General features: G+C 39.3%; 2 protein-coding genes and 1 non-coding gene across 5 annotated transcripts; all 3 read left to right on the top strand.

Annotated features, from left to right (window-relative positions):
- Positions 1–1,937: 1,937 nt before the first annotated feature.
- Positions 1,938–71,396, top strand: LOC122112540 (NEDD4-binding protein 2-like 2). 2 transcript variants are annotated; one of them, XM_042685364.1, is made up of 10 exons: positions 1,938–2,131; positions 3,909–5,155; positions 14,085–14,209; positions 17,385–17,473; positions 18,082–18,158; positions 20,619–20,765; positions 61,693–63,407; positions 66,282–66,367; positions 68,221–68,264; positions 71,258–71,396. In XM_042685364.1, exons 2-9 carry the CDS (start codon positions 3,909–3,911, stop codon positions 68,242–68,244), a joined length of 3,510 nt encoding a protein of 1,169 aa, XP_042541298.1. In that variant the 5' UTR covers positions 1,938–2,131; the 3' UTR covers positions 68,245–68,264; positions 71,258–71,396. The 2 variants fall into 2 exon arrangements, with proteins under 2 accessions (XP_042541298.1, XP_042541297.1); XM_042685363.1 differs by lacking the exons at positions 18,082–18,158; positions 61,693–63,407; positions 66,282–66,367; positions 68,221–68,264; positions 71,258–71,396 and having other exon boundaries at positions 1,948–2,131; positions 20,619–20,710.
- A 3,171-nt stretch (positions 71,397–74,567) lies between these two features.
- Positions 74,568–102,248, top strand: N4bp2l1 (NEDD4 binding protein 2 like 1). 2 transcript variants are annotated; one of them, XM_042685730.1, is made up of 5 exons: positions 74,583–74,927; positions 97,006–97,133; positions 97,449–97,537; positions 99,419–99,495; positions 100,825–102,248. In XM_042685730.1, the coding sequence occupies exons 1-5, from the start codon at positions 74,749–74,751 to the stop codon at positions 101,084–101,086; spliced, it is 735 nt and encodes a 244-aa protein (XP_042541664.1). In that variant the 5' UTR covers positions 74,583–74,748; the 3' UTR covers positions 101,087–102,248. The 2 variants fall into 2 exon arrangements, with proteins under 2 accessions (XP_042541665.1, XP_042541664.1); XM_042685731.1 differs by lacking the exons at positions 99,419–99,495; positions 100,825–102,248 and adding an exon at positions 99,545–99,612 and having other exon boundaries at positions 74,568–74,927.
- Positions 85,081–85,190, top strand: LOC122112958. Its single transcript, XR_006148334.1, has one exon. It is a non-coding gene; the product is annotated as a small nucleolar RNA SNORA16B/SNORA16A family (small nucleolar RNA).
- Positions 102,249–102,994: the final 746 nt, after the last annotated feature.

The following is a 102,994-nucleotide window of genomic DNA, read 5'->3' as shown; positions in this document are numbered from 1 at the left end:
ACAGGAACTCTATACCACCTGCTTAATTTTTCTGTGCATCAAAAACTGACCAAGCCAGGTCCTGATGACTCACCTCTGTATACCTAACTTGCTCAGGAAGCTGAAATCTGAGGATAAAGATTCAAAACCAGCCTGGGCAGGAAGGTCTGTGACACTCTTTATCTCTAAGTAACTACCAGAAAGTCAGAATTGGAGCTGTGCCTCAAGTGGTAAAGTACTAGTACTGAGTGAAAAAGCTAAGGGACAGTGCCCAGACCCTGAGTTCAAGTCTTAGTACTAGCACACACACACACACACACACACACACACACACACACACACACACACACACACACACACACACACCCTGTAGCAGAATGTCTCTTAATGAAAAATAACTAAGTTTCTCAATGAATTATAGCCATTTAAAAGTGCAATTCGTAACTTCACACTGATGGCAAATAAATAATAAGGAAGGCTCATTTTTCACAGTTGTATCTGAATTGAGTACATGGAGAACTTGAATAAATGGAGAGGAAAATCCACAATTTTTTTTTTTTTGGTCAGTCATGGGGGTTGAACTCTGGGCTTGGGTGCTGTCCCTCAGCTCTTAAGCTCAAGGCTAGCGTTCTACCACTGGAGCCACAGGGCTACTTCCAGTTTTCTAGTGGTTTATTAGAGATAAGTGTCTTACAGACTTTCCTGCCCGGGCTGGCTCAACATTTTTGTAACCAGCATGAACAAGATTAATGGCAAGCAGAATCATTATTGGAAACTGAGCCATAAGATAAAGCTTGATGAAGAGCTGGTTATTTCCATGGATTCAAAGTCTCACCTCACGGATTGCTTATTAGTCATAAGGGGTTTTGAAGAAACTAAGCACATTGATGGGATAATAAAGGTATTACCTTATAATGGACATACATTCCATAATTCTGAAGTAGGATACTGACAAGACCACACCCTCACCAGCATGGTTATTTCAAAAGACGTGAAATTTGGATCTTACCATGGGGAATCAAAAGGTCTGTGTGGGAATTTCTAGTTGAAGTAGTCAGGGGATAGGTTACTTCAATGAACTCTCTTGGTCACAGATGGTAAATATTGTACGCTGTTATGTTTAACTATATTTATGAATCAAAACGTATCATGATGGGTATTTCAAAGAATTATTTAAATATGAAGGGATTCGAAGTTTTCCTTGTAGAAACTCAAAAGGAGTTGAGGAATCCCTTATCATGGGAGTGGGAGGTGACAGGAATAGAAAAGTAGTCCATATCTCTGGACTGCCAATTGTTCAGTCTTTAAAGTAAACACACACTTAAACATCCCTTAATTCTACTTTTTATGTATTGCCTCTATTAATGGGAAAGTTTAGTAAGTGGTTTGTATCTCCCCAAACAAAGCAAAACTTATTTAAGATACTACATAGCTATCTATTTATCTATCCATCCATCCATCCATCCATCCATCCATCCATCCATCCATCCATCCATCCATATATATCTGTGAGCAGGGCCCTGCACCGCAAGCAATTTACACTTCAACAGAAAAGCACGAGCCATAATGATCCTTATTCGTTTCCTCCAGAAACGATAGCAACCCAATTCTGCAATACAAAATGTTGAGTCGCCCTTGAGAAGTCAGCTGATATCCTGTCACCCAGAAAGCCAGAAAACCATGAACTGGGAAGAGCATCTGCCTCTATGTTGAGACGCCCGGCCCTCTCTCCTTCCGGGAGTAGGCTGCTTTCCCACATGAAGTATTTCACTAAACAGCTTCCCACCTCCTGATCCAACAACTCCTTCCGGTCTAGTTTGTACTTAAGTGAGTGCGTGCGTCACGCAATGGATTCTGGGAAAGCAAGTCTGGCTGAGTGAAGTTCTCTAGAGCCCTGGCGGCAGCCGGACTTCAATTCCCACAATGCCTGGCGCTCGAGTTCGCAATTCCTGCCAGGCTAACTGAGAGGTGGCCGCCATCTTGCGTACGGAGGTGCGGCTCACTGCCTCACGTCCGGATTCCTGGTGGTTGAGTCGGTCCTTCTGTCTGCTTTGTGGCGAAAGTCTTATCGTGTTGGTATTTTTTTCTCTCATCGAAAGAGGTTTGTGTTTTTATAGGCGAGGTCAAGGCCCATGCAGAGCTGTGGCGTAAGGTGAGTAGACGCCCCATTTTATGTGAGGTGGGTTGGCTGTTGGTTTCTGGGCGACTCGGAGCCTGTGAACTGAGAAGCCGGCCACGGCCAGCGTCAGCATTCTGAGGCCTGGCCTCAGCGTGTCCCCTCGGAGACAGCGAGATGGGCGACGCGGCTGTGGAGCTCGGGAGGCTTGGGTAGCGTCCAGGCCGCTGGCCGTGTGTGAACGCCGCCCGCCCGCACTTCCGGGTGGTGTGCTGACCTTTCGAATGGGGAAAAGGAAGCGGAGAGGAGGCCGGGGAGGCTCCTTCCGGGAGGATGGCGTTCTCCCCCGGTGTGGCTGCGGCCAGCCGCCTTCCCTACTCGGACTCCTCCCCTCCCCCTTTTCCTCTTTCGTTGTGAGAGAGAGGAACACGGGAGACTCTCAGCTGGTGAAGAAGTAATAAGCTGAACAAACCTGGGGTCTGCTCTCTTCAGGGTCCCTAATTTTGTTTTATGTTTTGGTCACTCGTGGGGCTTGAACTCTGGGCCTGGGCGCTGTCCCTCGGCTCGCCTTCAGCTCAAGGAGAGACCCCTCCCACTTCCGGTTTTCTGGTGGTTAAGTAGAGATTAGTGTCTCTTGGACGTTCTTGTCCGGGCTGGCTTTGAACCGTGATCATGAGTAGCTAGGATTACAGGCGTGAGCCTCCGGCGCCCGGCAGGGTTCCTAATATTAAAGAGAACAAAGTTTATGTTCCGGACACACCAATCATGCCAGACTTCTGTAAGCGTAACGTGTTCGTCTTGTTTAACCCTCCCTGCCCCCCCCCACCCCGCCCCGCCCCAATAGCTTTCTTCCCTTCCCCTCTTCGTCTTCCTCCTTCTCCCCTCCCCCTCCCCTTTGTCATTTCCCTCCCTCCCTTTTTTTGTACTGGTCCTGGGCCTTGAACTTGGTCTGGGCGCTGCCCTTGATCTAGTGCTTTACTACTTGTCCAGGAGCTCCAATTCTGTTTTTTTGTTTTTGTTGTTGTTGTTGTTGTTAATAATTGGCGGTAAAAGTCTCAGACTTTCCTGCCCAAGCTGCCTTCGAACTAGGATCCTCAGATCTCAGCCTCCTGAGTAGCTACCGGCTTCCCTTCTTTTTTCTTTCCAGTTACATACATCACTTGAGAATTACTTTTACACTCATAACTCTCAGACCACGGGCCTACAAAAATCATAATTTCTGTCATTTTAACCTTAGGATGCTAAAGCGATGTGTTTGTTGAGGTTTGGGAGCTGAAGCTATATACTTGAAAGGACAGAATGGTTTAAATAGGAAGGTGATTATGATGCAGTTTAACATCCAGTTTGGATACAAAATTTATTTACGATACACATCTAGTTATTCAACTTTGCAAACAAATTCTTAAGTTCTCTAAATTTTGAAATGGATTGTTTAAATATCTTTAAAAATATTAATTTAGAAGAGACCCCCCCCTCCTATAATTAGGTGATAACAAACTTTAAAGAGTTTGTGATTATAAAATTAAAGTTTGTGGGCTGGGAAGGTGATTCTTCAGCACCACATAAGCAGAAAAGACCGGAAGTGGTGCTATGGCTCAAGTGGTAGAGTACTAGCGCTAGCCTTGAGCTGCAGAGTTGAGGAACAGTGCCCAGGCTCAGAGTTTAAGTTCCACGACAGACAAAAACATACAAACAAACAAAAATAAAATTAAAGTTTGTAGTTGGTAAAATGTTTTTCAATTTTGTTATCACAAATTTAAATGTTTATTTCTTGTTGATGAGCTAATAATTGTTTGCTTTTTTTACTTTTCAGATGCCTTATGCTAAAATTGAAACTAAGTTCTCTGGACCTGGAGAAGAACTAACAAGTGAACCATCCTATAAAAAATTGAAGTCAACTACAGAGGCTTGTGTTTTCCCTCATCATGATAGTGCTGATTTTCACAAAATTCAACAGAAAACTGGAAATAATTGGGTCCCTGTGGCCGTAATTGATGTCAGAAGACATAGTTATCCTGAGGAAGACAAAACCCAAACTACAGATTTGCTGAAACCTGTGCATGATGAGACACCTGGTAATAAACTAGATGTTATTGAATCCACTGGTTCACAAGTTTTACAAAGTGGAAACCCTCCATTAGTATCCACAGATGATGAGATATATAGCACAAGTAAAGCATTCATAGGACCCATTTACAAACCCCCAGAGAAAAAGAAGTTCAAGGAAAGAAATCAGACTAACACTCTCAGTGGTATAAATGGCAAAGGAACAAGAGAGGAAAAACAGAAGTTCAACGCCAAAAAGCCAGAGATTGACACTGAATTATCCCAGTTTTACAAAGAAATTGAAGAGCTTGAAAATGAAAAAGATGATTCAGAAGAAAGTATTTGTAAGGAACTTGAATCTTCTCAGGAACAAGTTATTCCATGTTACCAGCGCTATAGTACTGATATCTTAAAATCTGATGACATTAAAGAGCTCTGTACTACTTTTCAGGCACAATGTGATTATCAACAGTACTTAGAGAATGAGCTAGGCCACTATTCTTATGATGAACAAGAAATACCTACATTTTGTGATATTTCATTTACTTCCTTCAGGCCTGAGTGGCAGTCAATGCATCCTTTTATAGTACCACATGGTCCTCCTCTTCCTAGTTTTAATTACCATTTAAATATTCCAAGATTCAGTACTTCACCAAATCTACCACCAAATATTTTCCCTGCTCAGGATAACTCCCTGATGCGAAGTGGGTATTATGAAGATAGTTGTCATGATAACTGGGATTGTTTGACATTTGATCAGAGCAATGAATATACTGTTACTGAAAATGGTAGTAATGTTCATCCCTCTAGAAATGGCTACAGTGTGCAAGATGGATATATGAGACATGATTTCTATGAAATCAGACAAGGATTTTGGAAGGACTCTATTGACAAGTATAGTGAAACACATAGATTTGTGAACCAGCAGTTTCAAGAGGAAAAGTTAAATAAATTGCAGAAGTTACTTATTCTTTTGAGAGGTCTGCCTGGTTCTGGGAAAACAACATTGTCTCGGTAAGTAAAGGATGCCAAGGGAATACTTGGTAATTTGTTACTTAAATAATTATAAATTAGGGCTGTGAAGGTGGCTCAGTGGTAGAGTGCCTGCCTTGCATGCATGAGGTTCTGGGTTCGATTCCTCAGCACCACATAAGCAGAAAAAAGCTGAAGTGGCACTGTGGCTCAAATAGTACAGCACTAGCATTGAGCTGAAGAGCTGAGGGATAGCGCCCAGGCCCAGAGTTCAGGCCCATGACCAACAACAACAAAAAACAATAATTAAGTACTTGTAATAAATAACAGATGTTTTCATGTTTCTAGTAGAAGAAACGATCATTTGTTGAACTTGAAAATGACATCTAACATTGGAAATATTCCTTAAATGTATTCTAGTAGGGAAAAAGAATTGTCCTATATTTTTATATTTGGTTTCTGTTAAGGGCTTTAAAATTAGATGTGCCATGTATACTTGTGACAGTGATGAAAGCAAATGCTACTTGAGAACTTAGGCTAGTGTTTTAAAGCCAGCTAATTATTCAAGGAAAGTTGGACTGTGCTAGATTTATGCTTTGTCTCCTCCTACCCCACTTGGTGATGTTGCTCAGGCTTTGGTGTTAATGAACGAGCAATATTTATTTTCTTGGAGTTTGAGAATGACATAACAGAAGGAATTTCGAGTGTGTTAAGCATTGTGCTGTGTTCATACTATTTAGTAGCAGAGTGAACTGTCTTAGTTTTTAAAATTTAAGGAGTTTAAGTGAGTTAGTGGAGTTTCTTGTTTTTATTTACATTTTAAACATAATGTACTTGAGTATTTATATAGTTGTGGAAAAGTTGTTCACTTGTGAGAGAAAGCACCATAAATTCTTCAGTTTTATAGTATTTATACCAGACAAGGAAAAACTATTTGATATTGTTGGGTTAAGATAAAAAAAAGTTCAAAAAACTACTTTGCAAATGTTTTTTATTTACTTATAAGATGATCTAAGTCTAAGTAAATGGCTTTTTAGAAAAAGGAAATTTAAAGAAAGATTGAATATAAAGATACTTCAAGCTAGATTATAAACTATGATCTTTTAAATTTTGGTTTTGGAATTTTGATTCCTCACTTTTTAAAAAATACAATTTTATTAAGGTGTTGTACAGAGGGGTTGCCATTTTATAATTCTGTTCATTTTTGTGAAGACTTTGTACAAGAGATGTATTTGAGCTCTTTAGAAAGAATGCAGTTGTTTAAAAAAATACAGATTTAGGGCATAATGAATAGGTAAAATTTGGAAATTGGATGGAGTATGTTAGGACCACTTAACTGGGAATGGATATAGAAATAATACAAGAAAGAAATGTTTGGAAAATATTGGAATGTGTTGAAAATACAGGTGAATAAAATAGTAATTCATTAAAGTTTCAAGGAGTATTAAATATAGGAGATGATAGACATGATTATACTTAATAAGTTTTTGTTGTTGTTGTTGGTCATGGGGCTTGAACTCTGGGCCTGGGCGCTGTCCCTCCACTCTTCAGCACAAGCTCAAGGCTATTGCTCAACCACCACTTGAGCCAGAGCTTCCCGTTTTGTAAGTGGTTTATTGGAGATAAGAGTCTCAGAGTCTCACGCACTTTCCTGCCTGCCAGGGCTGGCTTTCAACCATGATCCTCAGATCTCAGCCTCATGAGGAGCTAGGATTACAGGTGTGAACCACTGGCACCTGGCTAATAAGTTTTTTAATTTGAGGAATAGATAGAATATTTAAGAATTGAAACTTAAGCCAGACTTAGTAGTTCATGTGATACATATGTGTAATCCTCAAGTTACTGGAGAGAATGAAACATTTTATATCAACAAGTACATTTGTGTTATAATTTTCAAATTTACTGAGTACTTTGATAAATTTTGGGTGATGAGTTATTTTTTATTTTATTTCATTTTTTTTATTACTTTTTTTTTTTTTTTGCCAGTCTTTGGGCTTAAACTAAGGGCCTGGGCACTCTCCCTGAGCTTCTTTTGCTCAAGGCTGGCAGTCTACCACTTGAGCCACGGTGCTACTTCTCGCTTTTTCTGTTTATGTGGTACTGAGGAACTGACCCCAGGGCTTCATGCATGCTAGGCAAGCACTCTACCACTAAGCCACAGTCCTAGCCCTAGTATTTTTATTTTATAGGAACAAGTAGGAGAAGAAAGTGTAGATTAACTTAGGAAAAACTACATTAAAAAATGAGATCAAAATATTAATGTTGCAGCTGGGAAGGTGGCTCAGTGGTAGATTGCTTGCCTTGCATGCATGAGGCCCTGGGTTTGATTCCCCAGCACCACATAAGCAAAAAGAAAAAAAGCCAGAAGTGGCGCTGTGGCTGAAGTGGTAGAGTGCTATCTTTGAGCTGAAGAGCTGAGGGACAGCGCCCAGGCCCAGAGTTCAGGCCCCACGACTGGACCCCCCCCCAAAAAAAAAAAATTAATGTTTTTGTTTTTCCTCTTCATCTTCACTTTTTATTTATTTATTTTTGGTGCTTGTACTAGATCTTGAACTCAGGGTCTTACATTCTTGCTTTGCCCTTATCACTTGAGCCATGCCTTTAGTTCCAGCTTTTTGCTGACAGGTTGGAGTTAAGAATCACAGATTTGTCTGCCTGGCTGGTTTTGAACTGCAGTCCTCATATTAACTCTTTTGAGTACTAGATTATAAGCATGAGCCATTGTTGCCCAGGCTCTACACCCTCAGTTTTAGTACCTACTGGATATATATAGCCCTATATCTCACTCCTGACTTAGAGTGTTTGCCTCTCCCCTCAAGTGCTAAGGATCAAACTCAAAGCCTTGTGCATGTTAGGCAAGCATTCTACCAACGAGCTACATTTCCAGCCCCAGGTATACCTCTGTAGATCACCACTTTTTGGAAGAAATGATGTTGCTTATTTGGTATCGGATATAAAGCCATATATTCTCTAGTGAAGAATGACATATGGGAATATCTTGCAATACAAGCTTTGAAGAAAGAAAATATTAAAGAATTGGTAGAGCCAGGCACCAGTGGCTCATGCCTGTGATCCTAGCTATTCAAGAGGTTGAGATCTGAGGATCACCATTCAAAGCCAGCCCGGACAGGAAAGTCCTATGAGTCTCTTATCACCAATAAACTAACAGAAAAATTGGAAGTGGTGCTGTGACTCAAGTGGTAGAGTGCTAGCCTTGAGCTGAAGAGCTGAGGGACAGCGTCTAGGCCCAGAGTTCAAGCCCCACAACCTGCTGGAAAAAAAAAAAAAAGAATTGGTAGATTTAGCTGACTTGAGGCACTACATTAAAAGATGCTGATGTTTAGGTTTTTGTTTGTTTGTTTTTGTCACTTGTGGGGCAAGTGCTCTTCCACTTGAGCCACAGCACCACTTCTGGTTTTCTGATGGTTAATTGGAGATAAGTGTCTCACGGACTTTCCTGCCTGGGCTGACTTTGAACCTGTGAATATGGAAAACCAACTATATTGGTAATAGAATATATTAAAACAAAGATGGTACATCTCCCCTTTCTTGTGTGTGAAACTTCTTTTTGTATAAATTTTGACAAGCCATTCTAGAATTCATGAAAATGCAATAGGGGCAATTTGAAAAAAGTGATAAAGCTTCTACCTTCTACCAAAAACATCTTGAAACAGTAATTAATAAAAATGTAATTAGGTTCTGGGAAGGTGGCTCAGTGGTAGAGTGCTTGCTTTGCATGCATGAGACCCTGTGTTATATTCCTCAGTACCACATAAGCAGCAAAAGCCTGAAGTGGCACTGTGGCTCAAGTGATAGAGCGCTAGCCTTGAGCTGAAGAGCTGAGGGACAGCGCCCAGACCCAGAGCTCGGGCCTCACAACGACAAAAAAAAAAAGTTTAGCAAAAGAACAGATAATTAAGATTACAGAATCTAGAAATATACCTTATATTTAAGATAATTTAGCATTTATTGAATTGGCATTTTAGATGATATTTTAGAGTAAAATATTCAGTAAATATTATTAGGATATTTGGTTATCAATATAGAAGAAAATATATTTAAAACCTTGTATTGCGGTATTTACAAAAAACAAACTTCTAAATGGATAAAGGCTGAAAGTTAAAGAGAAAAAGCTAACTTAGATGTGGTGGCTTACAATTGAGATCTGAGAAGGCAGAGATTTGGAGGTTTGAAGTTAGAGGCTAGCATAGGCAAAATGTCTTACTAAATCCTCATCTCCATCAATAAAAGTCTAGTATAGTGCTACAAATGTGTCATCCCAGCTATTTGAGCAGACAAATAGGAGGACAGCTGTCCAGACATAAATAAATGTGAGACCCTATTTGAAAATTAACTAAGCAAAAAGGGCTGAGGGATGTGATTCAGATGGTAAAGTGTCTGCCTAGAAAGTACAAGGCTTTAGTTCAAACCCCTGTTCCACCTCTAAAAAAATCCTAGAAGAAAATAGGAACTTTTTTTTTTTTTACACTGGAGATTAAATTTGGCTTTGTGCTCGCTAAGATGACACTATCACTTGAGTTGTACTTTCAACCCCTTTTTGCATGAATTATTTCTTTTTTGGGGGGAGGGGGGATCCAGTCGTGGGGCCTGAACTCGGCCTGGGCGCTGTCCCTCAGCTCTTCAGCACAAGGCTAGCGCTCTACCACTTGAGCCACAGCGCCACTTCCAGCTTTTTTCTTTTTGCTTATGTGGTGCTGAGGAATCAAACCCAGGGCCTCAGGCATGCAAGGCAAGCGCTCTACCACTGAGCCACCTTCCCAGCCCTGCATGAATTATTTCATGCTAGAGTCTTTCTTGATTTATGCCTGAGCTGGCTTGAGCTGCAATCCTACTTATGGTTCCCCATGTCTCTGGAAATGACAGGCATCCACCACTGCTCACAGCCATCATGCTTCCTCAGTAGCTGGGGAAATAGGGCACGTGCTACTATGCTCAACTATTGAGTGAGAGAATCTCACTTTTATGCCCAGACTGGCCTTCAACAATGATTCCTTAATCTTCACCTCCCAAATGAGCCACTTTGTGTAGAAGAAAATACGAACTTAAAAAATGTTGAGAATTTGGATAAAACAGTGAGAAGAGACATTATTTAAGAAATAAAGTGACAAAACTTGAGAAAACATTTCTTTATTATTTCTTTGTTTTTGGCTTTTGCAGTTTTTTGTTTGTTTGTTTGTTTTGGGTCCGGTTGTGGGGTCTGAACTCTGGGCCTGGGCGCTGTCCCTCAGCTCTTCAGCTCAAGGCTAGCACTCTACCACTTGAGCCACAGCGCCACTTCCGGCTTTTTTTTTTTTTGCTTATGTGGTGCTGAGAAATCGAACCCAGGGCCTCAGGCATGCAAGGCAAGCGCTCTACCACTGAGCCACCTTTCCCAGCCCCTGCAGTTATTTTTGTGTTAGAGTAAATAATATTCCCCAAAGATGTCTATGACCTAATCCTTAAAACTCTGTTGTATGGGGGCTTCCCAGCCCCTGCAGTTATTTTTGTGTTAGAGTAAATACTATTCGCCAAAGATGTCTATGACCTAATCCTTAAAACTCTGTTGTATGGGGGCTGGGAAGGTGGCTACAAGCTAAGTTTTGCCACTCACAGTTAGAAACTAGGAAACACAAGAAAAAATTTTCTAGAGCTTCAAGAAGGAACACTGGGCTACCTATACCTTTTTAGTTTAGTGGGTTTTGTACTACTGACCTTTAAAGCCATAATATAAATTCCTTATTGTTTTATGCCACCAAGTTTTGGCAATTATCACAGCAGTCATAGGAACTATGACTTACAGTTAAAGAGATAGATTCTCTCTCTCACTCGCTCTCTCAATTGGAAACAAGACATCTAATTTAACATGTTAAGAAATATTTACCCTAGCTAGATCCAGTCCTATTTCAAGGAGGGTCAAATGCCTGGGCAAAGTCTTAGACAGACTTAGGCTTGGTCTTGAAATAGGAAGAAAGCAAAACTATGTAGTAGTAAATGAGGTAAAGATTTCATAAAGTGTCTTTTACTTAGATATTTTTGTCTTTAGAAATCACTTTAGATGCACATGGATGTGTTAAAAACTCACTGTGCAGCTCTTAGAAATTTTAAAAATAGGGCTGGGAATGTGGCTTAATGTTAGAGTGCTTGCCTAGCATGCAAGAAGCACTGGGTTCGATTCCTCAGTTACCACATAAACAGAAAAAGTTGGAAGTGGTGCTGTGGTTCAAATGGTAGAGTGCTAGCCTTGATCAAAAGAAGCTCGGAGACAGTGCCCAGGTTCTGAGTTCAAGCCTCAGGACTGGCAGAAAACAACAACAACAACAAAAGAAATTTTAAAAATAAATTATAAGTCAGGTACCAATGGCTCACACCTGTAATCCTTGCTACTCAGAAAGCTGAGATTCAGGGATCTCCATTCAAAGCCAGCCTAGGCAGGAAAGTCTATGAGAAACTTAACTCTAATTAACCACCAAAATTTGGAAGTGGAGCCATGACTCAAGTGTAGAGTGCTAGCCTTGAGCAAAAAAGCCCAGTGATAGTGCCCAGTCCCTGAGTACAAGCCCCAGGATTGATGTTAAAAAAAAAAAAAGGTAAACTTTTTGTGGGTCTCTCTTTTTTTTTTTTTTTTTTTTTTGGTTGGTCGTGGAGCTTGAACTCTGGGCTTTAGCTCTTCACCTGTAGACTAGGACTCTACCACTTGAGCCTCAGACCCACTTCCGGCTTTTTCTGCTTATGTGGTGCTGAGGAATCAAACCAAGGGCCTCATGCATGAAAAGCAAGCACTCTTATCACTGAGCCACCTTCCCAGCCCCCTCTTTTGAAGAGCAGAGTTCCTTGAGTGAGAAATTATAAGGACAGAGTATTATAGTAATTCATGATTGCAACATTTATTATGCAGTTTCTGTAGATCAGAAATTTGGGTTTAGTCTGCTGAATGCCTTTGATTCAGGGTTCTAACAGTTTAAAGCTATAATCACGTGTTGTCTAATTTGAAGATGGCTTAACTTAAGGATGGTATGATTCCAAGAACTCACAGGTTGTTGATAGGACTGTTCTTTGTGAACTTGGGTTGAGGACCTCAGTTCCTTACTTGGTATAGGCTGGAAGTTTCCCTCATTTCTTGGCTATTTAGACCACTCTTCATTCAAATGAAACTGGTTGTTTTTTTGTTTTCTGTCAGTCATAGGTCTTGAACTCTAGGCCTGGGCACTGTCCCTGATCTCTTCAGCTCAAGACGGGCGCTCTACCACTTGAACCACAGTGCCACTATTGGTTTTCTAGTGGTTATTGGAGATGAGAGTCTTACCGACTTTCTTACCCAGCTGGCTTTGAACCACAATCCTCAGATCTCAGCCTCCTGAATAGCTAGGATTATAGGTGTGAGCCACCCTCACCCGGCTGCAACTGGTTTTTTTTTTAAGTGAGAAAGCAGACAAACCAGAGTTTAAGACAGAAGTGGGTTTTTGTTGTTGTTTTCTTGTATTGGTACTAAGGATTGAATTCAGGGCCTCCTTCCCACTCTTACTTGGATGGCTTGCTACTCGAGCAGTGCCTCTACCACTTGAGCAATGCCACCCGTGCAACATTTTTTGTGTGCTGTTTTTTGTTTTTTGTCGGTCCTGGGGCTTGAACTAAGGGCCTGGGCACTATCCCTGAGCTGCTTTGCTCAAGGGATAGCACTCCACCTCTTGAACCACAGTGCCACTTGTGGCTTTTTCTGTTTATGTGCTACTGAGGCATTGAACCCAGGGCTTCATCCATGCTAGGCAAGCACTTTACCACTAAGCCACATTTCCAGCCAGCAATTTTTAAATATAATTTTATTGTTATTACTATTAAGGTATTTTATAGAGGGGTTACCATTTCATAAGTCAAGTAATGAGTACATTTCTTTTTTTGGTCAGTGTCATCCCTTCACTACAACACTTTGCCAATTAATTATAGAGCCTCTTTATAAAGCCTACTCTACCAGGCTTTGAACTGTGATCATTAGAGTTCAACTTCCTAAGTAGGTAGGATTATAGAGATGATGCTGTATTTTATTTCTTTTTTATTGTTTGAGATAATTCAGGAACTTGAAAAAGATGCATTAACAGTCTATGCTGGCAGGTAGGAAAATAAATCTCTTCAAGCTAAACTTTAACTCTTGTGATTTATATACTTAAGAATTTGATCTATATACAAATTTGCTCAGATTTAATGTTGACCTGATTTAGTGATAAAGTTTACTGCTCTTGCTCCTTAATTAAAAAAAAAAAGGTTGGTGAATTTAAACCATTTCTTGGATGTAAATACGTTACTATAGGTACAGATAATGGTATTAACATCTTTTTTTAAAGCCATCTGCAAGAGCAGACATGGTCAAATATGGTCTTTCCTAGATGGGCTATGATGCTTAATCTTAATTTCCTTTTGTATCAAATTTGAGCAATTTTAATACCAAATATAAGTACACTAAGATTAAAACATAGGATACTGGCTGGGATTGTGGCTTAGTGGTAGAGTGCATGCCCAACATGCATGAAGCCTTGGGTTCAGTGCCTCAGTACCACGTAAACAAAAAAGGCCAGAAGTGGTACTGTTGCCAAGTGGTAGAGTGCTATCCTTGAGCAAAAAGAAGCTCAGGGACAGTACTGAGGCCTTCAGTTCAAACCCCAGGACTGGGGGAGGAGGGGAAACCCAAAACCAAAAACATGGACACTACTTGACATTATTTAGATAGTGGATACTGTGTGTTTTAAAATGTTGCAATACAAATGTTGTTTTAAAAGCTTTTTATAGTGGCTCTAATTGTGAAGATTTATATAAGAAATGATTGTTGAAATCTGAAAGCTTTTTAACATTTTTTAGCTCCTGTGTAATTCTGTTTGCAATATATCTTAAGAATGAATAGCAGACAATAACTTTCTGTATGGTCTATTTCTCATGGTTATACATTTTACAAATAGCACCTTATGATTTCTTTTATTAACAGAATTCTACTTGGTCAGAGCCGTGATGGCATTGTATTCAGCACTGATGACTATTTTCACCATCAAGATGGGTACAGGTATAATGTTAATCAACTTGGTGATGCCCATGACTGGAACCAGAACAGAGGTGTGTTTTAGGCCAAATCTCTTGAGATAGAATATATTTGGCTAACAGTCACAAGACATAGGGTTTATTCCTGACTTAATTTTTACCAGCTGAATGATGTTTGCAAACTATTTCAGTAACTTGGAGTCCCAAATTCTTTGTCTGCAAGAAATGATGATAAATTATATTTGCCCTACCAGATCAAATTTGTTGTGAAAATTGTAGAATTTACCTAAAATATGTTTTGAATTATGAATGTTTTACTAATAATAGCTGATAAAAGAATAGCAGTATGCCATATGTTAATGAGTTTTATATCATGAATAAATAACGGATACTATTGTTACATGTTATAAAAGTTATTTCTCCTAAAAATAATGCCAGTGTATTTCACATCTCAGTACAATACTTGTTAATATTGGAAGTTTTTTATCATTGATGGTGTGCTGTAAGAAAACCTATGTAATACATTTGTTTTTAGAATATGTGGGTCAGTTTCTTTTCATCATGAACAGCAGTCTTGATTGTGGTGGTCAGTTACTTGGGGACTTTTTTATATTAAGTTTACTTACATGAATATCCATTATGCATAAACTGCAATTGCAAATTGGACATTCAAGTATTAATTTCTGTAGGTAAACCTTACTAAGTCTAACATACACAGGAATATTCCTAAAAGAGAAACAAGATTATGTTGAAATAGATGGAGGGCAGTGAGGATAATGAAAGGGATATTGTTGATCAAGGTACATTATACACAAATTGATAGGTTGAATTGAAACTTCTTTGTTCAATTAATTATAGATAATGAAAAAAGAGAAAGAAAACATTATCATAGAAATGAAACCACAGTAACTTTGAATTAAAATTAAGATTCTATAGAATATTATATTTACCTCTCCAAAATTTGTAATTTTGGGAATTCTTTAGTTTTTGTTTTGTTTGTTTGAGGGTCCTGAGCTTGAGCTTTTTTGCTTAAGTCCAGCATTCTACTACTTGAGTAACAGGTCTCCAACTTTTTTGTGGGTTAATTGAAGGTAAGAGTCTCACAGACTTTCCTTTTTATACTTATTTTGAACTGTGAGTCTCAGATCCTGGCATCTTGAGTGGCCAGGATTATGGGAATAATAAGCATATATTAGTTACACAGTAGGGGAGTTCATGGTTCATGTGCCATTTCTACTCATGTATACATATATTTCAGTCAGTCTCCCTCCACTCCCTCCCTCCAACGGGTTTCATTGTTCCATTATTGGAAACAACAGGGCCTGTTTCTCTTTCTTCATTCTTCTGCACTCCTGGTTGATCAACAGCTTTCACTGATTTTTTTTTTTTTAAATGTATAGTTGCAATGTGTTTCAATATTATTCATCCTCTTATTTCTAAAAAAAATATATCCCTGAGCCTTAGACTCAGAGATTATAGTTTATAGATTATAGGTCTATAATGAGGCATAAACATTTTTTAATTCCTCCAGATTATTCTAAAATGTGGTCAGAATTATATTGATTTTCAGCTACGTATGTAAATACATAACACTAAGTTACTATTGTTTTGTGCTGGATCTGGGACTTGAATTCAGGCCCTGGGCACTGGCCCTGAGCTTTTTTTTGCTCTTATGATAGCACTTTATAACATGAGCCACAGCTCCACTTTATAACATGAGCCACAGCTCCACTTCCAGCTTTGTTTGTTTTTGTTTTGTTTTTGTGTGTGTGGTTAATTGGAGATGAGTCTATGTCATTCTCACTGGCTTTCTTGTCTGGGCTAGCTTTGAACTGTGATCCTTAGATTTCAACCTCCTGAGTAGCTAGGATTACAGGAGTGAGCTATCAGCATCTGGTGACAATATATATCCCCTCGACACCCTGACCCATGTCTCAGAAAAGAAAAATTCTGAAAATTACATTTAATGGATTTGAAATTAACCTTACTTAATCATTTTTTTCCCCCTGTTGGCCGCAGTGCTTGAACTCAGGGCCTAGGCACTGTCCCTGAGTTTGTGCTCAAAGCTAGCACTCTACCTGAGCCACAGTGCCACTTCTGCATTTTTGAGTAGTTTACTGGAGATGAGTCTCAAGGGGACTTTTCTGCTTGGGCTGGCTTCAAACCAATCCTCAGGATTGGTGATCCCAGCTTCCTCAGTAGCTAAGATGACAGGCTTTGAACCACTTGCCACCTGGGTTCTTTTTTTTTTTTTTTAAAGTGTGCCTCATTGTAACAGTGATTCTCTTCTCGTGCGAGAAGAGGTGGCATTGGACTAGGCATAGAAAATTTAGAATAAAATTACATTCTACTTTAACTCCCCAAGTGAGCATCATAGTTTTAAGAAAACAAGATCAGTTGAACTGTGGTGTTGTGTTACCTGGTATTATAAATAAACAACTTCTTCTAAGTAATAAGGTTTTTTTTGTTTGTTTGTTTTGTTTGTAACCACAAGCCTTTGTTAATTAAAAAACATCACTTGTAGATAATTAAATACTTGCACCACCATTTGCATTTTCTTAGTAAACCATTTTCTTAGCTCTGCTTGTGGGGGGGGGTGGGAGAGGGGGGGAGCTTGAACTCAGGGCCTGGGCACTGCCCCTGAACTTTTTTTGCTCAAGGCTAGCATGATACCACTGAAGCCATAGCTTTTTTTCTGTTGATATGGTACTGAGGGATTGAACCCAGGGGTTCATGCATGCTAGGCAAGCACTCTACCACTAAGCCACATTCCCAGCTCCTCAGCTCTGTGTTTTAACCTAACATATTTAACTATTGTGTTTCTGTATTTTAATTATTGCCCTTTCATTTAATAATCTCTGACTTTTTAGATCAATACATTTCTACTTTTGTATTTGGTCTGGATTAAATTGTAATTTGTTCCTTTATCACTTTAATTTCTACAAATGAAACTTTAGTCTAGAAGTGCCATTAGCTCTAAGGTCACCAAATTTTCTTAAGGTGTCTTATAGCCAATTTATCAAACCAACACTCAGTCCAGGGAATATACCTAATATGGTTAAACCTCTTAATTCCCTCTTAATCTAGTAGAGCCCATATTTACCAGGACATTTACTCAAGAGATTGTACCGTTTTAGTTTTAAATATGAGATGTGTGACACATTTCTTAATAGTAAATATTTAAATTTTATTTTGTATATTTCAGCCTAATTTTTTGTTGTTTTTGTTTGTAATATATTTTCTATTTCAGCAAAACAAGCTATTGATCAGGGAAGATCTCCAGTTATAATAGACAACACTAATACACAAGCTTGGGAAATGAAACCATATGTGGAAATGGTAAATATGAGATGTGGGATTTTTTATTTTTTGGTCTTGTGAGTTTCTTATTGTAAATTTTTGGTTGTTCTTTATTTTTTTACTAGTTTCAACTCAGAGCTGGGACACCGTCCCTTAGCTTTTTCTGTTCAAGGCTGTTTTACCACTTGAACCACAGCACCACTTCTGGCTTTTTGCTGGTTAACTGAAGATACGAGTTTTTCTGCCCCAGCTAGCTTCTAGTTGTGATCCTCAGATCTTAGCCTTTCTGAGTAGCTAGGACTATAGATGTGAGCTATTTGACTGATCTTTATTTTTAAAACATTTGTCCTTGTTTTCTAAGAAGTTTGTTGATTTTCTTTTTTTTTTTTTTTTTTTTACATTGGAAAAGGTGCTTATGATGAAATATACATATACTTGTTTTTTGGCTTGAATAGTAATTGGAATTTGTTCAGTTCAGTAGTCTTAATATTTTTTTCCCAAAACACAGTATTTTACAATATAGCATTGTTCTTGATTGAGCAAACTTAGAAGTGTTGTTTAAATTAAACTTATATTTATCTGCCTTCTTTTTACTTTTAAGAACTGTTCTATGGGTTTTGTTTTTTTTTTTCCTTTTCTTTATGTAGGCCATAGGAAAAGGATACAGAGTAGAGTTTCATGAACCTGAAACTTGGTGGAAATTTGATCCTGAAGAATTAGAAAAGTAAGGCACTCAAAATTCTTTTTTGAATCTTCATAATTTTTTTTCTTTTAGTTACCTTCCTTTATGTGGCCAGTTTCTTTCCTAGCCTTTGCTTGTTGACATTACCTGTTACTAGGAACTACTGCTTTTTATTTTCTCAAGAGGAACATTGACTTAAAGGTTTTTGAGGAGTCTTACCTTGTTAAAATTTATCAGACATGCTTTGTTAAATGTTACTTTTCTTAACGTGAATTCCTCCGTCTTGTTTATTTAATGCTATTGTGGGTCTAGGAAACATTGAGGGTAATAAACCCCCAAGATTTTTAGCTAGGCCTCTTCTCTGCTTTGCCCTTTTTCCTTCATCTCCCCATTTTGGTCTCCGTCATCAGTTTTATCTTGTTCTTTCATTGTCTTTTTTTTTTTTTTCCTTGTCTCAGATTTATTACTTCAGGTCCTTAATTCTACACTAAGATCCTTACAATCAGCATGATTTGGATTTTTTTTTAATGGGGGGGGGGGTGGTTTAGGAAAGTAATATAGTATATTTACCTTGTAACATTGCCCTTTCAGAGGAGGAAGTAGTACATTACAGTCAAACGTTGTAATATTTCTTCAGCGGATCATGACTGTTCAGTCTAAGTAAAGAAGAAAGATCCAGCTGTGTGCCCATGGCTCATGTCTATAATCCTAGCTACTAGAAAGCTGAGACCTGAGGATCATGGTTCAAAGCGAGCCTGGGCAGGAAAGTCTGAGAGACTCTATCTCCAATTAATCACAAGAAAATCAGAAGTGGCACTGTGGCTCAAGTGGTAGAGCACTGGCCTTGAGCTGAGGAGCTCAGAGATAGCACCCAGGCCCAGAGTTCAAGTCGCACGACCAACCAAAAAAAAAAATGTCAAAAAAAAAAGAAGAGAAAAAAGATCCTATGAAATCTAATTTTATTTCTGAACAGGTTATGGCTGCCAAGCAAGTAAGGATCTGACTGGGTTTCCTGTTATCTGATGTAAAGAAAACTGAATTTTTAGATCTTAATAGATTTCAATATTTGTGAAAGACTAGTTCTTCCATCCAGCTCTTCCATTTATGTTTTTTTTTCTCCCCTATTTCTGTTTTCCTTCTGCACTTTTACTCCCTCCTTTTTGGTAGTAATTTTATTGAGGTTTAATTCACTTAACCATACAATTCAGTAATTTTCAGTTTAGTTCCAGAGTTGTGCAGCCATCATTTTCAAATCTCCCCAACCTTCTTGGGCACCACTGAGAATGGATTAGACTCAAGGCATCTTGCTTACTAGTCAATATTCTGCCATTTGAGGTCACTACCCCTCACCCCTTTGTGCTTTAGTTTAGTTTTCTAGATAAGGTCTCCAACTAACTTTGCCTGAGTTAGCTTCCAACTGTGATCCTCCTGTCTCTTCCTCCAAGTAGCTGGGACTACAGGTGAGCAGCAGGCCCAGCCTTCCTTTTTCATGTTGTAAACCAATTTTTTTTCCTTTCACCTCAGTTTGTCCTCTTTTGTCATTAAGCTCTACCACTCAGCTGCTACATCCCTAGCCTTTGAAGTGTTTTCTGTATATGGGATCTAGCTAATCCTTTTTGCCTTAGCTCTTATTCTTTTGGCTACTTTTTAACTTTTGTTCTTATATATTTTTCTGCTATTGCTTGCTTGCCTGCCAAACTATATCACCCTTGAGGTAGAAGAGATACAAATTTAAAATGAAAAGATAATTGAGTTACACTGAATAAATGGATGATCAAATCATTAAATCATTATGGCTTCATTATTTGTTGTATTTTTATATTTTTTAAATACAAACTATCTTCACATAGCAAAGCCAATTTAATATCTGGCAGAGTCTGATTTTTGGAAGAATTAAGAAAAACTAAATTTTGGCTTCTGAAATTAGTCATATCTTGCCAATTTTTCGAAATTTATTTTTAATTTTTTGTAGTACTGGGTACTAAACTCAGATCTTCAAATATTGTGGGCAAATGCTGTACTGATTAGAGCCTGTTACATGTTTATTTCATTCAATATTTGTTCCTGAGATATGCCAAATTGTTATCTTTAGTAATGTGTTACCAATAAAATAATACATTTTAAAAATGTGATAGGAACCATTCTAAAATAACTTAATAAATGATATACTGTTTTGCATTGTAAGTCTTTGAAGTCCATTCTAAATTCTTCTGCAATTCTAAATTGTGTAATTCAGTCTTTTAATTTTTTTTTAATCTTTGGTTTTGTTATTTAAAAGAGGATATACTAGTAAATAATTGCACGTAAAGATGTAAAAAACATTTTCTGTGCAACAGCTAATGTGAATCTTTTTGTTTAAAATGTGAATAAACAAATTATACCTTCTAATGTTTTTTTGTCAAATATTTATAATCTGTGTAATGTTACTCTAAAATACATTTAAGCTCTAAGCCTAATATATTCTGAAAAAAAAAGATTCAAAATCTTTTTCTGTTTTGGTAGGAGGAATAAACATGGTGTTTCTCGAAAGAAGATTGCTCAGATGCTGGATCGTTATGAATATCAAATGTCCATCTCTATTGTAATGAACTCAGTGGAACCAACACAGAAAAGCACACAAAGACTCACCCCTCCACAGGGGAGTCAGAGGTGGGGAGGCGCTCTAGGCTCACATAATCAAGTCTGTGTCACAAATAACCATTAAGGTGGCTATTCTCAGTTAACATCTGTTGCTTGTTCTTGAAAAAAAAATTTAGTGAGCCTGCTTTGAAGTTAAAATAGTTTGAAGTAAAAGAAGACAATGAAGCCTCACAAAGATGTTCCCAACAAGTTCTTTAAATTCTAAAGTATAAATAAAAAATATATAAAAATTGTATTTTAAATGTTTTTATAATCTTTTGTGGCAATACCTCTGATCATTATGAGTAACAGAATGTTAGGGACTAAGATCTTGTCTAAAATTGAATTTTAAACTAATTTTACATCTTTTGTAAATGTAATGGAATAGGTTTTAAATAGCTTTTATAAAACTTTTAATATTTTCCCTCACTACCTTCAAATACTTAAGAAATACCAGCTTGTCATAGGAGAGTTACTTATTCTCCTATTATACAAGTAAATTACATTTTATCTAGTTTATCAGTGTGACAAAATTACTTCTAAGACATAATTAGCATGTTCAAATAAAATTCTTCAGCAAATATTAGTAGAATTATTAGTAACCATGGAAGTTTTCTTTAAAATACACATAAGTGTATTTATTTATCACATAGTATAGACTTGTTCATTACCCTTCTCAAGCCATCTCAATCCTCCTATACACTTGCTAGTTGGAAGAATACAAAAGCAAATAACTGTATATTTAGAAAAAAAACATTTCAGATGATTCTGATAATTTTCATTTCTTTATTCAATTTAATGTATAATTCTAATATAAAATAATATGGATAAAATTCTTTGGACAGTTGATTAGTATTGATAATAAGAATGTTTGTTCTATATAGTACTATATTTCTCTTAGTTCTAATTTTTTTCTTTAGATTTAACTATATTCCTTTCACTGAATAGTTTTCCTTGTTTTCTTGTGTGCTGGGGATTGATTAAACCTAGCCCTCACACATGCTAGGCAAACACTCTTACTACTGGGCTCCATCCCCAGTGCTGAATAGTTTTCTAGATTGTATTATGTCTTTCCCTTAAAATTTTAGAAATAATGGGGCTGGGGGTTTAGCCCAGTGGAGGGGCGCCCGCCCAGCGCGCACAAGGCCCTGCACAAGGCCCTGGGTTCGGCCCTCAGCCCTGGGGAAAAAAAAAAAAATTTAGAAATAATATGTACTTTGTTTTGGTCTTGTAATTCATACCTGCCTTCAAACAAAGCTTTTGTTTATCCTAGTTAAATATTTCTCTTTGCAGTGAATAAAGAATACATAAGAAATTCTATCTTATAAAATAATTCTTTAGGGCTGGGAAGGTGGCTCAGTGGTATAGTGTTGCCTCATATGCGTGAGGCCCTGGGTTTAGTTCCTCAGCATCACATAAACAGAAAAAGCCAGAAGTGGTGCTGTTGCTCAAGTGGTAGAGCATTAGCCTTGAGCTGAAGTGCTGAGGGACAGCTCCCAAGCCCAAAGTTCAAGCTCCATGACCAACAAAACAACAACAAAAATCCAAAAATATTCTTTAATCTTTGGTTTATTCTAGGAAAAAGTTTATCTAATTTAATACAATTAAAAAATTAACCTTTAGATATTTAACATAATATTTCATGACCCTTAAACTTTCCCCTAAACTATAGCCCATCCTAAATCTTGTATTCTTTCTTCATTTATTATGTTAAAACCTTCCACTTATTTTTTAACTTTAACTATTTTTCTATGTCTTTATATTGCCCTTAAATTATGAGGCTGAAAAGTAAATGCAGTACTATCAACAAGGTCTGTATTACATTTCCTTTAGTGAAATAATATGATTTCTATTTATTGTATGCTTTGGTGCTGCTTATATTTGAATTAGTATAATTTTGCTTAACATAAGTGTATATTTGTGTATATTTGTTCATCTTAACTACATGTGATGTAGTAGAACTATACTAACACTTGTTTTGTGTGTTAAGTGTATATATTTTCCTATATACATACCTTCATTCTTGTTTTTATATATTCTTAATTTTAGAGTAATATTTGTTAGTATTTGTACTTGTATTTCCCAGGGTTTATTATATAAATTAACAGTTTAAAAACTATGTAGAAAGATTAAACTTGGGAAAGATGAAGCAACTATTAGATATACTATGTTTCCCTTCCCTCTGTCTTTATGAAGCTTAGAAGTACATATTGAAGATACAGAAAATTTCCTTTGAGAGATATGAGGAAGCATATTTATGTTAGACTTTAAATCTAAAACAATTTCCAAATTTTATAATAGATTTAATTTTATTTCCTGATACTTATTCATACTCAATAATCATTTTCAAGTTAATCATTTTTAGTTAAGTTTATTTTATTAAAAAAAAATTTTTTTGTCAGTTGTGGGGCGTGAGTTGTGGGGCCTGGGTACTGTCCCTCAGGTCTTCAGCACCACTTCTGGGTTTTTCTACATACTTGATATTGAAGAATTGAACCCAGGGCCTCATGCATGCAAGGCAAGCACTCTACCACTGAGCCGTCTTCCCAGCCCTCTAGTTAATTTTTTTTTTAATTTTTTTAATTTTTATTTTTTTTTTAATTGTAAAGATACTATACAGAGGGTTACAGTTACATGAGTGAGGTATTGAGTACACTTCCTCTTGAACATTGTTACCCCTCCATTGTTTTCCCCCTACCATCCCCTCCCTCCCTCCCTTCCCCGAGGTTCTTTTTTTTTTTTTTGATTGTGATTAAGTGATTACATAATTTCAAAGTCACAAGTTCATTCTAACTTTCCTGGAGCAAATTGTCTATCACAGTCTGTAATATATAACAGTGTTCACATGTTATATAGTTTTATTTAACATTTTTTAAAATGTTAAATTCTTAACTCAGGACCAATGGCTTATACCTAGCTAGTAGTCCTTGCTACTCTGGAGGCTGAGATCTGACGATGGTAGTTTGAAGCCAGCCCTGGAAGGAAAGTCATGAGATTCTTACATCCAATTAACTACCAAAAAGTGGGAAGTGGAGCTGTAGGCTCAGATAGTAGAGTGCTAGCCTTAAGCAAAAATGCTAATGGACAGTGCCCGGGCACTAGATTGAAGCTCTAACACCCACACAAAAGGAAAAAATAAATTCTTGTGAGGTAAGGAAATTAACATTCCAAAAGAATTTCCTTTTTTTTTCCCCATAGAAAAGTAATTAGTAGATGTCCAAGCATTAAAGCTAACTTAAAGAACAATAGAAAGATAAATATGTAACGAAAGGTACTAAAATCATAATTATAAGACATTGGTGTTAAAAATATGTAGAAATGTAAAATTTACCAGTTTATCAAAGTTTTTAAAATTCAGATAGTCTTGTGGGGATGGAGTGGGGAGTACTTACGGGGCTTCAAATCAGTGCCATGTTCTGTTTTAGCTTTTTACTCATACCTGGGCGTACTCTACTGAGCTAAGCCTCCAGCCCAGCATTTTTCTGGGTTGGCTTCTAACCATGAACTTCCCTGCCTTAGTCTCTTAAGTAGCTAGGATTATAGGGATGAACCACTGGTATTCCATTTCATATAGTCTTTAAAAAAAAATGTTGTTATAAAGGTGATGTACAGAGTAGTTACAGTTACATAAGTTAAGTAATGAGTACATTTCTTTTTGGACAGTGTAGTTTCACATAGTCTTAATACTCCACTTCTATACCTTTTTCTAACTTGGTTTATATTACAAAGAATAAAGTAGGCATTTTACTAAGTATACATAACATGTATTATACAGTTTTTAATTTGGTTCAGCAAAATTAAATTTAGTTATTTGCTTTTTTTGGTGGTTTTAATGTAATCTTTCCATTTAAGCATTCTGAAAGAAAATGGTAACATTTTTATATTTTATTTGTGTAAATGTAAGATTATTTACAAACACAGGATTCTTGTGATTAGAATAATAGGATTTTGGTATTTGAAGTTTGCATATCTTGTTCAAAATAGATTATTGAATTTTCTAGTTTTTTATACAGAGAGGTTTCAAAAGGGTTCAGACTTTGAAATGAATTTTGAGATGTAACATTACTCAAATTTTTACTGTAGAAATGTAATCCTTTGGAAGTGATTTTCAATGTATTTATTTTGGTGATATTTTCTTTCAAAAGTATGTATTTTCAATATATTAGTGCCTTGACCAGATAGGTTTAACTACCAGTCTATTGAAATTTAATGTAATATTATGACATGAATGCAGTAACTGATAAGGGCTGAAATTGTATTGTTTTTGCTTGTTTTTTACCTCTGCAACCTACATAGAATAATACTTTAGTCTAGAATCATAACAAAATATTAGTTTAGTTTTTGTGCAGTGATATCCAGAACAGACAGTTGGGTGACAGCATAAAAAGTAAATTAAATTGGTGGTTTTTAGAATTCATTTTAGAGGTTATAATCACCATGTAAATAATCTTTTCCCTGTTAAAATTGCTAGTTGTATTTTTGTAAGTATACTGGGAAGGGATACTATAACAAAGGACTTGTATCTTGTTTGGTTATGATTTTCTTTTTATAAGTTAAATAAGATCAGCATACCAGTTTTTATTTTTTTAACTAAAGCCAAGTACCAGTGACTCACACCTGTCATCCTAGCTACACAGGAGATTGCTATCTGAACATCCAGTTTAAAAACCAGCCAGGGCAGGAATGTCTGTGAAACTCATACCTTCAGTTAACCACCAGAAAGCCAGAAGTGGAGCTGTGGCTCAACTGTTAAGAGTTCTAACTTTGAGCAAAAAAGCTCAGGGATAGCTCTCAAGCCTCAGGACTGGCACCAGCCTGGTAAAGAAACCATAAAACTATCTTCAAAATGATAGACTTTCTTATACAGCTAGTAGATTTTCTCTTTTAAACTGTCCCCAGGAAGCTAATAGAATTGTTTGTTGAAATAGATTGGGGAAAATGAGTATATTTCTTGTCAGACATTACCCCTCTTTCGTTTTCCTCCCACTTTTCTTCTCCACCCCTCCCCAAGTTGTAAAGTTCATTTCCAACGTAGCACCCTACCACTTGAGCCACAGTGCCACTTTTGGTTTTCTTTTGAGTAGTTAATTGGAAATATGAGCCTCATGGGGACTTTTCTGCCTAGGCTGGCTTCAAACTGTGATTCTCAGATCTCAGCCTCCTGAGTAGTTAGAATTACAGGTGTGAGCTACTGGTGTCTAGCAATAGTTTAATTTTTAAAAATAGAATATACATGTGAATAAGCATCAAGTTTGAATATCTCAGTACATGATTGCTTCCAGATTATGCACAAGGACAAGAGAAAGGAGTAGCACAATAGAACTTTAAAAAGAGTCTCAGTGGTAAATTGTTTTTCTCTTTATTCTGGAAGCTAAGTGTATGGGGCTGGAAAGTATTAGTTGACTTTTGTTTGTTTTTTGTTTTTGCCAGTCCTAGGGCTTGAAATCAGGGCCTAGGCACTGTCCCTGAGCTTCATTTGCTCAATGTTAGCACTCTACCACTTGAGGTGCAGTGCCACTCCCAGCCTTTTCTATTTATGTGGTAACTGAGGAATTGAACCCAGGGCTTTATGCGTGCTAGGCAAGCACTCTACCACTAGGCCACATTCCCAGCCCCTTAGTTGACTTTTTGTACATCTAATGAAAGTTACGTAGGCATTTCCATTAGAAATAATCATTTTAGCGGGGCGCTGTCATTTTCAGTATCAAACTGGAAACTCCATTTTATTCTCATGTGGATCAACTTTCTTAAAGCTTAGCACCAGCTAGCCGCTGGTGGCTCATGCCTGTAAGGCTGAGATCTGAGGATCTTGGTTCAAAGCCAGCCTCAGGAAGCAAAGTTGTGAGACTGTTATCTCCAATTAATCACCAGAAAACTGGAAGTGGTGCTGTGGCTTAAGTGGTAGAGCTCTTGCCCTGAGCTTGAAGAGCTCAGGGACAGCACCCAGGCCCAGAATTTAAGCCCAATGATTGCCCCCGCCTCTCCCCCCCTACCCTCCCCCCTCTCCCCCCCCCCCCGCAAAAAAAATCTTTTTTCCCCCAACAAATTGTTTGATAATCCTGTTACAGATATGATCATTGCCATGATTGTTTATCATAACACATACCTCAGTACACGTTTATAACATCAGTAAGCTTTCTTAAATAAAAAGATTGTTTTGCTAGGCGCCTGTGGCTCACCCCTATAATTCTAGTTACTCAGGAGGTTGAGATCTGAGACTCTTGATAGGAAGCCAGCCTGGGCAGAAAAGTCCCTCCATCTCCTAAAAAAAGGGGGTGGGGGGGGAGTGGAGCTGCAGCTCAAGTGGTAGAGCACTAATCTTAAGCATAAAAACTTGAGGACAGTGCCCAGGCCCAGGGTTCAAGCCCCAGGACTGGCAAAAAATAAAAAAAAGGTTTTTTTGTAGCATGTACTCAAACCACGGTATAACCCTCTGATATTAGAACTCTAGACAACCACCTTGACAAGTACTATAGCTGATTTTTTTTTAAAAATGTCTTGTAAATGGAACCACTTTTTGAAGACTTAAGAAATTTTGAGAGGAACTACCATTTGCTTATTACCTGTATTCGTAACTAAGGAAAAACAATCTTTGTTTATGATTAAAATGCAAAATACTTTTTATATATTGGCTTTTTTGTTGTTTCAATTCTGTTTTCATTTGAGAGACCTATAAAAGTAGCTCATATACAGCTAGTTATTGTTGGAATCATGCGGCTTTTCATACCATCTAATTTTTTTTTTAGGACAACAAAAGGATAGAAAAATTTGGAAAAAGATAAAAGAATTGCTTTGCTTTTTTTTCTTCTTGTCTTTTTCTTTTTTGCCTTTCTTAGTAATCTTGGAAATCATGTTTCTCTTTCTTTCATAGTCCTTTCCTGTGGGTGTGCTTTTTCTTCTATCCATTTTGTGCTCAGCTATCTTCCTGTAACCTCTTTTAACATTTTTAATGAAGATGATGGGATTGTGACTAGAACTGGATATAACCTCTTTCCTTTCTACATGCCACTGAACATAAACACTTCCTTTTCAACCTTGTTAACAAAGTTAACTTGTAGGTCATCATTCAATTCATTTCTTGACCATGTGAGCGAGTAGGATTTAGATAGGAAAATGCTTAGAAAAATGAATAAAAATTGTATCCAATGTGATGCTCATTGGTTGGAAATCTAATAAACAGCTATAGTACTTAGAAGTATGGATTTGGAAAAAAGGTACAGCAATTATACAGATGTACTTCACTTAATAAGTAAGTAGGTGAAAATCACTATAGGATATATAGTAATCTCTTTTTCTTCCAACACTTCACTTAATAAGTAAGTAGGTGAAAATCACTATAGGATATATAGTAATCTCTTTTTCTTCCGACAGTTTTTTTCTCTGATAATCCTGTCACATTCCAGATACATCTTTGCACTGATGGCATATCACAACATACCTCCAATTAAGCAGTTTGGAACTTCAGTAAGCTTTACTTATTACATCATGATTAGAGATTCCTGTTTGAATACTTAATTTATTTTGAGGGAAAGCTGATAGCTATTTTTAGCTGGACTCTCCAAGTGGTTCTTAATGTTCTGAATACTGCTGCAAAAAGCAATAGAAATTTTATAGCAACATGCCTTAATTTGGATAGCTTCTGTTAATGCCTGTCATAGTTAAGCCATAGTCTAGGTGTGATTGTTATTACAGTCTCTAAGTTTTTATAACAATTTTATAAGGGTTTTATATAGAAAAAATTAGGTTAAACAATTTATCTAAGATTTCTTGATTCAGTGTAGGTCAGACTATGTTTCATCATCTTTGGACTATTTGGTTGTCTTTTCTTAGAATTTTTTTAAGGTTGGAAATTCAAATGAAGAATTTAGTGCATCTTTATGATACTTTTATAGGATTAGAAGGTATGTTGATTTTTGTGAAATTGAGTGAAGAAATATATAAATGGCGATTTAATTGAAAGTAGAGGAATTTATACAATTTAATGTTTCAATAACTTCTATAAATTATAAATTTCTATAATTGGTAATCACATTTCTGCAACATTTTTATTTGAATTGCTTATATATACTGTTAGCACTTTAATGTTTAAGGTTTAATATTTTCTCATTTTCACATTTGAAATGTGTAGTGTTCAATAAATGGATTGTTAAATAATGTAAATTGAGTTCTTAGTCTTTAGGCAATATTTCCTAAAATAAGTTAACATTATTTGTAAGTGGTATTATTTTTCTGTCTGCTTATTAAGTGTGATAGCAGTAATGTTATAGAAATTCTATTGGTTTTCTTTATGTTTTATGATACTTTAATTTTCCAAAATTAAAGAACAATAAAGGCTTTCTTAAAGTTTGTAAATAACATGTTGAATCAAATAATGAAACTATATAAGGAAAATCACCTCATTACAAAATGAAGAATTGTTATTTTAAAGTAATTGTGAAGGCTGACAGAGGTTAGGCAGCTACAGAAGAACTGTTTGAATCTAGCAGAATTTGGTTAATAAAGTTTAAAGAAAGAAGCCATCCTTATAAATCAAGGTAAAGAAGCAAGAACTGATAATTTAGCTGCAGTGAAGATCTAGCTAATTAATAAAGATGGCCACACAAAGCATATTTTCAATATAGATGAAACAGTTTTACATTGGAGGAATGTTCCATCTAAGACATTATAGCTATCATAGCTAGAGAGATGTTAATACCTAGCTTCAGTCTTCAGAGGACAGGCTTACAGTGAATGATTTTAAAGTTGAAGCCAATTCTAATTTACCATTTCAAAAAACTTAAGGCTCTTAAACCTGCTCTCTGTGCTCCATCAGTGGAACAGCAAAACCTTGATGACAGCACATCTGTTTACATGGTGATTTACTGAGTATGTTTAGTACTGTTGAGACCTGCTGAGAGGGGGAAGAAAAGATTCTTTAGCAGTGCACCTGGTTACCCAAGAGCTCTGATGGAGATGTACAAGATCAATGTAATTTCAACTTTCAGGTATTACTATTGGAGAAACACTTTTCATAGTGCTAAAGCTGCCATAAATAGTTCTTCTGTTGTAGCTGGGCAAAATAAATTGACAACCTAGAAAGGATTCACCATTCTTGATAGTATTAACATTCATGGGAGGAGGTCAAAATACCAACATTAACAGGAGTTTGGAAGAAATTGACTCCAGTCTTCATGGATGACAAGTATTCAAGACGTTAGTAAAGAGATTAACTGGAGATGTGGTAGAAATAAAACTAGAATTAGAAGCCCAATCTGAAGATCTGACTGAGTAACTGTAATCTCATGGCAAATATTTAAAGGCTAAGGAGTTACTTCCTATGGATTACCAAGGAAAGTGGTTTCTTGAAATTATTATTGCTGAAGATGCTATGAATATTATTGAAGTGAGCTGAACATGGTGGCACAAGCCTATTCCAGTCTCCATGGAGGCAGAGACAGGAAGATTGTGGTTCAGTTCCAGCCAACAAAGTTAAGGAGATCTTATCTTAGAAAAACAAAAGGGCTAGTGAGTGCAAGTCCCTAGATTCAGTAATTCAGCAGCCATGAATATCAAGACTTTTAGCACCCTGTATTGCAAAAAATGATTTGTTGAGGCTTGGACGATCCACATTTTTAGCAGTATTTTTAAGGTATGTACATTTTAAAAGACGAAGCATTATATGCATTAGCCCGGTACCAGTGGCTCATGCCTGTAGTCCCAGCTACTCAGGAGGCTGAGGATGAAGGTTCAAAGCCAGCCCAGGTAGGAAATCCATGAGACTTATCTCCAGTAAACCATTCAGAAAACCAGAAGTGGCACTGTGGCTCAAGTGGTAGAGTGCAAGTCTTGAGCTGAAGAGCTGAGGGACAGCGCCCAGGCCCAGAGTTCAAGCTCCATGACTGACAGAATTTAGCCTATCAGTACAAATTTAATTTGCTAGATTGCAATATATAAATAACTTTTACATGTACTGGAAACTAAAATAAATCATTTTATTGCAGTGGCTAGGAAACAAACCTGGAATATCTAAAGTAGTTCTGTATTGGGTTGATTTATTCTGGAGTTATTCAAAACGTAGGAGTTGTATGGTTTTCTGTCACTTTTTTTTTTTTTTTGTCGGTCATGAGGCTTGAACTCTGGGCTTGGGCACTGTCCTTGTGCTCTTCAGCTCAAGGGGAGTGCTCTTCCGCTTGAGTCACAGTGCCACTTCCAGTTTTCTAGTAGATTTTTGGAGATAAGAGTCTCACGGACTTTCCTTCCCAAGCTGGCTTTGAACTGTGATCCTCAGATCTCAGTCTCCTGAGTAGCTAGGATTACAGGCGTGAGCTACCGGCGCCTGGCTTTGTCACTTCTTATTTTTTGGAGATATTTCACAGCTTATTATGACAACAAAGGGAGACACAAATATTACAATGCAGTTTTCTTGTTTTTTGGTCAATAATGGGGCTTGAACTCTGGACCTAGGCACTGTTCCTCAGCTCTTCAGCTCAAGGGTCGCACTCTACCACTTGAGCCACAGTGCCACTTCTGGTTTTCTGGTGGTTTATTGGTGATAAGAGTCTCATGGCCTTTCCTACCTGGGCTGGCTTTGAACCTCCATCATCAGCCTCCTGAGTAACTAGGATTACAGGCATGAGCCACTGGTGCCAGGCTAATGCAGTATTTTTTTATTTTTATTTTATTGGTTAATCATGGGCTTGAGCCCAGGGCCTGATGCTGTCCCTGAGCTTTTTCACTCAAGGCTAGTGCCCTGCTACTTTGAGCACGGTGCTACTTCTGGTTTTCTGGTGGTTATTTGGAGAGAAGAGTCTCATGGGCTTTGAACCATGATTCTCAGATCTCAGCCCCCTGAGTAGATAGGATTACAGGTGTGAGCCAGTGGCACCTGTCAACAGTACATGATTTTAAATGGCAGAGTATGAAGTTGCAATTTGGATTTCAATGTGAAGTCACATTAAATGGTTAACAGTTAACCTTTCTAATATCTAGCATGGTTGTTAGGTGAGCTAAGGAACTTGAGTTAGTTTCAGCCCAAATAGTTCTTGGTTTAGTCTTGAAGTTCTGTGATTTTCTTTGCCTTTTGATGATCACTTTTTCACTTTGATATACATCAGACACAGGCAAAAGTAAGTCAAAACATTTTATATAGTAGTTAAGAGATGCTATGAGAGATCTAGAAGGACATAATTTGATTTGTGTATGTGTGCACATGTAACATGTGCTTGCTTCATGCTCTTGATTGGTGTTCTAGTGCACAGCTGGCAATCTACCACTTGAACCATGCTTCCAACCCTACTTACTGCTGTAAGTTGGAGATGAAGTGTCTTCCATTTTTCTGTTTGGGCTGGCTCAATCTTCTGGTCTCTGTCCTGAATAGCATTCCAGGCATGTGCCACTGCCACCCAACATAAAACCTGTCTTTTTAAATCAAATTTATCAAAGATATTCATATTCTTTATTGGCACAGACAATAGTTGGCCTGTGGAATAGCTTGAAATAATTAGTGATTTTTGTTATGCTTATGAAAATATTGGCAACTTTTTTTAAACCTTTGTTATACGGGTTAGTATAATCTGAAAACATTGGTATTCCCATTTTTAGTGACAATTTTGCTACAGTAGCTCCACAAAGCAGACTGGTAAGCAGCCCACACAAATCTACTTCTTTGGAAAAAAATAAAGGATTTTTGTTGTTTTAAATTCAAGCTTAATGAAAGTAAAAGCCTTTCTCTTGTTTTTCATGGAGACATTTGCTACCTTGTTTTTTATACATAATGTTCTCTAATGTTTATGTGACAGTGTGATATCAGCCTACCTGCAGTTATGTGTTGGTTAATTACAGCCCGAGCTTCTGTGAAATGAGTCATTCAAGACAGGAACATCAGTTCAGGTTGAAGTTGGCTTTCTATTTTTATAATACAGTTAAGGAAGTCAGAATTGTCACAAGATTTAGTAGGCAAAAGAACAGGGCACAGGATGGAGGGTAACAAGTAGTTGGTAATATATGCTAATATAATTGCTGTTACTGCATTTTAAAGACTAATTCTAAAATTTTAGTAACATCATACTTCTTAGATTATTTTCTCTTACTTGCAAGTAGAATTTATTATATTTCTAGAAGCAGTATCTTATTTATATAGATATGGTGATTCAACACCTGTAATCCTTGCACTTGGGAAGACTGCCAGCCTGGATTGCATAGTGAGATCCTGTCAAAAAAAACTCTTATTTACAGGCAGGATAGATGATATTAGAGAAAGGAAAGCAACAAAGAGCAGTTCAGTTTTAGTCATTGAACCTTTTCCGGTATTATGTGGATAAGTTGCCAAGGGCTGAAATTAATGTGGAACTTTCTAGAAAAGTATGTTAGACAAAATTTTTAGACTTACTGAAAAGCAGCCTATCTTTAACAGAAGTTAGATGGTATTATAGGAAAAATGAATCAGACATCTGCAATATTCAAAATTAAGAATGTGAATATGAACTAATTGTAGGTAAACAATAGACACAGCAGTCCATTCTGATAGTGTAGTTTCCATTCTGCATGTAGAGTGGTTCTGACCTTTTAATTGGGAATAGTTAACAATTATCTCTCATTTGATTGTGTTTTAATGATGACAGAAGTCATCAAGTATTCTGGGTAGAACTCTCAGGATGGAACAGCCTCTGTTGCTTGGTTTTCCAGACCATGTGACAGAATTGTATCAGTTATACAGTATACGTCAGGAGAAATTCATGCACATCCCAGTACTTGGGTGAACTGAGGCATTAGGATCAATAGTTTGAGACCAGCCTGGGCTATATAACATGAACCTGTCTCGAAGAGGGAAGGCATTGGGGAGGTAGTAGGACAGAGATAGAGACCCAAGGGAGAGAGAGATTCTGGAGTATGGTATGGACTTGAGTTAGATCAACATAAATAGAACAATTAATTGTATTTACAGAAAGTATGTGAAGTTAACCTGATTGTATAGAGCCAGAATTCCTTATTTCTTGTTTTTGTTCTTATTTTTGCCCATCAAAACGTATCAGCCTTTATGAAGACAGGGATCTCAAATTTATATTCCTTCTTGACTATCACTGTGATAGTAAATATTACATAGCTTAACAAGCATGTCATCTTTCCAAGTATGTCATTTGCTCAAGCCCATTTTTCTGAGAGTTTTTTTTTTTTTTTTTTTGGAGAGCTTCTTTTTCTGATTGCTTTGTTCATATTCACTTAAAGAGAATAACAGACCTGTACTATCCAGGAAGGCTTTCCTCTTCTGGACGTGCAGCAAGAAGTACACAGATAGGGTGGTAAGGGAGGAAGGGAACCTTACCTAACCAGCCAAATCAGCTGAATGGTGACCAGTAGTGTGATAGATATTGCAACCTCATTGCCCACCACACACTGTCCTGTTTTTAATTGATTAGAAATAGCCTTGTTTGTGAAAAGCAGGAGTTCAATTGGTGTGGACTTTACCCTCCCTAACTTTTATTTATTCTAACATGGACTTGACTGTCAAGTCTTGGACCAAATAAAGAGGATGTTACTGTCAGGTCAGTACCCATGTTCTCAGTCCAGCTGACAGATGAGAGTTCTTACTTTACACCTTGAGAAGTTGTCACAAGTTGTTTCTTGAATATTCAGGGAAATTCAGGAAATTCAGGTGAATCAGCTAACTGATGGCAAGCAACTTGGTCAGTCAAGAAGTATTTGACATTCTCATCAGAGTAACCATTAGGTATGTCAGAGATAGCTTGGCTGCATATGCCTTTAAGCATATGCTTAAAGATTCTGCGATTGGTGTGATGGGCCACACTACTACAAATAGCCCATCTGGGCTTCTGTTAGATGTCTTATTTGAAAGTGGAGAGGTTGCAGTTCACTCAAGAAACCATAGAAAAATACTTGGGAAGCAGCAGTAAGCAGTCACAGCCTCAGGTTTTGTCCCAGCCTTGCTGGTCTGCTGAGATGACACTGCTAGTAATGTCACATCTGTTGGTTATGAGGCCAGCTGTAGAAGTAGGGATCTGTGAATAGGCGCTGGCTGGTCAGTTGCTGGACTGCTGTCACCTTGAGTGAGTTAGTTTAATTTGTTATCAATTGTGAGGCTTGAATTCAGGGCCTAGGCACTGTCCCTGAGCTTTTTCTCTCAAGACTAGCACTACAACTTCAGGTTTTCTGGTGGTTAACTGGAAAATCTCACTGACTTTCCTGCCCAGGCTGGCTTTGAACTGTGATACTCATCTCAGCCTCCTGAGTAGCTTGGATTACATGTGTGAGCCACTGGTATCTGGCTTGCAGTTGACCTTAATGAGTTAGTTGATTGGGGTCTTGAAGAAGGAGTTGCTCTTAGAAACTGGGAAGGGATTGAGGACACTATTAGCCAAATGGTCAGAAGAATTTCAGTGTTTTAGCAAAACATGGGAACAAAAAAACCATTGCAGTTCATACATTATAAGAGAGTTCTGTAATGCTGGGTGCCAGTGGCTCCTGCCTGTAATCCTAGTCAGCCTGGGCAGAAAAGTCTGTGAGACTCATCTCCAATTAACCACCAGAAAACCAGAAGTGGCTTAAGTGAGCGCTGGCCTTGAGCTGAAGAGCTCAGCAATAGCGCACAGGCCTAGAGTTCAAGCCCCACGACCGACCAAAAAACAACAAAAACCCTATAATTTTCAGTTTTTTCCTAATTCTTCTACAGAATAGGTAGAGTTCCTGAGAGACTGTTTCAGAATGCCTCCTTCATGCTTGTTGTTGGGATTACAATTGGAGGTTAGAACCCTCCACTTTCCTTTCCTAGATATAAGTAATAGAGCATAGCCTCTTGTACATGTTGATTAGGAGATGGTGTATCTCTGGCTTTGGGGACAAGTTTGAAAACTTGTACAGAGGCGAGAGACTTGGTTGTGGTTCTGGCTAAACAGCAATAGGATTGGGGTTTTGGAAACTACAACTGAAACATGATATTCTGTTTTGATGAAGTCAGAATTGGAAAGATGAAGACGGTATGTAAAAGACATTGTCTTTAGAAATGGAAATTGGAAAGCCAATTTCTTTCATTTATTTCAAGAGTTAAAAGTCCTTAAAAGGAAATTAAAGAACATAAACAGAGAAAGATACAAAACTATTACAAAGAAGCATGAAAACTCAGTGGTATAGTTGGGGTACTGGTGGCTCATGCTGACATTGTAAATCCTAGCTACTCAGGAAGCTAAGATCTGAGGTTCGAAGTTTGAAGCTAGCCAGGCAGAAAAGTCCATGAGGCTCTTATCTCCTATGAACTGGGGAGTAGGGGAGGCTGGGGAGGGGGAAGCTGGAAGTAGAGCTGTGGCTCAATTATTAGAGCACTAGCCTTGAGCAAAAAGAAGTTCAGAAACTGTGCCCAGACCCTGAGTTCAAGCCCCAGGACTGGCACCAAAGAAGCAAAAAAACTCAATGGTGTTTTTTTGTTTTTTTCCCCCAGCTACTTAATGCTAGGATATAATGGATCTATTTAAGGATGTGCTTCAAGAAAACATTAAAGAATGTAGAGGCAGTACAATATTTGATTAAATTATGTGGGAAGTGAATGTAAAAATTATGTAGAAAAAGAGACATGCTGCAATTGGAACCCTTAGGTGGGCCTTTAGGAAACATGATAAAAGATAAAATATATCACTGTGTTTATTACAATACAAAAACAGAGAATGTTGTAGAGACATAAAGTAGTAAAAAAATCGATCCAGGAGAATGTGAGAATATTAAGAGATCAAGTTGGCTAGTTGAAGATGAGAAAAGTTAAAGCATTTTGCTTTCTTTGTGTAGCAGAGTAACAATGACACATAGTGAATAGAATACTTTTGTTCTCATTATGCTATAATATGGAGTCCTTTTATAAATTGATGTCTTAATTCATAACTTACATTATATATAAAGAAAATGCCTTTCATTTCTTCCTAGGAAGACTGTGAATGTTGATGAAGTATGACTAGAGAAAGTATAGAGTCTATAAAAAAACAGCAAATAAACCAAGCCATTTTTTATTGGTTTCTACTTGATAGTACTTAACAGGCTAGAAAAAAATGTTAAGACTAAAAGGGATATATAGCATATTTCATAATTCAGATAAAGAGAGGTGAAATCTCATATTTGGATAAGAAGAGGTGAAATTATACCCACAGTCTGTGGAAAAATGAGGAATAAGTGCATCCAGGCTTTTGTTTCTTAGTCATTTCTTTCCTGTACAGAAAATGTTCCTACTGAGTATTATGTGAGTAATGTCAACTTAAAATGTTAGTGACTCATCAATGAGTTTGAATCTTTGTCAGTTGTCAAATTGGCTACCCAGAAAAATTCATGGAGATTATAAGGCAGTTATATGAAGGTTAGTTTGTTTCTTTGTTTTTATATTAAAAATAGTGTGAGGAATTATTGAAAATAAGCTCATTTGTAGTTGCTTGGTTTCGTCCTTGAATTCAAAATTTTAATAGGCAAGAAACTTTGCTATTTATGAACCAAGGGACTCATCCAACTCAGCAAAACTCAGAGAATAATAATTATATAAGCTGTTTGATTGAATGAATATAGTGATATTAGCTGTTGATAAAAGCCTAAAGAAGACTGATCATAATCAATTTAAGACTTGAATATACTGCTCATAGGTATAATTTTTATTATTTTTACACAACTGCAAGTCAATCTACTGGGTGTAGTTAACTAGTAAAGTGTGTGCTTAATATACTTGCACTCTACTACTAGGTTTAATCCCAAGCACCAAAAGAACAACAATAATAACAATGAAATCCCACAATTCCACATAACAACACTGTGAAGTACAGACAGATAAGGAAGTGGAAAGCAACCAAAGAAACAAGCCTGGAAGACAGCCAGAAAACAAATATGAACTATCTCTTTGACAAAAGAAAAGCTAAACTCTACAGAAGAATGATGGCTGACCTCTATGACCATGACTTTGACCTACCACAAATTCAACTTTGTGACTTAAAGGAAGAATAAAGCTACTTGTGAGATACAGGATGATAACCACTCTATTACAAAGGTGGTAGTTTCTGGACCACAACTTCACTGCTAACACATAAATACTTAGGATCTTCTTAAGAAGTAATATTGAATCAAAAAGTGAACAATAACTAGCAGAAAGGAAAAATCAAACCATAGTGTATCTTGAAGCATGGCTGAAACTGATTAGCATGAAGGATGAGGGTAAGTGGTCAGAAAATGCTGAGCATTTCTTGTGGCCAACAGAACTAAGGTGTAACTGACAGGCACTCAACAGCACTGGGTGGAAATGATGTGTTGTTCCTGTCTTGGGTTTATTTATTTTATGGACACCCACCCAAACCTGGATATAAATTTTGCACCTAATGACTCAGACTTGGTTTTAAAAAATATAGAAAGAAGTGGAGCATGGGCTGGGAAGGCGGCTCAGTGGTAGAGCGCTTGCCTTGCATGCCTGAGGCCCTGGGTTCAATTCCTCAGCGCCACATAAGCAAAAAGAAAAAAGCCGGAAGTGGCGCTGTGGCTCAAGTGGTAGAGTGCTAGCCTTGAGCTGAAGAGTTGAGGGACAGCACCCAGGCCCAGAGTTCAGGCCCCACGACCGGACCCCCCCCCCCCCCACCAAAAAAAAAAGGTGGAGCAAAAGTACTCATCACATACCGGACTGACTGTTAGGTGTGCCTCTTTTGGTTGTTGCGGGAGAATATATATGAGTATGAATACACATTGATTGAGGACCTACTGTAGTACCAGATCTGATACTTAGATGCTCTTTCACAGCAAGCACAAATACAAGAACAGCTCACTCACTGAGTAGTCACTTCCTTTTGAACTTTGTTTGGAGCATGACTAAAATCTCTTTTAAAAATTTCCATTTTATTTAAATGGATGTATTCTCTGTGCACCTAGGCAGTACCTTTCAAAGCCCCATCTTTCTGATGTCATTGACAGTTTTGTTTTTTTTTAAGGTTTGTTTGATGGTTTCTCTCCCTTGAGTATGTTAGCAGTAGCATGTGGTATCAGTGAAAGTTGGGGCAGTTCCAGAGAGGAGAATAAAATTAGATCTGACAGCTTGCAAACATTTGAGGATATGAAACTACTGTGAGAAGCTTATAGAACTCGAAAAGCTTAACAGCATGGAGCTGTTTGAAATAGAGCCAGAAAGCTTAGCTCCTAATACACTAACATTAATTTAATTTTTTTTTCATGCTAGCCCTGGGTCCTGAACTCAGGGCCTGGTGCTATCACTTAGCTTTTTTGCTCAAGGCTAATACTCTACCATTTGGGCCACAGCTCACTTTCAGCTTTTTTTGGGAGGGAGGGAGTGGGCATTGGTGAGTAATTGGAGGTAAGAATCTCCTGGACTTTACTGCCCAGGTTGGCTTTGGACTACACCCCTCAGATCTCAGCCTCTTGAGTAGCTAGAATATTAAACATGAGGCACTGGTGCCCCACTATGAAGAATAATTTTAAGTAAAAATTTTCAAGGTTATTACAGAAGTGGTAAAGCACCACAGTTGCAATACATGGCACAAAGTGACTTTGTTTATTAAAAATACCTAGGAACAACAGGTATTTTTCATAAATAGAATTTTTCAGTATGAAAAAAAAATAAGTCGGTTTTTTGTTGCTTTTTGTTGTTGCTAATTGTACATGTGATAGACTTAAGAAATAATAGAATTTTAGTGTACAGAATTTTTAATTTGTACTTTTGAGGCCATCTGCTTTTAGGAATACTTTGTCCTTCAAGGGCATGGTATATGAAAAGGTTTAGAAATGTTTATTTTTAAGTTTATTTTTGAAACAACATCTGTGGTGTATTTTTTAAACTATCTGTACCAAGGAGTTGCCATTTTACAAAGCAGTATAAGAATATACTGCATCTTAATCAATGTCACCCTTCCAACATTCTCACCCATCTGTCCCAACCCACTCCTTCCTTCACTTTTATTAATTTTTTTTTTTTTTTTAGTTGGTCGTGGGGTTTGAACTCTGGGCTTGGGTGCTGTCCCTGTGCTCTTTTGCTCAAGACTAGCACTTCTTCTTCTTTTTTTTTTTTTTTTTTTGGGTCCGGTCATGGGGCCTGAACTCTGGGCCTGGGCACTGTCCCTCAGCTCTTCAGCTCAAGGCTAGCACTCTACCACTTGAGCCACAGCGCCACTTCCGGCTTTTTTCTTTTTGCTTATGTGGTGCTGAGGAATTGAACCCAGGGCCTCAGGCATGCAAGGCAAGCGCTCTACCACTGAGCCACCTTCCCAGCCCCAAGGCTAGCACTTCTTTTTTTTTTTTTTTTTAATTTTATTTTATTTTAATTGAGAAGGCTAGCACTTCTTAAGCCACAGGTGCCACTTTCAATTTTCTGGTGGCCAAGTGGAGATAAGGGTCTCATAGTCTTTCCTGCTTGGGCTGGCTTTGAACTGAGATCCTCAGATCTCAGCCTCCTGAGAAGCTAGGATTAGAGGTGTGAGCCACTGTTGCCTGGCTACATTGAACTCTGGTTTCCTTCCTACTCCCTCCCTCCCTTTATTTTATTAGGCTGCCCAAGTCCCCATGACCCCATTCCTCCTTTCAATTATCTGTTCCCTGGTGTTTGTTTTGTTGAACTTTGACCTTGCCTTTCTAAGGAATTACGCTATTTGACTTATCCCTTGAGTATACCATATTTCAGTTATTACATTTGTATACCCGTGCATACTACCTAATATATTTACTAATTGTAAGCTGCCACATATGAAGGAAAATATACAGCTCTTCTCTGTATGGGCCTGACTTCCTTCACTCAACAATTTTTTTCTAAGTCTTATTTCTTTACAAATTGTACAATATCATTCTTTCTAATGGATGAGTAAAATTCCATTGTGTATACACACCACATTTTCCTGATCCATTAGTCTATTGAGGGGCATCTGGACTAACTCCATACCTTGGCTATGGCAAGTAATGCTACAATGAACTTGTCATCTTTTGGATAAATGCCCAGGAGTGGAATTGTCATATGATAGTTCTTTGTTCAGTTTTTTGAGGAATCTCCATACAGCTTTTGTGGTGATTTTTTTAATGTGTCAAATGTACTGAAAATTTGAGAAGTTACAGTAAAGTAGACTCTTAGTGCCTGCTACTAGTGGGATTTACCAGTAACTTTGTGATATGAATTATATTGAAATCCTCAAGTATGTGAGTGAAGTAGCTCAAATGAATTTTCTTAAAATATATTTGCTATGTAGGAAAATTGACTTTTAAAAATTTGTATTGATGCCAAGTGCCAGTGGCTCACACCTGTAAGCCTAGCTACTCAGAAGGCTGAGAACTAAGGATCACAGTTCAAAGCCAGCCTGAACAGGAAAGAGACTCTAAACACCAAAAAGCCAAAAGTGGAGCTCTGGCTTAAGTGGTAGAGTGCTAGCCTTGAACACAAAAGCTCAGTGACAGTCCCCAAACCCTAAATTCAAGACTAGTACATGTGCTCAGCACGTGCGTGTGCACAGACACACACACACACACACAATTTGTTGAAGCTAGGGATGGTGGTTTGTGCCTGTAATCCAGCTACTTGAAGATAGAGTAGAATAGTGAGTTTAAGATGAGCCAGGCAAAGCTATCTCGACCCTATTAAGTAACTATTGCACTTTTGCTATAGTTTTCGGAAAGTCACTACTTAACTTGTTGCTTTCCAAGTTGTCAAAGTTAGGCATTTTCAAAGATAAATGTGACAACATTTCTTTTTGCTAAGTAATGTATCTTTTTTCCCTATGTATGCAAATTCCATAATAACCAGTTAATTATGAAGAGTTCCTGGTAAGTAGCACTCGGTTTTTATTATTGTTATTGTTGTGAACTTCAAGGTTAAATTTCTTTTTCCTTATCATTGGCTTAAAAATGTCATGCCCTGAACTTTCTCTAATATGACTATTCCATTTAAAGGTACTGTTAGCCAGGTATAGAGGTGCACATCAATTTAGGAGGCTGAGGCAAGAAGATCACAGGTTTGAGGCCAGCCTCAGCTGGACCCTATCTCAAAATAGGACAAAGAAAGAGTGGTAGAGCACTTGCTTAGTATGTGCAGTGCAGTGCCCTAGGTTCAATCCTCATTATTTAAAAGAAAAGTTACTGTTACTACTAGAAATTGTACAAATTCTCCATCCTTTTTGTATTTGGTTTCTGCTTAGTAGAAGAACATAGTGAACAAGGTGATAATGGTAATGTTGGAATTTGTGAATTCTCTAATGTATCATGACTAGACTATGTAATTTTTATTATGATAAATGGCGGAGTCTGCATTTCTCTTGATAAATGGGAGAATTGGTATTGCATAGTATCTAAGGATGGAAACTTTAAAATTCCAGAGTACATTTCAAGGTTCCCAGATATTTGCTTTAGATTGCAATGTCTTTTGTTTGTTGAGTTTTTAGTAAGATCTACTTCACAGGGTTGTTTTGAAGATCAAATACGATCATGTATGTGAAACAACCATAGTAAGTACAATGAAGAAAATTGATGATAAAAAAATCATTTACAATCCAAAAATATATCCCAAAGGAAAATGCCACTTTACCCCCTTTTCCTTGAAATTTCAGATGTAAGAGGTATTTCTGTCTGGATTCTGATTTGCTCTCTGAGGTTCTGAGCCTCTGAACTAGGAGTAAAAATATTGGTTTTATAGGCATTAGTTGGTCTCAGCTATGCTTCCTACTTTGAGCAGGGTGAAAAATAAGGATTTTCTGTAACTACAAAGCTAACCATACATTTCCACCTAGTTGTATAAGTCAGCAAATAAGCTCATATAAAATCAAGAGCTTCCACAGCTCATTTAAAACATTCATTTAACAGCACTTACCATGTCATGGGCACTGTCCTATGCTGGGGCTGGGTATCTATAAACAAAATTGGCAAAGTTTCACAAGATGTGGAAGAAGGCAAGCATGTCATATGATAGGCTAGAAAGGTAGTCAAGTATAAGGAGAAAACTCATGTGGGAGGAGTAGTGAATTGTCCAGTGTAAAGGTCTTTGTATAGCTAGGAAAAGACTCGGGAAGGGATGCTGGTTGGTGACTACAAGTTTTTGTTTTTTTGTCGGTCATGGGGCCAGGGCACTGTCCCTTAGCTCTTCAGTTTAAGACGAGCACTCTATCTTGAGCCACAGTGCCACTTCTGGTTTTCTGGTGATTAATTGGAGATAAGAGTCTCATGGACTTTCCTGCCCCGGCTGGCTTTGAACCTCGATCCTCAGATCTCAGCCTCCTGAGTAGCTAGGATTACAAGTGTGAGCCACCGGTGCCTGGCTAATTTACCATGTTAATTGTGACATATACAGCAGCAGTGTGATCTTGTCAAAGGGAAATAAAGAGGCTTTTCTGTATTTGAAGCAATTACAAAGAATTTCTTTGAAAAGATGTTAAAAGATTTGGAAATTAGCTTTAATTCCCTCAGGTAATTTAACTCTTAGAAAAACTCAGTTTTAACTGTTTAAAAACTATATGTTTCTGTATCTTAGCTTTTTCTTTCTTTGACACTGCCCCTTAGCTTTTTCTTTCAAGGCTAGTCCTCAATCACTTGATCCACAGTTCCATTTCCTTCTTGTTCAGGGTGGGTGTAATAAAGTTGGTATACTGAGAAATAAAATAAAAATTAACTTTGAGGATTTGTAGTTGTTACCATCAACAACAACAACAAAACCAACTTTAAAGTAGTATTACCTCAAAGTTACCAAATTACCTTCAAGTTCACGGGCAGAAATGGAAAAATTCAATATATCATACTACCATTTGAACTGAATTATTTCTATTCAATTAAAGTATAAGGAAGTGGGTCTGGGAATGTGGCTTAGTTTAGAGTGCTTGCCTAGCATGCATGAAGCATGGGTTTGATTCCTCAGTACCACATAAAGAGAAAAGGCCAGAAGTGGCACTGTGGTTCAAGTAATACAGTGCTAGCCTTGAGCAAAAGCAGCGCAGGGACAGTGCCCAGGCCCTGGGTTCAAGCCTCAGGACTGGTCAAAAAAAAAAATGTGTAGGAAAGTAACCAAATAATACAGTCACTAAATAACCTTCTTTAGAAGATATGGATTAGTAATAAATTTTGAGTCTTATTAGCTAGAAGTGAGTTTGCACATAGGCTATTTCTGGTACAGAATAATGTTTATCAATCAAGGTTTGTCTTCAATAAGTTCATAAATATTGAGAAAACTATATACATTTATTTGTATTTTCTCTTGGCTTTGCCTAATTGAATCACTGGAAAAAGTCTTGGAGAAGTGCATCTATTTTTTTCTGTTCTAAAAGCAGTACATATTGGCCAAGTGCAGTGGCCTATGCCTGTAATTACAGCTACTTGGAATGAAAGAGATAGAAGATTAGTTGGAGGCAGAGATAAAAGTATCAAATCAACACCTCTACCCACAAAACATTTAATAAGACCCTGTCTTAAAGAAAATGCTAACTGTGGTATTCTTGTCTATAATCCCAGATACACAATAAGCATGTGTAGGAGAATCTCAGTCCAAGGCAAGCCCAGGCATTAAAGCATATGATCTGTGATTCAAGTTATAGAGAACTTGGCTACCAAGCATAAGACCTGAGTTTAAACACCAGTATTATTACATGTCCCATGTAGAAAAATGAATTTGAAAATATCCTTTCTTCTTTTTTTTTTTTTTTAATTTATTTTTTATTTTTTGTCAGTCGTGGGGCCTGAACTCTGGCCCTGGGCTCTATCCCTCAGTTTTTCAGCTCAATGCTAGCACCCTACCACTTGAGCCACAGTGCCCCTTCTGGCTTTTTTCTGCTTATGTGGTGCTGAGGGATGGAACCCAGGGCCCCATACATGCAAGGCAAGCACTCTACCACTGAACCAACTTCTTAGCCCACTTTCTTCTGTTTTATTAGAAGAGTTTGTGAAGTATTAGTTTTAGTTCTTCTTTAAATTGGTGGAATTCACTAGTGAACTCATCTGGACTTGGACTTTTTTTGTGGGAAGTTCTGCTTATTTTTAAAAATCTAGCCTACTTCCTTTTTCGACTATTATTCATTTACTTTTTTCCTTTTTATGTGAGTAAGGAAAAGGACTTTAATCTCTACTTACTTGTGCTTAGTTTCAAAAGGCCTGTGTATAGGTAAAAACAAAACAAACAAAAAGAGCAAACAAGCAAGCTCCAGTTCATCTGGTTTATCAAATGTCTTCAATAGAAGCTGAGGTCAGCTGGCCTTTACATATTCCCACCTTTCCTTATGGTTTTGGCCTGTGAATTTCTCAGTTGGCAGCTCATTAGTATATTTAAAGAATATAATTTTTTGGGGGGTCCGGTCATGGGGCCTGAACTCTGAGCCTGGGTGCTGTCCCTAGCTCAAGGCTAGCGCTCTACCACTTGAGTCACTGCGCCACTTCTGGTTTTTTTCTTTTTGCTTATGTGGTGCTGAGGAATCGAACCCAGGGCCTCAGGCATGCAAGACAAGCACTCTACCACTGAGCCACCTTCCCAGTCCTAAAGAATATAATTTTGAAAAAGTAATAATCTAGAATTTAGGTTCTTGATCTTGTTGTTACCTACTTATTTTATTCCTAGAAGTATAACTCTCTTTAATACCATTTTAAAGTATCCAAATAAATAAATTTGAACAAAATATTTCACTTCTAGCAAGACATATCGTGTCTTTTGCCCTAGAAATCTCTTGTTTGCCCTCCTCCCTTGCCTTATTTTTCTCATCTATCTCCAGCTTATTTTTGTTTGTTGTAGTTCATGTTCCTTCATAAACCACTATAAGCCATTTCTTCAGTAAGTTAATATACAGATAACATTTTTTAAAAAAAAAATCAACTGATCAGGCTTATATAAGAACCACTCAGGTTATTTAATACCCTATTTCCAGATGATAGTTTTCAACACATTTGAGTATGGGAATCCTTTCTGATGACAAACTTTGAGGGCATAATATCCAATGACTTAAAAAATGTACAACAGGTGTTTTTTGCTAGTCTTGGGACTTGAACTTAGTGCCTAGGCATTGTCCCTGAGCTTCTTTTGCTCAAGGCTAGCACTCTACCAGTTGAGCCACAGCACTACTTCTGACTTTTTCTAGTTTTTGTGGTACTGAGGAATCACACCCATGATTCATGTATTCTAGGCAAGCATTTTACCACAAGCCACCTTCCCAGCCCCCAACAGATTTTTTTTTGTCGGTCGTGGGGCTTGAACTCTGTCCCTCAGCTCTTCAGCTCAAGGCTAGCATTCTACCACTTGAGCCACAGTGCCACTTCCAGCTTTTTCTGTTTATTTGGTGCTGAGGAATCGAACCCAGGGCCTCATATATGCAAGGCAAGCACTCTACTACTGAGCCACCTTCACAGCCCCCAGATTTTTTAATATAGAAAAAATAAACAGTTCTTTTACAAGGGCTCATTAACTAGTATCTATACAGATGTTAGATATTAGCACAGGTGTATGTATTTTTGGTACAAATTTGGATACATAGATCATGGACAGTATTCCATTACCAGAGGCCTCTCAGAGACTTCTAGATACTCTACTTCTTTAAATGCTGCCTTGAGATATTAACACTGTTAGCCATGTGACTTTTAGATGATGAAGGTAGATAACACTCCTAGCTCTATTATCACAAGACTATAGCATTTATAGACTTCTGCATTTGTTCAGTTGATCCTGATTTATTTTGGATTGGATAATATTTGTATGTGTGTGTATGGGTAGGTATGTCTATCTCTCTGTCTGTCTGCCTACCTTCCTGTCTGTGCACATGCATGCCAGTACTGAGACTTGACTCAGGTCCTGGACACTGTCCCTTAGCTTTTTTATTCAAGGCTGACACTCTACCACTTGAGCCACATCTCCATGTCTAGCTTTCTGGTGGTTAATTGGAGGTTAGTGACTAATGGGCTTTTCTGTATGAACTTGCTTTGAACCACAATCCTCAGATCTCAGTCTCTTGTTAGGATTACAGGTGAGCCCTTGTGCCTATCTATGATAATTCTTAAAAATGCATAAAACTTAGTATAATGAGCTATGTATTATATCCTATGTATATATCCTATTCAAAATCCATTCCCCATATTCACTTTCTATAAATGAATATGGCTATAAACACACATTTTGTTGTTTACTTATTTTAGGAGGGTTGAACATAGCCTCCCTTGGGGAATATTCTTTAGAATTTCTTAGAGTGTTAAGAAACAAACAGAGCTGAAACTGCTCTACATGATTGCCAGCTATTCCTCAGATGGTAGCTGTTCAGCAAGTGAAGTTGTGCCTGTGTGTGTATGTGTGCGTGTGTGAGTGCAGGCATGCACACTTTGCTCCTGTGATGTCAACCAAGGTCCTGGAAGCTATTCCTGAGCTTCTTTTCATCAAGGCTAGTGCTCTACCACTTGAACCACAGATCCACATCTGGATTTTTAAAAAAATAATTGAAAATAGAATCTCATAGTCTTTCCTGCCTGAGTTGCCTTCAATGTGATCCTTAGATCTTAGCCTCCTGAGTAGCTAGGATTATAGGCACGAGCCACCAGAAAGGTTGTAAAGTATCTAATAACCACTGAGACTGCAGTACCTAATCACCAAGGACAAAAAAAAATCAGAAATCTTCTTAGTGATAAATTTTCTTTCTCCAAATTATTCAAACAGCCCCTCTGTACATTTTTTCAGATTGTACCTCAAGGAACTGTTTTAGATTTACAGAAAGACTGAACAGATGGTACAGAAAGTTCTCACCTGAATGTAAACAACCTTCTATTTTTTTTAATTTCCCAGAATGGGATATTGTCTTTGTTAAGAGTTCAAGTCAGGTGGACATTGGTGGCTCATGTCTGTAATCCAAGCCACTCGGGAGGCGGAGATCTGAAGGTTGTGGTTTCTTTTTAAGTTTTAATTGTTATTTATTTTTATATTTTTTAATTTTTTGTTGGTTGTAGGGCTTGAACTCTGGGCCTAAGCACTGTCCCTGAGCTCTTCAGCTCAAGGTGAGTACTCTACCAACTGAGCCACAGCACTACTTCTTGAAGGTTGTGTTTTAAAGCCAGCCCAGGCTTCAAACTCTTACCACCACAGATTCTTATCTCCTATTAATCAGAAAATGCCAGAATTGGCACTGGCTCCAGTGGTAGAGTGCTAGCCTTGAGCAAAAGGAGCTCAGGGACAGCACATAGGCCCAAAGTTTGAGCCCCAAGACTGCCCCCCCCCCAAAAAAGAGTTCAAGTCAGTTATTTATAGGATATCTCTGTTTCTGGATTTATTTGATTGTTTTCCTTGTGTTGTCATGAATATTTTTTGTACCCTCTATACTACTTGCAGAGTGGCAAGTAAGCCTACAGACATGGTTAAATTCAGTTAAATAATACTGGCAACATTTCTTCTAGGTATTATATTTTGTTCCCCTTTTAGGCATCCTTTCCTATCATTTCAGTATATTTGGATGCTTTTGGATCCTAATTCTGCCATCATCTATCAGTTGTACCTCTCCACTTTCCCATTTGAAAATATGATCAAGCACATATTTTCTTACTCAGCTTAGCAATGAAAATAGTAACAGAAAAAAAAAAAAAGGTATCAGTTCTTTGTCTTACCTTACAATGTCTAGAATACAGTAGCTGCATTTGTTGAATTGTCCTGCTGAGTTCTATTTCTCTTGATATTAGCACTTCCTTCTATTTAACAAAATTTCTCTTTTTATATTCTCTTCATATTAATTTCTCCTTTCTCCCTTGCTTGTTTTCTTTCCTTCTTTCTTTCCTTTCTTTCTTTCTTTTTTCCTTCCTTCCTTCCCTTCTTTTCTTCCCTTCCTTCCTTCCCTTTCCCTTCCTCCCTCCCTCCCTCCCTCCCTCCCTTCCTTCCTTCCTTCCTTCCTTCCTTCCTTCCTTCCTTCCTTCCTTCCTTCCCTTTCTTCCTTTCCTTCCTTCCTTCCTTTCCTTTCCTTTCTTCCTTCCTTCCTTCCTTCCTTCCTTCCTTCCTTCCTTCCTTCCTTCCTTCCTTCCTTCCTTCCTTCCTTCCCTTCTTTCTTTCTTTCTTTTCTTGCACCAGTGACGTTAATATTGTTTGAAATCCTCAGATCCTTCCTTTCTTATTCAATTCAGGCCATTTAAAATTTACCTCAATCCCATTTTGTTGATGTGTCCTATAACTTTTCTTTTTGTCCTTCTTTCCTACCTAGATCTTAATGCATGTCTCCCTTTGGAGACTTCTTGTTCTTTCTGTCTCTGTCTCTGTCTCTCTGGAGATCAAATCAAGGGCCTTGCTCAAGCTAGGTTAGTGCTGTACCATTGAGCTATATCATAGTTCTTTCAAATGCATATTTATTGTAGCCTGTTTGACATTTCCATGTCAGAATCTGAACTCTCTTCTCTAGTGTAATACCTACTCTCCAGTATTTATAACTTGCCAAGCCTATAGTCACCTTCCTATCATTTTGTTTGCTTGTTTGTTTTTTACAATTGTAGGGTGCTGTCCCTGAACTCTTCTGCTCAAGGCTAGTGCTTTAGCACTTTGAGCCACAGCTCCACTTCTGTTTTTTGAGTGGTTACTTGGAAATGAGAGTCTCATGGGAACTTTTCTGCCCCGGCTGACTTTGAACTGCAACCCCCAGATCTCCACCTCTTGAGTGGGTAGGATTATATGTGTGAGCTACCAGTACCCAGATCCTTCCTCATGGCAGTTCAACCATTTTTTAAAAATCTATAGTCATGGCAGATTTCTAATAGCCTAGTATTTTTTCTTCCTGGTGCTAGGGATGTTTCATGCATGCTAGGCAAGAGCTCAACCACTGAGCCACATCCCCAGACCCCAACCTAATTATCTAATTGTTCCACATCAAATTTGTACATATGTATGCTTCATTTCATACAAAAACGTGTTGTCAAATATTAAAATGCCCAACTAAAATCTTTTTTTCCTACCATTGGAGCTTTTAATAAGAAATAAAATCATTCTGTCAGGTATTTTTAGTGTTACTCCATGTAAATTTTTAGGAAAGATTCCTTTATTTGCTTAAAAATATATTTATTATGAAGCAGGTCATATAAAATGTAGCTATTTGTTAAGACCAATAGTGAAATGGGTGTCTGTGTTACTAATCAAGTTAAGAATAGAATAGTTAGTATCTTGGAAGACCCTTGGTAATATAAACCCTTTCCTCTTCCTAAAGAAAATGACTAGCTTGAGCTTTTTATTTCTCTCCCTGCTTTTTCTTTAGTGTGTTCTCAAGCAATGTAATATTTAAGTTTGCATGGTTTTGAATTTGCTCTAAATTTGTGACTAGATTCTGTTGTACAACATTATTTTCAGACATATTAATTTAAGTAGTAGCTTACTTTCACTACAATATTCCATATCCTTCCTTCCTTCCTTCCTTCCTTTCTTTTTCTTTCTTTCTTTCCTTCCTTCCTTCCTTCCTTCCTTCCTTCCTTCCTTCCTTCCTTCCTTCCTTCCTTCCTTCCTTCCTTCCTTCCTTCCTTCCTTCCTTTCTTTCTTTCTTTCTTTCTTTCTTTCTTTCTTTCGTCAGTCATGGGGCTTGAACTCTGGACCTGGTGCTGTCCCTGAGTTCTTCAGCTCAAGGTGAGAGTTCTACCACTTGAGCCATACCGCCAGTTCCATTTTTCTGGTGGTTAAGGAAAGTCTTACGGACTTTCCTGCCAGGGGTGGCTTTGAACCGTGATCCCCAGATCTCAGTTTCATGGTTAGCTAGGATTATAAGCATGAGCCACCGGTGCCTGGCTTGCATTCTTTTTTTGTTTTGTGGGTGTTTGTTTGTTTTTTAAATGAACTCAGTCTTAAATTTGTTAGGCATTATCTATCACTTGAGCCATATTCAAGGCCTTTGTGCTTTAGTTATTGCTTAGGGTGTCAAAATTGTGCCTAGGCTAGGATGGACTGCCACCCTCTTATTTATACTTTGTGGGAAGCTTTTTGTTCATTGAGATAGGGTCTTGTGAAATTTTTTTGCACCAGTTGTCCTCACTTGAATGTGGTCCTCCTGATCTCTGCCTCTTGAGTAGCTAGGATTACAGATATAAGCCATCATGCCTGGTTCTATTTGTTTTATCTATTCTAATTATGAACAAATGAATTCTTCCAGAATTTTGCTGTTACAAAGAATGCTTTACAGATATGTAGCAGAGTTTATCCAAGGCAATACCTTTTGGGTTTTTTTGTTTGTTTTTTGTCGGTCATGGGGCTTGAATTCTGGGCCTGGGTGCTGTGCCTCAGCTCTTCAGCTCAAGGCTAGCACTCTACCATTGAGCCATAGCGCCACTTCCAGAGTTTTGGTGGTTTATTGGAGATAAGAGTCTCACGCCTTTCCTTCCAGGTCTGACTTTGAACTGCGATCCCCAGATCTCAGCCTCCTGAGTAGCTAGGGTTACAGATATGAGCCACCAGCTCCCGGCTTACTTTTCAGTTTTAAAAGGTGACCCATTAAAGGGATATAAAATCAATTTGGTAGGTTGTATGAGCATATCAAAAATGAAGCAGGAAATAAACGTTTTCTATTTTATCTCACCTGTCTTTATTTTTGTTTTTGTTTTGTCAGTCATGGGGATTTAACTCTGGGCCTGGGCCTGTCCCTGTGCTCTTCAGCTCAAGGCTAACACTCTACCACTTGAGCCACAGTGCCACATCCTTCTATATATACATTAGTTTTACATATTTTAAAGTATTTATTACATACATAATAAATACTGCTTTTTGAAACTGTGTAGCTATGTTTATGTCTATGAGTACTGACAAGGACTACAAAATATATCTGCTATTGTTGGGTAGCCATTGAAAGAGCTTTAAAGTTGCTGCTCATACCTTGGAGTGGGATTTTCTTGATTTTAAGATAGAGATACATTTGGTTTTCTTAGGTAGACAGGTGCACACTGATTTTCATAGTCACTCTGTCGTTTTTCTGCTCCCATCAGCTATGAAAAAGAATTTCTGTGACTTTCAATTCTTGTTAATATTGGTATTGGGTGAGTTAAATTTTTTGCTAATTTACAGAAATGAAATTTTATCTAATTGTGGTTTTGATTTGTTACTGAGTTTGAACTTTTTTCATATGTTTTAGACTGTTTCCTCTAAAAATGTTTTTTATGATTTTTGCTTGTTTTCTACATAGTCCTTTCTTTTCTTTATTTTGTTTCTCTTTCTTAATTCTTTTTTTTGCCAATCGTGGGGCTTGAACTCAGGGCCTGTACACTGTCCCTGAACTTCTTTTTGCTCAAGGCTAGTACTGTTCCACTTGAGCTACAGTGCTACTTTTTTTTTTCTCTTTATGTGGTACTGAGGAATCAAACCCAGGGCTTTATGCCTGCTAAGCAAGCACTCTACCACCAAGACACATTCCCAGCCTCTCTCAGTCTTATTCTTTCATTGCTTTCTTTTTTCTTTCTCTCCCCCCTTCCTTCTACTCTTCCTGTCTCTCTTTCTCACTCTCTCTCTCTCTTTGTCTTTCTATCTGGACTTGAACCCGAATGTATATGCTAAGCAGTTGCTCAAGCATTTGAACTAGGACCTTTTTGGTTTGATTAGATTTGATTTTGAGACAGTCTTACTATCTTCCCAGGCTGGGCCTTGAACTCACAATCTAACTCTCTTTGCCTTCTAAGTAGTTGAGATTACAGTCATACACCACTCATGCCTCTCACCTAGTCATTTGTCTTTCTTATTGCTTTGTAGGATCCTTTTACTCTAGATACTAAACTTTGGCCTGTTTTATGAGTTATCTCTATCTAATCAGGAAACAATGTATGTGTTTGAAGTAGAGGAATCCCAAAGAACTGATGATGAAGGAATGGGAAGGGATAGGTGAAAACAATATTGGGCATATATCCAAAGATTAATATATGCCAGAGGCTGTAAGCATTTCTAGACGAGAGAGGTAGAAGATGCTGTTGCTCAGAACCCATCTTTGTGCTGCTGAGGTTTCTGGTGTTAAAACTGATTTCTCAACAGCAGCCTAGGGTTCTTACTGTTTGTTTTTGCCAGCTTCTGGACAGCTATAACATCCCTCTCTCTTCCTGTTTTCTACCAGTTCTCTGTATGGGCAGAACCTACAAAATAATTGGGAAGGGAGCTTGGGAAGGTAACTTCCTATTCTGAGGGTAAAAAAAGGTTAGTGTTCCTCTGAAAGATAATCTGGCACATTGTTAGACATAACTTGTTCTAGGTTATGGCTAGTCTTTTTTTTACCTTCTTATGGTATCTTGATGCACAAAAGTTTTTCAGTGGAAAGGAATGCATCAATCTTTTTATTTGATGTTTCCTTTTTTGTTTTTTTTGTCTTGAGACCCTTCACTACCTGAAGAAAAGTAAAACCTATCCACATATATTCTCTTCTAAAGTTTTTTTTTCTTGTTACATATAAGCCTTTAATCCTTTCTGAGCTTTCTCTTTATGTATAGTAGGATACTATACATTACAGATTACAGATATGAGCCATCATGCCTGGTTCTATTTGTTTTATTGATGAACAAATGAGTGCTTCCAGAATTTTGCTGTTACAAAGGATGCTTTACAGATATGTAGTGAATTTATCCAAGGCAATACTTTTCGGTTTTAAAAGGTGATCCATTAAAGGGATATAAAATCAATTTGGTAGGTTGTATGAGCATATTAAAAGTGAAGCAGGAAATAAACGTTTTCTATTTTATCTCACCTGTTTTTACTTTTGTTTTTGTTTTGTCAGTCATGGGGCTTGAACTCTGGGCTTGGAAGGCTATCCCTTAGCTCTTCAGCTCAAGACTAGTGCTCTACCACTTGAACCACAGTGCCACTTCCTTCTATTTTATATATACATTAGATTTACATATTTTAAGTGTTTGTTATATACATAATTCTGCTTTTTGAAATTTTGTGGCTATGTGTATTTCTATGGGTACTGAGAAGGACTACAAAATATATCTGCTATTGTTGGTAGTGAATACTTTATCTATAGGGACCTATTTCGTTCCTCTGTGTTTCCTTCTCTTCCATAAATCAGCAGACCCACATACACATATCCATTCCGAGACCTCTACTTCATTTATTTTTTAATCCATGTTCTGATAGCACAGTATCCTAACAACTTCAGTTATATAAATCTTATCCAGTAGCATAGGTTAATTCCCTCAGTCTCCTTCCCCCTTCCATCTTATTTGTTCTATTCTCTTCTAGATTCAATTCCACACTTTTATTTTTGCCAGTCCTGGGCCTTGAACTCAGAGACTAGGCACTGTCCCTGTGCTGTCTCAGCTTCCTGAGTCCTAAGCTTACTAGGCTACTGTGTAGATTTGACTTGCTATTTAGTGTTCTTTCATTTCATCCACTCTTGATCATTTTTTGGTAAGGCATTTTTGGTAGGGCTTTATTTCATGGTGCTAAGGTTTGAACTCATAGCCTTGAACTTGCTCGGCTGGCTTGCTTGGCTGGTGCTCTACCACTTGAGTCAAACCTGGCTAATTAGAGATGTAAGCTCATGGACTTTTTTTCCCACCCAGGCTGGCTTTAAACCTTGATCCCCCAGATCTTTGCCCCCAAAGTAGCTAAAATTATAGTGGAGAGGCCCTGGAGCCCAGCTTTCAGTTTTTGTTTAACCAAGCTTGCCATAATTTCTCCTGTATTTGTGAAAAAAATGGTTTTTTTTTCTTTCTTTTCTTTTTTTTTATTGTGAAAATACTGTACAGAGGGGTTACAATTACATGGGCAAGATGAGTACATTTCTTATCAAGCATTGTAGCCTCCTCCTTTGTTTCCCCTTCCCATCCCTTCCCATCCTTCCCCTGCCCCCCTCTTTTCTTTTTTTTTTTTTTAAATACTGTGTGTGATTGTCCTTTTCTTTCAGCACTTTGAAAATGTGACCTCATTTTTTTTTTGGCCTTTTTAGTTTCTGACAAGGGATCAGCTGTTAATCATATTATTGTATTCCTTGTATGTGGCCTTTTAATCCTTCTAAGACATCCATTGTGCTTAGACTGTTATGTTTGGTGTGGTTCCAAGGTCTCTTAGGTTTCTATTTTCCTAAATTCTTTTTTTTTTTTTTTAAATCGGTCATGGGGCCTGAACTCTGGGCCTGGGCGCTGTCCCTCTCAACTCTTCAGCTCAAGGTTAGTGCTCTACCACTTGAGCCACAACGCCACTTCCTGCTTTTTCTGCTTATGTGGTGCTGAGAAATCGAACCCAGAGCCTCATGTATGCAAGGCAAGCACTCTACTACTGAGCCACCTTCCCAGGCCTCCTTAATTCTTTTTCCTTTGACTACTTAGATTGCATAATCTCAATATCTCCATGGATGTTCTACCAGCTCAAGTCAACCTCTCCTCTCTTCTCCTCTCTCCTCTCCCTTCTCCTTCCTTCCTTCCTTCCTTCCTTTCTTCTTTCTTTCTCTTTCTTTCTTTCTTTCTTTCTTTCTTTCTTTCTTTCTTTCTTTCTTTCTTTCTTTCTTTCTTTCTTTCTTTCTTTCTTTCTTTCTTTCTTTCTTTCTTTCTTTCTTTCTTTCTTTCCATATGGTGCTGAGAATTGCACCTTCTGCCTTCTACCTGCAGGTAAGTATTCTACCACTGGGCTCCATTGAGCTATTCCTTAATCCTTCTATTTTCTTTTTCTTTTGTTTGTTGGTTTTGAGACAGAGTCTTGCTATGTAGCTCAAGTTGACCTTGAAGTCATGATACACCTGCCTTTCAAGACCTGGGATTATAGTCCCGCACCACCATGCTTAGTGTCTAGTGACATTTTCATTTCAGTTGTTGTACTCTTCAACTCCGTAATTTGTTTATTTTCCTTTTATAATGTTTTATCTCTTTATTGACATTAGTTTCTGAGAAATTATTCTCATTTTCTTTAGTTCTTTATCCATTGTTTCTTTAAATTAGTGTGTGTGTGTGTGTGTGTGTGTGTCCTGATGGTTGAACACAAGGCCTAGGCACTGTTCCTGAACTTCTTTTGCCCTAGGCTAGTGCTCTACCACTTGAGCCATAGCTCTACTTCTGGCCTTTTTAGTGATTCATTGGAGATAAGAGTCTCACAGACTTTCCTGCCTGGGCTGGTTTTGAACCTCAATCCTCAGATCTCAGCCTCCTGAGTAGCTAGGATTACAGGCATGAGCCACTAACTATTTTAATATATTTTAAATAGTTGCTAGAAAGTCTTTGTCTTGCCTAGTAAATCCAATGTCTAGGTAGACATACTACTGCTTTGGCCATGCCCGAGCCCTTTATGTTGCTGGTTTGTTTTGAGATAATGTCTTGCGTTTGCCCAGGTATTTACCTGGACTGTGATCCTCCTGTTTTGCTTCTCACCTCACCATAGCTGGGACAACAAATATATGCCCCCTTGCTCAGCTTCTCTTCTTTCAATGAAGTCTCATAGACTTTTCTTCTTGGACTATCTTGTCATTTCAATGCACCTGATCTTAGCTTTCCATGTAATGAGGATGATAAATGTATGGTTGATCTCCTTGGCTATTGGTTTAAAAGGGGCTGCTCAAACTATTCTACCCAAGCTGGCACCAAAATGCAGTCCTTGAGATCTCAGCTTCTTCCATATAACTAGGATTTCAGATGGGAGATGCTTGTGCCCACCTAGGCCATAATTTCTTATTTCTGTGCATATCTCATCTTTTGGTTGACAATAAAACATTTTGAACAATATGCTATGGTAATTCTAATCAGTTATAGCTGTTTGGTTAGTGATTTACTGCACTAATTGTATAGAGTCTATATTCTTTGTTGTGTGTGTCAACTGTTACCCTTTTTCCTTAAGCTTAGCAGTCAGCTTTTGTTCAACAGAAGTTTCCTTAAATATGTGGAACCACAGCAGAAATTAAAATTATCTTTGCTGACAGGCTCCCTGTCATGTTTTGCACACGTTTCTCACTTAGGCTGTTTAAACTCTGCCTTACTTTTTGCTTCCTACTTGGCAGTCTGAGTGTCAGCCAGAATGAGAGCTTAGGAACTTCTCAGAAAGTTTCCAAGCAGACACCCACATATAGGCAAGTTCCTGGTTTTCTGGCTTCTGAGGAGAAGCTAGAAGCATAAGCTTCTGAAAGCCTTCATTTCCTAACATGTCTCATTGTCTAGTCTTTCCTTTCAAGCTGATTGTTTACCCCAGCTATTAAGCTTTTGCCCCACATGCAATGACTTAGTGCATTACCTTTAAAGCTAAATGCCTTCTCTACTGACCATATAACTGCTCTATCCCAATGACAGGGTCAAGTTATCAGAAGTATGCTCTTTAAACTAGAGTGCCTCTAGAGAGGTCAGAGCAACCCTAGTTATGGAATATTACCCCCATATAAGAAAAGAGACCTATGAGCTAGACACTGGTGATTCATGCCTATAATCCTAGCTACGCAGGAGGCTGAGATCTGAGCATCACAGTTCAAAGCCAGCCCAGACAGAAAAGTTTGTGAGCCTCTTATCCCCAATTAACCACCAAAAAAGCCAAAAGTGAAGGTATGGCTCAAGTGGTAGAGTGCAAGCTTTGTGCAAAAAAGTCAAGTGAGAGCGAGCATGTGCCCCTGAAGTCAATCCCCATTACCAGCACCAAAAAACAAAAAACAAAAAAAAAAAGAAAGAAACAAGGATAGGAATGTGGCTTAGTGGCCTAGCATGCATGAAGCCCTGGGTTCAAATTCCTCAGTACCACATATACATAAAAAGCCAGAAATGGCACTGTTGCTCAAGCGGTACAGTGCTAGCCTTGAACAAAAGAAGCTCAAGGACAGTGCTCAGGTCCTGAGTTCAAGCCCCAAGATTGGAACACAACAACTACAAACAAGCAAAAAGGAGACCTGTTTATCTGAGACTCCACTAGATAGATTTTTACCAATCCAGGACCAGTTCTAGGCCTACTATTCATTCCACAAAGCTCTGAGGCCTTTCTTTTATAACCTACATATACTTTAATATCAGATTTACTCCATGTATTGCCCATGGCTGAGTTAGGATTCTATATTTGATGTCACTGGCCCCTTTATTTACTTTTTTTCATGAAAATCATTATTATACATTTCCTCTTCCACTTTTTTTCTTCTCTATAGTCATCAGTTTGGGCTTTATGTGGATGCTTCTTACCTTTGTCTTCAGGTCATTTGTCAGGTCAGTTTGTCTCTGAGCAAAAACTTTAACTTTTAAGAGTTTCCACTAGTCAGAGTTTAGATTTTAAGCCATCTAGAAGGCAAAATGTTATTCAGCAGAGATATGTTACTATTGTTCATTTCCTACCTTCTCCTTTTCAAAAGCTACAGTGTGTGCTTGTCATGTTCCTAATTTTTTTTTCTAACAGTGCTATTCATCCCAAGTGAATCCTCACAAGTAAGATCAAGTTTACAAGGCATGACACAGCTTTGAAAGCTTATCTTGCTTTATAGATCCTTGTTCCTGAAGAAAATGCATTTACTGATTAGATGTACACATTTCAGCTAAAGTTATCGCTACCTCCACCATATTTCTTATCTCCCAGTAACTTCACAAGTTACTTACTGATTTGTTTCCTTTCTAGACAACCTGGTCCACTGTTTCTGGAAAATGGAGAGTAACTCAATAGGGTTTCAGTGGTGGCAGAACTGATAACATGTCCCTGGCATACTTCCTTGTAGTCATTCCTCAGATTTTTGTATCTCTTGATATTATATTATATTGTCCATTGGACTCCAATCCTTGGAGTCTCCTTTAATAACTTTTTTTATTGTGAAAATACTGTACAGAGGGGTTACAATTACATGGGCAAGATAATGAGTACATTTCTTATTAAGCATTGTAGCCTCCTCCTTTGTTTCCCCTTCCCATCCTCCCCCGAGTGCCCCCCAATCCTCCCCGCTCCCCCGCCCCCTCCTTTAATAACTCTTTAGTAAATGACTTAATAAATTTACTGATCTTCCAGACTCTAAGAGTTTATTTAGCTACCTCATTCTTTCCTGATCTATTATGTTCATTTCTTGGGAGGCTTGGTGATTTATCTTTAGCATAGGTCCTTATTATCCTTTCATAGATATCATTTTCTAATCCTTTAAAATAACAAAGGAGCAGTTGAGGAATATTGAAGAAGCCCACAGCCCTTATCTTTTCTACTCTAACCTCTGCTATAAGGACAGATTAGCCTCTTGGTTCAAACTTTGAGGCAGCTGCTTTGCCAGCCATCTCTCCAAACTCATGCTTCACATAAACTTTTGTAATTGACAGCCACTTTATGCTTTCAGTCATTCAGAACAAAATTCTTGCATGTGTACTTGATTCTTATGTTTATATATCCTCATATCCATTTATTTAGTTGTAGGTGTGCACATGTGCATGCTTTCTGGGGATGGTACCCAGGGCCCTCTGCGTGTTAGGCATGCACTTTGCCACCCAGCTACATCTCCAGCCTACAAATTCTTTGAAATTGTATTTTCTGCTTCCTTGGTTTGTTGAGAACTGTTCTTGGGGATGGTGGCTACACATCAAGTACATCAGCTCCATGGATGCAGTGTTCCTGTGAACCAGAACCATTGCTGCAGTCTTAAGTTCAACATGTGCTGCTGTCTAATTCCAGAGATAAAACAACAATAAACTCCACTTGTTTGTTGCCTCATCCTACAACAGAATAGTTCAGATTTGGGCAGAGACAAGGAGCTTCTTTTCTAACTGACAGTCCACTCTTCAGTGTGCATTTCATGACTCATACTGTACTTTGGACTTTCACTCAAGCTTTTGTGAGAATGAGATATAACCATGGAAAGTTACTATCAAAGATGACATTGTGTACTTGATATTCTTTTTGTTGTTGTTGTTGAACTCTGGACCTGGGCTTTCTCCTTGAGCTCTTCAGCTCAAGGCTAGTACTCTACCACTTGAGCAGCAGCACCACTTCTGGTTTTCTGGTAGTTATTTGGAGATAAGAGTGTCATAGACTTTCCTGCCCAGACTGGCTTTGAACCGCAATCCTCAGATCTCAGCCTCCTGAATAGCTAGGATTGCAAGCATGAGCCACCAGCACCCAGCTCCACTTGATATTCTTTTAAGAGAGGCCCATCACAATTGCTTCTAGGAACCTTAGTGTTCCTTGATGTCCTCTTCTCCTCCTCCTTCCTCTTCCTTGCCCCTTTCTCTCCCCTCTCTCCTATCTCCTCTTCTCCTCTCTTTTTCCTTCTCCTTTTTCCCCTTCCCTTCCCTTCTTCCTTCCCTTCTTCCTTTCCCCTGTCTTTCCTTACCTTTGCTTCGCATCTTTTTCATTTCTTTTTGTGTCCTGGAGTTCTAACAAAGGACGTTGCCTCTTAGCTAAATCTCCAGCCCCCTTGATATTATTCCTAAGTCAACACATTGTATAGCAATTAGGTGGCAAAGGTGACAGGAACACAAGATTTTCCTATGTCCTATCTATTAAAAATTACCTAGCAGTATGGGGTGAAATAAACTAGGTCAAAGGTAGGCTTAATAACCTCATGGTCTATTGCTTAGCCAGAGAAAAATTGACTGCTCCCTTTCCCTTCTCATGTTTGCTTTTCTGTATTGGCTGATTTGCATTTCTATTGCTCCATATCCTCCATGTATTTCCCCTCACCTATGTTTGGTGTCCTTCCACTGCTTTTTTCTATAACTTCATGGGCACCCATGCCCTGACTCTGATTGCCCAATGTGGAAGAGATAACTAGACTTTTATGTCCAAAATGAGAACATTTCCTAAATACTCTCTTTTTCTCTTCACATTGAGCATTGCCTTCTATAATGGCCACTCTGAACACGTTAGTATGCCCAGTGGAAATGCTGTTCCTCTTTTGAGAGGCATACCTTTCTCACTGGGCATCATAGGATAGTTAGCATCCTTTGTTTCTGTGCCCAGCGCTAGAAACACACTACTCGGCATTGTGATCACCAAAAATGCCCTCACACATTTCCAAATACCTCTCAAAATAGTGGTGTAGTCTCTGTTTAGAATCATGATTAGCTGGATAGTTGGAAGTATTTCACCCAAATACTGCACTCAATTGCTTATTATTAACCATTGCATATAATTTGATACAACTTAATTGCCAAAGTTTATATGTCAAAATAAAAACTAGCTACTAGGATATTCTTAGAATAGGAACACAAAGGGGCACTGCCTATCTGATTATATAAAATAATATTTATCAAAACGAACTCCAGGAAATGGAAATGAGGTTTTTCTTCATTGCTGTTTTTGTTTTTGTCTTATTTATCGTCTTTGCAAGTGTGAGGAGGACACAGAAATGGAGGGGAAAAGGGTAAACAAATGTAGCAGTAGTATTTACTAGACACTATGTGGAAAATGAACTATACAACTTGTGGGTGAGAATGGCAGGGAAAAACTAGGAGAGACCAAGGGAAGGGGTGACATTGTCCAAAAAGAAAGGTACATTTTACCTAACTTCGGTAACTGCAAACAAACCCTCTGTACATAACCTTTATAATAACAATAAAAAATAAAAATCAACTACTAAAGCACTAACGTTCTACCATCCACTTTTATTTATTTAAGATGTCTAACGTTAGGTTTCAGACATGTATATATATATACATATACACACACACATATAGTTCATATGTATATATACACACATATATTTTAAGAAAAATAATTAGGTTTTCCTACAGTGAATTGGTAGATAAAACTAGTATGTGCATGTGGTCTTTAACTTTCTTCAAGTTATACTTGTTTTTAATTTATAGGATTTTAAAATCTTTTAAAAAGTATTTTAAATACAGTACAAAGTATGTCTACTTTAAAATTTCTTGTACTGGTAATTCTCTTTTGTTTTTTTTGTCGGCTGTGGGGTTTGAACTGTAGACCTGGGCGCTGTCCCTCAGCTCTTCAGCTTAAGGCCAGTGTTCTACCACTTGAGCCATAGTGCCATGTCTAACCTTTTCTGTTTATGTGGTGCTGAGGAATCGAACCCAAGGCCTCATGTATGCCAGGCAAGCACTCTACCACTGAGCACCTTCCCAGCCCCTTGTACTGGTAATTCTTTAAATATGCACATTGAGAATTTTGTGTTATGGTTTTCTGATGTTACGCAAATAATAAAGCTATAACTTCTTTATGTTTCAGAGAAGGAATTTTGAGGAAAACTGGGTTCCGACTCAGCAAAGCCAAACAGAAAAGAAACAGAAAACGAAACAAAAAATCTAACAGTCTTTGTGAAATCGCAGATGAAAACTCACTTGAAACTTGTAGTTATCTTACAACAGAAGCTCAGTACCCATTTCAGAATGAAGAAGATATTAAAGAGAACAAAACAGTAGCAGAATGTCTTTTTATTAGTGGCCGACAAAATGCATGTAGAGAACTGAATGGCTGTAAAGAAAAAAATCTTGAAGATAGTTTTGAAAGTGTTGTATCTACAGTTGAACTGTATAACACGCCAAAGAACTTCTCCAAGGGAGATGATGAATTAATTCTAATTTCTTCATCAATGTCAAACAAAAGCTCTGGTACTTGGCCCATAGGGACTCAAAATCTTCCTTGTGTAACAAAGGATGACTGCTCTGGCATAAAGGTAGAAAAACACAAGGACAATAGGTTTACCATGGCATTAAACATGAAGAACTCATTTGCTAGTACTCCATGTCCATTTCTCCAGAAGATAGAAGTAGACCAAAGACTACTAAATGAACCAATTGAGCACTATCAACATGGATCCAGAGCTTCAGAGAACATTTTAAGAGAGGAACAAGGAGTACATGCAAGTAAAAATAATTATTGGGCTTTTCTCACAAACAATTTGTCTGATGAGGAATTACAGCTAGGCTCTGATAGACAACCTTATTTTGATAGCTGGCCTGAGGGACCTCATAAATTTGTGTGTGAACAGAGACCAAAGAAAGATAGATCACATAAACTGGCCTGTCCTGACAGCAAGGAGCAATTGATTAAATTGATCTCCACTTCTGAAGGCATATCAGAACCAGGAAGCAGACAAGAAATATTGATAGATGTGAAGTTACTGGTAGAAGATGAAGATTTGTCACCTATCACAGAAACTATAGCTCCATTCAGAGACACAGAAACAAATAACTTCAGAAGCTGTTTACCTCAACTAGATAACCCAAAGAGTGCCTCAGTGAATGAAAAAAGGTGGAGAAAGATTTTTAATTTGGTACCAAACTTTAGTTTACTGGGACAGAGTCTTACCAATACAAAAGAAAAGGAGAAACATAGCCTGTTAACAGAAAGCCATGCACTGAACAATATTTTGGGAGAAGAAAAAGACAAAAATTCAGAAGTAAATAACAAAGAGGAGAAAAAACAAAAACTCATGACATGTAATGATAAAAAAACATCATTGTTTCATTTTGATATTTTCAAAGACTCACCTCTAAATATTGGTGGAAAATTTTATTTTCCTTACCTGTCATTTAATAGACTAGGACATGCTATGTATCTTTATAAAAATCCTCTTCCTTCTTTTGTGCTACATTATATATCTAGCTTTTGGATGATACCTTTTACCAGCAAAAAAACATTTTTGACTTTCAAATCTCAGACAAGAGTAAGAAATACACTAACAGATGTAGACTTTATTTTTTCAGAAATTTTATGTAGCCAACCTGATACTTTGTGCTCTTTGAGGATTACTTCTGATACTCAGGTTTTAAATGAAAGATCTGGTGAAAAACTAAAGAAATTGAAAGACTCTAAGTCACTACAGTGTTTACCAACTGAGAATCACCATGATTTAAGACTGGATTCTTTTTGGCTGCCCTTACCACAAAGGTTTGCTTTCCAATTGGTAAAGCTTTTTGGACCTCCTGGAATTCCACTGGGTAAATTGTTTTCATTTACTAAAATTTAACATAAAATTTTGAGGTGCTGCCAGGCAACCGTGGCTCATGCCTATAATCCTAGCTACTTAGGAAGCTGAGATCTGAGGATCATGATTCAAAGCCAGCCTGGACAGGAAAGTCCATGAGACTCTTATCTCCAATAAACCACTCAGACAAAACTGGAAGTGGCTCTGTGGCTCAAGTGGTAGAGCGCTAGCCTTGAGGTCCAGAGTTCAAGCCCATGACTGACAAAAAAAAAATTTGAGGTGCTTTTTTAACCTGTTGTTAGTGATGAAATTGAAACTCCATAGTTAATGGTACTTGACTTTTAAGGCTCATACCCTTGCTACTATAATCTTATGTCCCTTGAATACATATGATATATGAACTCTACACTGAAGTAGAGGCTGAGAAGAGTGAAGGAGGCAGGCAAATATTAACTATGTAACAGAGATGGGCTAATTTGTGTGTGTGTGTGTGTGTGTGTGTGTGTGTGTGTGTGTGTGTGTGTGTGTCCACACAAATCCTGGGGTTTCAACTCAGCATGGACACTGTCTCTGAGATTTTTGTGCTAAAGGCTAGCACACCACCAGTTGAGTCACAACTCCACTTTTGGCTTTTTGCTGATTAATTGGAGATAAGAGTCTCACAGACTTTCTGGTCCAGGCTGGATTTGCACCACAATCCTCAGATCTCACCCTCCTGAGTAGGTGGAATTACAGGTGAGAGCTTTTTTTGTTTTTGTTTTTTAATCTTTCTGCTTTCTACGTTTTATTTAGCAGATCGCTTTTTCTTTTCTCATTTACAATTATGGCTTCCAGATATGAAATTAATAAATGAGGACTACAAAAAAGTTAGTGATGAGAAAACACCTGAAATAGTTGAGGGTTTTTTGCTTTGTTTCATTTTGTTTTTTGTTGTTGTTAGGTCAAGAGAGGTCAGTGCTCAGGGCCTGAGCACTGTCTTTTACCTTTTTCTGCTCAAAGCCATTACTCTACCACTTAATCCACTTCTCTATTTCCAATTCTTTACTAGTTAATTGTAGGTAAGTTAATTTTAAAGTAATAATCTTAATTTCCCTCCAACAAAAGGAAAAAGAAAAAAACATTCCCTCAACAATTACTTAAAATACATTTGTTTTGGGGAACTTGAACTAATTAAAAACAATATAAGTCAGAAATCTTCATCTATAGTTCATATTCTGAAAGTGTATGCAGAATTTTTTGTGACCTTTTATGTCTTTTTGTAAGAGAAAGGACATACATTTTATCACCTTCTCAAAAAAGTCCATGACCCCAAGAGATTAAGAATCATCATCTTAGATCAGCACTGGGAAACAGAAAGACACTGGTTTAAAAAGACTTTAAACATCCTCCTCCTTTGAATGTACAATATCAGCATAATCAACAATGATTGCACATCCATTAATTAAACTTCAGAAAGATTTTAAAGGAAAGCTCTCTTTCTAAATGGAGAGAGAAGACTAACAAAATTACTGCACACAGAAAATGCAAGTGACAAATATGCATATTTTATGAGTGAGGTTAGCAGTGTAATACCAATTGTATAAGAGAATATGGGGTTATGGTTTTGGTTGCCTTCAATATGGAAGCAAATTTGTATAACACAAGCAGTGAAGGAATAGAGCTTGGAAGAAAATAAATAATTTCACCTTTGGAAATGACGTGTTTAAGAAGGGAAGGAAAGAGAAGAGAACTTCTTCTTCTGTTTTTATTTTTTTGGTCAGTCACGGGGCTTGAACTCTGGGCCTGAGCCCTGTCCCTGAGCTCTTCAGCACAAGGCAAATGCTCTACCACTTGAGCCACAGTGCACTTCCGGTTTTCTGGTAGTTAATTGGAGATGAATCTCATGGAGTTTCCTGCCCAGAGTGGCTTTGAACAGCTATCCTCAGATCTCAGCTTCCTGAGTAGCTAGGATTACAGGTGTGAGCCATCAGCACCCAGATGGGAAGAGAGGTTCTAAGTGCAGTCTGAATCTTGTTTGGCTAGACTGGAGAAGCCAAGCTCTGTTGTATGGTCCATGGCTTTGAATAAGGCAAGGAAACAAAATGATTGCTAGCATTAGGAGCTCTGCAGACAGAGTAGGATTATATAGTGGGAGCATATACAGGTGTAGAGACTGTAAAGAAACCAAACTATGCATAGTGTCAGAACTGTGTAAGTATAGGAGAATTTTTGTGTACGTTATATGTTTTTGAGCATGTATGTATGCGTTGCCAATACTAGGATGAGAACATAGGGACCAGGCTCTGTCCCTAAGCTTTTATACTCAAGGTTGGCACTTTACCATTTGCGCTACAGCACCACTTCCAGCTTTTTGGTTGTTAATTGGCGAGAAGAGTCTCACAGACTTTCCTCCTAAGACTGGCTTCAAACCATGATCCTCAGATCTTACTACCCTGCACCTGGAATTATGAGACTCTTAGTTGTAAGGAATCCTTGTGTCTGAAGATGCAATTTGTAGGAAGACTAAATTTTCCATGGTTGTAATGTTTCATACATGTTACAAGAAAGGAAGACTATCTAAATTTTATGCCATAGGCAGTACCACTTGAAGCTATTATATGTGGGTATGTTGGTGTATATGTTTATACCTACATTAGAATCTGAACTATGATATATAGTACTTTTCATACATACATAATAAGGATTTCCATTGAATCTAGATACTATTTAGTCTAGATACTGTTTACTATTGGTATCTGAAAACTATTGTTTTAGCCATAACTGAAATATCTTTAAAACAGGACTTTTAACATTACAGCAACCCAGATACGATGTTTTTATAACTTCATATTTAGTATGAAATTATGTATGACACTGAAGATGAAACTTGTTCCCCCTTTTTCCACAGAATCCTTATTGCCTGATGACTATGTGATTCCCCTTGACTGGAAAACACTGAAAATGATCTACTTGCAGTGGAAGATAACAGTAGAGGTAGATTAATATATGCTTTAAAAGAAGGTCTTCTCTAACTTTTTTTTTTTCTTTGTTAGTTCAGCTTGAATTCTGGGCTTGGGTGCTGTCCCTCAGCTCTTCAGCTCAAGGTTAGTTCTCTACCACTTAAGCCACAGCACCACTTCCGATTTTATGGTGGTTTATTGGAGATGAGAGTCTCGTGGCCTTTCCTGCCTGGGCTGGCTTTGAACTGTAATCCTCAGATCTCAACCTCCTTAGTAGCTAGGATTACAGGCGTGAGCCACTAGCACCCGACTTCTCTAACTTTTTGCGAGTGCATGTGCATGTGTGTTTGTGTATGTGTTTGTGTGTGTGTGTATGTGTGTGTGTGCACCTGTCCCTGAGTGCCAGTACTGGGGTGTGAACTTTTCTACTCAGGGCTAGAGGTCTACAATTTGAACCACAGCTCCACTTCTGATTTTTTTGCTGGTAAATTGAAGATAAGACTCTCAAAGACTTTCCTGCCTGGATTGGCTTCAAACTGGGATTCTTAGATCTCAGCCTTCTGAGTAGCTAGGATTACAGGCATGAGCAACTGGTGCCAGCTCTAACAAGTTTCTTTAAAAAATAAAATTGGTACAAGTGGTTTATTTCTTAAATTGGAAAACAGCAGGAATAAGGGAGGTATTAAAAAAAAATCCTATGGAAAGCCAGGTGCCGGTAGCTCATGCCTGTAATCCTAGCTACTAAGGAGGCTGAGATGTGAGGATCACTATTCAAAGCCAGCCTAGGCAGGAAAGTCCGAGAGACTTTTATCTCCAATAAACCACCAGAAAACTGGAAGTGGTGCTGTGGCTCAAGTGGTACAGTGCTTGCCTTGAGCTGAATTGCTGAGAGACAGTACCAGGCCCAGAGTTCAAGCCCTATGACTGATCAAAACAACTGTAGAAAGAATATATGTGCATGGGTAAGTCATATATGTTTTCTTTCAAGTAGTTCCAAGAAAAAATTTCATTTGATCACCCAATTTTGTTGAAGTGCAAGCACTTCAGCACTGTGCCTGAGGTGTCCTAAATAATGTCCTGAGAGTATATTCTTCACTACATCGGTTCTCTTTTCCAGCCCACAGTCTTATTCTGTTATGAAAAGAGTTGCAGCTGCAAATTAGATCCATCTTTACTTGACTTGAGAGTATTTATTATTGGTGTGACCTGTTGGTTCACAGAGAGGCACATACCTACTTTTGAAGGCTGTTCACCCTCCAGATGCCCAGAGGAAGACTGGCTGGGATAATTAGAAAGATGATAGAAACTCTGAAAAAGCTAGTGAGCACTCTGACATGATGGAGGTGGTTGTGTTCTGTTCATGTTAGTGAACAGTGATTTAAATGAGCCCTGAGATGATGCTAAAAATCTATTTTGAAATAAATAGTAAAATGGAAGTTTAATGAAACTTAACAGAACTAATACTTAGGATAGTAGGTATAGCTGTGCAAAAGTAAATTTGTTTTGTGTGCCTATATAGTAAAAATCAAATATATATGTATATATTTACGTGTTAATGAACTTTAAATATGTTTGTTTATATATATATACGTATATATATATATATATATACTTCACTAATATATGTATTAGTGAAGTTCTTATCTCTATTGCCTGTGGAGACCATATTGCTACACACACGCTCTCTTTCTCTCATAAACACACACACACACACACACACACACACACACACAAAGCTTCAAATGCTCAGATTGGTATTTGTGGTTGATATTATTTCATGATTAATATCATTTTAGGATTGTCTCTACATGAATAAAAGGACAATGGAAACTTGCCCTCATACTCAATATTAATCATTACTTTGTGTATTTTAATTATGATTTCTAGAAAAGACAAAAGAAGATTGGTTAAAAATGAAAATTTCCTGAACAGTAAGTACAACTTTTTGCAGCAACATCTATATAATCAGAAGGGAGTGAATGTTAACATCATTTGGCTATAATAGCTGATATGTACCACAGTTGAAGAGTAAAATATCAAAAAATGTAGTTTGTTACCATGGCAACCCTGTGTGCTGTTGCCCATGTGATGCTTTTATTTCCTTTAAATGAAAATCTTTTTGTGAAATGCAACAAAGCTTAGATTGTTGCTCCTACATTTACTTTACCACTTCATTAATTATAACATATTTTAGAGCATTCTAACAACCCAGAGTTTATGGGACATTTCCCCTCCTGGGTTGTATGTGACCAGGACTAGGGATTAGCGATTTTGATGAAAGACCATATTAAAGGATTCTCTAGGAAAAGAGGTAAAACGGAGAGACGTATTCACGTTATATTTTAAACTTGACGTCAGGCTGACATTAATATAAAAACATTGCACTTATCTTCCCCAAATGCCTAAACTCTAAAACAAACACAGCTGCTACAATTTCAGTGTATATGTGTCTGCATTTTGATAAGAATCGAATGTTCTGTGTATTTGCCATATGATTTCATTCTTCATTTTAACTCTTATTTCCTAGAGTTATTTTACGTTTTCAGTTTTCAATGAGAAATACTTGTATTTTCAGCAAAAATATTTGTATTTATTTGAAATCTGTTTCTACTGAAAGAACAGCTAGAAGAACTGATATTTGGGAGAAAGGTTAGAGATTCAGAGGGACCTCTAGAAAATGCTGGATAAATATGATTTGGGAGAGGTGGATGGTTATGAGGGATTCTAGAGAAAGAAGGTGAAATGCATTCATTCATTCATTCAATAAATACTTGTAGAGTTATGTCAGATCTTGTTCTGTACAATGAACAGTGAAACATTCCTCCCCTCCTAGGGTATATGTTACAGGGGTGGATACCAGGAAAAGAATGTCTCTCCCACATGAAGTCCCCTGTATGTTTTAGAAAGCACCAATTCAAATCATGCAACAAGAAACATGCTTAGACACCAATATGAGAATCCTTTCTATTGGCTATGTTTTAATATTTTGTGTTAAGGATACTTTCTGATCCTTCCTTTGGTTTGATAGAGCTCTTATACATGTGCGCTACAGTGTCTTCTGTGGCCCTGTTTTCACAAAGCAGTGGAACTCCTACTTCTTTCTTTTCTTTTCTTCTTTTTTTTTTGTTGTTGGTCATGGGCTTGAACTTTGGGCCCGGACACTGTCCCTGAGCTCTTCAGCTCAAGGCGAGCTCTCTACCACTTGAGCCACAGCACCACTTCTGGTTTTCTGGTGGTTTATTGGAGGTAAGAGTCTCATGGATTTTACTGCCTGGGCTGGCTTTGAACAGTAATCCTCAGATCTCAACCACCTTACTAGCTAGGAATATAGATGTGAGTCACCAGCACCTGGCTAGGATTCCTAATTCTTAGTCTCTCCCTTTTAGGGCATTTTATGAGTATGATAGCCAAGTGAAAAATTTTTATAGTTTTATTGAGAAAGAGATAACCCATTTTGTGTTTAGCATAATATACTGGTGAGCAATTAGGGGGGTATATAGAAATTTTGAAAAAGGTAATTATAGTAGGAGAATCTAGTTGGTTCTAGAAGCCTCCAGGCCCTGCCTACTTTAAAATACTCTCCCCGCTTCTGGTCAGCATGCTAATGCCCTAGCTCCCCTGTATAGAAATGGCATGCTAGGAAGAGGTTGTCCTGATGCCTAGAACTACTGTTGCCTGACTGTGACTGCAGAAGACAAGTTCCTTCTCGGAGCCTCAGTTTCTTCACCTGTAAAAAGTAATTTCAGTGCCAATCTGTTTTGAGGATGTTGAAGGAGGATTTAAGTGAAATTATGTGTGCAACATGCTAAGGATTAATTTTAATTCTCTCCTCCTAAAAGGCAAAATCATTAGGTAAAAGCATTGCCTTGGAAATGACTCTTGGAAAAACAGAATTTCCATCATCTGGGGAGAATATATTGGTCCAGGAAACTTAAAACATTTGTATGAATTAGTGTAATTACTATTAACCTTTTGTAAATAGCTGGTCTGGGAACAAGTTTTTGATTTGAGAAAGGATGTTGGGAAAGTATGAGGAATTGATTCTTTTTTTTCTATTTTGATAAATATTATGTGACCAGAAGCACAGAGGCCTAGTACCGTTGTGTTCCTCCCCTAAAATTATCATCTGGAATGGATTCTTGTGGGAGGCATATTATAATTATGTTCTCCAAGAGCCACTGGAGTCACAATAATAGACACGACAATAAAAATTGTCTAAACAGGAAGTGGCACTGTGGCTCAAGTGGTAGAGCACTAGCCTTGAGCTGAAGAGCTGAGGGACATTGTCCAGGCCCAGAGTTCAAGCCCCATGACCAACAACAACAGTAACAAATTGTTTAAACAAAGTAATATTTACTTCTGCAGCCAAAAAGCTGGCAAGCAAGCACAAAGAGCCAGTGGGCTGCTCCCCTATTTATCCCTAATGCAGCAGGCCCTCCCTCCTCTGCTCAGATTGAACGAGCTCAGGTTCACAGATCTGCTCATGATTGCCTAGTTTGAATAGGGTAAAATAGATTTACATAAGATGACTTTGAAATAAGATTAACAGTACACAAGTAATCTCAAAATAGACCCCCACCCTCTGCTACTTCTTGAATAATATGAGGTGTAGCTTAATTCCATCTTGTAAAGAAACCAGGTTAAGACAAAAACCTTATATTTCAAAACCTCTTCCTTATGCCAGAGCAGTTCCTCTTTTCTTAACAAGAGCCAAGCCACCAGACCAAAGCAGGAACTTTTAAGCAATACACTTTGATAGAATCGACAGACAGTTTTTCTCACAGGCAGAACCAGGAGACTTGAACAGAATGAAGTGCAGGAGGCCAGGGGAGAGGCAAACTGAGGGCATCTGAGGTGGGGATCCTGGAAACAAACTCATTTCCTTCACTTTGGCCTGTACTTGTCTGCTTCTGTTTGTCTGTAGCTTTCGCTGGTTTCCACCTCATTGCTGAAGATCCTGATTATGGAGAAAAGTCTGCAAGTCACAGCTGACCTGAGGAACACACCCATTGGACACCAAAACTGGCTTGGATGTTCTTGATAAGTTATCTGAATAATAATTTCTTAAAAACCCAACTGAAGAGGTAACAATTTAAACACCTTACTATCTAATTTGCAGTATTTGCCTTACTTAGATTTTTGTTTTGTTTTGTTTTTGTCCTTTGTGGGGCCTGAACTCTGAGCTGTTCCTCAGCTCTTCAGCTCAAGGCTTGTGCTCTACCATTTGAGCCACAGCACCACTTCCAGTTTTCTGGTGGTTTAATTGAGGATAAGAGTCTCACAGACTTTCCTGCCCAGGCTGCCTTTGAACGGTGATCCTTAGATCTCAGCCTCCTTAGTAGCTAGGATTATAGGCATGAACCACCAGTGCCTGGCTTTACTTAGTTTTATTGAAGAAAATAAGGCACAGAAAACTCAAGTAGCTTATTTTTAAAATTACATCAGGATTGTAAGGGTAGAGCCTAAATGCAAATGTTGATAGAATTCTGAAATCTGAAAGGCTCAGAAAACCAAAAGTTGTTTTTGTTTGGTTTTTCCAGTGGTAAAATGGACAATAACATTTATAATCTTATGAACATATTGATAATGTCATGCCATCTTCACCCATCCCCAGAACTCTTCATTTTGTAAAACTATGGCTCTGTACCCAGTAAACAATACTTCTCCATTCTTTTTTTTGGTTGGCTGTGGGGCTTGAACTCTGGACTTGGGCACTGTCCTTGGGCTCTTTAGCTAAAGGCGAGAATTCTACCGCTTAAGCCACAGCACCACTTTTGGTTTTCTAGTGGTTTATTGGAGATAAGAGTCTCATGGACTTTACTGCCCAGGCTGGCTTTGAATGGCGATCCTCAGATCTCAGCCTCCTGAGTAGCTAGGATTACAGGCCTGAGCCACTGGTGCCCCGCTTAATTCCCCATTCTTTACCCTCCTGATCTTTGGCAACCACTGGTTTGTTTTTAAAGTAACTTTGGAACTAAAATTAATTTGTCAGCAAAAACTGACCAAAACAGATTAGTTTTACTCTTTATTTGTCTCATTTGATATGTGTTTAATTCATTTCACTGCAGAAATATTAATGTATTTCATTACTAGGGGCTGCCACTACCCCCTACCCCATTTGGAATATAAGGTAATGTGTGCTCTTGAGCTCTATTATTTCAAATAAATATTTTCTGAGTTCTGTAACATCTGACCTTCAAGATTCTGCTTAAGGACTAAGGGCCTGATCATGTATTAGAGGCCACTATTATTATTTTACTATTTTGATTGTACTTTAGCTTAGTTGTACTTGAAATACAAAAATTGAGAAATGTAAATTAAGGATGATTGTCTACTTATTGTTCAGCATGTATTTCCTTCATCCTTTGTTTTCAGAAAGAGTATTCCAAGCTCTTATCTTATGCGGCTCCTTCTTATCTTTTACTAGCAGCAACTCTGCAGGCCTAGGGGAAGGGATGTATATTTGTTTCTTTTTGAAGTTGTATTAGGGATTGAACCCAGGGCATTGTACCTGCTCTGCTATAGCACTACATTACGCTGAAACTTTAGTGTCCATTTCTTTTTTTTTCTTCCTTCCTTCTTTCCTTCCTTCCTTTCCTTCCTTCCTTCCTCCCCTTCTTTCCTTTCTTTCTTTCTTTCTTCTTTCTCTCTCTCTTTCTCTTTCTTTCTTTCTCTTTTTCTCTCTTTCTCTCTCTTTACTTCCTTCCTTTCTTTCTTTCTTTTTCTTTCCTTCTTTCTTTCTGCCAGTACCAGGACTTGAACTCAGGTTCTGGTGCTTTCACTTGGTGTTTTATGTCAAGGCTGGCACTCTACCACTTGAACCACGACTGTAGGCCTGCCTTTTTGCTGGCTAATTGTAGGTAGGAGTCTTGTGGACTTTTCTTCTGTCCCAGCTGGTGTCTTGGAACCACAATTTTCAGATCTCAGCCTCCTGAGCAGTGGGACTTACAAGCATGAGTCACCAGTGCTAAACATATTATGTATTTTTAAACAGACTTTGAGCTCATCTTGCAAGTTAGAGCCCTTTCCAGCTCCGGATTTTCCAATTGCTCAGGTTTCTGGACTACGGCCTGGTAAATTGTGTTTCTTGGCTCTATAATTTAAGAGTCGTTGAAGAGTAGAAAACACTTTGCAATTTCATCATTTCTTAGCAGTGCTAAGAATCAAAGTATACATCTCTACCTGGGAGGCTTTTGTGGCTCATTCTTCCCTTCCTTACTTCTCCATCCCATACGCTGGTCCCAAGAGGAATGAAGAAATATGAGGGTGGCGTGTCTCCCTATTTGGAGGAGGGGCTCCTTCCTAGAGCTGATTGTAGACTCTGCATTTTGTTTTAAGAGAAAATCACTCTTTCCTTCCACAATTTGTTTTCATAATTTTCATGCTTTAGGTGTCAGAAGCAAAATTTATTTCACAGTAATTATTGTATCTAAAGTCACCATATATCCTTAATTTTCTAGGATGGATATTTTGATCATTGTCTCTTTTGAAACTAGCAAACAAATCATCCTGTTGCGAAATACTGGAGAGTCGTGGCAGGGATCAGCCATTGGTTCTCACAGGCAGGAGCCTAGAACTTAGTTCTCTATAAATGATTCTAGTAGATACTGACATTTTACTGGAGATTAGCAACAGTTCCCAGAGAAGCTGCCTCTTTTCGTGGGTACCTGAGCGTTAGCGCTATGACACTGCGCATGAACACATCTGAACTTTAAAAAGTGTGTTTTCGGGGAGGGGGGGGGATAAGGGGGGGGAAGAGGGAGGAGAAGAAAAAGTAACAGAGACAACATGATTTCTAAGACTGTTTCTGGCAGACAGGATTAAAGAAGAGTAGAGATTCGGGCCTGGATGGGTCAGTTTCCGCGCTCGGGGCACTCGCCAGATGTAGGCGCACATACACGGGGCCAACAGTGGCCTTCAGTTTTACTACAGAAGATGCGGCGCAGATTCTTTAATCATCAAAGAAAATCATTTTACATTTAGGGTCTGGGCCAGTCCGAGGTGAGGTGGCAAAGTGTTACAAAATTTCAGCGTGTATTGTAATCTGGATGTATTTTAGCTTCACGGTGGCGGCAAGGCAGATGTGCAGCGTCCCACCGGACAGACGCCCCCAGCCCTACCCTCGGGGCGAAGGACACGGGGCGGGGGGACGGCGGGAGGCGGGCGGCGGGAGGGAGAGCCGGGGGCTGCGCCACCCACGTTTTCCGGGCTGTCAGCCTCCCCGCGTCCCCAGCCTCCCAGGTAGGGACGCCCCCTCCCACGCAGCGCGGTTCCGGCGGGTGGGAAGGAGGGGCTGCGCTCCGAGCGCCGCCCCTCCATCTATCACATGGCCGGAGAGTCACAAAAACAACAGCTTTGGCCAAGACCGTGACTTCTGGAAAGAGAACCCAGGCCCTGGCAGTCAGCCCCCTCCCCATGGAGGACAGTTTTCTTGAATCCTTCGGGAGGCTGAGCCTCCAACAGCAGCAGCCACAGCAGCAGCAGCAGCCTGCTCGGCCGCCCCCACGGGGGACACCTCCGCGTCGCCACAGCTTTAGGAAACATCTCTACCTCCTGCGCGGCCTCCCGGGCTCGGGGAAAACCACACTGGCCAGGTAATGACAGCGGCCTGGGCGCCGGCGCGCGACTCGGGGCCACGGAGCACCGGCCGAGCGCGCCGCTGCCCGCAGCGCTTCCCGGGTGCCGCTCGCACCCCTGCCGCGGGCGCCCGCCCTGCCTGGCCCCGGGCCCCAGGCCCCGGGCACAGCCGGCCGGCCGGCCGCGCGGGGACCCCCCACGTCCCCGGCGCTCCGGGCCACGGGCTCGGAGAGGCGGGCGCTCATCTTGTTGGTCGCCCGCTGCGCTTCCCCGGGAGGATGGAGCGCGGCACTGCGCCGTGCGCGAACCCCAGTTGGCACTGGCCGCTTCCCCGCCGCCGTGCCCGGCCTAGTGCCAGCCGGGAAGCCTTCGCCGCCCCCGGCCTCCCCCAGTCTCGCTCGGGTCGGGAAGGCCCGCAGGGACTCTTCTTCGGGAAAAGTCGGTGGCGACTGCAGAGAAAAACCTGCTCGCCCACCGGCGCGCGGGCAGCCGCCACAGTGCGTCAACAGGCGTTTTTAACCTAAAGCCTGGTTCGGGGCGGGCTGGGGGAGACTGGGAGCCGGGACTGCGCTGGCCGAGGCCGGAGGTGCTTGCGGCCCGCCTTGGAAATCAATAGATCGGGGCGGCCTGCGTTTGCTTTAGCAGCTGCGAAGGCGCACAGGTGCACGGGGGAGGGGGCTGGCGGCGCCACCAGCGATCGTCACCGCCGAGCCTCGCCGTGGGTGCCCAAATTCGTTTACTTGGGAATTGCGTAAGCCAGCTGCTCTCCCCATACCAGGTCAGCGAGAATTGCGCGGGCTCCTAGCCCGCGGCCGCCCGGCTGGGCCCACCGCTCCAGCCTGAACGCCCACCACTCCCTGCCTTGCACTTGATGTTCCAGCCACGTTGGACTGTTGATCTCCTGTAAACCAAGCTGTTTCTGCTGGCCGGGCTGACGCTGGCCCGCCTGCCTGGCTTGCCTGGCCGTCTCCCTTTACCCAACTGATGCTACTACTAGTGTTTTCCAAACTCAGCTCTTACCTTACTGCGCGCAGCGGCCTCATCCTCCAGTACCTCATCCTCTTCCCGGCTCCTTGGCTTCGTGTTTACAGCTCTGTGACTGTGCTTAGTTTTTGCACATGGTTTTGTTTATGCTTCTGTGAGATTTTTTTTTTTTTTAAGGCTGCGGCCTTATCCTGCCCTATCATGCACACACTAGGTATTCAGTGGAGGAAGTGGTCCCTGAGGCTCCCTGCCACTGCTGAAGGATGGTGGTGGTCTGCAGGCCCAGGCTGGTTTCCATGGTGCCCGGTAGTGGTGCCCTGAGGAGGAGGCCCGAGTCCTTCAGATGAACATGTGGATACGAGGGAGTTCTAGCAGACCCCTAGGATGAGGTGGCCTGGGCTTTTAATTAAGATTCAGCTTGTTTTGTGGAGTAGAGGCCTTTCTCCAAAGAATAATGTTACATTAGCAGATTACCAGGCTTTATGACTTGTAGGTGGACGCTGGTGGACGCTGGTTCCCTTTTCTGAGTCACACAGCCGTCAGTATGACCTCCCCTGAGTCCGGGAGATGGAAGATGGATATAGAGAGGCCAGCCTCCTTGGAACCTAGCATAACTTGATTATTTTGTGACACATTCATGGTGGGCACATGTGTTTCCAACCATGTAGTATCTAGATGTCAAATCCTGTTTAATTTCACTTTCGTTTTGCCGACCTATCACACACTGAGTGTCAAAAGGAGTAAGTAAACATTTGGGGCTAGGCTTTTTTTCTATGTGGGAACAGGTAGCAGTAATTAGTGGAGAGTGGAATATGATGTCGATGAACCTTATCTGTAAAGCAAAAGTGGGTAGATTGAATAAAGGTCTTTGCTGGCTCTAATTTTCTATACTTTCAGGATTTTAATTCCTGGTTGTTGTTTGACCAAGCCGCAGACATTGGATAAGAGACTAGTTAGTCATTGTAGGGATGATTGGAGTGAGCAGTCCTGGAAGCTGAAGATTGGCCTTAGGTCTCCATCACTAAATGGCTGGTGACTCTGAGCAATCACCTAGCTTCCTGGGCATTGTTTTTGTATGAGACAAAGAAGTGAGAGGATTTATGAAAGATCCTCCCAACCCTACATTTCCACTTGTCAATTTAAAAAATGTCTACGTTAAGCAGGGTGCCTGTGATGCAAGCCTGTAATCCTAGCTACTCAGGAAGCTGAGATCTGAGGATTGGAGTTAGAAGCCAGCCTGGGCAGAAAAGTCCCTGTGAGACTCTTCCCTCCAATTAAGCACTCAAAAACTGAAAGTGAAGCTGTGGCTCAAAGTAATGGAGTGCTAGTTCTGAGCAAAAGAGCTCAGGAACTGTGCCCAGGCCCTGTGTTCAAGCCCAACTGACAAAAAAAAAAGACTAGGTAAAGAGCACTAACCTGGACTGGGAAGGTGGCTCAGTGGTAGAGTTCTTGCCTTGCATGCATGAGGCCCTGGGTTTGATTCCTCAGCACCACAGAAGCAGAAAAAGCTGGAACTGGTGCTATGGCTCAAGTGGTAGAGTGCTAGCCTTGAGCTGAAGAGGTGAGGGACAGCACCCAGGCCCAGAGTTCAGGCCCCATGACTGACCAAAAAAAAAAAAAAAAAAGAGCACTAACCTTGGAGTCAACTTCTGACTTCATAACCAAGCTCTGAAGCTCACTAGCTATGCTGTTGACGCAATCCAATGCTTCAATTTCCTCTTCTATTCAGTAGGGTCATCTGCTTTTTATACCTCAGAAGGCTGTTGCAAGGGGACTTTAATCTATCTCTCTACCTTTTGAAGTATTGGTTACTGCTTGAGTTATTAAGACTTTTTGCCCTCCTTGTGATTGGAGAGAAGCTTGACTGTGAAGTGAAGACAGCTTGCGTTGACTTTGAGTCTCCCTTTGTGCTGGGCATTGGCAGTATTGAGGCTGAGGAGCATTGGCCTGGTTTGCATTTACAGGAAGCCTGAGGAGCAAGCAAAGTGTAAGGCCACAGCTCAGCAAGATAGAAGCTGGAGCCAGGATGAATGGGGATGCTGTCACAGATGTATCTGTAGGAGCTGCCTTCCCACCTTATTTGTGATAGAGCGGGAGGAGAATGAATACACACACACACACACACACACACACACACGTGCGCACGTGCACACACACACACACACACACACACAAATGCATGTGTATAAGAAATAGTAAAAGTGTAAGTTTATCATTTATATGTTCGATTCTGGGAAGTTCCCATTTTATCTAAATGTTTTCAAAAATTTCTATAATGAACATGTATTTCTTAAATCAAACTAATAAAGTGTTTTTCTTTAAAACTTGGAGGAAATCAATTTTTAACCAATGTTTTTATTTCATCTTCTATTTCTCATTTGATTAAAGAACTAATAAAATATTTAAAATTAGGATTATGTCTTCTCTTTCAAATCAGTGTTAGATTTCTCTGCCTTTCACCTATGTTTTCATAGCTTGAAGTAGCTGGGATGTGGAAAATATCTATCTAAATTCTTTGTATTCATTTAAAAAATGATTGAGGTTTATATGGTTTAGAAAATGTTAAACACATCCAAGTATGAAAACATTAGTTTTATTCCAGGTGCTGGTGACTCATACCTATAATCTGAGATCTGAGGATCATGGTTTGAAGCCAGCCTGGGCAGGAAAGTCTGTGAGACTTATCTCCAATTAATCACCAGAAAACTGAACGTGGTGCTGTGGCTCCAAGTGGTAGAGCTCTAGCTCTGAGAGGAAAAGCTCAGGGACAGAGCCCAGGCCCTGAGTTGAAGTCCCATGGCAGATCAAAAACAACGAAAATAAAAAACCCTGAAAACACCAGTTTTATTGTCTCTATTTAAATGTTGTTTTTAAAATAGGTTGTTACTATTGACCTGTAAAATTCTACTTCCAGGAATTCATCCTAAGGAAATAATTGGACAAGTACATGAAGATACAAGAATTTTCATCATTTTTTGTGTAATAGGAAAAATGGGAGCCAACTTAAATATTCAGAAATAGAGGATTGGCTTAAAAGATGCATTTTTTGACATAAATGCATGGTTGAACTATAAGTGCATTCTTTTGTTCTTTCCGTTAAAAAGCCTGTTTTTCAAACACTCACCACCAACCATTTTTTTCCAAAAGAAAGAGGCTTGCGAAAACTTGTAGAAAAATGTGTGAGAAATACTTATTCTTTTTTTTGGGGTGGGTGGTCCGGTCATGGGGCCTAAGTCGGCCTGGGCGCTGCCCCTCAGCTCTTCAGCTCAAGGCTAGCGCTCTACCACTTGAACCACAGTGTCACTTCCAGCTTTAATGTTTATGTGGTGCTGAGGAATCGAACCCAGGGCCTCATGCATGCAAGGCAAGCGTTCTACCACTGAGCCACCTTCCCAGCCCGAGAGAAATACCTATTCTTGACTTTAAACATAGACTCCCCCCAATTTATTTTCCAATTTTTGACAACAAATATACATTACTTGGTACCTTTTAACAGGGAAAATTAAGATACTTTTAACTAAACCGTTTTATCTAATAGCTTGGCTACATAGAACAAGGTTGTATGACAAAGCTTTTGTTACTAAATAAATGTCATTTTTCCTAAGAAAAAGTTTTCCTCAGTTAATTCTTAGTTGGAATTAAAATTATTAAATTTTATTTTAATTATCTTAATTATATTAATTGTACTTGTTACCATATAAATGAACATAGGTCACTTGATTTTTTTTTCAATACCTCAAATTCTCTTATATTGGAGTTAATATCCCACTAATGTTTATTTGAAGTATTTTTGATACTACAATAAATGCAGGGCCTATGATGTGTTCATTAAGCATTTGGGGGATGTTTGTGCTACATGGGTACCAATTATTTTTTTTATTATGAATCACTAACCAGCAGTAACAGTGTTCAGTCAGTACTTATTAGACTACTAGCATTTGCTTAGTGAGGCATATACAAGATAGGGCTAATAGAAGCCTACACAAGACTAATCAGGGGCACCAGTAATAAGTACCCTTCTGTGGGTGAGGCAGGTCCAGTGGGGAGTAGCATCTTGTGATGTTCAAGGCCAAAGGAGTCTGTTAAGAGGGTTAAAGCTAACTAGATAGTCTCTTCCCTGTTCGGACAGTTCTTGCGTTGGCATTGAAGAATGCGGGGGGGGGGGGGGGGGGAGGGGAAGGGGGAGGGGAAGGTGGGAAAGAAGAGCTGCATGTTCTGCTGGCTTTATGAAGGGGAGGGGTTGTAGCAGCGAGTGTTCTGCCTGGGGAAGCACAGGGCCAGATTAGGGAGAACGTTAAACGCTGGATAGAAGCCAGGTGCTATGCCTCTTAGTCAGAACTTCATGAGTAGGCTTAAAAGTACAGAACGGCCAAGTGCTAATGGCTCATACCTGTGATCCTAGCTACTCAGGAAGCTATCTGAGGGTTGTGGTTCAAAGCCAACCCAGGCAGGAAAGTCTGTGAGACTCTTATCTCCAATAAACTACTCAGAAAAAGTCTGCAGTGGGGCTGTGGCTCAGTGGTAGAGTGCTAGCCTTGAGCAATGGCAGCTCAGGGACAGTGAGACTCAAGGCCCTTAGGTGAAGCCCCAGGACTGGCACAGAAATTTTAAAAAGGAAGAAAGAAACAAAATGCTGGACAGAAGAGGAGAGAGAAGAATCTCTCAAGACCCTTTCACTCGCAGTATAGGGTCCAGAACTATATACAGAAGCTGACAAACTGACCCGGATCTGTACCAGTCCCTTCATCAGTGAAAGACCCATGGAAGAGCTCAGTACTTTCCAATACACAGGTGTGTGTGTGTGTGTATGTGTGTGTGTGTGCACGGGCGCGCATGTGCGCCCGCACACACGCACATGCACGTATGCATGTGTATGTGTCTCCAAATGTCATTTTGCCATTGTCATTTTACCCTTATTTTTTTGTCGGTCGTGGGGCTTGAACTCTGGGCCTGGGTGCTGTCCCTCAGCTCTTCAGCTCAAGGCGAGCACTCTACCACTTGAGCCACAGCTCCACTTCCTGTCATTTTATCCTTTTATGAAGACAATCATTGTACCACTTGAACCACATCTCCAGCCCATTTCACCACCTTTAAAATATACAGTTCAGTGGCATCAATTATATTCTGATATGCAGCCATCACTGCCCTATATTTCAAACTTTTTAAAAAATCAGACACATGCTCTGTGCCCACTAATCAGTAATGCTGTATGTCTCTTTCACTCCGGGCAGCTTCCCAGAAACTTGATGTCTTTGCCTATTCTCAGTACTTCCTGTAAGTGGGTCATCCTTTACTTGTCCTTTGTGACTACTTTATTTCTTTATCTGTGCTAGTATCAGGGCTTGAACCCAGAGCTAGAGCTCTCCTTTGGCTTTGTTGTTGTTGCTCAAGGCTAGCATTCTACCAGTTGAGCTATACCTCTATTTCCTATGACTGGCTTATCTGGCCTAGCACAATTATCTTCAAGGTTCATCTGTGTTGTGATGTATATGAGAACTTCATTATTTTATGTCTGAATAAAGTAGTCCATTGTATAGGTATACCACTAAAATGTCCTTTTCATTGAAAGCACTAGAGGATAGTCTTAAAAAACTTCTCCTTTTCAAAATTAAAAGTGTTCATGATTATGTCAGTTTGCTGAAATGCTTTTGAATTTCACTTATGGATCAAAGCCAAGTGCGGTTGCCAGGCTCTAGTATCTCCTTTGCAATGCTCTACTTCCTTTTGGGACCATCACCAAAGCCTTGAAACATGTATTCAGTTAGGTGCAAAGGATGCTTGCTGGCAGCTGTCCTGTCTTATCCACATCTCTGGTAACGTGGAATTTCTTATCAAGAGAGACACTATTTCCTTGTTTCTTAATACTAGAGCTTTCTTTGCATGTGAAAGGATGATACAATGGTGAACAGATAGGAAGAAAAGCACACATTATACATAGTGAAATGCAGAAGCACTAAGCACAGGGGACCAGTTAGTTAGATAACTAGTACATAACTCAAACCCAAAACATACTCTGTCCTGCAGCGCTCCTAGCCAGCAGACCTGGACCATTGAGACCACACCTTTCATAAATAAAAGCATGATCAAAATAGAAAGTCTGAAGTATTCCAGTCTTTGTATGTCAAAATAGAATAGAAGGGCAGGTGACATCTCAGATCATTAATCATTTTGGTCTACTTAGAAAATAACTACAAGTTTTTGGGTTTGGTGTTTTGTTTTTGTATTTTTCATGAATATCCTAAGATAGGTCCTAAATCTCCTCCGTGATGAGAGTCCTGGCCATACCTCTCTCTGGAGGTTGGGATGAGTGATGACTATAATGCTATCCATATTTTACAAGGACCAGGAAATACAGGGCAGCATGGGCTTGTAATGACTTACTGGGAGGCCACGTCATGGGATGTTGTCTAGCTATGAACAACACAGGCCATGGCCATGCTCCTGGAGCGGTGGGGAGAATGGAAGGCCTGTTCCTTGGGGGGGATAGTACTGCAGGTGTGGGAATGATATGAGAGGAGGTAGTGGGGGAAGAAATGAACAAGGAAGAAGGAGGCTGGGGAAGGAGAGGTATTGCTAGTGACAAAATGATGGTGGGTTTAATATGTTGTGTAATTAAAAAACATTTAGAGGCCCTGTTAAGGGAGCTAAGTTAACCTGATATATCTGGGTAAGGAAGTTTACATTTTACTTGTTATTTGCCACTGAATAAGATGTGTTTCTTCTAATGAAGAAAATATAACAAAAAAACTTATTATTTTTGTTGGTGTGTACCAATGGGGGGGCAGTGGGAAGAGATGAGATTTATATTTTAAAATAAGTATATATATATGTATATATATATTTATCCGGATTATGATGCATTTGAGAGATATTTCATTTCCCAACCCCCAAGTATCTAACTATGCTCACATGATAGGATATTTATTACTTAACAAGTCTCTTTTTGCAATTTTATTGAAATCTTCTGGCATCTTTCTAGGACTATTTGGAGTATAGAGGAACCTAACAAATTAATTTTTTAAAGTATCTAAAGATAAGTAGGATCATTGGGACTGAGACAATAGTTTGCTAAAAAAGATTAGGAGTGGGAATATGGTTTAGTGGTAGAGTGCTTGCCTAGCATGCATGAGGCCCTGGATTCAATTCCTTGGTACCACATATATTAAAAACTAATAAAAATTTTTAAAAAACTAGTCTAATTTCTGATTGTTCCTTTGGAAGGCTGTCTATCGGATCATGTATTGTCTTTGGGAGCAGGCTATCTTTTTATGAAGGTTAGAACTTGGGAAAGGGGAAGGGAGACATGAAGAAGGAAAAGCTAGCCTCAGTTACTGAATGCTCCCTGTATATTTGGCTCTTTATAGATCTAGGTTTCTTGGACGTTCATAATATCCAGGGGATGATTTCTAGTTCATAGCTGAGGACATTAGGTCACAGCATCATGTGGACTGTGAGATGGGGCTTCCATGAGATGCATAGTGGTTTTACCCCATAATGGTTGTTTTCAGACAGATGTTCTTCTATCCACTTTTCACAGTCAGTAGCGATCCTGCTGAGGTATAAGTGTTGGTTTTCAGTGGTTTTTTCCCCACATGTATTAAAGATATGATGAAGAGGATCTCAGTGGGGCTTTCTCTGCTATCTAAAGTAGCACCTCTCCAGCATTCTTTGCTCTGTTCTTTGGCTGTCTTTTCTATATAGGTTTAAGTAAACTGTAAGTTTTATGAGACATAAGTTTTTTGACACCAGGAACATTTACTGTGCTCAGCTTCTGGCCTGGCATATTGTAGGCTGTCACTAAAATTTGATGGATGGAGTTGCTAATGGAAGGCAAAGTTAGATGCTGCCTAAGACAGGGAAGCTTAGCTATCTGCATGGCTTCTTGAGTAAAGAACAAAACCTAAGCCAGCAATTTTATTTATAAAGAAGTAAGAATTGGAGGGGGGGGGTTAAAGTTTGAGGCCAGCTAGATATAAAAGTTTGCAGAGCTCTATCTTTGCAAAAGCTCTATCTCTACCGGTGGTGAGATCTGGTAGCATATGCCTGTTCTCCCAGCTCTCTGGGACGCACAGCGGCTGGGTGCAGTAGAGCACATCTGGCATGTCTAGTGACACAGGGAAGCACAAGTGGGAGGACTGCAGTCCAGGCGAGCCCAGACATAAGTTGAGACCCTGTCTTGAAAACAGCCAATGCAAAAAAGGATTGGAGGTGAACTCAAACAGTAGAATACATATGCCTTGCAATTGTGAGGTCCTGGGTCCAACAAGCAAAAAGGGCTGTGAAGGTGGATTAGTGGTAGAGTAATTGCCTAGCATCATGAAGCCCTGGGTTGGATTCCTCAGTATCACATAAACAGAAAAATCCAGAAATAGCACTGTGGTTCAAGGGGTAGAGTGCTAGCCTTAAGAAAAAGAAGTTCAGGGCTGGGAAGGTGGCTCAGTGGTAGAGCGCTTGCCTTGCATGTATGAGGCCCTGGGTTCGATTCCTCAGCACCACATAAGCAAAAGAAAAAAAGCTGGAAGTGGTGCTGTGGCTCAAGTGGTAGAGCGCTAGCCTTGAGCTGAAGAGCTGAGGGACAACGCCCAGGCCCAGAGTTCAGGCCCCATGACTGGACAAAAAAAAAAAAAAAGAAAGGAAAAGAAGTTCAGAGACAGAACCCAGGCCCTGAGTTCAAGCTCTAGGACTTGCAAAATTTAAAAAAAAAAAAAAGGAGGTTATGGAGATGAACAGTAATGTAAAAGAATGAATTAGACAAGCATTTTTAAAAGTACAGTACAAGCCAGTCGCTGGTGCCTCATGCCTGTAATCCTAGCTACTGAGGAGGCTGAGATATGAGGATCACAGTTCAAAGCCAGCCCGGGCAGAAAAGTCCGTGAGACTCTTATCTCCAATAAACTACTAGAAAACTGGAAGTTGCACTGTGGCTCAAGCAGTAGAGTACTCGCCTTGAGCTGAAGAGCGCAGGGACAGCGCCCAAGCCCAGAGTTCAAGCCCCATGACCAACAACAACAACAAAAAATACAGTACAGCCAATTCATTGCAGAGAAAACTATTCCTGGTGTTTTTTTTTAAATGTGAAATTGTTGTCCTAGCTCCTTTACTTTGTATTTGTACTAAAAAGAACAATACCATCAAAAACAAACCAAAATAAAACAAAAACCCCAAGCCCTAGGATCAAAGATACAGCTATGATCCCCTATAAACTAGTTACAAAAGTGCCCAAAGTGGCCATTTTCCTGGATGGCCACTCTTGTGTTATCTGTGATTGACCTGTGACATGTTGTGAAAGGACAGCTAAAAATGGTTTGGCCACACTCGAGAGGCTGTTTCTGCCAGGGCAGGGGTCACCCAAGTGTGGCGGTTGGCAATACCAGGACTTAGAGGAGGCTGCCCACATCGGGCAGGAGCCAGGTTCTCCAGCCTTCACGCTGCTGAGTTTACTACTTCCAGTTGATTCCAGTAGAATCCAGATGAAGGGCTGGGATCCAAAGAGAATTCTCACTTCTAGACTCTCTGGGGGGGATAAAACTGAAATTTGCTTAAAATTCTCATAACAAATGAGACATTCTCCTCACACAGTTTGGGATCCCATAAACATAATTTGTGTAATTGTGAGTAGAGATTGTATTTAAGAGCCATTGGTATGTTTGACAAATATTTACTAACCTTCTACATGTCTGGCATGGTTATAGGTGGTTAGACTAGAACACAGGACATAAAAGGCAAACTCCTCTCATGGAAACTGTGTTCTGTCAGAGGAAGCCTTTCTGAAAGAAAGAAGGCAAAAAGGTCGCCATAGGGCCCTTATTTGTGATAGACACCCAGAACTGCCCACTTGTGCATGTGTAACCACTGGAACTTACTCATAACAGGAAAACTTACGGGCAACCTAAGCACCACTAGAGAAAGGCAGAAATACCTTTACCTATTTATAGTACTCAAATCTAGTGGCTTAGTGTGGTGGGGCCAGAAAGGCTTTAATCCAGCTGTATCACTCACTGGTCTGTGCTTAATAGACAGCTTAATAATAGTGCTTATCACCTAGGAAATGTAAAGCCATTCAAACAGTGCTTGGCACAACATAAGCACTTAATGAACAGTAGCTATGTTTATTGCTTGTGAGTAAAGGAGTACTATGTAGATGTTAAAAGGAATGGACTTAGTCTGTATATCGACATGAATAGATCTGTCAAGTGCATAATGCGCCTTCTTTTTTTTTTTTTTCATTTAACAAATACTTACTGTCTACTATGTTCCAGGCAGTGTTCTAGGTACTTGAGAATCACCAGTGAACAAAATAAAGATCCTGCCCAGGTGGACCTTATATACCAGAGGTAGGGAAATGGATATAAAACATAAGGATAATTTATATTATGCTAGGAAGTCATAAGTCTGTGGGGGAATGGGAAGTGAAGCATAGGAAAGGGTTTGGGAATGCCAGGATTAAGGTCTGGAGTTGGTTGACTTGAGCCAGCAAAATGAGTATGAGAAAATGTAAATGAGGGTCATCTCTAGTTCCTGGATACATGTGCTTGTTAGCTCTTTTGATTTTTCTCCACAGAATCTTGTCTATGTTAAAAAAAATTCTCTATGACACAACACATAAAAGAAAATGACGAGTACTCCCAAACATGAAGGTGGTTGACTAGGAGATAGAAAGCCTGAAAGGAGCTAAATGAGGAATCTTTGTGTGTGTGTGTGTGTGTGTGTGTGCGCGCACGTGCCTGTACTGGGACTTGAACTCAGGGCCTGGGCACTGTCCCTTAGCTTTTTATGCTCAAGGCTAGCACTCTGCCCTTTGAACCAAAGTTCCACTTCCAGCTTTTTAATGGTTAATTGGAGATAAAAGTCTCATGGACTTTCTTGACCATCTGGCTTTGAACAATGATCCTCAGATCTCAACCTCCTGATGAATCTAGTTTTTGAAAAAGATTCTAAAGTAAATTTTGGAAATTCAGACTCCTTCAGGGAGAGATAAGCCTAACTACAATGCAGAGACTCAAAAACAGCACTATTGAAGGATAAATTCGCAACTCCTTCAGGGACAGATAAGCATAACCGGATCATAGGAACTCAGACAGTAATGTTATAAGACAAGCAAGAGAACACGTAGAACCAAAGCAGAAATTGTTGATCCAATAGAACAGTTTTTGAGTTGAAGACTCAGAAGTGATACAAATGAATTCAGTACCTAGCCATATTCTGGTAAGACTGTGGCAAAAACTGTAAATGGACTACCCTATATTTCTTAGGACTACTCTATAGTTTAGTGTGTGGCAGAAGCTGCTTAATTCTAAATCTAGAGTTTGCAAGGACTGTTGCCTCCTGCTTTGTAAAGCATGAATGCAAAGGCTGGCCCTGCAGTGGCACTGTGAGGCTCCTTGAGTGGGTGGCCCCTGGCTATGACAGTCCCTGGACTTTAGCTGCATGCTGCCAGCATGTGGAGACAGCAGGAAGTGCATTCTCAGCCCTAAGCTCACAAGGCTCAGTTATAACATCACACCCCAGAAACCCACTCTCGATCTGTGGTAGACCATGTTCAGACCTGGGAGTGATTTAAGCTCTAGAAACATGAGTTTCTTTATCTATCATGTAAAGGGAAGATTATTTATTTCATAAAATTGCTATGAAAGTTAAAGAGAGATAGCATATGCCAAGCTCTTTGTTTAGTGCTTAACACTTTAGATCAAGTTGCAAATACATTTGACCGACGTGTGAGGAAGGTGCTGGTCGGGGCTGGAGCTGAGGATCTGAGCACTCATCCTTAGCTCTTTTGCTGTAGCCCTTGAGCCACAGCTTCACTTCTGGCTCTTTGTTGACTGACTGGCGATGAGTCTCATGGACTGTTCTGGCTGGCCTTGACCACAGACCTCAGGATTATGGGCATAAGCCACCTGCCTCTTGACTAGATTTTATTTTATTTTATTTTATTATTATTTTTTGGGGGGGTCTGGTTGTGGGGCCTGAACTCTGGGCCTGGGCGCTGTCCCTCAGCCCTTCAGCTCAAGGCTAGCGCTCTACCACTTGAGCCACAGCGCCACTTCCAGCTTTTTTCTTTTTTTGCTTATGTGGAGGAATCGAACCCAGGGCCTCAGGCATGCAAGGCAAGCGCTCTACCACTGAGCCACCTTCCCAGCCCCTAGATTTTATTTTTAAAAAGTCTAAAATACTGCATATAATCAAGAAAACACCAGAAAAGATGTGTTTCACACATCAAGATTGGTGCACCAAAAACTAAAATTCCAGAATAATGGTCCTCAATGTATGCAATCATTTAGTGTTTAGGAAAACAGTATTTTGAAACAATGGGAAATTGATAAATTATCATGTTAGTAGCTGGGGACAACCAGGCAACCACATGGGAAAAAAATCAAGTTAGATCCTTAACTAATTAATGCTACATATATGCATAAATTTTAGATGGATAGAGGAGGAATGTAGAACAATACATGTTTACATAATCTTAGGGTGAGAAAGGATGTTCTAAAGGTACTGTCACAGTTATAAACTAAAAAATAAAAGATGAATATAAACTGGGTGCTGGTGGCTTATGCCTGTGATCCTAGCTACTTAGGAGGCTGAGATTTGAGGATCACAGTTCAAATGAAGCCAGCCTGGCCAGAAAGGTCCATGAAATTCTTATCTCCAATTAGCCACCAGAAAGCCGGAAGTGGTGCTGTGGCTTAAAGTGGTAGAGCACTAGACTTGAGCAAAAAGCACAGGGACAGAGCCCAGGCTCTGAGTTCAAGCCTCACAACTGACAAAAAAAAAAGAGAAAGGAAAGAAAGAAAGAAAGAAAGAAAGAAAGAAAGAAAGAAAGAAAGAAAGAAAGAAAGAAAGAAAGAAAGAAAGAAAGAAAGAAAGAAAGGAAGAAAGAAAGAAAAGCAAAGATGAATATATACGACTAGATAATGTATCTTTGTTAGAAACCAGTTTAAACAAAATGCAAAAGCAATTGAGATACTCAGTAAGAAATTAAAATTCAGCAAGAAAGGTATCTACTCATAGTGGTTACACACCTGCAGTCCAGAACATGGGAGGCTAAGGAATGGAGCTTGAGAACTCACGAGTAGTCTGAGCTACAAAGCTGGTCCCTGTCTCCAAAAAAAAAAAAAAAAAAAAAATCCAAAGGCCAGTGACTCACATCTAATAAAAAAAAAAAAGAGGAATTTTTGGAGAGAAGACCAACATGTTAATGTTAATTATTTTTAGATGGTGGGATATGGAAATTTTCCTTTTTCTGTATTTAGATGTTTCAAAAATCTCTTCAGTGAGTATATTTCTTTGCTAGGCAGAAAGGAATATATATATATATATATATATATATATTCACATATATTTCATGTATATAAGAATATATGAATATATTCATATACCTCATATGTATAAGAATATATGTGAGGTCAGGCACCAGTGGCTCATGCCTGTAATCGTAGCTACTCAGGAGGCTGAGATCTGAGGATCACAGTTCAAAGCCAGCCCAGGCAGGAAAATCTGTGAGACTCTTATCTCCAATAAACCAGTAGAAAACTGGAAGTGGTGCTGTGGCTTAAGTGGTAGAGTGGTAGCCTTGAGCACAGAAAGGCTCAGGGACAGTGCCCAGGCCCTGAGTTCAAGGCCTAGGATTGGAAAAAACTAAATAAATCTCTTCAGTGAATATATTTCCTCGCTAGGTAGAAAGGAATATATAGTCACATATATATTTTCATATATATAAGAATATATGCAAATATATCATGTACTTTGAATGTATAAGAATATATGTGAGCTGGGTGTTGGTGGCTCATGCCTGTAATCCTAGCTACTCAGGAGGCTGAGATCTGAGGATCGAGGTTCAAAGTCAGCCTGAGCAGGAAACTCCATGAGACTATCTTCAATAAACCACTCAGAAAACCGGAAGTGGTGCTGTGGCTGAAGTGGTAGAGTGCTCGCTGAAGAGCTAAAGAGCTGAGAGATAGCCCCCAGGCCCAGAGTTCAAGCCCTACAACCAAAAACAAGACAAGACAAAACAAAAAGAACATATGTGAGGGGCTGGGAATGTGGCTTAGTGATAGAGTGCTTGCTTACCTTGCATGAAGTCCTCCCTGGGTTCGATTCCTCAGTACCACATACACAAAAAAAGCTGGAGGTGGTGCTGTGGCTCAAGTGGTAGAGTGCCTTGAACAAAAGAAGCACAAGAACAGTGTCCAGGCCATGAGTTCAAGCCCCAGGACTGTCAAAAAAAAAAAAAGAATATATATGAATACACACACACACACACATATTATTTGTGCTGGGGTTTGAACTCAGGAATTCAGGATCTCATGCTTACTCAGCTGTATCTCTACCACTTGAGCCATGCCTCCAGTCTAGCTTTTTTCTGGTTAATTGGATATATTAATAGACTTTTTTTTTTGTCAGTTTAGGGGCTTGAACTTGGGACCTGAGCACTGTCCCTGTGCCTCTTTGTGCTCAAGGCTAGTACTCTACCACTTGAACCACAGTGCTACTTCCTCATAGACTTTTTGCCAGGGTTTGCTTTGAAGGATAATCCTCGGAGCTCAGCCTCCTGAGTAGCTAAGATTACAAGCTATGAGCCATCAGCACCTGAGCAAAAAAGTTAGCACAGACCTTAGGAATCAACTTGACAAGTACTATTGGCCAAATTTGGGCATCAGTTGGAATAATGATGGTAGGGATTATGAGAAGGGGGACAAGAAAGAAAGCTCTTTTCAACTTCACCGTGTGAATTTAGAAGGAATTATAGAATAGGATAAATCAGAGTTGTGTGACACCCAAGGCAGTTGTGTGTTTGGACAGAGCTCAGAGCAGTAGATGGAGAGACGGAGAGCAAGGCGGCTGGAGAATACAATGCTTAGGTTAGCCCCACAGTGTCATGCCTGCACATGCAAAGGAAGCATGTGCCTTGATAATGGAAAAGCCAAGATGCTGCTGCCTTTTAGCCAAGTGTCCCAACTTAGCATAATGGGGAAGTGGTCCTGTGCCATCTAAAGTGCCCCATGTCACCTCTGTACTTTCCAAAAAAGGCCTAACCTGGTCCTTGGAAAGCCATCCTAACTAATGTGGACTGTCCACAAAGGGGCTCTCAGAATTCTGAGGACAGCATTTAGATGAAATGACATTAACAAGACAGTAATCACCAATGTAGTGCTTGAAACAAAATGAAAAAAAGTCTTTGGGACCATCAGGGAAATCTTAAAAAATTGTAAAGTGAAACATTGTGCATTTAAGTATTTTTTTTAATGGGATAATGGTATCATGGTTATACAAGAGAATGTTTTTACTCTTAGGAGAGATCCTGTTTGGCTCCTGATTCAAATAAAACAACTGTAGGTGAATGCTAATGATGAAGTAGATGGAACGTGGTTGGGCACATAATGGAAACAGTTGAAACTGGGCCATGACTGCTTGTTATTGTTTATCCTGTCCTGTCCACCTTTACATGTTCGAGAACATGTCAAGTTATATGGCAATGTTGGACATTCTCAGTGAGTGACTAGCTCTCTAAGTATCTATTGGTTCTCAGGAAGGAATTACAAAAGAATAACACGTTGTGAAATCTAGGTTAGTGGTTGAGTTTCTGTCACAGTAGTAATTTTAAATGAATTGGGGGTGGGGATCAGGGAGGTGAAGGCTATGTAGAAGTAAGTATCTTTCTATTTTTTCCCTTTTATTTTCATTCTCTCAATTTCCCTAATGCATGAGGCTCCTGACAACCATAGAGCAAGCTAGAGCTGGGGCACTATCTTCACCTTCTGAAGCTGATGGAATGGGATTTATTTGCTTCCACTTAAGTTTAAGAATCTCAAGGTTGTCTATTTAATCACTTATATTTGGCTAATGGAATTTTTATTGTCCTGCATTGTCAAGATGTAAAGGCTGCCCATGCAACCTTAACATTTAGGTAAAGATAAAACGAGGTTTTGAAAGACAAAAACACAAAACAAGAATCCATGGGGTCACAAAGGTGAATGTTGGATCTCTACAGCCAGAGATTGAGGATGCTAGCAGGTGGTCTTATCCCATGAAGACCCTGAACAACTTAACTTTTACTCTTAAGCTCAGTTTGTAATAAGGAAGAACAGTAGTCCTAGGTTTTGTTTATGCTCCCTAGAAATAAATAGGAATCAAACAAAATCAAATGTGAATTGGAACCCCATGTCTTAAAGCTTTTTCAAAGGAAACGTTAGAAAAAAATAAACTGCCTGTCAATACTAAGGAAAACCCGAGTAGAGAAGTAATGGATATAAGAAGAAAAACTCAACTCTAAAAATGTTTACCAAACAAAACAAACCCCATATGTGATGAACTTGCTAGGAAAACAAATGAAACCAGGTTTGGAAGGGACCTCAGATCTGGGACTAAAAGGAAAAATACATTTTGAAATCAGTTTCCATAGTTGCAATATAAGGGAGTTAAGTTATATAGTACAATTTCTCCTCTCAACATAGCTTATTTAGACTAAATGATACTGATGAAAAGAATTTAAAAACTTTACAGTAACCATAAATGTAAAATAGACATACCTGAAAAAAAGAGTAGAAATAAAAGAGTAGAGAAAAAAGAGTAGAATACACATCTAAAAAAATGCATCTGGAGCTCCCTTTAAGTTTCTTTCCTGAGTTATCTTTGTGACTTTGCCTTGGAGGTTACAGCTTGGACTTGGCCTTTTCTGCTTGAGTAGCTTTAAAATAAAAAAGCAGACATTTAATTTGGAAATGATGAATATTTGTTCCATCCTGTCCTCTATCTTCTCCCTTCTTTCTTATCACATCTCTGTGGTTGATTTAAAGTTGCCGCATTTTCTTTGCTCCTCATTCCATGAAGAAGTAGAAACTATTTTCATTCACTGCAGGTCAGCAACGCAACTTGTTTTGATACCTAGGATGAGGAAACCACGCAGTGGCTGCTCAGACCCTCTGGTTGTACTATGAAGGGGCCTAGTTGAGCCCTCCCACCAGCCCGCAAGGTGCCCGAGCCAGCAACAGCCATCCCTGCAGAAGCTAGTGAGAGGTTTACCTGGACCCTCTGCCCCCATCACATTGTCAGAGGTTGTAGTTGAGCAAGTGACTCAGGCAAGACTATTGCAAATGCATTGTTGAGTCTAGCCTAACTTGCTGACGATGAGGATAACTATCAGGAATTATTTTGGTTTGTTTTTTTTGGGGGGGAGCAGAACTAGGCTTTGAGCTCAGGGTATTCCACTACATAAGCCCCACCCAGTCCATTTTGTTCTGATTGTTATTGTTATTATTATTAATAATAGTTTGTGCACTAGTCCTGGGGCTTGAACCCTGGGCCTGGGTACTTTTCCTGAGCTCTTCAGCTCAAGGAAAGTGCTCTACCACTTGAGCCACAGCACCATTTCTGGTTTTTTGGTGGTTCATTGGAGATGAGAGTCTCACGGACTTTCCTGCCCGGGCTGGCTTTGAACTGCAATCCTCATACCTCTGCTTCCTGAGTAGCTAGGATTACAGGTGTGGGACTCTGGTGCCTGGCATAATCTTATTTAAGCTCCCTGCAGGTACAAGCCACCACACCCAACTTGATTTATTTATTTTTGTGAAGATGCAGTTCTCATGAACTTTTTGTCTGGTTTGGCCTCAAGACTGGTCATCCCAATCTCTGCCTCCTGAGCAGTTGGGCATCTGGCTTATAATTTGTTTTTATCTATACCCAACATTTCTTTGATGATCTTTGGCTCCTTTGATATCATTCTTTAGATTTACCTGGTTGTTTTTCTGTAAACCTCTTTGTCAGATTTCTTTAAATCACATTTGAATTCAGTTTCAAATAGGATTTACTATTTTTACTCCCAATCCTTGGTGCTTTTATTCTTTGTTTTCCATGAAGTTGTTCATGCTATTTATTTCTCTCTCCTTCCTTCTTCTCTTCCTTCCTTCCTTCCTTCTTTCCTTCCTTTTTTCTTTGAAGTATCTTGGAATTGAAACTGACTTTCAGGAATGCTAGGCAAGGGGTCCATTACAGAGTCACATCCCCAGACCCATCCTTTTCTCCTTCTTCTCTTCTCCTTCTCCTTCTTCTCCTTCTCCTTCCCTTCCCTGTCTCAGAATGGGACTCAAACTCAGCACCTAATGCTTTTGTTCATTGGCTAGTGCTCTACCAACTGAGTCCCTGCCCCTGCCCTATTTCATCCTCTCTACTTCTCCAGGAATCCAAGGTTCCAAGTCAAAGGTCTCCTTTAGAAAACGCATTTTGTCAGAACTTGTTTTTGACTGGTAGTTCTCTTAGTGCTTTTGTGGTACAGATTTTCTGTGGTGCCAGGCTAGCAGGGACCTGGCTCTGTGGGCTCTGAATTCTGTTTTTTTTTTTGGGGGGGGGAAGGGGGTCCAGTCATGGGGCCTGAACTCTGGGCCTGGGCGCTGTCCCTCAGCTCTTCAGCTCAAGGCTAGTGCTCTACCACTGGAGCCACAGTGCCACTTCCGGCTTTTTTCTTTTTGCTTATGTGGTGCTGAGGAATTGAACCCAGGGCCTCATGCATGCAAGGCAAGCGCTCTACCACTGAGCCACCTTCCCAGCCCCAAGGGCTGTGAATTCTTAAAAGCAAATATGATGCTTTGTGCCTTAGCATTTCACATTGCACTTGGCACGTGTTAAATGCCTAATAAATGTTTAATAAGTTCTCTAATTAATAGTCTGAAATATTGTCTTATGGATTATAGTTGCCCAAGGCAGACTATTGGATTGCTATTTAAATCAAGATCTTAGGTCCATTGACATTTCCTCTGTACTACCACACCTGTTAGCAAAGAAAATGTGTTTGGTTTTTGTTTGTTTGCCAGTTTTGGGGCTTGAACTCTGGGCCTTGGCACTGTCCCTGAACTACTTCTTCTTTTTTTTTTTTTTGGTCAGTCGTGGGGCCTGAACTCTGGGCCTGGGCGCTGTCCCTCAGCTCTTCAGCTCAAGGCTAGTGCTCTACCACTTGAGCCACAGTGCCACTTCTGGTTTTCTAGTAGTTTATTGGAGATAAGAGTCTCATGGACTTTCCTGCCAGGGCTGGCTTTAAATGGTGATCCTCAGATCTCAGCCTCCTGAGTAGCTAGGATTACAGGTGTGAGTCACTGGCACCTAGCTCCCTGAATTTCTTTTGCTCAAGGCTAGCGCTCTACCACTTAAGCTATAGTGCCATTTCTGGCCTTTTCTGTTTATGTGGTACTGAGGAATCAAACCCAGGGTTTCATGCATGCTAGGCAAGCACTCTACCACTAAACCACCTTCCAGTCCTGTATTTGATTTGGAATTTGCCTTCTCAGTTCTCTGTGCTGTCTTTTGAAGAATTTTGGCAGATGTTTGTTTACTGTTCCTAACTTACACGCAGGTAAGTTAGACATCTGCTATTTTTGTGGGTAAGTTAGATATCTATTTAATTTTTTATTTATAATTTTAATTTATTTTTTGGTGGTTGTGGGACTTCAACATAGGGCCTGGGCTCTGTCCCTGAGCTCTTTTGCTCAAGGCTAGCACTACCCTTTTGGGCTACAGCTCTACTTCAGGTTTTCTGGTGGTTAATTGGAGAGAAGAGTCTCACAGACTTTCCTTTCCTGGGCTGGCTTTGAACTATGATCCTTAGATCTCAGCTTCCTGAGTAACTAGGTTTACAGGCGTGAGCCACCAGGGCCTGGCCATCTGCTTTTTTTGTCTTTCATCTCTTATATCCACTACAATACTTGGAAAGATGACTTCACATTCATATGCCAGTGTTTTATTGCTATGGCATGTAAAAGTATGGGTCTGGGAATTTGACCTCATTGTTATTACTATCAAAACTATCCTTTATAAAAAAAAAAGTTTCCCTATACGTTAACTCACTTGAGCCTATCAGAAGCTCTGGATAGGAATTTTTAAATTATATTTTATAGATATAACTCTCAGAGGTGAGGTCACCTGACTGGATAGACGAAGAGTCAAGAAATGAACCCAGATCTGGCAGAGCAACTCAGGTGTTTTGTCATTGTCTTCGGCTCCTCGTTATTGCTCAATGAAGATAATTCTCCACGGGGAACAGAAAGGAAAGATAGGAGTTGAATTGCTTGGCTTGCTCTTTGCATTTCCTGCCCTTGTGGTTTTCCAGTCTTTTTTTCTTTCTTCTGACTTGTCACCATCTTGTTCTGAGCGTGGCATTTGGTCATGTGTTCCCATTTGCAACTGGACCTGTTAGAAGCTAGTTCTGCTGGTTGTGTAAGGTGCTGCACTAACTATTCTCCAGTTGCACATTATCCACTTCAACCTTTACAGGCGAGGAAAGAAGGCTCTGCACCTCTCCTTCCCCTCAGTCACTACTTGGACTAATACCACCTTCTGTCAATAAACAGTCCAAGATTCCAAGCTGAAGCATCTTGTCTTGGAAGTTCTTTGGACAGAGGTGAATACTTCATTTCTGATTTGCTTATAAGGGGCACTGCATGATGCTTCCCTTTCTTCTTCCTCCCCCTGCACCCCCACCATCCCGTGGTATTTTCAGATCCAAACCTAGGAGTAGTAGAAGCTAGAAACACACGGGGAATATTGAGTTCACCTCCTTCCTTCTCTCGTGCCTTGTTCCATTTGCCTTAGGTGTTATTAAAATACAACCATGTTGCTGAGTAAGGTTGCACACATGCATCACTCTTTATCCACATCTCATACTGCAGCAAGAACCAGATGGGTCCTTACAGAGAAAAGAGCTTGGGGGAAAAGGGTCCCCAGGACAGGCGAGAGTTTAGGGGCCAAGAGAAGGGCTGCAACATGGGTCAGGGCATGTTTTGGAGGGCCCTGGTGCCTCAAAGAGGCATTGGGCCCTCAGCTCATCCCTAGTTTTATCTTCATTTGGTCACAGTTGCTGCAGGAGGTGGTGATGGTGACCAGAGTCCTTTCAAGTGTTGGCCATACACGGCCACTTCTCAGCTCTCTCCTGCCTCCTGTTCAGTAGCGGTGCCTTCCAGATATAACAAGAGTTTTTCTCTTTTTAAGTGGGAGTTCAACAACTCAAAAAGCTGGTGGTGTCAGAATTATAAACTACCAGATGCAAAATGTTAGAGATGGAAGGGAATCATTTCTACCACAACCACGCATATATTAAAAGAAATCTTCTTTCATTTCTCCACTTTGCAGACAATTGCAACATGACTTTCCCAGGGCCCTGATTTTCAGCACGGATGATTTTTTCTTCAGGGAAGACGGTGCCTATGAGTTCAATCCTGACTTCCTGGAGGAAGCTCACGAATGGAACCAGAAAAGAGGTGACAAATTTCTTTCCAAACTCCTGGGAAACCTTGTTGAGCCACATAGACCATAGCTGCTTCGGTATGAATACGTTTTATGGAAGGAGTGTAGTCAAAAGTTTCTCCATTCCCCCCACTCTTCCAAGCAGAATGTCAGACCATAACCTCTTTAGATCTTAGGAAAAAGAAAATGACTCCTAATTGTTCTAAAGTAGGTGGAATTGAATTGTGTAATGAGGACATCCTCTAACCAAAACATGACAAAACATGGGTAAGGCTCTCCCTCCTCTGACTACTACATGTTGTTCACTGTTGTATGACGTTGTATTGCAGCAAGAAAAGCAATGAGGAATGGCATAACCCCCATTATAATTGATAATACCAACCTGCACGCCTGGGAAATGAAGCCCTATGCAGTCATGGTAGGAAGAAGCATCATTCTGAATTTTCAGTCATGGACATTTTGTGAGAAAGTTGAAATGTTTGTTCTTTCCTCTTTTTCTTTCTGATCTGCCATGAGTTGACAGTGTTTTCTTTCTGATCTGCCATGAGTTGACAGTGACTAATTTTAGTTCTCGCATGGAGCAGGTAAAGAAGTTTTAGTCTTTCTCTGATGTTCAATGAAATCTGCTGAGATGCTAATTTCAGTTCAGGGTACAGTTTTTATAATATTCCTGGGTAAATAGCCCTGGGTCTGAATTCTTGGTAGCTTTTCAGTGTTGGTTCTTTTCTTTGCAGAGGAGCAGCATGGAAACTTGTAGAGAAGAGTGGACTAGCAGGGCTGTGGGTCACACTAGGAAAAGTCTGCCTCGGGCCAGCCAGGGCTCTTAGCTCTGGCTACTGTTGCTGCCTGTGAGTGCGAGGCCAGCACAACTTTTAAATTTTAAAATGGAATGAACACTAGCACCCTATTAATACAATAGAATACAACAGACACACAGCATAGCTGTCCCTTCAGATATTTTTTTTTCTGGCATCTTCTTGTCTTTTGTGCCACTAAATCTTTATAGCCTATTGGCTATAGAAGGGGGAAGCATAGAGTGGGGCAGGAAGCAGTCTTGTGAACACTGTACTGATGTCACCATCTTTACTTGAAGCTGTGAAGCTCCTACACAGGATTCATGGCTCTCTATGTTTAGGTTACATTTTGGGCAAAACAGCATTCTTTGGGTTTGCTTATGGGACATGACTGAATGTAAGAGAAAATGAGCATCAGCTGTGGGGTATTTATGATTGAGAGGCCGCTTGGGTGAGAAATGAACAGGGCTACAAAGAGGGGGATGAATTACAGCACAACTCAAAACCAAATCAGGGATTAACTGAATTTCCGGGAAGCTATTTTACTTTTTGTTTTCTAGATATTTACAGTATTTTTTTTAGTCACACAGTTTTTTTTTTTTAAAACCAGACTCAGATGGTTTCAAGATATGGTAGTTGAATCTTCTACTAATTAGAAGTATCCATCAAAGAATGGAAGGGCAATCATAAAAACAATTTAAATGCATGCATTAATTGACAAAATAATGATTACACATCTCTCTAGAGTGTAGTGAGACTTTTTGGCACATATATACAATGTGAAATGATCTATTCAGGATATTCAGGTGACATGTATCATTTCTTTGTGAACAGAACATTCAAAATATTCTCTGATTTATATAATGCATATTTTAATCACCCTTCTGTGCAACAGTACACCAGAACTTACTCATCTTCCTATGTATTTATGAGGAAATCTTCTCATTTAGCTCTTTTTGTATTCTGTAACATAATATTCTGTATTTTGTAACACAACAGTGACAAGATAAAGCAGTAGTCAATTTGTGAATACAAAGGATATTTGGATTTTTACAGGAACCTCAAGGAAAGGGGCACAGTATATCGAGCTACAGTCGTAGCAAGGAAAGCTGCTCTTTGAGGGAACATTATGTAAAACATGTAGACATTACCTTTAGTCCATTGACATTCTCACTTCTAAACCAAGGTAGTGACCTTGAGAATTCATCAAGATGGTTTATACCTGTGTTGGGACAGTTTAAGCTAATCCAGAGATCTACTTTTAAAGATGTTCAACTTCTACATACTAGATAAAACCAAAATGTATCATTGGGGACCAGAATATAAAGCAAGAGTGATTACATATGGAAATGAACCAGGTGCATTAAGATAAATTGAAGCATTGGAGTACTAGCAAAGCGGAAGAAATTTTAGAGAAGATTTGTAGTAAATGTTAAATGGCAGCATAAACATTCCCAAGCATACATACTATGTCTTCAATGTTTTATGTACTTTTGAAAAATCAGGCACTTGAAAATAACTATGAAGTTATATTCCGAGAACCTGACACTCGCTGGAAATTCAACGTTCAAGAGTTAGCAAGGTACTTCTTTGTTTTTCTAGTTCCTCATTATGTATCCTGCTATTTTCAGGTATTTCAGACCGAGCAAAAGAATCTTTTCAGGCTGGAAATGGACTGGTAGTTTTCAGGCCAGAAATGGTAATTCTTGGAAATTGATAACTTTGGAATTATTGATGTGAAGATTTTAGTTTTGGGCCAGTTTTGTAATATAATGCTAAATCTTGGCTTGGACTTGGTCCTTTAAAGGACACTTTAACATTCTGCTAAATTGCTTCTTCATTAACGAGCATTTAAAAGCACCTTCCTCTGCATGGGAATGCACATGTCAATGGTGCTTCTGCCTTTAGATCTTTAGATGTTGAACAATGTGGACTCTGTTTACTGGTTAGATGCTGCTTCTAATTTATATGTAAAAAAGGAATGTCCAAATAATACTAACTTGATTTTGAATGCATGAATTCTGATAGTCACACCCTGTATTACCTGATATCTGTGTCCATGACTTAAAGCAACCAGTTATATCACTGTTTACATTTTAGGAGTAAGGCTAGTTCATCTTATGGTTAAACGCAGATAGCGTTTCCCCAGTCTGTGGATCTCTCCTCACAGGACCGCCTCAGGGTTGTTAAGCCCTAGTTCACGGACTCCATTCTATAATTGTAATTGCGGGTAACTACATTTCTAACTATATTCCCACCAGTTGGTACTTATGCCAGCTAGGACTTAAGATTATTATTATTATTATTTTGTTGGGCTTGGGCTTGAACTCTGGGATTGGGTACTGTCCCTTAGCTCTTCAGCTCAAGGTTAGCACTCTACCACTTGAGCCACAGTGCCACTTCTGGTTTTCTGGTGGTTAATTGGAGATAAGAGTCCCATGTATAGTCCTGCTCAGACTGGCTCTGAACTGTGATCCTCAGATCTCAGCCTCCTGAGTAGCTAGGATTACAGGTATGAGCCACTGGCACCCGGTTTAAGGTTATTTTAGTAAGCATCTTTTAGCTGTATCAGGGATGGATTGATCTACCTTGATGACCATCTATGCATATCCTTAGCAGGCAAACACATGACTTAAAATCATTCCAGTGTTTGGTGTCTTGAAGCATGTCATTAATATTCCCAGGAACAAAGCATTTCTAAGGCCAGGCTTAGGCTAGTTTAGAAGGGGGAAGGGCAGCATGAAAAACAGGACTAGGGCCTGGACGATAATGGAATGGCAAGACAGTATGCTTTTGCCAGTTATGTCCTGAGGATAGTGAGTGATATCTATGTAATGCAGGGCTTGTAAATGCAAGGAACCCATCTCAAGATCCTGCCTTAACTAAATACCCACATTTCTTTTCCATGTAGAAGAAACATTCACGGAGTCCCAAGAGAAAAAATACACCGAATGAAAGAACGGTATGAACACGATGTTACCTTTCACAGTGTACTTCATGCAGAAAAACCGAGCAGAATGAGCAGGAACCAGGACAGGAATAATGCGTCGCCTTCCAACGGCGGAGGATACTGGAATACCTACTCTGAGTTTCCAAACCGGAGAGCGCATGGCGGTGGCTTCGCACACGAGAGCTCCTTTAGCAGAAGGGGCGGCTGTCACCATGGGTATTAGAGGCCCATCTGACAGCCATGGAGAATTTTCCTAAATAAGTTTTTACTTCGATTTTTGGTATTTATTTTTTGTTCACGTTTTAGTCAGAGCTCTAATTCCAGTGTACATATTTGAACCCCCAAGTTTCTGAGCAGAGGCCATTATATTCATCACCTTCAACAAACATTGTTACAGTGCACCCATACGCATGGTCTGAGGCTGGAGAGTCTGCAAGTTGGATTAAAGTGTCTTTCTCCAGGGAGAGAACTGGAAACTAAAATCCAAGAATGTAATCAGTGACATAGGTTCATAAATGAAACCGTGTTTATATACTTAAGCTTCAGTACCACTGTCTCTGAAGTAATCCATTTACTATTTCAGGAAATTTCATCTCCATCAGGGAAGTTTAAAAGATGGGGGAAAGCAAGAGGCTAGAAACTGCTTAGTGCCATTGCTACCTTGATATATTAAAATCCATAAGACACTAATGATACTGCTTTTCCTTTAAAAGTAACACCCTAGCAAGTATACACACAAGGGCATTTGTCCTTCAAAGTGGACACTTTGAGAAGCTACTCCTTTATTTTAATGATACATCAAGGTTAAAAAAACATCAAATCCTTAATAAGGGATACAAGCTACTTAAGGAAACTGAGTATCATTAGGGTCACACCTTTTGTTTAATTGCTTTAGCAGTATCAGACCTAACTTTTGGCTATTGTCTAAGCGTAAGCAAAATAAACTTGCCTTCATAAAACACGTTTTTAACAGGAAATATTAAAATGATTCTTAAAGTTGTGCCTATAAATTTGTATGATTAGTTGGCAAACCAGGTGTTTGTGAATGCAAGGAATGTAGCAGCCAAGCATTTGATCCAGTGAGGATGTGTGAAAGCCATGCTCACTGCAAGATGAGCAGTGTTGGTAGTTTCTGCAGCATTATCTGACACAATAGGGTTCCATCACACTCTGGAATGACCCTCTTAGACCAGAACTGAATTTATGAATCCAGGGTAATCCCAACAGGTTCTCATCAAATGTGTGAGGCTATGATAAACAAGACCATGTAGATGTATGCTCTCTTGTTGGCCAACAGCTTCTTTCTAATGTTGTGATATATTATTTTAAGTGTCTTATATAATGGTGCTTTTATGGTTATTAAATTGTATATGGTATTGCATTTATATGGATGTGTCATTGAATTCTTTTGACTTAATGATAAAAACATTTGCCAAAATCCCAAGTAATTCAACCACAAAGAAACCACCTTTTCTATACAATAGCTTGTGTGCTAGGTAATTTTTTTTAATACTTTTAATGCTTATATAAACCTGTGTACATTAGAAAGATAATTTTTTTTTTTTGGGTCCGATCGTGGGACCTGAACTCTGGGCCTGGGTGCTGTCCCTCAGCTCTTCAGCTCAAGGCTAGTTCTCTACCACTTGAGCCACAGCACTACTTCTGGCTTTTTTCTTTTTGCTTATATGAGGAATTGAACCCAGGACCTCAGGCATGCAAGGCAAGTGCTCTACCACTAAGCTACCTTCCCAGCTCCGAAAGATAATTTTAATTCAACATCCTATTACCTAACATGCAGAAATCTCCTCAAGGGTGGTGGCACAAGGCTATAATCCCAGCTGTGCAGGAGGCAGGTTGAAAAAAGTTAATGATATACCCACTTCAACAAATCAGCTGGCGCTAGTGGTCCACGCCTACATTCCCAGGCTATGCGAGAAGTATATGTAGGAGAAAGCAAGACATTTTCTGAAAATTAACTAAAAGCAAGAAAGGGCTGGGAATTTGGCTCAACTGGTAGAATGTGCCCTGAGTTCAAATCTCAGTACCATGGGAAAAGAACCAATTATCCAAAACAAAAAAAAAATAACCCTACTCAACAACTTGAGAAATTAATGAGTAATATATCTATCAT

The sequence above is a fragment of the Dipodomys spectabilis genome, unplaced genomic scaffold (assembly GCF_019054845.1).
Source record: "Dipodomys spectabilis isolate Male_0828 unplaced genomic scaffold, ASM1905484v1 ptg000095l, whole genome shotgun sequence".
NCBI lineage: Eukaryota > Metazoa > Chordata > Mammalia > Rodentia > Heteromyidae > Dipodomys > Dipodomys spectabilis.
This window is presented reverse-complemented; position numbering and strand designations above follow the sequence as displayed.

Coding starts and splice junctions, on each gene's coding strand:
- LOC122112540 (XM_042685364.1), top strand. CDS start 3,909: ATGCCTTATGCTAAAATTGAAACTAAGTTCTCTGGACCTGGAGAAGAA. Junction 5,156..14,084: donor GGGAAAACAACATTGTCTCG/GTAAGTAAAGGA, acceptor TTTTATTAACAG/AATTCTACTTGGTCAGAGCC. Junction 17,474..18,081: donor TGAAACCATATGTGGAAATG/GTAAATATGAGA, acceptor TTCTTTATGTAG/GCCATAGGAAAAGGATACAG.
- N4bp2l1 (XM_042685730.1), top strand. CDS start 74,749: ATGGAGGACAGTTTTCTTGAATCCTTCGGGAGGCTGAGCCTCCAACAG. Junction 97,134..97,448: donor CGAATGGAACCAGAAAAGAG/GTGACAAATTTC, acceptor GTTGTATTGCAG/CAAGAAAAGCAATGAGGAAT. Junction 99,496..100,824: donor AACGTTCAAGAGTTAGCAAG/GTACTTCTTTGT, acceptor TTTTCCATGTAG/AAGAAACATTCACGGAGTCC.